At 37.3% G+C, this 106,955-nt stretch overlaps 11 protein-coding genes and 2 long non-coding RNA genes across 25 annotated transcripts; 7 read left to right on the forward strand and 6 right to left on the reverse strand.

The window, feature by feature from the left end:
- The first annotated feature begins 8,827 nt into the window (after positions 1–8,827).
- On the forward strand, positions 8,828–12,491 carry LOC112286985 (putative galacturonosyltransferase-like 4). Its single transcript, XM_024529518.3, has 6 exons — positions 8,828–9,553; positions 10,030–10,166; positions 10,356–10,460; positions 10,622–10,787; positions 11,091–11,380; positions 11,578–12,491. The coding sequence occupies exons 1-6, from the start codon at positions 9,197–9,199 to the stop codon at positions 11,936–11,938; spliced, it is 1,416 nt and encodes a 471-aa protein (XP_024385286.1). The 5' UTR covers positions 8,828–9,196; the 3' UTR covers positions 11,939–12,491.
- Positions 12,492–12,707: 216 nt separating this feature from the next.
- LOC112286986 (uncharacterized) lies at positions 12,708–14,037 on the forward strand. Its single transcript, XM_024529519.3, has one exon. It carries the CDS (start codon positions 12,975–12,977, stop codon positions 14,019–14,021), a length of 1,047 nt encoding a protein of 348 aa, XP_024385287.1. The 5' UTR covers positions 12,708–12,974; the 3' UTR covers positions 14,022–14,037.
- Positions 14,038–21,896: 7,859 nt separating this feature from the next.
- Positions 21,897–27,455, reverse strand: LOC112286913 (uncharacterized). 2 transcript variants are annotated; one of them, XM_090253074.1, is made up of 4 exons: positions 25,992–27,455; positions 25,055–25,744; positions 23,420–23,891; positions 21,897–23,277 (listed from the first exon to the last, which is right to left on the reverse strand). In XM_090253074.1, exons 2-4 carry the CDS (start codon positions 25,547–25,549, stop codon positions 22,268–22,270), a joined length of 1,977 nt encoding a protein of 658 aa, XP_090109200.1. In that variant the 5' UTR covers positions 25,550–25,744; positions 25,992–27,455; the 3' UTR covers positions 21,897–22,267. The 2 variants fall into 2 exon arrangements, with proteins under 2 accessions (XP_090109200.1, XP_024385076.1); XM_024529308.3 differs by having other exon boundaries at positions 25,055–25,759.
- On the forward strand, positions 27,455–29,279 carry LOC149988357 (uncharacterized). Its single transcript, XR_016504725.1, has 2 exons — positions 27,455–27,822; positions 27,993–29,279. It is a non-coding gene; the product is annotated as an uncharacterized LOC149988357 (long non-coding RNA).
- A 64-nt stretch (positions 29,280–29,343) lies between these two features.
- Positions 29,344–32,055, reverse strand: LOC149988358 (uncharacterized). Its single transcript, XR_016504726.1, has 2 exons — positions 30,669–32,055; positions 29,344–30,415 (listed from the first exon to the last, which is right to left on the reverse strand). It is a non-coding gene; the product is annotated as an uncharacterized LOC149988358 (long non-coding RNA).
- A 4,546-nt stretch (positions 32,056–36,601) lies between these two features.
- LOC112287148 (uncharacterized) lies at positions 36,602–44,471 on the forward strand. Of its 5 annotated transcripts, XR_002971201.2 has the most exons (19): positions 36,736–36,973; positions 37,309–37,392; positions 37,817–37,873; positions 38,034–38,090; positions 38,310–38,523; positions 38,702–38,824; positions 39,080–39,140; positions 39,490–39,646; positions 39,964–40,019; positions 40,502–40,564; positions 40,715–40,830; positions 41,028–41,141; positions 41,611–41,657; positions 42,007–42,034; positions 42,624–42,727; positions 42,911–42,967; positions 43,156–43,271; positions 43,444–43,515; positions 43,763–43,943. XR_002971201.2 is itself a non-coding variant. In XM_024529899.3 (18 exons), exons 1-17 carry the CDS (start codon positions 36,917–36,919, stop codon positions 43,237–43,239), a joined length of 1,419 nt encoding a protein of 472 aa, XP_024385667.1. In that variant the 5' UTR covers positions 36,602–36,916; the 3' UTR covers positions 43,240–43,271; positions 43,763–44,471. The 5 variants fall into 5 exon arrangements, 4 of the variants coding, with proteins under 4 accessions (XP_024385667.1, XP_073392439.1, XP_024385666.1 ...); XM_024529899.3 differs by lacking the exon at positions 43,444–43,515 and having other exon boundaries at positions 36,602–36,973; positions 38,762–38,824; positions 43,763–44,471; XM_073536338.2 differs by lacking the exon at positions 43,444–43,515 and having other exon boundaries at positions 36,602–36,973; positions 38,762–38,824; positions 39,083–39,140; positions 43,763–44,471.
- A 2,598-nt stretch (positions 44,472–47,069) lies between these two features.
- LOC112286780 (uncharacterized) lies at positions 47,070–51,476 on the forward strand. Of its 2 annotated transcripts, none has more exons than XM_024529034.3 (8): positions 47,070–47,839; positions 48,550–49,271; positions 49,401–49,646; positions 49,750–49,938; positions 50,087–50,178; positions 50,290–50,349; positions 50,485–50,554; positions 50,655–51,476. In XM_024529034.3, exons 2-8 carry the CDS (start codon positions 48,741–48,743, stop codon positions 51,243–51,245), a joined length of 1,779 nt encoding a protein of 592 aa, XP_024384802.1. In that variant the 5' UTR covers positions 47,070–47,839; positions 48,550–48,740; the 3' UTR covers positions 51,246–51,476. The 2 variants fall into 2 exon arrangements, with proteins under 2 accessions (XP_024384802.1, XP_090109201.1); XM_090253075.1 differs by having other exon boundaries at positions 47,700–47,839; positions 48,532–49,271.
- LOC112286781 (uncharacterized) lies at positions 51,452–54,231 on the reverse strand. 5 transcript variants are annotated; one of them, XM_024529039.3, is made up of 9 exons: positions 54,116–54,231; positions 53,728–53,870; positions 53,448–53,567; positions 52,952–53,018; positions 52,724–52,770; positions 52,481–52,568; positions 52,128–52,261; positions 51,829–51,927; positions 51,452–51,658 (listed from the first exon to the last, which is right to left on the reverse strand). In XM_024529039.3, exons 2-9 carry the CDS (start codon positions 53,824–53,826, stop codon positions 51,590–51,592), a joined length of 723 nt encoding a protein of 240 aa, XP_024384807.1. In that variant the 5' UTR covers positions 53,827–53,870; positions 54,116–54,231; the 3' UTR covers positions 51,452–51,589. The 5 variants fall into 5 exon arrangements, with proteins under 5 accessions (XP_024384807.1, XP_024384805.1, XP_024384808.1 ...); XM_024529037.3 differs by having other exon boundaries at positions 53,448–53,570; XM_024529040.3 differs by having other exon boundaries at positions 53,697–53,870.
- A 1,141-nt stretch (positions 54,232–55,372) lies between these two features.
- LOC112286381 (uncharacterized) lies at positions 55,373–56,673 on the forward strand. Its single transcript, XM_024528236.3, has one exon. It carries the CDS (start codon positions 55,600–55,602, stop codon positions 56,164–56,166), a length of 567 nt encoding a protein of 188 aa, XP_024384004.1. The 5' UTR covers positions 55,373–55,599; the 3' UTR covers positions 56,167–56,673.
- Positions 56,674–57,093: 420 nt separating this feature from the next.
- LOC141045744 (uncharacterized) lies at positions 57,094–58,131 on the reverse strand. The gene is made up of 2 exons (XM_073536076.1): positions 58,112–58,131; positions 57,094–57,976 (listed from the first exon to the last, which is right to left on the reverse strand). Exons 1-2 carry the CDS (start codon positions 58,129–58,131, stop codon positions 57,094–57,096), a joined length of 903 nt encoding a protein of 300 aa, XP_073392177.1.
- LOC112286296 (uncharacterized) lies at positions 57,840–60,845 on the reverse strand. The gene is made up of 4 exons (XM_090253327.1): positions 60,151–60,845; positions 59,674–59,978; positions 58,112–59,341; positions 57,840–57,976 (listed from the first exon to the last, which is right to left on the reverse strand). Exons 1-3 carry the CDS (start codon positions 60,526–60,528, stop codon positions 58,237–58,239), a joined length of 1,788 nt encoding a protein of 595 aa, XP_090109453.1. The 5' UTR covers positions 60,529–60,845; the 3' UTR covers positions 57,840–57,976; positions 58,112–58,236.
- A 12,758-nt stretch (positions 60,846–73,603) lies between these two features.
- On the forward strand, positions 73,604–76,281 carry LOC112286988 (uncharacterized). 3 transcript variants are annotated; one of them, XM_024529532.3, is made up of 6 exons: positions 73,604–73,851; positions 74,525–74,604; positions 74,730–74,834; positions 74,962–75,088; positions 75,248–75,374; positions 75,566–76,281. In XM_024529532.3, the coding sequence occupies exons 2-6, from the start codon at positions 74,550–74,552 to the stop codon at positions 75,971–75,973; spliced, it is 822 nt and encodes a 273-aa protein (XP_024385300.1). In that variant the 5' UTR covers positions 73,604–73,851; positions 74,525–74,549; the 3' UTR covers positions 75,974–76,281. The 3 variants fall into 3 exon arrangements, with proteins under 3 accessions (XP_024385300.1, XP_024385299.1, XP_024385298.1); XM_024529531.3 differs by lacking the exon at positions 73,604–73,851 and adding an exon at positions 74,173–74,413; XM_024529530.3 differs by lacking the exon at positions 73,604–73,851 and adding an exon at positions 74,173–74,298.
- A 161-nt stretch (positions 76,282–76,442) lies between these two features.
- Positions 76,443–78,511, reverse strand: LOC112286990 (oligoribonuclease). The gene is made up of 2 exons (XM_024529534.3): positions 77,047–78,511; positions 76,443–76,878 (listed from the first exon to the last, which is right to left on the reverse strand). The coding sequence occupies exon 1, from the start codon at positions 78,001–78,003 to the stop codon at positions 77,248–77,250; it is 756 nt and encodes a 251-aa protein (XP_024385302.1). The 5' UTR covers positions 78,004–78,511; the 3' UTR covers positions 76,443–76,878; positions 77,047–77,247.
- Between the last annotated feature and the right edge of the window lie 28,444 nt (positions 78,512–106,955).

The raw sequence follows: 106,955 nt of genomic DNA on the forward strand, positions 1-106,955 counted from the left end.
CTACTATATAACTCCTTGAACCCTCAAAAGAGTAACAATATGTCTTAAATTAACACCTTAACTTCAAACATCTCTATCTTCTTTGCTCTAATTCCAAATCATCTAATTTTTATATACAAATTGTAGTTCAAATCCTAAAATTTATAACCTTAGCTTCTAATTCCCAAATGCTCTCTTTGAAGTTGCTAAAAGTTCGTGGGCAACCTCTTCAAAGCCCATTGAGCATGGTATTCGACAAATAGGAATGAAGTTTTTCATTCCTTGCCTTTATCTGACTATGCCTTACTTTCATCACTTTCAATTAGCCTCTTATTAGTTTAGATTTTTATCTTTAGGCTTCCAAATTTTTTCAAGGCTTCATACTAAATATTTAGGTCCTATATTTTTTTTAATGCCAAAATCAAAGCAAGTAAAAAAAAAAATAAAGTAAAGTTTCTTATACCAACTCTTTTAAATTTAATCCACTAACCACTCTAACTTACATCTAGATTTATTAATATATAATATATTTTAATTAATTTTTACATACTATAAACATTTACAATATGATACCACTATATAAGAAATGATATGATATAGTGTAGATATTGAAGGATGTCTAATTACTTATATATGTTACGGCCATAATCATGTAAGCTAATAATTACATATAGAAATAGGTAGAAGTAAGTAAAAGTAGATAAAAGTAAGTTAATTCTATAATATTTAATATAGAAGCTTCCTAAAAACTTCCTAGACGCTGCTTTGACTTCATAGGTGTCTTTAATTGACTTTTTGGATTAGAAACGTGGTCAACAAGTTGGCCATGTGCCACACATGTTGTTAGCTTGAAGATCAAGCTAACTATGTGGCCCACACGTAGAAAAACTTGCCTTGTAAGTCAAAGCATGTGTCCTACAAAGTCAACACATATTGGAGGTCCTATAGAACGTCGCCACGTAGCCCCTAGTTAGATAGTATATATAGAGACAAGAGTGAAGGCTTCTTCACTCTTGTCAACTTCTTTCTTGCTTCTAGTCCAGGTTCAAGAGTCTTTAGTTTCTTGTCTTGTGGCAATAGCCATTCCAGTTTCCTTTTAATATACCTACTTGTTTACATTTTGACTTATTATATCGAGATAGCCTTTTTGTGTATATTTTCCCTCATCGAGTCTTTGTCCTTGACAGATTGACAAGAGTACACTTACAATATCAGAGCTTTGTTTTTCTTGAGTAAGAGTGGATTACCCCTTTCTCTTGACAAGACATAAGCGTATTAGAAGTTTGCGGATTACCCACTTCTAAACTGATATTGTTCTTAGTATCTTCTTTGTTATCAAATCTTTCTTTTCTTTTGTCTTGAGCAGTATCAAACAAATTTTTCTTAGTGTCATTATGGCAGAGCTTGTTGAAATGAAGAGTGCAATGGCACAAATGCAAGAACAAATGAGGGAGTTAATGCTTGCGATGCATCAACTCAATTCACCAACACATGAAAGAACAAGAATAGCAGAAAGTGGGGATATAGAGATGATCGGAGCTGCTTCAACATCTACAACAAATCACGTTCCTTCTCCAATTGTACAACACCCTGTAAGCACTAGAGAACCAAGAATTGCCTTACCCGAGAAATTTGATGGTACAAGATCTAAGTTTCGAGGGTTCATCAATCAAGTACAATTGGCAATTGAACTTCAACCGCAAAGCTATCCAACTCCAGGATCACAAGTCAGTTTTATTGGCACTCTACTTTCTGGTTTTGCATTATCGTGGTTTTCGTCTTTTCTTGAACAACGAAATCCAATATTGGACAATTTGGAAGCTTTTTTGGTGGAGTTTCGATCTATGTATGGTGAACACGATGCAACTCGTGTTACAAAAAATAAGATCCGAATTCTGCGATAAGAAAATCGCTCAGTAACAGTGTATGCTTCACAATTTCGACAACTTGTAATTGACATCAAGTAGGATGATGCTGCACTCATCAGTCAATTTCTTTATGGATTGCAATACGAAGTAAAGAAATTGATGCTCAACTTACCTGATCCTCAAACTTTGAGTCAAGCAATCGATTTTGCGGTAAAATATGATAATCGACTTTTCGAATTTTGATCTGAGAATCATTCACAGGAACCTCAACGTTATTACTCAATGGCAACATCAACATCTTTGCCGAACATACATTCGGAAGTAGAAGACATGCAAATTGACGTGGTACGTTTTAAACCCCTAACTGAGCAAGAAAAGATTCGTCGTCGTCGTCAAGAAGGATTATGTTTATATTGCGGAGAACCTAAGCACACTGCTCAACATTGTCCAAAGAAGCGACGCAACTATAAAATGAGGGGTACGACGGTCAAAAAAAACAACATGTCGAAAAACGGATTCGTCCAGCTACAATAGGGACCATGCAGCTGGAACCTTGTACAATTCCTAATGAAGGTCCTATCCTCTCCTCAGAACCCTCTCCTTGTTTTATAATAGACTTATATTTAGGACCTAAGAATTACAAAGCCTCTGCTTTATTAGATTCAGGAGCCTCAGCATGTTTTTTAGATGAACAATTTGTTAAAAGTCGTAAAATACCTTTTGTACAGAAACCTAAACCAGTACATGTAGAAGTCATAGATGATCGTCGCTTGTCTTCTGGAGATGTCACTCATGAAACTCATCCTATACAAGTAACAATAGACGGTCATGATAGCTACATAGCTTTTAACATAATTAAATCCCCGTCCAATCCAGTTATTTTAGGTTTATCCTGGCTAGAAAAATATAACCCTCGAATAGATTGGAATTCGCGTAAACTTAACTTTTCTCAAAGCATTATTAATAGTTCTACTAACCAAGTAAAAAATTATAAGTCTAGTATAGTAAAACCCGTACTGATAGGTGCAAAAGCATTTATACAAGCAGCAAAAGAAGGATCAACTTTTGCTATTTATGCTGCACCTATTTCTGAAAACGTAAAGACTTCAAGTGGCATTCCAAGTCAATATCAGGAGTATCAAGACGTTTTTGAGAAAAAGAATGCAGATATTCTTCCTAAGCATCGTCCATATGATTGTTCAATCGACCTCAAGGAAGGAACTCAGCCACCATTTGGACCAATTTACAGTTTATCGCAAGATGAGATGGCTGAACTCAAGACATATATTGACGAGAATTTAGCGAAGAATTTCATACGCCATTCAAAATCTCCAGCAGGAGCTCTAATTCTATTCGTAAAGAAAAAAGATGGATCTTTACGAATGTGTGTTGATTATCGAGGACTCAACAAGATCACAATCAAGAACAGGTATCCATTACCTTTGATATCATGACTCCTTGACCAGTTGAATCAAGCTAAGATCTATACAAAAATAGATCTAAGAGAAGCATATAATCTAGTACGGATCAAAGAAGGAGATGAATGGAAGACTACGTTTCGAACTAGGTATGGACATTTTGAATATAATGTCATGCCCTTTGAACTCTTGAATGCACCAGCTGCTTTTCAACATCTCATGAATGATGTATTTCGTGAATTCTTAGATAATTTTGTCATCTGCTATCTAGACGATATCCTGATCTATTCTAAGAACGTCGAAGATCATAAAATACATGTTTGTCAAGTATTACAAAAACTTAGAGATGCAGGATTGTACGCCAAGATAGAAAAGTGTGTATTTCACACTACTCAAGTTGACTTTTTAGGATACATCATTTCAAATGATGGTCTCATGATGGATTCTAAGAAAGTCCAAACAATCATGGATTAGAAGATTCCAAGGACAGTAAGAGATGTCCAATGTTTCTTGGGATTTGCCAATTACTATCGGATCTTCATCAAAGATTTCTCACGAGTTGCAGCTCCACTTACACGCTTGACTAGTAAAGATAAATTTCAATGGAATCAAGAAGCGGAAGCAGCATTTGAAGCCTTGAAGACATCGTTTGTCTCTGCACCAGTCTTATATCGTGTTGACTTTTCCAAGGCATTTTTTATGAAAACAGATGCATCAGATTTTGCCTTGGGTGCAGTTTTATCACAAATGGGAACAGATGACAAACTTCATCCGATAGCTTTTCATTCAAGAAAATTCTCAGTAGTCGAGATCAATTATGAGATCCACGATAAAGAACTTCTTGCGATCATGGATTCCTTTCAAGAATGGCATCATTATCTAGAAGGCGCTTTTAGTCCAGTCACTGTGTATACAGATCACAAGAACCTTGAGTATTTCATGTCAACACGCGTGTTGAATCGTCGTCAAGCTCGTTGGAGTATGTCTTTGTCAAGATTCGAGTTCATTATCACTTATCGGCCAGGAAAACAACAAGGTTTGTCCGATGCCCTATCTAGACGTTCTTATTTTGCACCAAAAGAAGGAGATGCAGCTTTTGAGCAACAAAGAACGGTCCTCTTGAAACCGGAGCAATTTCATCTCCGAGCAATGAAATCAACATTGACTGTTGATTCAACTTTTCTCAAGCAAATCTAGTCCAGTATGTCCTCAGACCCTCTTGTTTATGATATCGAGAATAATTCTTCCAAGTCTCATGATCCTTCTAAGTTCGAGTTTAAAAATAATCTATTATATTTTAAAGGACGCCTATATGTTCTAGAAGGAGAAGCACGTTTACGTGTTCTTCAAGCACGTCATGACTTTCCAGCAGTAGGGTACTTTGGATATAATAAGACTTTGGAACTCATATCAAGAGATTTTTGGTGGCCACAAATGTGGAAGTCAGTCAAAGACTTTGTACAATCATGTGATATTTGTTCAAGATCAAAAATTCCTCGTCATCGACCTTACGGACTTCTTCAGCCATTACCTATACCAGAACAACCATGGTCTTCTGTTTCTATGGATTTCATCACAGATCTTCCAAGCTCAAGATCTTATGATTCTATATTTGTGATAGTAGATCGTTTCACCAAGATGGCACACTTTGTGCCATGTACAAAATCTATCACAGGTGAAGAAACAGCTAAGCTTTTCATTGATAATATCTATCGCTATCATGGATTACCTAAAGATATCATATCGGATAGGGGAACTCAATTTGTGTCAAGATTCTGGAGGACCCTTTTCAAGATTTTAAAAGTGGACAAAAAGCTATCTTCGGCTTTCCATCCTCAAACTGATGGACAAACAGAGCGCGTAAACCAAGTCTTGGAGCAATATTTAAGGTACACTATCAACTACCAACAAGATGATTGGACAACCTTTCTGCCATTGGCAGAGTTTGCTTATAATAATACGGTACATTCTTCCACGCAACAAACACCTTTCTTTGCCAATTATGGCTATCATCCACGACTTGATACTTTTGATTTTTCAAAAGTTGATAATCTTGCAGCAGAAGATATGGCAAATCGGTTGTCAGAGTTACATACAATAATGAAGACGCAATTGAACGAAGCTCAAGAATGACAAAAGATAAACGCAGATCTATATCGTAAGGAGCAACCACAACTCAACGTGGGTGATAAGGTATGGCTACTTCGTCGCAATATCAAGACTACTCGACCTTGTGACAAGTTGGACTATCGTAGGCTTGGCCCCTTTTCTGTTTCTGAACAGATCAACCCAGTTGCATATCGGTTACATCTACCGGAGTCAATGAAGATCCATCCTATATTCCACGTGTCTCTTCTTGAACCATATAAGACAGTGGATATACAAGGAAGAAGACAAATGCCACCGCCTCCTATAGAAGTAGATAATAATGAAGAATTTGAGGTGGAAGAGATATTAGACTCAAGGCGGCGCCGAAATAAGCTGGAATATCTTGTTCATTGGCGCGGATATGATATTAGTGAACGCACATGGGAGCCATCCAGGAATCTAGCAAATGCATCAGCTAAAGTCAAAGTTTTTCATCAACGACATCTATCAAAACCAAGATGAAAATCTCTCTTATAAAAGAGACAAGATTGAGGCAAGATAACATTCAATTTTCTATCCTTGTTTGTAACTTCTTTGCATTTGTGACACTAATTAGATGGAGAGCCAACAACCAGCGGATTCAACTCAAGAACCTTCGTTTGCTGACCTGCCGGACGAGACATTACGATTGTCACAACCTTCAAGACGACGCAATCGAGATGAAGATCTTCAAGAACGACATGTTCTTCCTCGAATAGATCGTGAGATACAACGCGTTTGGTATCATGATTTGGGAAGGGACTCCTGATGTTTGGTGATTTTGCTAGAAGTAGGAACAACTCCTGATGGTGTTCCAAATATTCTATTCGAAGGAAGTTAGGAAGGCCTCAACAATGATCAAATAACTGGGTGGTCTTTCCGCCCTGGTATGGGACAGTACCGATGGTTGAGAGGCCCTATCAATCATCTTCAAAGAGAACAGAGATCAGAGTATATAGCGAATATAATTCGTCGCATCATAGATTTCCTCAACATATGATGACCGCTCCTCGTGGAACTCGTCTCTAGAAGGAGGGGTAATGTCATGGCCATAATCATGTAAGCTAATAATTACATATAGAAATAGGTAGAAGTAAGTAAAAGTAGATAAAAGTAAGTTAATTCTATAATATTTAATATAGAAGCTTCCTAAAAACTTCCTAGACGCTGCTTTGACTTCATAGGTGTCTTTAATTGACTTTTTGGATTAGAAACATGGTCAACAAGTTGGCCATGTGCCACACATGTTGTTAGCTTGAAGATCAAGCTAACTATGTGGCCCACACGTAGAAAAACTTGCCTTGTAAGTCAAAGCATGTGTCCTACAAAGTCAACACATATTGGAGGTCCTATAGAATGTCGCCACGTAGCCCCTAGTTAGATAGTATATATAGAGACAAGAGTGAAGGCTTCTTCACTCTTGTCAACTTCTTTCTTGCTTCTAGTCCAAGTTCAAGAGTCTTTAGTTTCTTATCTTGTGGCAATAGCCATTCCAATTTCCTTTTAATATACCTACTTGTTTACATTTTGACTTATTATATCGAGATAGCCTTTTTGTGTATATTTTCCCTCATCGAGTCTTTGTCCTTGACAATATATGCTTATTTTTAGTTAAGCTTATTGCTCTTTGTGGTGGTAAATTGAATTGATGAATTGCAAGCATTAATACCCTCATTTGCTCTTACATTTGTGCCATTGCATTTTTTTATTTTAACAAGTTTTTTCATATTAATTCAATAGAAAAAAATATCTAATATCATTCAAGAGAAATAAAAGAAAAGATTCAAAAATAAAAGAAGTTCTATGAATAATATCAATTTAGAAGTAAATAATTCACAACTTCTAATATATTTATGTCTTATTAAGAAAAAAAATCCTCTTTTAATTAAAAAAAAGATAAATTATGATATTATAAATATATTCTTGTTAATTTGTCTATAATAAGAATATAAGGAATCTAAATAAACATGAAAATATGAGTTAGAAAGAGATGAAAAAATATATATATATATATATATATATATATATATATATATTTAAGAAGAAATTAGAATAGCTATTGCTAAAACCTAAAAAATTAGAGACTCTTAAAACTAGACTAGAAGGAAAGAATGAATTGAAAAGAGTGAAAAAGGTCTTACTTTTATCTCTATATATACCATCCAATTAGGATTTATATACCAATGTTTTATAAGACCTTCAATATGTATTCAACTTACAAAACATGTATCTGACTTCTAAGATAAGTTTCTTATGTGTGTGCTACATGACCAATTTGTATCAAAAGTTGCCAATATGTGTGATATGTGGTCAACTTGTGAGCCAAGTTTTCAACTACCAATCATCCATAGACATATTTAAAATCAAATTTGCATCTATGAAGCTTCTCCACAAGATATTATCCCATTCATATACTTTATTTACTTCTACTCAACTCTTCTTATTTAAATAATTTGTAATATGAGTTATGTTTGTGATACTTCTTGAGTTCCAAAAAAACTTGAAAAAAGTGTTGATAAACTTCAAAGCTAGTCTTAAGTAGAATGAGTGAAATTCAATTTTAGAATAACTTATAAAAAAGTGATCACATTTCTAAATGATGTCTTTGAATAACAAAGAAGTTGCCAAGTAAAATAGTAACATTACCTCAAAGAATGAAGTGTGGAGGTGTTAGCACCATCAAAAGAAGTCAGGTGTGGAATGATAAAATTCCAAAACAAGATGTCAAACAAATATATATATATATATATATATACATCCATCTTTTTTAGTCAACAACCAATTCCAAGTGTATTCAAAATCTAATTGATTAGAAGTGACCTTGGTTGGGGGTTTAGAGGAGCAAACACACAGGCTTGCAGCAAACCTTCATTTCTCTTGATTTTCTCCCCACTTTGCCATTCCATTCATATTGAAACCATCAAGTTGTATTGCACACTGGCAACCACCATTCACATGAGTTTCCTGCCATAATATCAAAACAAAAAAACTCCACATGCCACAGAAATCACAATGATATATTCCACTCCTTAAAAAAATTGACTTTCAGAAAAACACTAATTCACACCATGGACATGAGAATATAGACGGAACCTCGATCCACACAAATATATGATACACAGAGTGGCATGGTTATACCAATTGGCTTAGCCACGCTATACACGGTGAAAGGAGAGCGACGCGCATTACCGTGCGCGGTGGAGATGTCCGTTGCTTTGCGACTCAAATCGCGGGATCCCGCAAAGCAGCGCCGGATTTGTGCCCCGGCACCAATCTGATTCCGTCGATGCGTCACGACGTTAGTCGAATCCCCACGCTCCAGTGATTCATGAGAATCATTCGCTTCCACTTTGTTTGGAAAGTGCAAGTTTTTCTCGTCCACCACCATTCGTGGAATTGTGTATGTGTGTTTTTTATTACATATGATGGGAATCGTTTCGGGGAATGCTGCTCAGAGCAGGGCCATTAGATGGATCTTCTGGTGCTTGGAGAGCGTGATAGAGTTTCGGAGTTGTTTTAGAGATGGGCTTCGAGTGGGATATCATGTACAAGGTTTTTGAGGTTTCTGGATTCGTTGCTGCAGTGTAGGATCGTTTGAAGAGGTGGTTGTGAGTTGGGAGGAGTTCACAATTGTGTTGTGAGGATCGGGTGTGCTGTTGGTTTTTTTTTGATTGTGGGTCTTATCGTGTTTTTTTTTTCCCCTTTTTTTGTATATTTGTTTATTTTTTTGTTTGTGTTTTTTTGTTTTTTTGAGGGTGGGTTTATTTTGGAGTTTTGGGATCGCCTCCGCAGAGTTGTGTTTTTATGCCAGACTACCAGCCTTACCCTTCGCTAGCCATGCGGAGGCAGCCGAGGCCGTTGTCGGATGAGGAGGCCAGGCGGACTCGCACTATTCGGTCCGACTTGGAGCCTGCGCCTCAGCCGCGGCCCGCCTTCACGTATCTCGCTGTCTTTCTGTTGTGCGGGTTCGTGGCGCTGCAAATGTACCCCTCCACGCATTGGCGCCACCCTCAAGACAAACTGAAGAGGTGGATCCGGCATGAGAACCCGAAGACTGTCCCAGCCTCTGGGTCAGATTCCTTCCACAGCAGCTCGGATGAGGTGCAAGCACAGCAGGCGCAGGACTTAGCCTCGCAAGAGGCTGATTCCAATACTCTCGATGTAATGTTTCATTACTCAAGGGCTATGCGATAGATTTTAAGCTTGAAACATATCTGAGTACACATACCTTACAATCCACATTGTAATTGAGAAGGAGCGAAGTTCCCCATTTGAGTTTGAGAATTTTGACCTGTGGATGGACTCATGAAGGCTTATGGGCTTGTCACTCATAGATTGTAGTTAGTAGGTTTTTCTTTTTTTCTTTTTTCTTTTTTTTTTGGTTTAATTGTATGCTCATAGTCAAGATCCTTCAATGTATATGTGTGCCGGACTGAAATAAGGAATGACCGTAATCCAATTATAGATGGCACGGCAGACTTTTGACGGAAAATGATGATTTTGGTGCCAAGCTTTAGAAATTTGAGTGCAGACCCATTCTTTCTTGCTGGTCAACAATATTGAAGCAAAATCTGGCGACTGTAAAATACCTTGCTCCTGATCCGCCGTGACAGTCTCTAGGTTCACAATTTTCGCAGGATGAGAAGCACGACAACAATACTTTAGCTTTCCTAAAGAAAGCAGGCGAGCAGGTTGTGCACATCTTTGTGAGCACCGATGGAACTGACTTTCGGCCTCTCGCTGTGCTCGTGAATTCCTCCATCTCCAATGCTGTGTGAGTTCCCTCACAGCTATTGCTAATGCAGGTCTTGTATAACCTATTGTTACTTGTGTATGTGATAGCGTGGACAAGTGCTAAGTTTTTCAATTGTGAATGGACATGATTCCTTCGACAATCATTTTCAGTTCTAGTTCTTGAATCTAATGTGAAGAAACTAACCAATATATCGCTTGTTGGAAACAGGAACCCAGAACGTCTGCATTTTCATCTAGTACTGCCCCCAAGCCTTCGCCTCAGAGCAAAACATTTGGCCGCTTTCTTTCAAAAGACCAAGATCGAAATAGTGGGGTATATTTGAAACCCCTTTCCTCAAGGACACCCCAATTTTGGTAGCATTTGCGTATTTATACGTTTTTGAACGGTGATTTTATGTTTACATGTGTAAAGTTATTTACTTTTACTTTTGTTGTAGATATGGAATTGAAAGCATTATGTGTCTCATTGTACAGTGACACTATTGACTTCGAAGACATGAAGAAACATATGACGTTCTGGAATAACAGTGAGGCAGAACCGGAGCCACAGAGCATGTACAGCTTCGTTCCTTTTCTATTGCCTCAATACTTCAAAGATGTTGGCAGACTCATTTACCTCGATGCTGATGTAGTAGTTAAGGTATCCAAGTTGTACTTCAACTTCCTGGTGCTTTTATGTTGAACTATTCCTATTGAGAAGGCATTCAAAGCAAATCTATACGAAGATATGTGCATGTTAGGTCTAGCAGTTGACTTAGAAGCTGGTCTACCATGGCCTGAACTGTTCCGGACATATTTCTACGGCGTTTTCACTTTGATCGTCATTGGACGCGAAAAAAAATTTATGACTTGTAAGAAATTAGAGATCTTGAATGGCACCATCGTTCTTCTCTGATGATTATTCCATTGAATGTTTCTCTGAGTTACAATATTAATTTTGCAGGGTAATATCGAGGAGCTAATGCACATTGATCTCGAAAATAAGGCAATAGCCGCAGTGGAAGACTGTTCTCAAAAGCTTGAGACTTACTTTGATTTGGACCGATTAGCAAAGATCCAGGCTCGACCTGAGAAGCCTGCTTGGGTTCCGGCTGAGCCCATCAATCCCAACGCTTGTGGGCTCAACGAAGGTGTGCTTGTGATTGATACCAACCCGTGGAATAAGCAGCAGGTGACAAAGGCTATTTTTTGGTGGATGGACGAGTTTCGAAGCGCTGATTCAGCACTCTACAAGTACGTTTCAATCTGAAATCCCGCGTGTATAAAGCAGAAAATAGATCCTACAAGATTTTGACGAGACACATTTGCACTATTCTCCTTAATTCAGTAAGTTTTGTGACTGAGATTCCTAACATTTCATGTCAGCAAGAGCGTTGAAAGGATTTACTTGAACTGTCTTACTCATACGTTTAATTTTTTTGGTATTATAGGCACGGGTTTTCGCAACCACTTTTCTTATTGGCACTCTACGGAAGATACAAGAAATTAGACTCACCGTGGAACGTCCGTGGGCTTGGACGCAACGTGTTCAGTGATCATGAAAGAGAATACTTGGAAAGGAAATATAACCACAAGCCCGACAGAAAGCCCTTCATCTCTCTGGATGCGGATACTGCAAAGATTTTGCACTACAATGGCAAGTTTAAGCCGTGGAAACGGGTCAGGCCAGTTGGAGCATCCGCAGACGTAGTCTCACGCTGTGGGTCGAAAGGGATTGAGTGTGCTAAGCTCTGGTGGGAGTATCTCGACCCTGTTACTGATGCCATTCTGAGGAACGACGATGATCTTTGAATTGGCACTCATATATGTCAGTAATTGTACGACTAAACTTGGCTAAGAGTGTAGATTAATTCTGAGCTGATTTTGTTGTAAGGAAGATAGTACATATTTAGGAAGCCTGGAATATCTCGTCATGGATTTGTCTGATGACGCCAGTAGCTTAGCCATAGCTCCTAACACTTCTCATTAGTAAATTTCATTTATGGAAGAGGGATGGTGACGACTTTCGATTACATAGGAAGACATTGTGCGGATTATCGAGGGCGTATTCTGTTTCTTGTGGCACACAGAACACAACTGCAGCTGTGTACCCGAGTCGCGTCAAATGAGCTCTTCAGAGAGGTTGGCAATAGATTTGTAATGTAGGTGAAATATGCATGACGACTCCATGCGAGAATTTGGGTAAACTGTAGAATAGAAAAACATGTGCCCCAGCACTGATTGTACTTGCTGCAGCCTCTGCATCAGATAACTGTCTAGAGAGCTGCATGAATTTCAGTCGATACCCTCTGTACTAGGAAAAAAGATTAAGAACATGCAATCAAGTAAAAGAAATTCAAACTTAGTTCAATCCAAATTTTTGTTGAAGAAATGCATTGGGTAGTGACCGTCAAGCGATGATGAATAGGAACCACCAATTAGAGACCCTTTTTACAAGCACATTTGCATTTATTCAGTTCACTCATAGTGAAATCTACTACCAAATCCTTAACAACGCCCAAAATCCTGTTTGGAATACCCCTTGACGGAGTTCATGCAAAGGAGGCTCCCTTGAAGCCACAGGACAGCCTGCAAGACGATGATGAAATACAACTCGTCGCAATTGCAGTCCAAGCAGCGTGAGGAGATCGACGAAGATGAGAATATTCCCTCCCGCGGGGGCGGTGAAGCTGTGCTCCGTGTTTTCCATCCATCCAAATCCTGTGCTGGTGGGTGATAACGCAGCCCTCAACTTCGAAGTTGGAGGGAAGTGGAAGAACATCGACACGAGAATCGAGTGTCGGTCTTGCAGCATTAGGTGATGCGAGGTTGATTTTGTTTGCTGATTATGGCGAACCCAAACTCACTGCTGCCTCGACTGAACGGTGCAAGTGGAGAATTCGTATGTTGGGTCCAACCCCGGCCGTGTATTTTGCAGTGTAGGAAACATCTCAGCCATAGCCTTAGACCTTATGAGCGCATTTCGAGTAGACAAGGATCATCGCTATGGTCTCCAGCAATCTCGTCGGGTTGGAGTTCCTCAACATTACCACAGCTAGGGAGAGCAATCAACGTGGGGATAAGATGCAAGGGCGCGAGCGGAGGCGATGTCCCGCCGGAGAGCAGGGAGGAGGCAATTGAGCAGGCTGCGGGGTCGGTTTCAGCCTTATTGGTGAAATCGCTGAAGCGGCAAGGTCCGACAACAGTGAAGCAGCGGAAAGAGCAGCGGCAAGTGAAACTACGGGTAGAAATTCCTGTTCTAGATGATTCTCCCTCCTCACTTATTTCTCTCACCCTCGAGCTCTTGTCAGCTCTTTTCAACGGGAAGCGAGAGGCTCCATCCGTGGCGGTGTTCCTTTCGGGCGAGTCGGCTGTAGTCTTAGCTCGAGAGAAATATGCCAACAGCGGGATTTCCAGTGTCAATAGGTTTTGTAATATACAGGCTGAATGTGAAGTTCCTGGAGATGAGTCCGTCATTGTGGTTGCGGGTGCGAGGTTTGAGGATGTTGCTTGTTTGCAAGAGCTGGCAAGAAACGTGACTCCAAGGCCGATTGTTGTCCTGAATCCTGAATGGTCACCCGAGGACGAGAAAGATGCGAAGTGGGGTGCTTTGCTGACATCTTTCGAAACAGCTTACGCGTTTCTCCCCCTTGCTATTCAAGGTTTCTTTAGTAAAACGGAGGGGGCGGTACTCAAAAATGTGCAAAGTGGAGCTCCAGGTGGAAGACCATGGCTTATCTTTCTCAAAGAGGATGGTAAATTTACACGTCTTAGCAGTCTCCAGCGTAAACCTGGCCCCGCAGAACTGGAATCTGCATTATACAATGCCATGGCAGCCAACTCTCCCATGACAAAATCCATCAAATTCCTCCGTGGACTCGTCTCAAAAGAATGATATCCTGATTACACCATCTTTGCAGGTTTTGACCATCTCATCTGTTTGTCTATGCCTACGCTTGTTTCAAAGTTAATTGTCTTGAAGGTCTGCGATGCCTTACTCAGTGCGGGATTGCATGCTTATCCCTCGAAAGGCATGCCCTACCTACGATGCTCTTGTAGTAACTCCACACGACAGTGTATAGCTTGATTATGCATGTATGTCTATGCTTTCGACGGTACCTCTCATCAACTCCTACAAACTCTTCCTGGCAAGAAGAGATTTTCTACCTCAAGGAACCAGCTGCAGTCAGCCGTTATCAAACTGTACCAGGTACAACTATCCATCTCCAACTCGTACCTTTGCAGACTTCGAAAGCATTACCACAATCACTGCAGTTGGGCATGAGCAGCAATTGTTACTGAGCTGATATCGCAGGCTTCTGCATGGTAGTAACCTCTTGTGAATTCCTTCATGTGTGGCTTCCAGTTATTGATGTTCCGCAATTCCTGGCATGTGTTGAATATTTCGCTGTTTGCATGGTAAGCTCGGAATCAATGGAGAGACGCATAAAATTAGAATCAGGTCAGTTGGGTCAAGATGGGAAACCATGAGTTATATTGCACTTGTGAGGCAATGTTGACAAGTGAAATGGCAGGATTTTCTCTAACACTGGTGAAGCTGGAGACTGATTTCTGTTTTGTTTGCAATGCTTTGGACAAGATTTTGCTTCAAGGCTTTGACAGTCGAAAGCAAGCAGTGTTCTTCATTCTCATTCTTTGTGGTAAACCCATTCTATGTAGAAAAGTCCGGAATAATAGGATTCATATGCCTTAATATTTATGAGAGATCGATTGTGATTCAAATTGAATACAGTGAACTTTCTGAATTTCAAAGATAAAATGAGAGTTTTACCTTAAAATTTGGTAGATTCAAATACAGTGATTTTTTTTAACAGATTTCTAATCCTCTTCCAATCTCCTCTTTCCAAAAAATAATCAAGTTCAAATTCTTCACAATACTATACCTCACACCAAACAATCCAAAAGCAGGTCTCTAGTACAACCAACATGATACTTGGAGAGGTAGTTTTGTGATTGGTTTCCAAAAAAATTGTATCCAAAATCACTCATAAATATGTTTTTGGTTAAATGAGGCTTAAAATTTAAAATATATCATTTAAAATTTATCTAATTAAGCAAATATGGAGATGAGGTCGTTTACTTTAAATTAGTTAGCATGATTTAAGAACAGTATACATTTAAGGGATACTTATGAAACTTATACACCAAACAATGATTGAAAAAAAATTAATTAAATTTTCATTTCGGATGATTTCAAAAAATTGAAACATCTTATTATAAAAGTTTTGACCAAAATAAAGCATTCTTAATTATAATATGCAATTGAATACAATAAAGGAAATAATTTTTTAAAAAACATAATAGTTGTGTTTTGAATGATGTATTAAAAAGTCAAATCAACACTAATTAAATCTTTTATGAAGCTTAAAGCTTCTATTGTAGGACTTGATAACATAATAAAAACATTATAAAAATTCAAGAACCACAAAACAAAAGTTCAAATAATATCTGTAAATATATCTATAGTGTGATAAACTTAAAATGTTTTAAATATATATTATTGTTTACTTGTGATTATAGTGTAAAAGATTAAATGCTCAAAGGTTTACTCTAAAATATAAAAAGACAAAAACACACTAGTTAAAAAAATTATAACATAAATTTTAGATTTTATATTTCTGATTTCTTTGTAATTTTTTTAATAATAGACCATATAATAACTAGAAATTATATATATATATATATATAGAGAGAGAGAGAGAGAGAGAGAGAGAAAAAAAAAAATGTATACTAATATGTAAAAAAGATCTACACAAGAAATCAAATAATAGTAATCTAATTACATACTTTTTGTTATTAAATTTTATATAAATACAATATTATGATGATTAATACATGTATCTATTTTTAATGTTACATGTTTAAGAATAAAATGATATCCTATTTTTAATATATGTATAATAATCTACTGCAAGTTATGCATGTAATTTTTATATTTTAATTTTTTACTTGAGTTAATTAAAACATGCAAAGGCCCTTCTAATGTAGGACATTGGAAATTTTGTCGTACATTGGTAAAATAGAACACAACTTGTCTTACTTGGCTTATATCAAATTTAATATAGGACACAAATGAATGTGAAGGTGAATAGAGCTACATAAGAAAGGCAACAATGTATTTAAAGCTTAAAAAACTACTTTTTGTTGTCATGTAATTGGAATCTTATAACTATGAGTTTAAAAAATATTTTCATATTTTCTTAATGAAGAACATAGTTTTTGATGATTTTATGACAAATGTCCTACATTAAAAAAATTGTCCTTCATTACAACGACTTGCATATGCACACATGCATCAAACATAAACTGTTTTAATTTGTAATTAAAAAAATATACATGTATACAAGTAAAATATGAGCTAATTTTTAAAGATTTTATTATAAATATATGATGCTACATACAAGATTTTAGTATTTACTTATGTAACTTGTTATAAAATATTATTATCATATTATTAAAAAGTTGATTAGTATGCTTAACTTCTTTATTACAAGTTGTAGTTATGATTGTTTATTATTGTTTACTCTTTAATTTAATGAATATTTATATCCATCCTACTGATCATGCCATTGTGTGTACATCTTCTATTTTAGAATTTAATGTTGTATGTAACAAAAATTTTGTCGATTTTATCTTCTTCTTTTTTCTTGAATATTTTAAACAATCAAGGTAGTGTTTTACTTTTATAAAACTTTAAGAGTAACATTATAAAATTTCTAGTAAGATGTTTTTTTATTAAATTATTACAAGCAGCATGTTTTGTACCATTCCCATCACAATACACAAAAATACTTAAAGTAAATGAGCTAAAAATGCAAGATTTGTTTTTAGAATATCAATAAATAAATAAATGAACCTACACTATTATTTCAAAATATCACTTCTTTTTTGTTACTTATATGTATCTTTATGTAGAATTATAGTATATATATAATTTTAAGATTATTAATATAAATTTAAAATTATATTGATACTATTTAATCTCTTATTATACGAAATAATTAATAATATGATTAAAATTAAAATTAAAGTTTATTATCTTATTAAACACAATGTTTTAATTATGTACATATACTTGCAAATCTTGTAGAATTTGAAATCGTACTCCTAATATTTCAACACAATGTTTTTATTTTTTTTATTTTTTTAATGTCAAATAAGAATTCATCGACAAAGATAAAATCCACTGATCCTCAATTGAACCACTTCTCTTCAACTCTTTCTATCCATCATTTCTTTTACTTCAATTCTTGCTATATATATATATATATATATATATATCATTCACTAAAGAGAATTGCTCCACCACCAAGTCCATCTCATACAAGAGTTTCATATTATGTAAGGCAAAGAGAGGAAAAAAAGTGTGGGGGCTCATCTCTTGCAATTCTCTTGTGGTAAAAAAAAATTAAAAAAATTAAAAAAATAAATGACACTCAAAACCCCCCTCCCTTGTTTGCGAATTGGCTAACTGGGTACTTGACCCCTAAATAAGACTAGAATAGTACATAATGTGCACAACTGAAATATTATAATGTATAGTATCCCCTTCCTGGAGCGTAGGCAGCAATGAGTTGTTGTCTAAGGGTCCACCATAGAAGACAATACAAGATACACAATTGGGAAAATTGCTTGCATTTCCCGTTGATTGCTAGCTTGCTAGCCCATGAGCATTGTGGCATTTCGCAAATGGAATCAATGATATGTATGCTTCACACACGGCGTTGCAAAGCAACAGCTTCAGGGAAAGAATCCGGGGACGAGGAGGCGGATCTCCGGGGAAGGCAGAAGGCGTATTCATCGCATGCGGCACACACATGTAGCAAAAGCGCCTTTTCGTCATGGCCTCGATGCACGAGCCTCACAGGATATATTGCCTCACGGCACTGCAACGCCATCGGATCAGCCTGCACTCATGGGTCCACTTCGGCTGCAGATTGCATCATTTATGATACAAGTTTCCAAAGGTTCCACTTTGATGTTCGCATAAAACCTGCTTAACTCACCCTCTTTTGTCTTGTCTTCAATCACAACGTTGAAAAGTATTCACAGAAATGCAGTGATGTTGTGCTCGGGGAATGAGTTACCAGTTTGGAAACTTATTAGTTCTCGTTTCACTTAGTCATCCAGCTCGGCCACCGTGTTAACCTGAAAATGGAAGAATCGAATTTTGGATTCGAGGATAAGAAAAGGTAGGAATTTGGTCCGGGGCCTTTGGTTGCCCGTTCTGCTGCAGTGCTCTCACACAGTGATCCTTCGTTTTGCCGCTAGGATCGACAATACCCAAGACTATTGTCGAGGTTTATGGAACTTCTTTCCAGTTTCAAATAGTGCCGAAACGGATTCGCAGATCCAGGGAGTGCCTTAGCTGGTTTCTGCACCATTGTCATCGACCATTCTGAAGAAACCGGTTCAGACTTGCTCACGGAGTGAGCTGAGCCCGAACGGTGACCTCATAGGTTGTGGTGCAGGTCAAGTGGTGAATGATCTGTGGGCACTCCCGCAAGTTGAGGTTGGACTTTGCATGCTGATGACGTGAGACGCGAGCCAATCTACCGAGTCATTGCGATGGGTCGATATTCCACTACACCTTCTGGCTTTGAAGGGCAGGATAGCACCTGCTCTCCGCTGATTCAGTACCCTTGGATCTAGAAGCAGAACTGAAATCTGGAATCTTTGCATCTGTATTAATGTGCGACTAGCGGACTGTTGCTTTGTGCATTGTATCCTTATGAACAAAAGTTGGAATGTAGGATGAGCTGCCTAGGGATAGGGATCTGTGGAGTACAAGACAGTGCAGGCGATGATGGAGAGTTTCTTCAATGCTTGCATTTCTCATTCATGTTCACTACAAACCCTGCAGCTGTACCCCCCCCCCCTTCTACCTTGAAGGTTTAGGTCATAGATGTGTCACTCTCTGCAGGGGGTGCAATCGTTCCATGTCACTTAGTGGTGATGCAATCTAATGCTCTAACCCCTCGGAAAATGTCTGAGCTATTCATGTATGTGTGTAAGAATTTGAGTGTTAACCGGTGCGTAATTGGAAAAACCTCTTGTGATCCCTGCATGATCTCCTTCAAGCCACTCTTCTAGCCCAATGCATATTCCCTACAGCTTCAAGCATACCTGATCGCTCTTCTATACATTCACTGCGTTTGATTGACTTCCTCAGAGTTTCGTGTCTAATATTCAGGTCTAATCGACAACAAAGAACGAATCTCAGGAATGAGGTGGAATTTGGGTTGTAAAGTGGGACTGAAGTATTGGACCAAATGTAGACCAACTTCATTCTCTCCATTTTGGTTCCTGCCAAGTTGCAATCTAATCCACCGTATCCACTTTGTCAAGGAGTAGATCAAGATTAAGACACAATGTGAATTCTTGTATGTAAGCTAGGACAAGCTACTGTGTGCAAATAGAGACAACTGTTTAAAGCTCTCATGAAATACTACACAGCTTCTAGTAGCTTCTTGCGGAGTGCCGGAGCTGGTTATAAGAAGCCCAGAAATCTGTAGGAGTGAATCACAACTTGGGGGGCGCTGAATTGTTCATACAAATACAGCACTTCGGCAGCTGATATTCGGAAGCAACTATTCCGTCAATGTCGGTGATACTCTGTAGCAATTTGGCTGCAACAGAGTTCAAATGAGAAACAATATAAGTGACCAGACCATTGGCATTTGCTTTAGCCTTCTGTCGCGCTCTTCAGTTGGTGCAGAACCCTCATCGTCTTCATTAAGGTCCAGTGTAGGGATTTGACAACAATAAAAGCCCACAAGTGTTGTACATGGAAATACGTAGCGTGTGAGACATGAATAATATATAGGTCAAACGGGATCTGTGGAATATTGAATCATATGTAAAGTGTCGCCTTTTAAAGTTCATGGATCGGAAGTTGAACACTGTGAAAAATTCTAGGTAAGTCTCCGATTTCCGTTTGGTAAAGGAGTTTGCCATGTGAGGCATCCGTCGCGCCTGCCAAGTTCCAGTTGTCCCAATGAAGCGATTGCTGGATGAAGGGACATGGACAAGCTCCAATCATACTCAAGCCCTGTCCTGGAGAGTGCTCGATGGCACCAAATGGTTAACTCCGATGTCGAAGCAGCAAGAGCCGAATAGTTCCGACTTCTCCTTCGCAGGGAATGCCTGCAACTTTTAGATCTTCCTCACACACTGTTTTTCAAAAGACAGGTCCAATCGGTCATCGAAAGCGATTTCACACGGAGTGTTGGAAAACTTCACACCCACTTTTGCGAGGGGGGTGGTGCACCTTCCAACGCTATTTTCAAGCTGGCTTTTCCTTTCTGTGAAGTGGGCAAAGATTCAGTACACCGTGGGAACGGTCCGGGTGCTGTCGTGCTGATCATGACAATAGTGGCTGCCTGACCCGTTAAACGATTCAGCATGCACTGGCACGTGCAGAGATTGATGGCGCAGAAGCTGTCCACCACAAGTGAATGATGAGACTCTCATGGCAGTCTTCTCCAACTGCCTCTTCTGACCCATACCGGGCAGAGAGAGAGAGAAAGGAAACCCCTACAGCGTGCAAACCGTGAGCCATTGCACACCCTCCACCTCAAGTTTTGTGCCTTGCAGTTCAGTCAATCTAGAGGAATTGGCTGGACTCACCTACGCCGAATCTGTGCCCAGAAACTCTTCTATATTATGCGTCAGGGTGCCTCTTTTTTTTATCCTTTCACCAGCACTGCTAATTTCGAAGATTCTAACGTAAATTTTAGGGTGGTATTACTGCAAGTTACATTCTATTGCTAACGATTGCGTTCTCACCATGAACACATCGTTGCTCCAACATCTGTTCGATGGTTTGCCCAATAGAGAGACCAAACAGAGGAATCCTTTTGAGGGCACATGATCGATTCATTGCAACCATTCCATGCACGAGATCTGCTGGGTGGGATTAGAGATAATAAACAGTGGAAAAAGCTTGCACTAGGATCTGATACTCTTGGAGTTCAGATCTCTAGAGGAGCCTAGGTTGGAGCGCAAGGGCTAAAATAGGCTGCAAAATCCTGGATCTCCACCAAGTGATAATGCAGACAAACCGACTGCCCATGCGGCGCTCCAGTGCGCTTGCCCAGAACTCTGCAGACTGACGAATGTAAGAATTATCCAACAACTCTGCGACTATTGACAGTTGTACACTAAGTTCACCAAGTACCGACACAAACTTGAAGAGAGGAATCAAAATGCAGTGCCATCGGAGTGAGGATTCTTTCGAAACGCAGGTATGTCCAAATAGTTGTTGAGCTGGGGCGTCCAGCTCAGTCTGAACAAATCCCGAAAGAACAAAACCAGCGTCATTGAGGGTTATATTTGAAGTGCAATTGCCGTTATCGAGCAAGTTGCAGGCTCCTCATAGTAAATGGTTTCGCGTCACCTTGCATAGTATCAACGAACTGGTCTTCACGGGGTCCTCGTCCACCAGGCAAGTGGTGGCTACCCACGCTCGTATACAGACCAGGCCCATGATTTCTGCAGTTCCAAATATCAGGACACGCTTTCAGCGGCATTCAATCGCCTCATGCCTGACAAGTGACATGTTGCCAGAAAATGGCGAGGGATCTACAAAGATGCACACTTGGGCTTCCCATCGATTCTTCAACTCGAAGCCCAATAAACACGATTCGTTGAACAGAATGTGTGATCAAATTCAATATCCACCTCACTTCACATCTCTCCTCGTTGACAGATCCTTAATCGTAAGGAAAACCATTGATTCTAGTGCAAGTTTTCGACTACGACTTCCAAGACTAAAAAATCGATTTCACGGGTCCCAGGAATGTTGGGCCAATTTAAGAACATAGGAGAAAAAACATGTGTCCGTTTCTTATAAGAAATTGCTGTCTGGGTGTATGTCTTGGAGCAAGGGTATCCCAACTAAAACTGGTGCACCCACCATACTCAAGAACAAATATATCAGTCCACATGAAAAATAGTAGGTCCTTTACCTGTTACATTGCTAGTCCGAGAGAACCTGCCTCAGATTAAAGCACTGGGACTACAATCTGCCTGCCGGAAGAGGTTGAAGCGGTCTGTAAGAGAAAAGTAGACAGCCTAACCTAACAAGCAAAATCGTTATAAAATCCTAAAGACAAATGACTACAAAGCTATCTGGGACCTGTTTTTCATTGATTTCCTTCTCACTCCATATAGCATTGGCAATGGAGGAATAGAGGGCGGGCGTATCAATGGCACACTCTGCTTCTTCACGGACTTTCCCGGCGCAGGAGCAACCATAGTAGTCTTCTCGGCAGTCTTTTTGGCAGCGAGGTACATTCTCGGCTTGCGTGTGCTTCGGGATTGTCGACCAAGCTCTGCCATGGACTTTAACAATGCCTGACCTCCCTCTGCTTCGGAGTGTATGTCCTCTGTGGATTGAACGTTGTTGCTATCTGCCAGTGAACCATTATTATGGGCATCACTCCTCGTTCTGATAATCCGATCAGTGGAACCAACATTGCTCTTATTCACAGGAGCTGGCGCGGAAGCCTCGTCAATCTGGGTACCGTGTTCTCCTTTGTCAATGGAGTTTCCAGCTGGTTTGTTAAGGTCGTGTAGCTGGTCCATCACAGGATTTTTTCGTGTCCCTCTTTCCAGCTTATTTTCCTGTAGAGGATGTTTCCCTGCGGCCTGGCGTTTCGCATTTTTGTAGCGGGCCTTCTTTCTCTCACTCAGAAAATTGTGGTGCTTGCAGAGGGATTTACCTTCCATGGCCATCATTGGACACTGCCACTTGGAATGATTGTTGCTGCCATCCTTTCTGGAGCATCTCACTCCGTTCTGAACCCCTTGCTCCGCTACGATCCTAGCCTGCATTGCCTTCAACGACCCTGGAACAGCTCCCGCAATAAAACGGACGTTGCTTGGTTCAAGGCCATCGCCATGAATTAGAGACTTCCTCTTCTTGGACTCCCGAATTGATGCGGATGCTGGCTCTGCCTCTGCGGGGGTTGCCATACGAACATCTGATTTGGATGCGGTTGACAGTTCGTCTGTGCTTCGATCCTCACAAATTTCTTCAACCTTTTGCGTCTTCTGAAACTCCACAACCGACTCATTCAACACCGCCTCAATGGTCCTTTCGTAAGCTTTTCTCCTGGTCTGTACTCCTATTAGTCAGGAAAGACAGTAACAAACATTGAGTGCTCTCTTCCGCAAAATTGTTCAAATGCAGAAGCGAGAGCAATGAAACATTCATCAGAGCTGATTTTATCAAGCGTGTGATCGTAAATTTGTGGTCGTAATTTATACCTTCAAGCTCATTGTTGACCACAGATGGATCCAGACTTGACAGAACGGTGTCGCAATCAACCTGTCTAGACTTGGAATCTGCAGAAGCCAATCTCCGAGAGGCTTTGGGTTCTTCGTTGAGATCAAATAAGTCCGCCACATGACCATCAGCACCAGATTTCGAAGCCTTAGGGACTTTTTGAGGCGTTTCACAGAGAAAATAACGAGCCTTCGCTCCCAATCTGAAGTAGGGACTGCTTTTGAGATAATCCTTCACACGCTCCCTCCAGTTCCTCCCAAGGCTGGAAAATCTTGTCTGCGTCGCAAAGCTGGCAAAAATTTCCTTCAAAGTCATGCCTTCCTTGTCAGCTGCTAAGAGCTGCAGATACAAGCAATGTAGCAATGACCCTTCTGGTTCCTGCAACGGGTGGCTAGGATGTTCACTTCGACAACGAGGTTCACCTCTGCTGGGATTACATCTCCTCTGCGTAACCTGCAACGCTCACATGTTTTAACACTCAAATCACTACAGGGTTTAAGTTGTTGCAAAACAACAGCTGAATTGGCACATTGCAGTCCTACCATTTCCTTTAACATCTACAATTAGCACCATGAGGAGGCTCTAGTCAAAGGATTATGAACCCGCAGTACAAAACTGTCAGAACATACTGTAACCAAACCTCAAGTGTTTTTCCCAAACTACGGTTGGTCATGAGAATTGACCACAAGGGCTGTCAACTTTAAGAATTCGACAGTCTATATATAGGGAGCCTCGTAATCGAAATAAGTAGAATTGCTGTGATACTACCATGAAATCGCAAATAACATCTCTCAATTGAACCTTTTTTTCCAACTCCAGTGGAGGTTCCAGTCTAGTATATACTTTTTACTTCCACAATAACATCCCCTTCATATACTAATTGCAAACGTAACATGTAATAGTGATTAGTGTCTTCACTGCTTTCAAAATAACTGCTGGAGCTCCGGAATCTGCGGAAATATTCTAGCATGAACATAATCATAGCAAGAATCTAAGACTCATATACCTTTCACTCTTTCACTCTTCCACAGCACCGCATTTCTGGACTGAAAGTTGTGACTACGACTGCGGAAGTTGTAGCAGATACGTGACTCACAATAAACATTTCTGCAAATGGCTCTAAACTTTTCCGTGTTACCAGGACAAAGTCACTCAAGAACCAATGACACTCCACAAGAAAAGAGTCCAATCTCTAGATTTGTGCTTCCCATTGCAAGGGAAATCTTCAACTAATCCCTGCAATACCCAGTAGGTCATGGCTGAGGGCCTACAATGTAAACTCTAGTTCATAAACTAAAACGTTAAGGATATTGCACTAAAAGGTTTTCGAGTCAATTATATCCAAAAGGAGGCAAAAGGTTCAGAGTCCAGACGTGAAGAATGAAAAAAGAAAAGAAGGTAATACTGTTTTCAACTCGAAATCTACACCCAGAAATGATTTCAGGCAACTCTGAACTGAGCGATTATGAATTCAAAAGTCAACAAGCTATCCACTTATGCAGAATGAATGGCGACCTGGATTGCCAATCGGCATGGGAAGTTGCCCCTACAGATTCTTGTCACAAGTTAGGTCATCATCAAGTATTTAACGGAACAATTCATCACCATGGTCATACCTTAGCAGCATGGGAAGCAAAAACCACATTCCCGTTGCTGTAACCGTTTCCAGACTGCACTACTAATGTGCCACCACCTGCACTTCGTGAACTACGCCGTGCATACTTCCTCCTGGTATTTAAATTGTGATCCTGCTCCAGTGTCCAGTCCCCGCAGGATCCTGAGTTGGACTGTTCCAGAGACTCATGCGTCTGATCACCTTCTGAGGGTGATCCTTGAGCGCCCATGTCTGCCTCTCCCACCAAATTATTAGCAGGACCTTGGTGACAACCCAGTGCTCCATCCTGCGAAGTCGACGTCGTCCGAGCGTCTATCTGCTTGGTTGGAGGACTGGAATCACCAAAAAGAGACTTCCCCAGCAGTAATCTACCCCCGTTCTCAGTCTCCAATGAAATCTGTCTGGAAAACCTGTCCCCTTCCGAAGTCTCCAGCAGCGGGGAGCCTCCCGCTGATTCCAGGTCCAATACCTTTTGTACTTGCTTTCTAATCTTCATACTTATCTAACCTAAAGGCGCTAATGGGAAGGGGTAAAAATAAAAATAAAATAAAAAGTGTTTAAGTTCCAGAGATAAGAAGTGAGGCAAGACGAGGAGCTGACCACGCAGATTGGTGTAAGTCAGAATGCATGGCGCTTGTGACGATGGGGGACGGTGTCATTGGACGTGCAATGTAAATATGCCGCCAGCTCCCTGAGTTACGCGTCGCTGCGTTATTACAGTACAATAGGTGGGACCCAGGCAGAGAAGCTAAGAACAGGTGGTTGCGGTAAAAGCTGCAAGCGCTGGATACACGCCGGTGTGCAACGCACTAAGTTTGTACATGCCCATCGTGCAACTCATCTAAGCATTTGAAACGAGCAAAGTAGCCACTTAGAACTACATACCCCCACTGTTCAAATCAGCAAGAGAGACAACCTGAAAATTTGAGAACACGCACCTCAACTGGACCAGCATAAGCTTCAGACTTGACCCAGACATAATATTAAAGCGCCATCTGATCTTGCAACCGCGTCGAGCATCATGCAGTACCAAACTTAAGAGCACTATGATCTTGTAGTTGACGGCGCGATGACACACAGGTGACGAAGCGAGCAAGGAGTTCTACAGCGTAAAGTCACACGGCTCTAATTTCCAAATACCACGAACCAAGAGCACATAACAATTGGCGCTACAGAAGCAGAGAACCACAAGCTCGGAGTCACCTTGTGATGCACTAGCAGAGCTCAAAAGCATCAGAGCAGCCTGAGAGAGACAGAAATATTATATTGAACCACCGGAGTAGGGTTCCAGAACCGCCCACAAAGAATAGTCCAGGAAAACTTCAGTACCCTGCACTATCGGAATATGGAATATCTGGTCCTCAATTAGTATGCTGCCAGAAAGCTTCTACAGTACACACTAAACTGGTGCGTGTAGCGAACGGCAAGCCTCGAGCAAAGGCTTCAAACCCCAACTGGTCCAGACAAAACCTGGACTAACACAACTGGAAAACTGCAACTTGACGACTACCGGGACTCGAGGAAAACCCACCCTACTAGCAACAAGCTCGTGATTGGTCCCGCAGAAACGTCACCTATCCTATGCAATCTCTGTTGCATGCCACTCTCCTTGGATTTCTAGATCCAGAGCCGGACAAGGCCCATGTTATCTGCGGCCACCAAGGGATTGCACGAAAGGATCCCAGCTACTGACCGACCGTCGCAATAAGTTACTATTGTTTTTTCTTACACGGTAGCTCACAATCTAGGGTACCAGGACACGATCATGGCAGTTAACGTAGAAGCGCAACATACGACAGCATGAAAGGAAAGTAGGGGCGAAAAAAGCAAGTGTTGATTCAGAAGTGGCGAAGTACAACGCGCCCTTCCCCCCGCCCACTCACCCCCCTAACTGGCGACTCGACCTCTCAGAAACCACTAAGCATCTTCAACAGCTCCCCGCTTCAGATCACTCCAGGTCGCTCCAGGACCCAGAATCGAGAAGCTGGATCAAATCGGACCGGACCGGAACAGACCAAACCAGCAGCGCCTACGGTACACGAGTCGCGACAAGAAAACAAATGTCACCCACCATGGCATGGCAATGGACATCTCTCCATTGTCCCACTTCAATCGGTCTGTGATCTGGAACAGTGCCTGCGCCTGCCGCAAGTGCATGCGGCCAGAATGTGCGGTGGAATACCAGCGGTGTGGACGCTGCGTAATGAATGAACCCACAGTGCCGGAATTTCCGAGCTGAGGTAAACTTACTTACATACCCGGTGCATCGGGGACGATGCCGGCAATCACCCCGGCTCTCTCAATCTCTCTCTCTGGATGGGGCGCACCTTTTCCCCTCCCCTTTCCCTGTTCTTTTTCTACTGTTTCCTTTTCATCTTCCCATAATTCTAAGCCAATATTCTCCCAGTGAACTGTTACTACTACAAACACAATAATATTCACGATTACTGCGCACCGATGTGTTCGAGCCATTCCTTGACCTGTTTATTCCAGCAGCGATGGCCGAAGAGGTCCAAACCACATGGACCCAATTGAGATCGATGTACTTACCGCATCACAGAGTGTGCGTTTCTGGCAAACAACAGGCCTAGCAGCATCACCAGCAGCAGTAGATGCAGCAGCGAGCCTTTTTCATCAATGATTGTGTTACATCGGAGGGAGATTAAGGGATCATGGAGGTTTGGCTCTCATTTCGAGTGGTGGCCCGTAACTACCTGGTGGAGGAACTGCCTCCTTCCCTCCCTGCAGCTGGCCCCCAGCTGTGGTGCGGTGAGCTTTTCTTTGCATTGCATTGCTCTGCGTTTACCCTAATGGTTGCCGGTTTATTAGTTCAGTAAAGATAAGCGTCGCACATTGTGTGTTTTTTTCTGGTGTTATTTATTTGGCTTTAGGCGTCATCGCCATTAATTTACTAACAGCAACTGAGGTGCTGGACCCAGTCTGCAATCATCAACAGCGGCAGCGGCATTGTTCCTTCATCCTCAGCTTCCAGCTTCTCCCCCTTCCCATCCCACTGCTTTAAATGTAAAGTGGTAACCAGGACACGACCAAAGTGACATCTCAACATTTATGCACTTTTGGATTCGTGATCTAATATCTTCAAAGTGTAAGACCTGCAGTAATCAATCCCTTGTGTTTGAGGTTGAAACCCTAATTCTTCTACATACTAATGAAGATATCTGTACACATAAAACACCAATCTGTGCACGACAAAATTCTTACCATTACTGATTAGTGAGAACTGGGTCCAAATTCTATGCACTTTTTTGTAATTGCACTTTTTTGTTTCATACAATGTGTAATAGATCATGGGCATGTGTAAAGTTGAGACTTTTCTTTTGCATTGTCAGGCGACAGGTGAGACAATACAGGTCACATGAGTAATATTCATATTTTGTGGTTAACTTATAGTTTAAAAAAACAAAAAAAAAAAAAAAAAAAAAAAAGATGAAAAAATTAATATAAATATTAAGCAACCATGTGCTCATATGAAGCAATAATATTCACTAATACACAATGGAAGTAAATCAACCAGTAATTCATCAATCTCTACTTTGTTGAGATGAGCAAAAATATAGGCACATGAAGACTTGATTACATTTATATTTATATTTATATATGGAAATTGATATTTTTATTGATTTTTTACATAATTCATCATCTTGGAAACCCTCATGGTTATTTAATTCAAAAAATGTTTTTGTAAATTATATAACATAATAGAGTAATAAAAAGTTGAAATTCTCAATACATTTAAATAGAATATAATATAATATGTTAATATTATGAATGTTTTAATGAAATACTATTTTTTATTTTGTTCTGGAAATGATGTAGAATTTATAGATTCTAAATGAAAAAAAATAATCAATGTCAGACATGTGTCGTATCCTTACAATCAAGTCTAAGGGTTCATACTTGAAAAAACTTGAACTTCATTTTCAAAATTTAAAATTTAAAAATAAAAAATAAAAAATTAAATGATACTCTCATCCGAAATTGAAGGAGAAATAATTGAATGATATTGATATGAACTTTGAGTAAAGCAGAAAAAAGATTCTACATTGCTCAAAGGTATTAGTAAAGAGGAACTCATGAATACACAGAAGCATTTTTTTTTTATATATAAATATATTTATATTTCAAAAGTGAAAAAAATCACAAATGTGAACATTTTATATATTTTAAATCTTCATACTTCACATTAGTCTTAATTCATTTTTTCAAAAAACACATACACACTTCAACCATTTGGTGGTGAATTGTGAGAAACTGGCTTTGATGATACAGTTTTTGCAAATCCACATAATAAGAAATGACACTTAAGGAATCAGAACTTGTTAGAGACATTCAAAACAATCAATGAACACAAACAAATTGAAGTACAAAATTAATCAGTTTTTCTTCACTTTTGAAACCATAGTAATAAGATCACCAACCATGATTTCAATAATTAGATTAAACTTTTTCAAGAATTTTTCTGTAGAAAATAAAATATTAAATAATAATTTGTGTGAGCAATTGAGTGTTTTTGTTATTAGTTAAGGCAGTTGCACCAAAATGTCCTCTTAATCATCATTCCAAAACCGATTATTTTGTTTTCATTGTATTAATCATTGTTCACAAAAGACTTCCAGGGATTTTCATGAGTTACAATTCTTTCTTTTACTCACCAATTATCATCTTGTTTTCATGAAATATTGTAAAATATAATTTTGAAAAATCTGACATAGAAACATTATAATCAAATTTTACTCTGCATTTATTTATTTATTTATTTATTTATTTTCAATATAGATATACAACTAAATCCTTGAAATTGGCATCAAATTCTCACATACCATTGTTTGAAAACATTTTTTTTCTTTTTTCTTTTCAGTCATTATTTTATTAAACATCTTAGAGTCTCATGTTTAATATGTCAGTCTTAGAATTCTTTCAATATCTTCTACACGCTACTTATCCACCATCACCTATATCTTTACAGTCACTTAATTTTTATGCCCAATTTATTCTATGATAAACATAAATCTATACAATTATTTACATACTTATGTTGGTATAGTTGTTTGTTGGATATTAAAATTATGCCAAGACTTTGAACTATCAATTGGTTAACATCTCAATTGAGCAATTCAAAACAAGCCCAAATGGTTCATAAGATTAATGAACAACTTTAACTTATGATTATTATTATGACAACTATCAGAATGCTACTAACATAAAAATAAAAAATAAAAAATAAATAAAAAAAAACAGGTCAGTTTGCTTGCTATGAATGGGTTGATTCCCACTTCGTACTTCATTCATTTGTTCACATATGTGTTCATATGATAGTGTTGTGTACTTCTGTACCAATTCCCTGTGCCCACCCTAAAAGACCAAGCTCAGCACCCTTCTCATGGTATGCAGGTATTTATAGCAAAGAAGTTATTTCTTTATTAAATAATATCTAAGAGAATGTAAAAAATAATTATTTGACAAATATGCAAGTATCGGTGAAACAAAAAATGAAGAAACAAATCAATGGATGATCTGTAAGAGAGGAACCACAATTGTCTTATGTTTGATTTTTTGTACATCAAAGTTCTCAAAGGTTGAATAACTTCCAGTACCTGTCTTTGTGGAGGTTGAAATACCCCATTTCAAAACTGTTTCTCTTTAATAAAATAAATGATATCAACCAAATATAAATAAAATAATCTAGCCACCACCAGTGGGAGTTGTGCTGTAGAATGCTGATGCTTTGCAGCAAACAACCCACACTTGTTATTTTTACTACAAAATGTAATCACACACCTGTTTGTCTCCTACAACATAGATATACTTTCCTTATATGTATATATATATATACCTGAATTTACATCAACACTTTCCATGAGAGGTTCAACTACACAAACTTTCCAATCACAGCAATCTCTACAAGAATTTTAATCACTTCCTGTAGACCATTCTGGAAACCAATGTCAAATTGTAAAATCCAACGTGTTATTTTACATATTTTTTCTTCACAAAGGAAAATCTTTTGAATAGCAGCAAGGGTCAACTCACATGATGGGATGTTGTATTATATATGATCACGGGGGGGTACTTTGACCTTAGTTTACAAAGAGAGAAAAAGGACATCTTCATACTATTCTCTTTTTTCTCAAAAGGTACAACACACACCCCTTCTTCTTGTCTCTCAATTTATTAAACATATATCTATATATCTAAATATATATCAAAACGAACAAGGCCTGATTTCTATAGAGAATAGGACAAATCCATTGCCTCTCCCAAAAGATGGATGGGCTGCCAATTACTCCTAAGTTTGAATTGGTTTGCTTTAACCACTAGTTGAACAACTTCAGGGTTTTTTTTATGATGGGATCAACCAGAATGGCACAGAAATTAGAACTATTACGGCAACAACAGCAACAACAGCAACATTAGTAATGTCAATACCAACACTACTGTTACCCTAAAACCAGTTGCTTTACTTTTTCTGGGTACTGGGTCAGTGTCATGTGCAGAAGCTTTCTTTAGTTCTTCTGTCAATTAGCTGCCTTTTAATGTTAAAAGTGAGAGCATCTGAGAAAAAGTGAAGGTTCTCATCATTCCCACTACCTACCTTTCCACATCCCACTTTCTCTCTCTCTCTTCCATCCAAAGTCACGATCCACACACACACACACACACTCACTGCCTTTTCATAATTGTAACCACCCCCTGATCTCCTCCTCGAAGCACTGGAAGCCAGTTTGATGTTAAAATAACAGATACAACACAAAAGAAAAATATTGGTCGCTTGTACACCAGAATTCATATACAGGTACATAGCAATTGAGAGTTTTTAACACAAAGACACAGAGAATGAACAATGGTAAGGATAAGAATAATAGTAATAAGAATACTACGAAGAAGAATAAGAATGGATGGATGTGAGTGAGAGTGAAGATGGTTTGCTGCGGTCAAGCAAAGGGCAATAATAATAATTTCCCGTTTTTGCTGCTAGAGATGATTAACGTGCATACTCTCATAGACCAAATCATCGGGTGAGGGTCAGGCCACCAGGGCGGGTTGTGAGACAAACCACCGCACCGCATCGCATCGCACAACATATCGGCACAGCATTGTGGATTGTCTGCTGCTGCCGGGGCGGCACCGACCCAGGATTGCGGGGCTTCAGCTATGGAGTTAGTTTCCATCCTTCTTAGCTTTCTTTCTTTCCTTCCTTCCTACCTTCCAAAGAGAGAGAGAGGGGGAGAGCCCGATCACACGGGTGACTTACTCGCATCAACCTCGTCGTTAGCACACAACAAAACAGCACAACGGCGCCGAAGTGCAAGTAGCAGCAGCAGCATCTGACCCACCCACTGACCCACCAGCACCCGCACAACATGCGCTACCACCGTCCCTCCTGGACCCTTTTCTTCACGTCCATGGTGCCCCAGTCGGCAATATTATATATATATATATATATATACATATACAGATAAATTTAGGGGAATATTAAATAGACCCAGGCTTTTACTACATTGATATGCTCATCTTCACTGGATCTGAAAGCAATGAAAATCAACAATGTTCATCATGATTACCATATTCTTCGTAATGGATAGGTCAATTTTGAAAAAACTTGGGTCTAGTTAACATTCTCCAATATATATATATATATATATGTATATATATTTCATTCATTCATTCATTCAGTCATTCTACTCTACAGTGTAACTACACTTCTTCTTTGAAGATCTTGGTATTGTGTTGATTCTAAATTATAGAAGTACAAGTTTCTACTATATATGGCTATGATATCCTTGTATTGCTTGTTTTTAGTTTACAAAGCTAAAAATTATTTTTAATATTTTAAGAATACATGAAAAATACTCTTTATTTATAATTATGTATGTATTTTTTATATCCATGTATTTACAACTATCTTTTATGCTGAATATGTTGAATTAGATTAGATCAATTTTTTGGTTTTTGTTTTTTATTTTATTTACTTGTCTATTTTAAACATAATCTTCAGCTTATTTGGAATTAAAAATGAAAGATTTTAAATTTTTTGGTGATTTGTATAGGTATAGACACAATTAAACATCAAATAGAATTCAATCTCTTTTGATATTATATCTATCTAAGTTATGTGATTTTTTTTGATGGAGGTTCTTTGGATCCTATTTAAGTTACTTTAAGGAAAATACTATAGAGAATTAAATACCTTTAAATCTAATGATTTTATATATAAAGATATATAATCAATATGTAAGATTATACAATCATAAATGTAGACAATCAACTCTTGTTATAATTAACCTCATTAAAGTCAATTTTGGATTATAGTCAATTCATTTTTTCAATTTCAATCTACACTACTAAAAGTAACTTACACTAAATAGTCAACACTATACATTCAACTATACTTCATAGTCAATAGTTTCTTTGGTTCAAGAGGTTGATTACAAAGAAGGCTAATTCTATGTATAAATATATATAGATATACATAAAACTAAATAAATATATAAAAAACTAACTAAATAAATAAAATATTAATATATATAACCATAATTATAATTTTATTGCTTATATGATTTAATAAAAAAATTCTATAAAAATTGATTAATATAAATTAATGCAAATTATATTGATTCTAGTTGCACAAGGTATTATAACAAATTAAAAAACATCTATATTTACAATAAATATTTTATTTTTACTAAAATCTAATATATTACTAAAAATAATCTATATAACATGTTTTATATATTATATTAAAAACCTAGAGATTAATGATAAAACATCTAGAACCATACTATTGACATTTAAGAGTGGTACATCAAAGTTCTTACATAAAAATTTCCAAATATTGTCATAATTCATGTTGTGACTTTAAAACTTTTTTAGATGTAGTTATTTGAGAATTTATTTTTTGTAATATATTGCATAAATACTAATTTTAAACATATTCATTAAGAAATTGATGTATGTTTTTATTGTGATTATTATTTACAGTGATTTGTTTAAAGTACTTGCAAATGTAGTTTTTTTTTCAATAAAATATTTCTCAATATATCAACTCGATTTAAATTGGTCTGAAGGAACAACTAATGCAGAAACTGATGAACTTGTTTCACGAATTCTTAATGCTGTGTACATTGACTAATCAAATTCTCATTCAGATCAAACCTTGAATCGTTTACACTTGATTGACGAAATCTACATGTTTGTTCAAAAAGTTAAACAATTAAAAGAATATTCAAATGTTGTTGAGATACATGATGCTTCTATAAACTTTTCAAAGGTTTTAAGAGGGGGTTACGTGCATTAGATGTACATTCAAAGGTTGAATATGCTTCAGATAGACTTCAGATGTGTGTTTTACACCTACCTCTATAGCAGTTTCTTCAATCCTCATTTGCACAAAGTCTCTGAAATACAGCATAGATCTGAGTTCAGTTCCACGATCAGTTCGTACACAACTTTTGAAGCTAAAACTCTCCTCATGCAACTGATTGTATGACCAAAATTGTTGTCAGCCACAAAGAATCCACCGGGTCTTTCAAGTGTCAGAAGCAGCAACTACCTTTTTTCCACTCTCATCTGCAAGCTTGCCCACAATTGCTCTACAGGATGCCGGTGCCTTCAACAAAGTGATGAGAAATGAGGGTAAGAGTCATCAGTGTTGCATCCTTCTTCTCGATGCGTAGTTTTGGGATATACAGAAGTGTCACTCAGTGTCACTTCTTCCTCGCACCCAACAAACACTCACTCAATAACCAGCAGCTCTAACGCACACACAGAGCGCTCAAACTGGAATCCCAAGAGTTACCCTGCCCGATCTCACCGGCAGATTTGTGTATAAATCTTTGGTGCAGAAGTACCTCTTCCAATGCTTAACATGATAAACCAAGGATTGGACACCGTTACTTAGCCTTCAACAACAGACAGAATGTTTGCACGCGACGAACCTGATTTCGACACAGCGAAATAGTGGACGTGCAGTCAATCATGCCGTGCAGGCAAACGGTGAAACATGGCGCATGGAAGCTTCACTTCTCATGAGTCTCAGCAAATGCAGTCACAGATTTAAATACCGTCGTCTGCTAAGTCTTTGTCAACTGTTCATTCGTGACGACCTCTCATGCAATCACCTAGTTTGTATAAAGGTCAAACTCATCTTAGAGAGATTTGTTCTAATGACCATTTCTCCTTTGTGTTTGTATGGCCCGGCACACTGACGTAATTGCTGCACACGCACAACCCCATCTCAAACAAATTGCGCAGGTCTGTAAAGGTGAATCTTCTGAGCCCCGAGCCAGACGCACCGCCTAAGCTCAGAGGAAAGTGTCCCTTCCCGCTGCCAATTAGCGGCCACGGAGCTTCTATCACGAGGAGAAAAAGTCAAGAAAATATTCCTCCCCGCTAGAAAGGTACGCTTCAAATCCTGTGCCAAAAGAAAGAAAAAAAAGAAGAAGATAGACCCACGTTGAAACGCATGCAGAATTTTGGTTCAAAGTCCATGTGGTATCACATGAGCTTTTGCATTCAAAAATAGACGGGGAAGAAAAACAAAAAAACAAAACACTGATCAGCACCAGTGGGGTATGCGTCACATGGGTTCTCACAGTACTAAAGCGACACGCCTGAGCCCGCCGCACCCGTTCAACGCAAGTGAAGCTTTTTCCTCTGTAGCTATCGCTCACCCCAGACCGACCCAACGTGTGCCGAATCTACTGCAGTAGGCGCAATAATTTCTCTGCAACACGTGCGACTCCGAACCAAGGCGCCAGCCACTGTAGCAAAGCTCATGAACCAGGGAACGGCATCACCGTCACATTGCAGGAACATCGAAGCTCATCCGTGGGGTCTGCATGTTGTAGGCGTTGCAAGGATCCTCCACACATTGTAGCTGCAGTAATGAGCAAGATAGATAAGGCGCAATGGTGAATGGATCCCCCCCCACCACCACCAGCACATCATCATCATCATCATCATCCATCGTTGCAAGCAAGCAAGCATTCCAGCGTCGTCGAGATGGTGCAGTGAGTGAAAGGTGCACACACACACTCCCTTCCTTCGCAATGCTCATTCTCAGCAGGCTTAGCCAAGCAGTTCCTAATTGGACGACAAGGTGGAAGACGATCCACTAGCAACATCAACCGGGCCTCGACAGCAGCCAGCCATTCATATCAACAGGGCATCAGTAATTACAACTCCCGGCCCTCAATAACAACATGACCTCGCTGACATCTTCTTCTTCATGTCTATGTTAATGTATGAATGTCTGTTTGTATGTGTGTATGTATGTATATACAGTATAGTATTTTCTCCGTATTAGTAAATGAAAGAGAGGCAATTTCTATTATTAAAGGTTCAGAATTATGATTCTAGTGCTATGCATGTTTTAATTGGTAGATCAATTTTTATTAATTGTGAAAAGTTCATGACAATGTTGTAATCAAACAACCCATTAATAGCACATTAAAAACTATGCAAAAGCGTCATTCCTGTCTCTAGATTTTATACCACTTTAGGGTGCTTGCTTCGATGTGTTGTTTCTCGCTCTGATGGTGGTGGATCCCACCGCCGGCTCCACCATCGCGTCAGCGAGAACCTGTTTTTTGTCTGACGATATTCATCTTCTGTCCGCTCCTCCATGAACCCGAGCTTGAGATTCTGGTTTGTGCGGCATTCAGTTCAAGGCAACAGGCCTTTGCAGAGATGTGTGCGTTCCTAGTTTTTGAAGCTATGTTGCGACGATGAGGATTTCCGTGGGTAGGTCTTTTATTTGTTAGACTCAGTATCTTAGCGTGCGTAGAATACTCTGTTGCATGTTTTGTTGGGAAGAGACTCGGTTAGGAGAATTATTCCAGCTATGGCGCATTACTGGGCTTCTTGTGCGGGCGGACTCCAGTTTGCACTCGTCAAAGAGGTTTGGACCTGTTGTTTTTAATTTTTTTTTAATTTTTTGATTTTTTAATCTTTGGTTTATTTTCTTGATTTGAATGAGGGTAAATCCCTCTTGATGTCGAATGTAAACAGCGTAGTTGTCGCAAGTCGAATTTCAGCACTGAGTAAATTCTGGGTCCTTAGCCCTAAAATGTGCATTTAGACTCTCATGAAAGTCGATCTTTCGAATGTCAAATGCGATCAATTCTCTTTGTTCAAATCCTCTTTTAGATAGACAGGCTTTGCTATGCAATAGGAGCTGAATTAGGCCCTTCTATCATTTGGCTTGTGATGATTAGCTCACAATTATGCATGCAGTTGGAAAATCTTGAAGGAACAAGTATAATCCCTGGCATTGATACCTATGGAGGCGTACAGTTTCGAACAACGTCACCCCTTCAGGTATGTGACAGAAGTCGTTGGTCGCCAATCGGAATTTGTGGTTTCTTAACGATTTTCGAGAGGACTGTTAGACTGATCTAAATCTAAAGTTGCTCCTGGCAACTGGTATAGAATCGTGTGCAGGGGTTGTGGCTGCTTTCCTGTGCTTTCTACGAGGAACCCTTCACAATTCTTTCCACAAGCATAAACATACCATTATTTTAATGCTGTGCTAAGCAGCTAGTTTGCGATATGATACACAATTCTTCGTTCCTCTTTAGCCTGCATCGTTGAATTCATCTGTCATCTAGATATTTTCTGCTGTTTCTTCTATCCATCCATGAATTTTTTTTTGAATAATATAGGTCCCTTCGTTGGCTTGCATTGAGATTTTTGTACTATTGTTTAGTGTACAATTTTAACGATTAATTCTTTTCTGATGCAGAAAGTTGCAGAGTTAAGATCTGCTGATAACGTGTATGCCTTTCTATCCCATGAAAAGGTACTCAACCGTGCGCATCACCTTCTTGTCAACCGAACGTATGTTTCTGGAAGAGCATCACCCGACACGTTCTAACAACGCGTTCATTTAGATGCTTCACACGTTCTATGTTGGGAACGTGATATGTTTACGTGATTGATGGGGTATGTGGTATTTGCAGAATATTCCTGTGGACAAGGAAGTAGGTGTGGCTTTCATGCAGTCTCTAGCGAGCAAGGTAATAGTTTTAAACTGTTGTTGCACATGATGCTGTATACAACTTCATCAACTTGCTGCAGAGATGACCTCATTTCACTCCCTTTCCTACTTATAATTACACGTTTGCATGTTTTTATCACACACTTATGTGATGTCTGCAGGTATTTAAGTGATTTAAGCGTACACATTGGACAAATAGCTGCACTGGTTAATGCACTGAACTATCTAATGCATACAGATCGACTGGGGGCCTGTCATGCAACTTCACAAACAGTGGCAGGAAGCAGAAGAAACCTGTTCCACATCTAGAACTAGCGATCCTCTTTTGACAATGAACGGAATTACAAATACCGATCAAACGTGTGAAGTTACACAGATGTCCTTCCGAGTGACAGGAAACAGAATTTGCATGAACATGAAGAAGCATGGCTACACCTCTATGGATGTTGCAGGTAACCTTTCATGGACATTTTGAGTAAATTCACTATTGATCACGTAACAGCATCCTGTCAACAGCTGAATCATTTAGCAGTACAATGTATTTTCAACCACTGTAAGTGGCTCTTCGTGTTCATATTGCAGGGTTTCTTGTGTAGATAACTTATGATTTGTGTGAAATTGAATCATCAGTCTCAAACAGGCTAAATCCAGTCTATGCTGTTTTGAAAAAAAAAAAAAAATTTTGTGCAGCTGCCATTGGGGATGGCATTCACGAGTTGCACGGATGGCCAGCTGACATGAGAAGCTATAATGGTTAGTGTTTTGTCTATGATCGATTTGTTCTGATTGGATTTTGTTGAAATGCAATTTGGAATGTAATTTACGTGGATGTGGTTAAGCTTGTACATTTTCTCAGATGGCTGAAATATCATAACTGGTAAAACATCAGTAACAAGAGAAGGGTCTTAATTTTTTCATTCATTTATATCGTGGTTTAGTGTTTTAAAAGCTAGTTTGGGTTTACATGAGCAATACGTCATACAATTGTTTTCGTGGATGGTGACGCAGTAGAAGTTTTGGCTTGGATAATTGATGACGAACTTCTTCTGCTCCTTGCTCTCATCTACAGGTTACCTTTCCACTAAATGCTCACTTTAGAAGCGCTTACAAATGCTATATCTCAAAATATTGTTCCTGTGATTAACTTATTTATGAACACAAAATGCTGAGTACTATCGTGTATCGATACTGTGTAGGCAGACATATAATTGTGCGATTTTCTTTCATGGTGTTCGTACTGCTAAGATTATTATGACGTGCAATTTATAGTTGTTTTTCCTTGGGATGAAGTTTGTGGTTTCAGATCTAGAGTAACTTTCTGAGTGGATATGACGTGAGGTTTATAACTAATCAATTTGTTCAAGCATTCTCAGATTACTTGCGGCTTGAGAGTAATTTACTTGTCTACTCTACTGCAGTGGCAACAAGAAAAATACTACGAACCTTCAAAACTCAAGCAAGATCGACGAACCTCATTCCAATCATGCCTCTGAAGAACAAGAGTTAGGGGGCGAGCAAGCCAATTTGACCAAGAAGAAGGGCCGTGTAGACAGGCCAAGTCGTGCTGACGCTCAGGTGCTAACCGAATAGCCAGGTTTATGTGAGTTGTTTTCTAGGTTCTTTCATCTTTGTTAGGTTATATTTGTTCATATCAACGCCAGTCTTGCATAGGCATTCAAGGCTCCTTATGAATTGTATTTTGAAGTGCTCCTGACCATTAGTGTATCAGATTTTGTTTCTTCATGGTAGCTTCTGGTAGTGTCTCCTTATAGACGAAGATTTGATTGAGTTTAGAATTCGTTTGATCCTACTGTAGATGATCGTTGTTGATGTGGTTATCATTGTGCATATTCTGGACAACTAAAACTCCTGTCTTGATGCTTACGTTGCAGCTCTATTCTCGAAGGCCATACCGAAAAGCATTAGTGCACACTTCGCTGAAGCCCAGGTATGCGTCCTGAAGATCTCAATTAAATATGGTAATCCGATACAGTCATTTGGTCATGCTGTTTTGATGAGTCTTTTCAGTAGCAATTTATCCAGCTTTTCACAATTTACGAGTGGCACATTGATGTCCTTCAAGGGAGATGCTTATAAATGAAGCCGATGCTTAAAGCAAAATCTCTTGGCTGCATTAGTTAGCATGCTGTAGTAGTTGCAGGTTACTATTTGAAAGATAGCTTTGAGATGATGGTATGGATACGTCTGTGAAGATAGCGGAAAATACTGTTATGCAAGGTTTGCAAAAAGTCTCTCCGCTGCTTTGCGAGGATATTCTAATTCACGAGATTTAATCCTGTAAGAAAGCCATGATCTTTATTCAGATGAGTGTTTGGGTAAGGCATCTGTACTCGGTGAAGGAGATGAGTTTTGTTGTAGTATTTGTCAAGTAACGGAGTTGGCGTTGTGTGGATTCTCGTCCTTCAACAGCACAGCATATGGGATTTTGCAACTGGCTGACGTACAACCGGGCGACATCGTGCTCGATCCCATGTATACACACTCTCTTGCGACACTTTGTTCCATCTTGCGCTAGCAAACTCCTTGGCTAGTATTTGGTTTATCATGAGCTCAATTAGTTTCTATGGACTAGTTCCAAACGTATGATATCGGTTTCCTTTGCGTGTGCATATTATCGTACAGGTGTGGTTGTGGAACTATACCGTTGGAGGCTAGCGATTGGCTAGGTTCAAGAATCATGGGTCTTGGTGGTGATTTCATAAATACTGCAATTGAAGCATCACGTGTAAACTCTGTTGGTAAGAGTGAAATGCAATATTTTTTCTTGTTTATGTTTCGATTTTATGAACTTTTTGATTCTTACAGTGGGATTTTCAATGCGCCGCAAGCCATCTTTTGAAGCAGTTCCGGAACTCTCGCAACAAAGTTTGTCCATTTTGTCTCATGTTCCTTTACCCCGTCGCAACCACATGGTTGTGACAACTTTTCTTGGCAGCTGGTGAATCCGCAGGACCTTGTGACATAGTCCAGTGGGATGCATCAATGCTTCCATTGCGAACTGCAAGCGTTGACCGTGTCATATGTGACATGCCATTTGGAAACCGTTGTGGTAATGATCTTTGCATATATAGTCCAAAGACATGATAAAAGCACTAATTCGTGCTTTCTTTGGGTCCAGATTTTTGTCTCTCCCTCTCTCTCTCTCTCTCTCTCTCTCTCTCTCTCTCTCTCTCTCTCTCTCTCTCTCTCTCTCTCTCTCTCTCCCTCATATATATATATCTATATATATATATATATATATATATATTTTTTTTTTCCGGTGTGCTTCCTTGTGCGTGTGAGTGATAGTGTAACTCGTCATACCGGTGGTGAATCATACTTCAAATATTGGATATTATTTGGCAGTAAAATAAAAGCAGATTTGATATTCTGGAATCGTTTTGTTTGTCCAAAAATACCGCTTTTATTGCATTCAAACGCTTGAGAGTCATTAACCATGTAAGACTAACAAGTGCTTGCAAGGAAAATTTCTGTGGTCGCTTGTGCCGTACAATTTACACAATTTTTGGGTTTTGCAGGCAACCACAAGGTTAGGGAGGTTCTTTGTCCAAGGGTTGTTAAACAGGTTTGTTTGTCCCCTTTTTGATATCTTGATTGTCCTGAATTTTAACTCATTCATGTGTAATTTCATTGATCTCAAGATGAATTTGATACAATTGCTTGTTGTTATGCATGAGTGAAAGCTTGCACCTGCGTACTCTAGTGACGGAGTGGTAAGAGCATTTGTGTGTCTCGTAGAGAGTACTTTGCCCTGCCAAGATGACATTCTTTAAAATTGACGCGAGTATTAAGACAGAAAACTGTAATTTTAGTCACTCAATGAAACGTGGAAGTGTGCTTTTGTGGGATGTTGTGTCCTTTTGTTTTTCTATCACCTCGACCCTGTCTTACTTTAATGTTGCACATATGCACAGGTTGTTCGTGTTCTGAGACCTGGATCAGGTATGTCCTAATTCACCTATATATTCTGGTTTTGCTGGATTCGTCTTGATAAATCAAAAAGTTGATTTAAAAAGTAATCAGTTTGTGTATGTTTATCAACTGAAAAATGTGTGCAATAGACAAGATAAAGTTAGTTTATCTTTTGAAATGCTTGTATGTTTGTTTAATCATAGCAGTTTAACTTATCATACCAATTGTGAAATATGCTTCAATTAATACCACAGAAGCAGACTTAATTTCACGGCAACGTTGTGTTTGTTATAAATTCGTAATTGCAGTTAAACTCATGAGAGGCATAAAACCATAAATGGTAAACATGTGCTTGTAAGACAACCTTCTTTTTGGTACATGCCTTTTTTGAGCATGTATGCTCTCCCGTGTCTTAGTCACTCAGGAAGTGTGGTTTTCATTTATTTTATTTTCATATTTTGTACGAATTAAATTTTAGTAAATTTAAATTTAAAGGCAACTTGAATTAGTATTACCGTCTTAACTTCTAGCCTACAGTTATGATTAAATCGGTTTAAGCATTTTCCAAGGTATAGGTCTTCACATCGTAGCATTCACTTCTTGGGGGTTTGATTTTCAGGGGTAGCAGTACTCATGGCTCAAAGTAAGACTATGAAAGAGGAAATAGTGGTGAATCAAAAAGCCTATTTGAGCCTACAGCAGCATTTTTATGTACACATGGAGGTGAAGATCTAACCTAACTCTTCAAGTATACTGTATCCACAAGAAATTTTGGAAATTTGCAAATATTCTAAATTGCTTTGACTTGTTGTGAAGACGTGACTAATCAGGAAAACGTTGATTGAGGTCGACCTTTCCTACACTTGGTTTGTAGTAAGCACCATTAGGAACTTTGCTGTTGTGCAGGGTTTGAAGGTTGATGTCTTTGTCGTGCACCGTACCACAGAAGCTGCCCCCACTCAGGTTGACTATTCATTTCTATCTTTTCAGGCTTGCAGTTTTCGTGAGTGTCGATCAGTATGCCATATCGCATTGTCTGGTTTGAAAAAAATCGTGTTAAGTGCAGAGTTCGGGGACGTTGATGATGATTATGAAGCCATGTATTTACTATTCACGAACTTTTGCGTTTGATGGTTGGATGGATCTGACAGCAAATTGTGAAGCCAAGTAAGAAAATGGTTAAGCGTAAGCGGGACGGACAGTTCATCAAGCCATCTTCACCAGAGATTGCGTGATCTGAAAGCCTGGTGTACTGATACTGCCAAAGGTTTACATCGTTACATGATCAGTCCTCATCGTGCATTTCATGTAGAAAATATGAGATGTAACTTTTTGATGGAATGGAGCTCTTTGTTATGCCCCTAGAAAATCAAATTAGCAATTTTAGAAATACAGCCACCGAAACGCTACATGATTAAGTCTTCATCTTAACTTTTCAGTGGGTTGTACAAATTGCAAGTCGGCATCAAACATTGTATTGAATTTATCATCACTTGTCCACATTATATATGGTAAGCCTGGAGAATGCCGTGAACATCCAATTGTTGGGCTGGTTCAACGTGTGAAAGCCACTGGGGTTAGGGTCTCCTTGAACATAACACGAAACGACCTAAAGCTGATCCTGATTGAGTTCTATAATATAACGTTCTGGTTTTTGTTACTTATTGCATCGAGAGTACTATTATCAACATGTTGGATTCGTATCCTCCGAGACTATGTTCATTTATAATTGACATTTTTCATCGACTTTGATGGCAGATTGCTGGGCATCCTCAACCTCTGTGCCCTTGCTTAACATTGAGAAATGTTTTCTGGCACTAATAATGAAGCAAAGGAGAACAGATCTTGCTTGGAGTGCTACGATCGTTGATAGTGATAGATCTGAGCTGAATTCAAGAGACCGTCGGTACAAGAAACATATCACACTGCACATTGAATACGTGCCAGAGTTCGTCGTCATCTGCCTCTGTTGCATGTCTTGGCATACCAGGCTTGTGTATGAACGGCCTCCTCTTGTGTGCTTGATCCAGGTTCAGTTGCTGCTTGCGTTTTGTTGCAGGGTGTGCTTATTTTTGACGCTCTACCTGAACTCAGTTTGAGTGCCCTTACGAAGCAGACGGTGGATTTTGATTTCAATGTCCATATGACCTCGGCACTGTGTCAAATTTTTCTCTTAGCAATACATTTATACTAGTTCAGCATGCGTACAATGAATCGATTTGCTTCTTGTATTAACTTCAACTAACAGCAGTAACAGTATACTAGGGTAGTTTTTGTGGGAGTGGTATAGCTCTGTAGCATGGAAAGAGAAATTAGGGGTCGCTGATGGTGGAGATTTTCTTGGAGGATGAGAAACCAAGAAACAATTTAGTAGAAGTCAGATCACTTGTTGAAGCTGGGTTCACTAAATTGTAATGAGTTCATGATCTTTTAAAAATACATTAAATATGAACAAAGACATTCTGAAGCGTGGGAATGACCTTTCGTAGTTAAGAACTTGAATGAAGTGGCTGCGTGGGTGGATGTTTGGGCATCTTAAAAGACACTGATCTATTTGTAGAATCTGCTGTGGAATTCGACAATCGACAGTGCTTTACATCAGGACTGCAAGCCACTCCAATCAGCTTGTGGTGCTACAACTGCGAGTGCCATTTCTTACTGTGCTTGGTTTGACAGTACCGCACCGTGAGACACGGAGACATGCTGCAATAGGGGATTAATTAAATGGCATAGGATGGATACTTCAGCTTAGTGTTGCGAACACAACTTTTAGACCGAAGGATTTTGTTTCACTTCGTGATTTTCTTCTTTCGGAGGAGAGCACTTCAACCCCTCGAAGTAAGGTTCTCCTGCTTTACAAAACCCTGTTTCTCCAATAGCTGTGAATCCGTAATTTGCCGAGAGTGACCACCTTGAGACCATCCAAATGGAGTCTGGAAATGACTCATGTAAAGTAGTAACACAGGAGAAATATGTTGCATACAAGGTTTTTCACACATACTCCTGATCAAGGCCCTGCTCCTATGTAATACCCAGCTTTAGAGTATGATTTTTAAGTTAACTCTCACGGCAGATAATATATTTGGACTTCTACCATAAGAGCAGGATATGCATACGTCCTCAACTTTGTGCAAATGTGGAGCGCTACGTAAACAACGTCGTCAGCGTTTGAAATGTTATCGAATGAAGTTATCACAGCGAGAGTTATAAACTTGTGGTACTGCTCTGTAGCTAACCGTGGTTCACGAATTGCATGCAACAGTGGGCATTGCAACTGGCAATCTACATCAACTTTTGACTTCAAGTGGAAGATGAGCTCACGAATGCAACTGAAGAAAGACGTACCACGGAGTCGCATGTTTTCTTATGCAAAGTACGTTTCGAATCTGGGACTTGTACTAAAATCCTCTTCCGGCAAATGTGATGTTAGCTTCTTTTAGCCACTGGTATAACAGAATGTGTCCAAGTTTGGGTGCCCCTCTTTCTAGTACTTTTGTTGATCTGCATCCCTTTGTCAACCGGTTGCACTTGGCCATGAACGTCGTTGTACTCATTTTTGCCCTACAAAAGTGAATCCAAGATGATAGTTTAGTTTTGTGTGGTGCACTCTCATTTTTTCCAATGTTGTGCCATGAGGATTGATGTAACATGCAAACTGTTGCCTTGGAAAATTGTGTGAGGCTTTTCCTGTAGATGCCTATTGAGGTTGACAGTCTTTGTTTTCCTTTCTTTATTTTTATTTTATTTTTATTTTATTTTTATATTATTTATAGGGTCTTTATACACAGAAGTCCACTTTGAAAAGTCATGTTACGAAAGTTTTATAAAATTTTCTTGCTTAATGAAGAAGAATTGTTTTTGAAAATTTTATTCTTTGAAAACAGTGTAAAATGAGAAGAGGCTATGGAAGGAATCAAACTGTTATTTATTTATTTAGTTATTTTTATTATTGTAAGTTTAATATGTCAACTTATATCTTGATTCTAACAATTATGAAAAATATAATATAAAATTGATTTTCTTTTTTTGTAATGGTTGTTTGTAATTATTTTTAACATGCTATTTGAGTTTTTATAAAAGTCACTTTTTAAGGTAGGTTTGCTGCAAATATTGGGAGGATAATACTATTCCTGCTATGTAGAAAAACAAATATTGCATTCTATCTAATCTTTTCTTCTTAGGATTCTTAGACTAATTTTTTTAAAGTTTTAAGTCAACTCTAAATACATGACCTTTTAATAAATTTTCCTATAACTTTAAAGATATATATCTATATCTATATATATATACATTTAAATATATAAGCTTCCAGGATAAACAAAGATTTGATTCTATGTAATAAAAAAATTTGGATGGTTATAGTGTTATATATATATATATATATATATATATATAACTATTAGTTGTATTGTTTTCTTAAAATTTAATGATTTCTAAGAAATTTAAACTATATTTATATCAATAAAAGAAGCAAGTATTAACTTTTTGATATGATGTTAAAGGCAGATGCATTTTGTAACTATTTAGAACAATTTTTCAAGGCATAGAGTAGATGTTACTAATGATTAATGATGTGCAAGAATTAATTAATATTTGGTGTTATATATATAATTATATAATTATATCCACATAATAATATATATATATATATATATATATATATATATATATAAATGTGGATTTTCAAATTCACAAATAATTTGAAATTTAGTTTGTGTTATTCTCAGTAAAAATCTTTTGAAAAACTGATTAAATTTGCTGCACAGCTAGTTAGTAGCTTGCGGTGACCACAAGCGCTAGTTCCCTCTCGCTAAGTTGTCGGAGGTGTGCGATGAATTCATGCAGCTCGAACGTGTAGCTTTTCGAGAAGGATCAGTGAAGAAAAACTCTGTCTCGGGAAGTGAAGAAAGTGAGAAAGCGAGAGCGAGAGAGAGAGAGAAAGACAGTTGCTCAAGGCAACTCGTAAACCTGGCGGCAAATTCTGGAACGCGTTGATTGAGTTGGAAGAGCCGTGAAATGGTGCGCACGCCCTTTGTGGGGAAAATAATTTTCCGGGAATGAAGGCAATCAGTTTTTGCTTTTATTTTTATTTTTTTGCAAGGAGCTCGTCTCTCCCGCTTTTCGAGTCACTGACAACAGTACAGTCCTCGGAAGGTAGGGGTGGGTGGGTCGTGAGCTCAACTCTTGCAGCTTCGGTCGGCATTGAGAGGCGATCCCAGTTGTATGAATAGTGAGTGCGGCGTGAGAGCTACCCTGCCGCCTTGCTTGGTGATCAAGATGTTCGGGTACTCGTGGACAATGGGTAATTCTAAATATGGAAGGACATGAGGGAATCAATCCCATGTAGCGTCGATCCGTGTAATCTTTGCCATTGCCGTTGGGATTCGTCAAGACTGGTTTTGGGTCAGGAGAAACGGACAGAGGAGGCCATTCAACTCTTCCAGCAGCAGAGAGAGCGTTCTGTGTTTTTTTTGCCATATACGTGGATGGTTGTTGACCCATTCCAGGGCTTCGTTCAACTTCGTTCTACCAGCCCATCCACACGTGCGATTTGGAGAAAAAGCCTTTGTTCACGATCTTTTATGATGGGACGACTATTGGAAGAATGTAGCCCAAGTGGCGTGGAAGGGGAACCCACACGACATTCGCCGTTCCAACCCTCTCTGAGAAAAGGGAATCATGCTGCTGCGGTTTTTGTAAACTTGGTTTGGAGTGTTGAGTAAGGAATTCGAGCGTTTGTTTACGAAGGTTTGGAAGTTGTGTGTGGGACTGGCAAGGTGGATTGACTGACCCAACGACCGACATACGCCGGTGGATTGTGACTGCAACCTAGAGGTGGGCAAGCTTTGACCATGCTTCCTTTTTCTTTTCACGCTTGTTGTGTGTGTGTGGGTGGAAGGAAGGGATGTTTGGTGGTAATCCGGAAGAATTTTCTTGAGGCGAGTGGGAGAGAATTGAAGCTTGTATCTTTCTTCTTTGTCTCTTGCCTGTGGGTGTAACTTCTCACGGTCCCTCTCGCATGGGTTGATTTCTTCGGGAAATTTGTAGCGGAGGTAGGGTTTTCACGGTCCTCGCTATAGTAACTCTCAAAAAGTCATTCGTATGTCTTTACATTTGCTTTCTCCAACTTTTCTCAATTCTCCCACCGAATACTGCATAAATTGATACTGGATGGTCTTGCGGTAATTGTACACGTGTCAGGTTGAATACCTCATAGCAACTCTTGGGAAAATCTTCAAATGCTTGCCGTTGCAAGTCTGTTTTTGGGAGATCGAACAAGCCATTGTCTTGTGCTTAGTGTTCTCCCCTTCTTCAGGGTTTTGTAGTTCACTTGGATCAGAAATAGGGGTTGCGTGCTATCGGATGAGTTCTTGTTCCGAGAACAGTAAAATTTCTGGATAGCTACTAACAAAAAGTCCAACGGTAGATTGATTCCCTGTTGAGGAATCACGCGGACACTCTAGCCATTATCGAGGAAATATTTTAATTCTTTTGGGAGTTGGATTGCTCTAACTGAGGGGGTGAAGATCGAATGTGGATTGCAGAAGCTTGAAGATAGGAGGATTGTAGAGGTGTATCTATGGTGGGCTTGAGATGCAGCGCAGTATGCTGTTCGTACAACGCAAGTCTGGCAGTGATTTGGCGGAATAAATTTCACTTATTTTGTGATCACAGTGGCTATCTTCGGAGATAGTAGCCCGGGGTTTGTGGTCAACGCTGGGGAGGTTTTGCAGCAATGGATAATCATAGGAGCAGAGAATGGAGAGATTCTCCAGGTCCGCATGCATGTCCCTCAACTCCTCCAAGTTTGCACACGCACAAACTATGGTGCACAGGAACCTTGGACTTGTGGCGGGACGGATTGATATGTGCATACGAGTTCATCCCTGCACCGGCGAAGAACTTTAAGGTTGCCGGCGACTTCGGCAACCAGAGTGGACGTGTGCAAGGGCGATTTGACTGCGACCTTTCCGTGAAACATCCGTATGACTACCTGGGGATCGATTTAAACCGGTCACACGACTCATTTGGCGAGGTTTCAGAGGTTTCACACGCTGATTCGTGTGCTGACAGTTTAGATACGGAAGTGCAGGGATTTGTGGTGCGCGAGAGTTTGCTGAAAGATGAAGGGAATACCTCGTTGCCGAGGGCCTCTTCGTCTCCTCGGACGTCTCGGGATCACCGGTGGAATGGGAAGAAGGATTATGGCTCCCAGTGGGTCCCTATAGGATGGAGCCGACTCTCGGAGCTTTTCCAAGCATTACAGGTTCGTGTGAACCTTTTGTGAGGATTTTTCCGTTATCTGCAGGCTAACGGGCAAGTTCCGCACTAATCTCGAAGTGTTTCTAGCTAGACACCTTTACTTAAATATTTTCTTCATTGCTTTCGAAACTAGGGTGATCCTATGTGGGGCAACGATGACATCCTCTCGGACGAAGACGACTCTCTTGCAGTTGCCGATGTGGCTTACCCCTATTGGCAAAAGCGAAATGGACCAACGTTTTGGTGTCATGTTGACGCGCGCCACTCTAACATTGCAAAATTTTTTGGGAGTACATGCTGGCTACATCCTGCGGTCAGCGTTGCCCTCAGGGATGAGAAGCGGCTCATTAGTGACCGTATGAAGCATCTCCTCTATGAGGTATTTAATAATTTGTTAAGTTTCACCTGAACATGCAAGCTTCAGATGCAGACAAGAAATTTTCTCGAGGGTATTGCTTGTTTATATTTTTTGAAGTTCGCAGGTACCTGTACGTGTTGCCGGAGGCTTATTGTTTGAGCTCACCGGCCATTCGATTGGGGACCCAAATCGTGATGAAGAAGATGTCCCTGTTGTTTTGCGCTCGTGGTACTCGCAAAACTTCCTGATCACATCAATGCACGTGAAGGGAGTGATTGATCACCTGAATGTTCTAGGTGTCCTGGAAGTTCAGGTACGTTTGGTCCAGTCTTTCTCCTCTTCCAATGCCCAATCCTAAATGAATATCTTGGCATACCTGGTGATTTTCTTACTTTTTGAAGAAGTTTCTTTGTTTGCTAGTTTAGAAGCTAGCGACGATTAAAAACCAAAGTTGGTTACAGGATCTGTTGGGTGCAAGCGGTCCGGAGGCGCCTAAGTCTACGCAGGATGTCATAGCGCAGATTGCAAGCCGTCTTGCTAGATGGGATGATCGGTATGTCTGAACCCTAAATATGTTTTCCGATCTGTTGGAACTCTCTATGTTGAGTTTCACCGTTGTCAGGATTTCAATATTTTAGGGTAATGAAGTAATTTTCGCTTGTAGGATGTCTCGAAAACACTACTTTGGTGCAGCAGACGAAGTCGAGTTGAAGTACGTCAATAGGTGCGCATATTCACACCATCTCAGTTTCTGATGTTTCCTTCTGTACCAGACGATGGAAAGTTTCGATCCGTGGATTCGAATGAATGATTGTATACCATGGTTTTTGTAGCAATTCTTAGTCAACTCTTTTTGCAGGAAATGGAACGAGGATTTGGCACTGTTGAGCATAATCTTAAACCGAGAAATACGTCATCTTGCCACTCAGGTAGAGATTTTGCTAAGTTCCCTGCGTATTTACTATTCCAGTGTCAATCTTCGTGACATCGATTTGCTTATGTAGTGATTCTCTCACCTCTACTTTTCAGGTTATCAGAATAAAATGGTCTCTCCACGCGCGCCACGAAATACTTCACGAGCTCATGATGCATTTAAAGGAAGAGAATGCTTTAAAAGTCTTGATGATGGTGGAGAAACAAACCCGTGAGATGCTGGAAGAGCAGGAAGCTGTGCGAAACCGCTTGTTCACAGTACAGGATGTGATGCAGAGCAATGCTCGAGAGAAGCTGCAGCAAAAGAGCCTCCGCGTGCAACACAATTTAGCAGTGATAGGCGGCGGAGGACTCCTCCTCTCCATCATAGTTGGCCTATTCGGTATCAACTTGGACGGCATCCCAGGTGGCAGTGACAATCCCCATGCATTCGCAATCTTTGCTACTGGCCTGTTTCTCCTCGGTGCAATTGTGATTGCAATTGGCATCCGCTGGCTTGGGTTCAAGCGGCTACCATCCGAGGATGACATCATCTCTCGTAAGGCAGAGCTGGAGGAGTTCATTGTCAAGTTCCAGAAGGCAGCTGAGGCGCACGAGAAAATCCGCCATGTCAGTTCGGACTCATCGATGCGAGACGTCCACGTCAAAATCCAAAAGTCTAACGATCACTACGTTCTACTCCAATAAAATTTATCATTTAGCTCCTCCCATTTGTAGATACTTTTTGCCAGCACAAGGTTGTCGAGGTTGTTTGAGTGAACTATTGGCCAACTTTGTAGACCAGTAAGGTTTGCAGAGCATGCTCTTGACAATTCAATTGTTCTCATTCTAGGCACATCGGTGTACTTTTATGTAATCTGATAATGTACACAATGTTACACACAAAAAAAAAATTAAGTAAAGCAGGATGTTATAGTACCCATGATAATGCTTTCATTTAAATTATGTGACTAACAGAAATGGATCATTTGAAAATCCGTGATATTGTAATGATCTGCGCATATGTTCGGTCTACGTGTCAAGCTCAGGGACTACGTTGCGTACTCTCGAGCTCCAAAGATAGTGGATCCAACTCTCACGTTCGTGCTTCCCATTTCAATCTGAGTCAAAAACAACAGTTGAAAACTGAAAATAATGTATAGTAGTAGTACTAATGTATGTATATATATAGATAGATATAGATATATATATATATATATGGTTTAGATACATACTATATGAGCAACTATACTTCATAACAACAGCAAAAACAGGATTTCTGTGAACTTACGGCGAGCTCAAAGTCACTCGACATGCCCATAGAAAGTTCAAATTCCTCCATTGGGATGCCGAGCTCCCTGCACGTCTTCTCTTGGCAGCTAGCCAGAGTCTGCAGCCAGCAAGATACAATTTAAACATGACCTGTAGGATTGCCAATCAAATTGTTCTGGACAGGTACTCACAGAAATAGGTCAAAATAACATGAGGGGGGACTTTAGATTCGTAAATACGTGAACTTATGGTCATGAATAACTTCGACAGAGAACCAACAAGAGCAGAGAACATTTTTGTGTGCAGATAGTTTAGTGCCTTGAAATTTTCAGGAGTGGATGTGTAGTCGAGATTGCCAATGGTCATGAATCCTGAGAAATGTAAATTTGGACACTTTTCCTCGATATGTTTTGCCAGCTCCACACAGTTAGACGGCTCTACTCCTGATTTGGCTGGCACCACAAGCAACCTAGATCAATATGAATGAAATGATTTCTTTTTTACCCTGTTGGATCCACTTCCTTATCAGGTTCCGTAAACGTTTAAATGAGGGAGAAGACCTTCAGATAAAAACTCGATCTTCAATCGTCATCTATTTACAAACTCTTCAGCAGAATGATGGCCCTAAATAACCAGAAAATCCAGAAGATAGAGATGCTGCTGCTACTTACACGCCTCCCCACTAGTATTCACTTGCACGAGAACTTTCAATGGCGGCCTTCCTAGCCCGCTCACTGCTTTATCCAGATGATCTGCTACCTGTAAAATGTAGTAAAAAGTCAAGACTTAAAAACCATAAATATGCACTAATATGACCCCATCTGTTGCTGATCAAGAGTATTAAAAGCATTACATTACCACCTGTGAGCAAAACATCCAAAGTAAGTGGAAACACAAGCACAGCAACATCACACCTTCTCGCTGTCAACGCCTTCAACCATGTAGAGGTTAGGGACGCCGGCTAGAATTCAGGAACGAAAACGTCAGCAACACAAGGCCAGCCACTGTTCGGAGTAAAAGAACTCGGCAAAAACGATGCTTCCTAATAGACGCATTCTTATTCTTCAGTTTTACGAAATGAAAATAGAGTAAAACGATTGGCAAATGATATCTCTGAGAAACAATGAAAGAGTGACACTTACTGACAAGGGCCTTCGCCTTGTTACTTTGAAGATGACCAATGAAGTGCCATTTGGTGTCTTCAGGAAACTAAGTTCACTCAGTGAAAATTTCGAAGTCAATCCGATAGAATCCAAATCATCATATGCAAAGGAAATAGTGCGGTGATAAAGCGGAAATCATACTCACAGTGTCAGAGATATTGAAATAAGAAAGACGATGCTACACAAGCCTACTCATCGCCAAATACAGCTAATACAGGCTTGTCATCCAAAGCCAGACGTAAGCCCTAAACTCAAAGCAGTAAAAATCACATGTAATGACAGTGAAAACCCTAATCATGTCCAGAACAATCGCAACGACAAGCTTTTAAAAATTGACAAGGATGCAATTTGCATAAAATTCAACAATGTACGCACTGCGTTGTGCTGGAGACACAATTAGATCTTTCTCAGGTCAAACGCTAACTCAAATAGGTCTCGCGACAAATGTATGGCGAGATTATACGGATTCAAATACCTGAGGGGCCTTGTCAATAAGCTCTTGCACGTAATTCTCTCCGAAGTGGCGGTGTCCAGCATCGTAAACCTCCCTAATCATTTTCACCGGCTTGGTTTTGCTCACAGCTACTAATCGCACCTGCTGGAGCCCATATCATTAAGACTATACAATAGCAATGTGAACATCGCATTTGCATAAGCGACGAAGAGATCTTCATCAATTCATACAATAAATACTGTGACATGGTAAATGTTTTTGTAAAACAACCAGAGAGCGAGACAGTGGAGACGACAAGTACAGAGGAGACGGGGCGATTTGCGCGCTCGCTAGCTTGTTGAATGCGTTGCATCACGTCACGCAATGCTTGCACTGTGGCGCTCTCCGCCGCGGTAGCCATCGCCGCAAACTCTTCAACCTCGGAAAAAAAAAGAAAAAACTCCTCTAAACCCCACCAAAGACAACCCTCGTCAAATTACTTCTCTTCCGACTCTTTGCTGAAATCCAACTACAAGGGCGAAAGATAACGACGCTTCTACAATAACAAGGCCTCTCACTTGATCCACAAAGCTGACAAAACTCTAATATCCTAGCAATCAACTTTAGAATTGGATGCCGAACTTCCTGCTTTGTAAGCCTCATTCGAATCTTTTGCAATCATCAAATTGAATGACCTTATACCGCCTCACCGATTCCAACGCCACGTCACGTTGATGGTCCACTTGTTGAGAATGAAATTTTCGATTGATTCTGGAAGTGCGAGCAGCAGAATTACAACCAGCAGCTATGAAGCTCCAGCACTGGTTCGTAAAAAGTTCTTCTGTCTGCGTTTCTTCCTTATCAGGAACTGCTCTGCAGAGGGAGCTGAATGAAAGCAGGTTTCAATCCCATTCTCATTCAACTTTTCATGCATATCCAAATTTGCGATGTCCACAACCTCCGTCTAGATCAAAACTTGATGAATTTACAGGACCATTGAGCGGCCAGGAAACTTGCCATTTTTTGTATAGCTTGGAACTTCGGGTATCATGGATTACTCACTGTTTGCAGATACTTGAGGCAGATTCTGGAAGTCTCGAATTATACTCTTATTTACGAAGTTTTTCGGGCTCCTCTGTTGGGAGAACTTATCTACTCTTCACAAGATTTCAGAATGTGGGGTTGGATATTCTACGACACCTACTCGTATGTATATATCTCTCTACGAATATTCTTTGGTTGGGAACTTTTAGACTAACTGGGATAACGTCAAAAGATCTTCGCACACTCGGCACCATTAAAATCATTACTTTTGGATTCATTGATGGAATTCCCGTGCCTGTTTGCGAATGAGAAGCAGGTGGGTGCCAGAATCAATGATCACTCTGGTCTTCGCAATGTTTACAGTCCAGATGCACGCTGTTCGTGTACCACTATGTTGTGATGAGAATCGTACCCGAACAAATCAATCAAGCCTTGGTATCGTCACTGTACTAGACCATTCAAACTGCGTAATCTGCGTTACAATGGTGCACATCTAAGCATTCTGTTGGCTGATCAAGTATGATTCGGTGGGGGTGGACGCGTAAAGATGAACTACCTGATTTGCTGTCCCTTGTGAGTAACGATGCAACTTGATTGACCTGCAATTCACTGTACCTGTGACTCGTGAGGTTTGGAGTTTTTGTGTCAACGTACAACGGAAGATTTCATTCAGTAGTAATGTTTACTTGTTAACGGCACTAGTGTGGAAACCATTAAATCACCACAGCAGCTGTTTGAGAGTCAACAACTGGTTGCGTTTAGTGATTGTGAAGATATGCGGGGTGTGAGATTCGTCAAAACGAAATATGTACAAATCACGAGGGTGGCATGTGTGGACATGTTTGGTTGCGTACTTTGTACTCGGAAACGTCATCGCCAAACTCGCACAGATGAAATCAAGAGTCCAAAGAAAAATTCAATACCTGAATGAAAAAATTCCTAACATTTAAACCAATACACTCTCAATCACCACTAGTGCACAAAAATTTCTTAATCTCTGCGTCCCTCCAGCTGCAGCTTCCATCCAGACTCAAGTGCTTAGCGAGGCTCACTGCTTAGATCCACTGATGAGGTTTTGATTTAATGTCCTCGAGAAGAAACTTCAACTCCCCCGAGAGTAATCACCAGAACTGGAGAATCCACCCTCAAAATGATACATGACGAAGAGAAGAGACTTAGGAAGCAGATCTGGGTCACCATCTTGGGTATAATTGTGGTCATCGCAATTGTGCTCGTCGTTCTTGGTCTCACAGTCTTCAAGTCAAGGGATCCCAAGGTGCACATCAACACTATCGACCTTGAAACCTTCAGCATTGGCCAGACCTCCCTCAACATGTCGCTGCTGCTCGACATCACCGTCTCTAACCCCAACAGAGCAAGCTTCACCTACTCGAACGGTCTCACGAGATTATTCTACTACGGGGATCCAGTCGGCCAGGCCCTCATTCCCGCAGGGAAAATTAAGTCCAAGGCTGATGAGTATTTGTCTGTTTTGTTGTTCGTCGAGGCTTCTCGTGTGATTATGAACGCGAACCTCCCGGGTAACATTGTCAGCGGCAGGCTTCCTGTTGTGGCAACCACGACGTTAACAGGGACTTTGAAAGTTCTGGGTGTGTTCAAGCATCACGCTCTGTCTACTTCTGACTGCGACATATTTATCTTTGTTGCAAATGCTACTGTTCAGAGCTTCTATTGCAGGCATGCAGTGAGGCTTTGAACTGATTCACCAGCACTTCATTCAATCACCTTTAGTCTCGCCAATATCTTCCTTCGTAAGTTCTGTTACATAGACCCAATGGAGGCTTCGCATTATCTCAGTTGAGTTACTTTTAGAAACACATCACTAGAAGTGAGTCGCAGTGTTGGTGTACGTCCAGAATGTGTTAGCAACTGAACAAACCCACGAGATTACTGTAATAGAAAAGATTTCAGAGATCTAGTCAAGATTAGTTAGTAGAGTCCAAGCCTAGCTCCGACTCTAGATCGATGAGGCTCCATAGAGATAGAAAAGCATCTTTCCTTGTTGCATGGGTTGTGATCGTGCAGAGTGTAGGTAAGTATAGGTACTTAACCCTTCTACCGTGCATATATCCCACCAATATTTGCACCTGCTCTGGTCAAGCCTGAATCTATCCCTCCTAGTTGTTACATCAATGGTGTTGAGAGCGACCTCGTCGCAAGTTCTCAATTGGCAATCAGTGGTACATATTCTGCATCTCACAAAGTGGAGGAGTTGAAATGAAGAAATTCTCAATCTTACTATGCTTGTACTATACAAATTATAAATGTCAAGCCATCTTTCAAAATCAAGCTTACTAAACTAACAAGGTGAGTAAGAATAGTAACTCAGAATTCAATTCAGATGTGATCCGACACAAATCTTGTCTACACTCTACGCTCCATAATTCAAGGTCGACGAAAACATTCTAGATGTGGCATTCAAACAACACCATTCCATCCCAACCAATAACGTTATCTTAGATGTTGGATCGTTAAACCAAAATAGTTAGCACAGAATTTACATCACTGAAACTCCTTCTGAGTTCTGAAGTCTCTACAAGCCCCACCCACTGACCAAAACTTCTGTCCATGGTGCACATCCTCACGACTCATAATTCTTCATGCCGGCCACCTATTTTTTATGTTACATGGATGCCAAATACGCCAATAAATAGGGTGACGAGGGCATTCCAAATCCAAAGCACCATTTTGGAAGTTCATCTAGCATCTTTGCTGCTTCAGGTGTTGTAAGATCAACGTCGGTCCGCAGCTTCAGAAGCTTCGATGCATCAAAATCAGTGGCATTCTGGAACCAATGAAGGATTAGCAAAAAGTTGCTAGGACCAGCAGGATCACCATTGTACTGGATCAAATGCCAACCAACAACCCCTGAAGTCTTAGTGGTTGGTACCAACACTTGCTGTGGGGATTTAGAGTCTATAGTAACTTCCAGCTGAAACTTAGCTACCTTGTTTGAGTTTACTGTAAGAAACCAACGGCAAGCTTTTCCAGCACTCAAGCGCACCGTTGTCACTCTTGGTGGACCGTCTTCATCTTTGATCACTACCAAAGAAGGTCGGTCTTCCCATAGACTTTCATCCAAGAGAATAGGCTTCTGACATCCATATTTTACCTTGTGCGTTACAAAATCAATAGTGTTATTTCGATTACACACGAGGTCTGCGTCACCCATGTGTTTCGCTTCTGGGTCCAAGCTTCCCATAGTTACAGATGCCAGGGAAAGAAACGAATTCGTAGAATTTCTACCACTGTTTTGACCATCCGCATCAATAACATGAACCACATTAATTCCTCGACCAACGTCGGGAGTAAACGCAGGGAAAATACTGATAGCAACAGATGCTAATGCCAAAAGTAGGATGGCTCCTAATACTCCTAGAACATACGCCAGTCGTCCTGAACGGTGAACATATGGGAGCAAGCACACGAGCATTAGGGTCGTGATAGCCGCACATATACAGGCTATCATAACGCTCCCCACCCACACCGGCAAATCTCCCGGATCCCTGTTCACAAATTCAGATTTACGTCAGCATAATACACCAGGTATTATTCCTTCAGAAGCAGCCCTTCAGCTCCAATAATGAATTTAAAATCAGACAATGATTAGATACAATGTTGTTTGAATTCTTTGGTGGTACCTGTCAAAGTTCACAACCATGTTGATAAACACAAGAGGGAGCTGGAAGGCAGACAAAGCCGTCAAGGCAGCTGGTGCAACCACACCAAGCCGGAACGTCAGATATCGCAGCTTCCTCAAGGCTTGTCAAGATGAAAGGGGAATCTCAAGCAGCCCATAAGCTATAGTGGGACCAACCACCCATGCAAGAGCTAAGTAGGAAGACCCTGCCTTAGCCCAAGTGGCTAATACAAGCACAAGTACCCTTTGCATAATCCCCGCTTTAAACAACCATCTCTGAGCCTCACACAGAACTGTATACGGAGCGTTTATAGCGAGGTTCTTCTCTGGAACGACCTGTTCTAACGTCGATTGGGTCTTTTTGTGTTGCTCTTCATCAACATGCCGAAGGTACCAAACTAGAAGCATATGACCAAATCGATGGCCTACCAAAGCGCCAATTGCGGCAGGAAGGCAATACAGTGGGATTGCTAACCACGGGCAAGCTAAGAACGGGACAGCCGAACTGCCTAGTGTTGGAACAAGGATTGCAACAAGGAGAGTGAAACCTAATGCGAAACACCACGTGAAGCAGATGGTCAAGAAAGCTAAACATGAGGCTACCAGGCAGGGAATCCCTGAGAGATAAATGTCGCCGACTTGGAGTACTATAAGCTGAAATATAATGGAGTGGTGCAAAAGCTTGGCGAAATCCTGAGAATAAGTCACCATGTACCACCCTAATATGTCCCAGTAGACCACATTCATGTTGGAGAATCCTGTTGGGTATGTCAGATTACGGGATGCCAGCTCTGGTGATGTGGCTATTTCACGTAGGAAAGGAAGCATGTTGTCTCCAGAATGTTGTAGAGATCCGGGTCGCAAAAGCTTCAACTTGTCGTTTTTAGTGAGATACACGGCCGAATTCTCCATGTAAGCAAAATCAAGCCCTGTCAAGCCTCCAACTTCTCTAAAAATTTGGAAGTCAGTGGTTGTTTTCACCAGACCAGAGTAGAATATATCCTGAGCTAGCATTATGGTGGCAGGCCACTTGGCCACCTTGGCATAAGAAGTCTCAACAAGAAAAGCATCCGGTCCACCTTGAAACAGCCAATGCTTGCCACCAACGCCCATAGCCTCCAAGTCTACAGCTGCACGGATCGTTTCTCTCCATGGATGCTGGGTCATGAAACTATGCGCTCCAAGTAAACCTTCTTCCTCACCTGCATGGTTCAATCTTGCCTCGTAAGTACTGTTGCTCAGAACTGAAACGACTAAGATGAGAGGCTAAGATTTCTTAGATTTCAAATGCGGCAAAGAGTTCCGACATCAAGTTCTGAGTCAGAAAATAGAAAGTTATAAAGCTACTGCAAGGGAAATCCTCTGCAATCATAATACAGTAGTGCACAGGAATCTTAGAAATATGTACAAGTTGAAAAGATCTCAACCTAGTTTTTTACACAATAATCGAAGCTTAACCACTGCATAATGGAGGGATACGGCGGAAGGAAAAGAATTCATAAGAAAATATTAACTTAACCAGTGTTGAAGAGAAATATGACGGAGTGTTTGAAGACTTGCGCCTAGTGGGAAAGCGCCCGCACCAATTCAAGCATGATACCCACACAAGAGCTGCAATCCCCAGCACCTTGTGAAGTGATAACTGTGTCGATATGTGAAGAGACCAAAATTGCGTTTTCCAGAGCACTGTCCTCATATTTGGGGTGCAATCGAGCAATAACATGCTTCAGTCCATAATAAACTGTAGACTCCCCATCGCAAATTCCTGTGAGCTGTGTCACTCCTGGACTCGCATGAAAGTAGTCTACCTCTACTTTCACTTCTGAATTTTCTGTCTGTTGCACCTCCGTAACCTGGTCTAGCACATACTGCAGGAAAGACCTCATCGACAGAGTCACTAACAAGGATTCATAAGTCAAGTCCTTAAAGAAACACCCCCTTCTACACACCCCTTCATGACATCAATAGGGGTTAAAATTCTAAAAGATCCTCATGAATTCGAATGCTACTGAACACATATGATAGCCACGCAGTCTATACCTGAATAGCATGACCGAGAGCCTTGCTGCGCAAAGGGTGGGGTCCGAAAGAAGAGAGAGATTCAACATGCTTGTAAGCTCTTTCCTCAGCGAACCCACGTAATCCGGCGTCATTTCCAGAAACCGGCGGAGGCAGTAGCTCCATCTGATAGCGAAAAATTAGCCACATCCCAAACAGGAGTATCACAACCATGGCCAGCCACTCCGCAGCTGCCTCCCCCCTGCTCGGCATCTTCGTCACACAGAGCCCAATTTCAGAGCCTCGCATCACCTCGTCCGAGGACTCAATTACATCCTGCGACGACGGTGAAGGTGCTCCAGAATGCTGATAAACCTCTCCTTCTCGTGCCTTGGGTTGTCGTGACACGGATCCCGCCATAGCTAATTACTCCTAATCTCCCATTCAACAGTAAGAAACAGCAATCTATAGATTAATCTTCCAAGAACTGAGGTCACAGAAAACTTCGAGACCACCACTAATTCCAAAACCCCGAGCTAAGATCCCTCCTACCTACCTTCCTTTCCACTCACCAAAATGTCATTTCGAAAGCGGAGGAGGTGTACCACGACGCACGGGGAGAAATGGGGAGCAACCAATTCATGGATCCGATGTGCTGTGGTGAAGAATGGTAGCATGGATTTGTTGATCACTCCATTACCGACACAATTGCGCTTCTTCTCATCTCCGCATTCGCATTTTCGCTGAGCGGAGGAAGACGAATGAATGCCTTCGCCACATGGACACTTGGCCCTGGGTTGACGTGGCAAACTTGACATATTGTGTAGAAAAATGTTTTGTGATAACAAAACATGGGTTTCCTTGGGAACATGCAATATCTTGGGTTGTGACAAATACTAGGCTTTGGATTGGAGAAAAATGAATAACTAGTATCAAAAGCTATTTTGTTTAAAAATCCTAGATGATGAAAATTGATTTGACAAAGAATAGTGTATTATGGCATAAAATGAATACATGTGGAAGACATTCGAAGTTGTGATTTGAGTGATACAAGTTTGTTCAATTAGTATGTCAATAATACAAGTTTTAAAAGAGTGTTATAAAATAATTGTAATTATAGGGTATTTCAAAAAATTAATGTTGTAATTATATGTAACAAAAATATAGACAACAAAATGCAATTAAAAAAATTAATATATATATATATATATATATATACTAAATAATATAAATAACTATCATTGATATATGCATGTAAGCCAATAATTACATGTATAAATAAATAGAAGTAAGTAAAAGTAGATAAAAGTAAGTTAATTCTATAGTATTTGGTGTGGTAGCTTCTTAGAAGCTTCATAGACACTGCTTTGACTTCATAGGTGTCTTTAATTGACTTTTTGGGATTAGAAACGTAGTCAACAAGTTGCTCATGTGCCACACATATTGTTAGCTTGAAAACCAAGCTAACTATGTGGCCCATATATAGAAAAATTTGCTTTGTAAGTCAAGGCATGTGTTCTACAAAGTCAACACATATTAAAGGTCCTATAGAACGTCGCCACGTAACCCTTAGTTACATAGTGTATATAGAGACAAGAGTGAAGCCTTCTTCATTCCTGTCAACTCTTTTCTTGCTTCTAGTCTAGTTTCAAGGGTCTCTAGTTTTCTTGGCTTTTGGCAATAGCCATTCCAATTTCTTTCTTAATATATATATCAAGTTATTTCTATTTTGTCATCTTTCTATGAGAGAAGTCTCACTTATTTATTTGTCTTTATCATGTTCTTGTCTTTGACAAATTGACAAGAATACACTGTCAAGGACAAGAACTCGATGAGAAAACAATTCAGACAAGTGAGCCTTCACTCAAAGAGAGGTAACAAAATATATATAAACAAGTATATATATTGAAAGAGAAACTGGAATGGCTATTGCCAAAAGACAAAAAAACTAGAGACCCTTGAAACTAGACTAGAAGCAAGAAAGGAGTTGACAAGAGTGAAGAAGCCCTCACTCTTGTCTTTATATATACTATCTAACTAGGGGCTACGTGGTGACGTTCTATAGGACCTTCAATATGTGTTGACTTTGTAGGACACATGCCTTGACTTACAAGGCAAGTTTTTCTACGTGTGGGCCACATAGTTAGCTTGATCTTCAAGCTAACAACATGTGTGGCACATGGCCAACTTGTTGACCACGTTTCTAATCCAAAAAGTCAATTAACGACACCTATGAAGTCAAAGCAGCATCTAAGAAGTTTCTAGGAAGCTTCCATATTAAATATTATAAAATTAACTTACTTTTACCTATTTTTACTTACTGCTAACTATTTCTATATGTAATTATTAGCTTACATGATTATGGCCTTGACATTACCCCCCCTTCTAGAGACGAGTTCCACGAGGAGCGGTCATTATATGTTGAGGAAATCTATGATGCGACAAATTGTATTTGCCACATACTCTGATCTTTGTTCTCTTCGAAGATGATTGATAGGACCTCTCAACCATCGGTAGTGTTCCATACCAGGGCGGGAAGACCACCCAATTATTTGATCATTGTTGAGGCCTTCGTAACTTCCTTCGAATAGAATATTTGGAACACCATCAGGAGTTGTTCCTATCTCTAGTACAATCACCAAACATCGGGAGTCCCTTCCCAAATCGTGATACCAAACGCGTTGTATCTCGCCATCTATTCGAGGAAGAACATGTCGTTCTTGAAGATCTTCATCTCGATTGCATCGTCTTGAAGGTTGTGACAATCGTAATTTCTCGTCCGACAGGTCAGCAAATGAAGGCTCTTGAGTTGAATCCGCTGGTTGTTGGTTCTCCATCTCCTGAGCGTCACTACTACAACGAAGCTACCAACAAGAATTGAAAGTAAAATGTTATCTTGCCTAGATATTGTTTCTTTTATAAAGAAGGTTTTCATCTTGATTTTGATGGATGTCGTCGATGAAAAGCCTCCACCGCTTTTGTTGCATTTACAAGATTCTTTACTAGCTTCAATTTGCATTCACTTATATCATATCCACGCCAATGGACAAGATATTCCAATTTATTTCGGTGCTGCCTTGAATCTAAGACTTCTTCCACTTCAAACTCTTGATTATTATTCACTTCTATATGACGAGGTGGAACTTGTCTTTTTCTTCGTATGTCCATTGTCTTGTATGATTCAAGAAGAGACACGTGGAATACTAGATGGATTTTCATTGACTCCGGTAGATGTAAACGATATGCAACTGTATTGATTTGTGCAGAAATAGAAAATGGTCCCAGCCTTCGATAGTCCAACTTGTCACAAGGACGAGTGGTCTTGATATTATGACGAAGTAGCCATACCTTATCACCCAAGACGAATGATGGTTGTTCCTTTCGATAGACATCCGCATTGGTCTTTTGTTGTTCTTGAGCCTCTTTTAACTACGCCTTCATCATTGCATGTAGCTCTGATAAATGAATTGCCAAATCTTTCACAGTAGGATTATCAATTTTTGAAAAGTCAAAAGTATCAAGTCGTGGATGATAACCATAATTAGCAAAGAAAGGTGTTTGTTTTGTAGAAGAATGTACCGTGTTATTGTAAGCAAACTCTGCCAATGGTAAAAGAGTTGTCCAATCATCTTGTTGGTAATTAATGGTACATCTTAAATATTGCTCCAAAACTTGATTAACAGGCTCCGTTTGTCCATCAATTTGAGGATGGAATGTCGAAGATAGTTTTATATCTACTTTAAGAATCTTGAAAAGAGTCCGCCAAAATCTTGATACAAATTGAGTTCCCCTATCTGATATAATATCCTTGGACAATCCATGATAGCAATAGATATTATCAAGAAAGAGCTTAGCTGTTTCTTCACATATGATAGATTTTGTACATGGTACAAAATGTGCCATCTTGGTAAAATGATCTACTATCACGAATATAGAGTCATAAGAACTTGAGATTGAAAGATCCGTGATGAAGTCCATAGAAACAGAAGACCATGGTTGTTCTAGAATGGGTAATGGCTGAAGAAGTCCAAAAGATAGATGACGAGGAGTTTTCGATCTTGAGCAAACATCACATGATTGTACAAAATCTTTAACTGCCTTCCACATTTGGAGCCACCAAAAATCCCTAGATATCAGCTCCAAAGTCTTATTATATCCGAAATGTCCTGCTGCTGGGAAGTCGTGACGAACTTGAAGAACACGTAAACGTACTTCTTCTTCTGGAACATATAGGCATCCTTCGAAAAAGAGTAGGTTGTTCTTGAATTCAAATTTAGATGGATCATGAGATTTAGAAGAATTATTCTTGATATCATGAACAAGAGGGTCTAAAGACATACTTAACTGGACTTGCTTAAGAAAAGTTAAATCAACAGTCAATGTTGATTTTATTGCTCGAAGATGAAATTGCTCCGACTTCAAGAGAACCGTTCTTTGTTGCTCAAAAGCTACATCTCTTTCTTTTGGTGCAAGATAAGAACGTCTACACAAGGCATCGGATAAACCTTGTTGTTTTCCTGGCCGATAAGTGACGATGAATTCGAATCTTAATAAAGACATGCTCCAACGAGCTTGGCGACTATTTAATACGCGTGCTGACATAAAATATTCGAGGTTCTTGTGATCCATATACACAGTAACTAGACTAGAAGCGCCTTCTAGATAATGACACCATTCTTGAAAAGAATCCACAATTGCAAGAAGTTCTTTGTCATGGATCTCATAATTGATTTCTGCTACTGAGAATTTTCTTGAATGAAAGGCTATTGGATGAAGTTTGTCATCTGTTTCCATTTGTGATAAAATCGCACCCAGAGCAAAGTCTGATGCATCTGTTTCCATAAAGAATGCTTTGGAAAAATCAACACCATACAAGATTGGTGCAGAAACAAATGCTGTCTTCAAAGATTCAAAAGCAACTTCTGCTTCTTGATTCCATTGGAATTTGTCTTTACAAGTCAAACGTGTAAGTGGAGCTGCAATTCGAGAGAAGTCTTTGATGAAGATCCGATAGTAGTTGGCAAATCCCAAAAAACATTGGACGTCTCTTACCGTTTTTGGAATCTTCCAGTCTATAATAGTTTGAACTTTCTTAGGATCCATCATAAGTCCATCATTTGAAATGATGTAACCTAAGAAATCGACTTGAGTAGTGTGGAATACACACTTTTCTATCTTGGCATAGAGTCCTGCATCTCTTAATTTTTGTAACACATGACGAACATGAAGTTCATGTTCTTTTGGATTCTTAGAATAGATCAAGATGTCGTCTAGATAACATACGACAAAATCGTCCAAAAACTCTCGAAAAACATCATTCATTAGATGTTGAAAAGCTGCTCGTACATTTGTAAGTCCAAAAGGCATGACGTTGTATTCAAAATATCCATACCTAGTTCGAAACGCAGTCTTCCATTCATCTCCTTCTTTGATGCGTACTAGATTGTATGCTCCCCGAAGATCTATTTTTGTATAGATCTTAGCTTGATTCAGCTGATCAAGAAGTCCAGATATTAAAGGTAGTGGATACTTGTTTTTGATGGTAATCTTGTTGAGTCTTCAATAATCAACACACATCCGCAATGATCCATTTTTTTCTTCACAAATAGAATTGGAGCTCATGCCGAAGATTTAGAATGGCGTATAAAATTCTTGGCTAGATTTTCTTCAATATACTCCTTGAGTTCAGCCAACTCATTTTGTGATAAACTGTAGATTGGTCCGAATGGCGGTTGTGCTCCTTCTTGAAGGTCAATTGAACAATCATAGGAATGATGTTCCGAGAGTGTATCCACATTCTTTTTTTCGAATACATCTTAAAATTCTTGATATTGGCTTGGAATGCCACTTGAAGTCTTTTCACCAGTAGAAATGGGTGTAGCATAAATAATGTATGGTGATTCTTTCATAGCAGCATGCAAGAAAACTTTTGCATCTATAAATATAGGTTTAATTGAACTGGACTTATGACTCTCTACACTATTAGTTATACTTTTAGAGAAAGTAAGAGTTCGAGAAATCCAGTCTATTTGAGGGTTGTATTTTTCTAACCACGATAAACCTAAAATGACTGGATTAGAAGGAGATCTAATGATATTAAATACTACAAAACTATTATGACCATTGATTATTACTTCTATAGGAAGGGTTTCGTGAATAATATCTCCAGAAGACAATGGACGGCCATCTATGACTTCTACATGAACAGGTTTAGTTTTCTTTACTAAAGATATGCTATGTCTTTTAGTAAATTCTTCATCTAAAAAACATGCTGAGGCTTCTGAATCTAACAAGGCAGAGACTTTGTAATGTTTAGGTTCTAAAATAACATTTAATGTAAAACAAGGAGAGGGCTCTGAGGAGAGAATAGGACCTTTACTAGAAGTTGTGCAAGGTTCCAGCCACACGGTCCCTATTGTAGCTGGACAAACTCGTTTTTCGACATATTATCTTCTTTCACAGCCATACTCCTCATTTTGTGATTGCGTCGTTTCTTTGGACAATGTTGAGCAGTGTGCTTTGATTCTCCACAATATAAACATAATCCTTCTTGACGATGACGAGTCTTTTCTTGCTCAGTAAGAAGTTTGAAACGTACTGCATCAATTTGCATATCCTCTACTTCCGAATGTATGTGTTGAAGAGGTATTGGTGTTGCCATTGAATTATAGTAGCGTTGAGGTCCACTTGTACGGTTCTTAGATCGGAATTCAAAAAGGCGATTGTCGCACTTCACAGCAATATCAATTGCTTGACTCAATGTTTGAGAATCAGGTAAGTTGAGCATTAATTTTTTTACCTCATATTGTAATCCGTAGAGAAATTGGCTAATAAGTGCAGCATCATCTCACTTGATATCAGTTGCAAGTTGTCGAAATTGTGAAGCATATAACGTTACTGATCGATTGCCTTGTCGTAAAATACGGATCTTATTGGTTGCAACAAGAATTGCATCATGTTCTCCATACATGGATCGAAACTCCGCCAAAAAAGCCTCTAGATTATCCAATATTGGATCTCGTCGTTCAAGAAAAGATGAAAACCACGATAGTGCCGAACCTGAAAGAAGCGTACCAATGAATCTAACTTGTGATCCTGGAGTTGGATAGCTTTGGGATTGAAGTTCAATCACAAGTTGCACTTAATTGATAAATCCTCGAAACTTGGATCTGGTGCCATCAAACTTCTCGGGTAGGGCAATTCTTGGTTCTCTAACACTAGAAGGACATTCCACCATAGGAGAAGGGACGTGATTTGGTACAGATGTTGAAGCAGCTTCAATTATTTCTATATCTTCAATTCATGCCAATCTTGTTGCTCCTTGTAGTGGTAAATTGAATTGATGCATCGCAAGAATTAACTCCCTCAATTGCTCTTGCATTTGTGCCATTGCACTCTTCATTTCAAGAAGTTCTGCTATAATAACACTTAGAAGAGAGAAGATGTCTAATATCGCTCAAGACAAATAGAAGACAGGACTTGCGGACAAAGAAAATACTAAGGACAATATTAATTTAGAAGAAGGTAATCCGCAACTTCTAATATGCTTATATCTTATCAAGAAAAAAGGGTAATCCACTCTTAATCAAGATTAGACAAAGCTCTGATATTGTAGATGTACTCTTGTCAATCTGTCAAGGACAAGAACTTGATGAGAAAACAATTTAGACAAGTGAGCCTTCACTCAAAGAGAGGTAACAATATATATATAAACAAGTATATATATTGAAAGAGAAACTGGAATGGCTATTGCCAAAAGACAAGAAAACTAGAGACCCTTGAAACTAGACTAGAAGCAAGAAAGGAGTTGACAAGAGTGAAGAAGCCCTCACTCTTGTCTTTATATATACTACCTAACTAGGGGCTACGTGGCGACGTTCTATAAGACCTTCAATATGTGTTGACTTTGTAGGACACATGCCTTGACTTACAAGGCAAGTTTTTCTACGTGTGGGCCACATAGTTAGCTTGATCTTCAAGCTAACAACATGTGTGGCACATGGCCAACTTGTTGACCACGTTTCTAATCCAAAAAGTCAATTAACGACACCTATGAAGTCAAAGCAACATCTAGGAAGTTTCTAGGAAGCTTCTATATTAAATATTATAGAATTAACTTACTTTTACCTACTTTTACTTACTTCTAATTATTTCTATATGTAATTATTAGCTTACATGATTATGGCCGTGACATACACCTACAATATCAAAGCTTTGTCTAACCTTGATTAAGAGTGGATTACCCTTTTTTCTTGGTAAGACACAAGCATATTAGAAGTTGCGAATTATCCTCTTCTAAACTGATATTGTCCTTAGTATTTTCTTTGTTCTCAAGTCCTCTCTTGTATTTGTCTTGAGCGATATTAGACATCTTCTCTTTTCTAAGTATTATCATGGCATAACTTGCTAAAATGAAGAGTGCAATGGCACAAATGCAAGAGCAATTGAGGGAGTTAATTCTTGCGATGCATCAATTCAATTTACCACTACAAGGAGCAACAAGATTGGCATGAATTGAAGATATAGAAATAATTGAAGCTGCTTCAATATCTGTACCAAATCACGTCCCTTTTCCTATGGTGGAATGCCCTTCTAGTGTTAGAGAACCAAGAATTGTTCTATCCGAGAAGTTTGATGGTATCAGATCCAAGTTTTGAGGATTTATCAATCAAGTATCAAATTTTATCTTTTTGAATTAATTTTTATTAAAATCAATTCCTAACTTCTTCCTATAAATACTTATATCCTTTATTTTTCTAATCTACTTTATTTTATCTTATTTATGGTTCAACAAAGTAAATAGACGTCACTTTTCTAAAAAAAGAACATTACTTCTAAAAGTTTTATTACCTTCCTATCTTTTATTTATATTTTTCTACTTTATATTTTAATTTGGCTCTTCTATAATAAGATCCATATTATCTTCTTTCATCATATAACCATATTACAATACAAAAATGGATTATAAGAATTTTGAATATATTATGTCAATTTATGTTTTGAATCATTGCCATGCTCGTTAAAGCATGTCTTTGTCAAAATTTGAGTTCAATATTACTTATTGGCTAGGAAAATAAAAAAATTTGTTTAATGCTCTTTTTAGAATTTCTTATATTATACTTAAAGAAGAAAATAAACATTGATTGTTAATTCAACTTTTTTCAAATAAATTCAATTAAATATGTCCTTTGATCCTCTTGTTTATGATATCAAGAATACTTCTTCTAAGTCATGTGATACTTCTATGTTTGAGTTTAAGAACAATCTACTTAATTTCAAAAAATACTCATATATACCAGAAGAAGAAGCACGTCACGACTTTCTAATAGCAAGATATTTTGGATCCAACAAGACTTTAAAGCTAATATTCACAGATTTTTTGTATTCACAAATATGGAAGACTGTAAAAGACTTTGTTCAATCATGTGACATTTGTTCAAGGTCAAAAACTCCTCGACATTGATCTTATAGACTTCATCAACCATTACCTATTCTAAAACAACCATGGTCTTTTGTTTCTATGGATTTTATTACGGATCTTTCAGTCTCAAGATTGTGTGATTATATATTTGTGATAGTAGATTGTTTTATCGAGATGGCATATTTTTTACCATGCAGAAAATCTATTACATGTGAAAAAACTACTAAGCTCTTTCTTGACAATATCTATGGATATTATAGATTATTGAAAGATACTATATTTGATAGGAGACTCAATTTATATCAAGATTTTAGAAAATTCTTTTGTAGATTTTAAAAGTAAATGTAAAACTTTCTTTGGCCTTTTATCCTCAAATTGATGGATAGACAAAGTATGTAAATCAAGTTTTAGAATAATACTTAAGAAGCACCATCAATTATCAACAAGACAATTAGAGAACCCTCTTATCATTGGCACAATTTGCTTATAATAATACAATGCATTCTTTTATGCAATAAATACCTTTTTTTGCCAATTATGGTTACCATCCTTGACTTGATACTTTTGATTTTTTAAAAGTTGATAATCTTATGGCAGAAGGTTTGGCAAATTGTTTGTCAAAACTACATGCAACAATGAAGGTGCAATTAAAGGAAGCTCAAGAATGACAAAAGATCAATAGGGATGCCTATCAAAAGGAACAACCACAATTCAATGTAAGTGACAAAGTATGGTTACTTTGTCGTAATATCAAGACTACTCATCCTTGTGATAAGTTGGACTATCATATGCTTAGACCTTTTGCTATTTATGGACAAATTAATCTAGCTGCTTATTGATTATACTTACTAAAGTCAATGAAGATACATCTTATTTTTCATGTGTTTCTTCTTGAAACATACAAGACTATGAACATACCAAAAAGAAGACAAGCTCTACCTCTTCTTATAGAAGTGGACAATAATGAAGAGTTTGAATCAAAAAAAGTTCAAAACTCAAGGCGAAGCCAAAATAAATTAGAATATCTTGTTCATTGGCATGGATATGATATTAATGAATGCACATAGGAGCTAATAAAGAATCTTACAAATGTAGTAAAAGTAGTGGAGACTTTTTATTGATGACATCCATCAAAACCAATATGAAAAATAGTAAGTCTTTGCTATAAAAGAGACAAGGTCTAGAAAAGTTTGTATTCTATCTTTTCTCTTTGTTTGTATTTTTTCTATATTTGTGACATTAAAGAAATAGAGAACCAACAACCAATAGATTTAACTCAAAAGCCCTCATTTTTTGACTTACCAAATGAGACATTGCAATTATCACAACATTTGAGACAATGCAATCAAGATGAAGATCCTCAAGAACAACATGTTTTTCTTTGAATAGATGCTGATATACAACACATTTGGTATCATGACCTTGGAAGGGACTCTCAATATTTGGTGATTTTATTAGAGGTAGGAACAATTCTTAATAGTGTTCTAAATATTTTGTTTGAAGAAAGTAATGAAGGCATCAACAATGATCAAATAATTGGGTGGTCTTCCTGCCCTTATATGGGACACTATTGATAGTTGTAAGGCCCTATCAACCATCTTCAAAGAAAACAATGATCAGAGTATGTGGCAAATATAATTCGCTACATCTTTGATTTCTTTAACATATAATGATCGCTCTTCATAGAATTTGTTCCTTGAAGGAGAAGTAATGTCACGAACATACACATGTAAATCAATAATTACCTATATGATTAGATAAAAGTAGATAAAAATAAGTTAATTCCATAATATCTTCTATAGAAGTGTCCTAGAAGCTTCATAGATGTTGTTTTGACTTTATAGATGTCTATAATTGACTTTTTAGATTAAGAACATGGTCAACAAGTTTGCCATGTGCTACACATGTTAGTAACTTAAAGAACAAGTTAATTATATGGCCCATTCATAAAAACTTGCTTTATCAGCTAAAGCATGTATATTGTAAAGTCAACACATATTAGAGGTTCTATAGAACACTGCCACATAGCTCTTAATTAGATAGTATATATAGAAGCAAGAAAAAAAACCTTCTTTATTCTTGTCAATTTTTTTCTTACTTCTAGTCTAGATTTAAGAGTCTCTAATTTCCTTGTCTTTTGGCAATAGCTATTCCAATTTTTTTTAATATACATATTACTTTATTGTTATTTTGTTAGTTTTTTTTTGACACAGATTTTTCAAATTTATGCATCTTCTTCTTGTTGATATCCTTGACACTCATTATAAATAAATATATAAACAAAAAATACAAGATTAAGAAGAACAAGTTGAATAAAATGCACCTTAAAATGTAAAGCTAAATAAAATGATAAAGTTGATCTTGAAAACAAAAATATTAAAAATTTGAGGAGATTTTTTTTTCTCATAGAAATAAAGGTCTGTAGTGGACTATGGTAGACAATGATAAGGGGCAATAAAGTACAATAACTTCATAGGAAGGTGTGGTAGTTGATGGCAAGGTGCGACAAATGGTGGCAAGGCATGAAAGTTTGATAGCAAGGTGTGACAAATGACGGTAAGGCATGAAAGTTCAATAGATAGGTATGGCAATTGGTGACAAGGTACGGCAGTTTGGCAGTAGTGTGCAGTAGTTGCTGGTACGATGTGGCACAACACAGCGTAGCAATAGCATAGCATCACAGTAAGGTGCAATATAGCAACAGGATATTGTATAACATAAGAACAATACAATAGCACAACATAGCATATCAACATTATAACTAGATATAAATAAGATGTTTGTATTATTGCCACATAGGGATAAATAGTTAGAACCATGCTTGAGAAGTTATGGAAGTTTCTAGAATTGAGATTAGGTTAGTGGACGAAGATCTACCATGGAACCTTCTAGAAAAGACTTAAGGTAGTTATCTACGTGGATTCCACTATAGAATCTTCTAAAAAGAGTTTAAGGCAATTATCAAGTGAGATCCATCATCTTGAAATATTCTAGAAAGTCCAAGGTAGTAGAACAAAGTATAAATATAATTGACCAAGGCCTTTTGAGGTATCTAATGAATTATGGCTTTGAATTCTTTCTCTTAATATAATTGAGTTATGTATTTTCTTGTTCTGTTCTTTTTTTATTCTAATTCTAGTTTCTCAGTTTTGTCTTTAACGTCTCATTCTATTTAGTTCTATTTAATTTTGTTCTAATCCAATTTGTCTTATCTTGTGATGAGGTTTTATATTATTGTAGATTAGAAGGATCTTGGACACTTGAGATAGACTGATCATGTTTCAAGCATAATAGTAGCAGCAACATAGCAGTAGGATAAGAGAAAAAATCAAAGAAAAAGCAAAAGATAAAGTGCTTATAAGTTTTTAAGAATCAAGATTAGTGCATAAGAGCAATCATGCTAGTAATGTATTAAGAATGTTTGGAGAGATACAATAGTAGTTAGAAATAATATGTACAAAAAACACACACACATAAGAGGGAGTATATTGATTTGGTTATCTCACATATACAAAGAAAAGGGGAGAAGATAAATAGTTTCTCTCCACTACATTCTAAACACTGTAGCTAGAGTATTTATTGTAAACTAAAGTAATATTTTGGAGAGTGCTGGCTACATTTAATGCTCTCAACAGTGAGGATGCTATGTGATATGTTTTAGCCCCTGAATACTATAACTACTTTTAAAAGAGAAATGTGCCACACTTTAGATATGGACCTTTTAATATTATTATTATTTTATTTTGTATACCTATTCCTTCACTGTCAAACCTCGTCAGCACGTTCTTCGAAACTACGCAGCCTCTGCATGAAATTTTGCCCACGTCACCGGTCGCCGTCTGCAAAAAACCGTCATACACGGCGATCAGGCTTGTCCGCGGGCATCGAAGGACGATGAAACTTCCGCCTCCGAAGGCCGTGGCGTATCTATTACCGATTCCAAGTCTGCGCGGAGCCTTCGGGAAGAGAGAGCCCCCAGGGTCAATGCTGTGACACCGAGTTGGGGGGGAGCATATTCCAAGGCGGGCGGAGAATCGTCACCAACGAGGAGGAGGGCCAGTTGGATTTTGTTTTGTTTTTCCACCGTACCGACAGTTGTGGCACGCTGGATTCTGGTCTTCGCTGCAGACGTAGTAGTGTATTGTTTCACCTTAGGGCTGCAGTAGCCCAGCTATGGGATTTTGGCTAGTGGGTCCCCGAAATTGGTGATCCGAACTGTCACCTCCGCCAGCAATCAGCACGTCGGTGCTGCCTCTACCGATTCGGCCAATAGCAGCTCTCTAACTGCATATAATCCGGACTGGCAGGGGCTTGTCTTTCATGTGGGTTTTCGCCCTTTTCTCTTGTATTTCTGATTATTTTTTGGTGGTTAGTTGGTCGTTTGCTATGGTGAGGGGACGCGTTGCTACGGAATTGTTGACTGGCGAAAGTAAAGAAATCATCAAGGGTGTGCTGAAAATAGCGTACGATACAATCGTATCCGGCTACTTGGAACCGTGTGAAGCTTTTCACGCGGAATGTTTCAAGAAGATGCGCGGTTAATAATCCTTTTTTTATACTAGCTGAGGTCGTCCCACCTATCTCATCACCGTTTTCTAAGGATTCAAATCCTCTGACTTTCCCCCGATGACTACTTTCGAGCGCCCGGCTCTCTGTAGATCTATCTCGTATTCTCTCTGGGTTGGGTTTCATTGTCGAGTGTTTTGTTGGAAGCTTTGCTCTCCTCCCGTCAGCTTTCTCAACTCCCCCTCCCCCGCCGAACCTCACAGGTTCAGCTTCTACTGCATTTCCTGGTTTTTTTATGCTTCCTTTTGCTACCCTTGATGTGTGCCGTAGCCCCTGCGAATTGCCATCTCTCTCGCGGCGACGACTATTGTGGCAGGAGTGAGTAGAATGGGTGATTGCTTCAGGGATGTGACTCATTTGAAGTACTCGTTTTAATGTCCTGCCTTCTTATCAGATTTTAATGCCTCGATGTTGTCTTCGAAACTCCAGATTTTGGTAAACTAGCTTTCGGAAGATGGCGTATGCTGAAAAGCACCACAACGTGCAAGGTCAAACCCTAGACTTGAATGGTAAGTGCTATACGGTTTACTTATTTCACCTGCTCTTTTGTGATCCCCATAGCGTTCTTCAGCTCTTGCTTATGGTTTTAAGAAGAACCATCAAAGGATTGATCATTATTATTGTCTTTGAACAGTGGTGGGATGTGCCAACTTGAGCGACAAGGAGTGGTTTAGTAGACAAGATCCCTACGTGATTATTGAGTACTCCGGTCAAAAATACCGCACTCGTACCGACACAGGTTTGATTGTGTGTTTTCACCTTCCAGCTTACTTCTACTCTGCAAAACTTTCAAACTAGAAATTTTATGGCGTGTTGGACTTGCGAAGGGAATATGGTTACATCGTGCAACTTGTTTGGTACTCTAGATGGAGGAAGGAACCCATCGTTCAACGAAACTTTCAAAATATCTCTCATCGAAGGGCTTCGTGAGGTTCAAGCCCATGTATGGAACAGTAATACTCTCGAACGTGATGATTACATTGGCAGCACCAAGTAAGTACTGTTCATGCAGATGCTTCCCATCCCGCCAGCACCTGTTGGTTTTATTTGCATGATTTACTTGTTGGAATCATGGTGATCGAGAATGTCTTCCCTTAATAACGATAATTGTTTTTGTTTTTTTTATGTACTTTTTTTTTCGCCCTACTACAGGATCTGGCTCAACAAGGTGATCGATTCTGGGTACGATGATACTCAATGGCCGCTGACGAACTCCAGAACACTCAAATCTGCTGGAACGTTGAAGTTGATTCTTCACTATGGCGGAAGTGGGAAAAATGTAAGTTGGTGACTCGCCTCGGTTCAAATCCTGTCGTGTTTGCTAGGATTGATGCATTCTCTCTCGTATTTGCATCCAGTACCAGTGGATCCTTAGAATGCCGAATGAAGCTCCGAGTCTGCATCTTTAATCGCTCACAAACAAATGGAAATTACGATTGTCTCACATTGTTGTCATCTGCGTACGCGCAGAAACCAGCTAAATGTGAGCAGACCGCACATCCGCCAGCACCTCATGGGGTCTATACACAACCTGGTCCTTCATATGGGTATCCCACTCCACCTTACGGGGTTCCTGGTCACCAACCTCATACTGCATACCCTCCTGCAGGCTATTGTGCTCCTCCACCTCCACCTTCAGCGGGTCCACAAACATTCATTCCTGTATACTCAGCACCACCTCCGGTTCCTTACCCTCGACCTCAACCTCAACCGGTTGCATACGTTGCGACTCCCCCTGCTCAGCCTCCATATTACCATCCTGCTTCTGCACCTGTTCATCCTGGTGCCCCTGCCTACCATAATCCTGGGTACCAAAATCCTGCATACCAAAACCCTGGATACCCTCCGTCCGGGTATCCTCCATACAATCCATATTAGGCTAGGCAGTGACACATAGTTAATGGTTTTGTAGTCATGGGTGCTACATGCCGCGTGTATATAGATTAGGTTGTCCAATTTTGAGTGGCGTGAAAGTGTATTTCTGAGTAGCCTTGTCAAGCAATCTCGATTTATTATGTCAGGTAAAGTCTTGAATTCTTGCCCGTGTTGCAAGTGGTATCATGTCAATTTGTAGCAAGTTGCAATGCGACGTGTGTGGAGAATGACGAAGTGCAACTGCTCTGTATCGTGAGTTCCTCAAGATTGAATATTGGCATCTGTAGAGTCGTAGTTAACCTTCCTCGTCACATATTGCCACTGTTTTTTGCATACCGCATGTGCCAATAAACTCAAAAAATTTAATCTTTAATGATCCTCACCTTCATGCTAAGAAACTGATAACCAGATTTTTTTCGCTATTCTCTGATTATAAATCATTGTACTATATGAATATTCACACCTCAATTGGTTTGTTGAAAAAAGATTATATCATAATATTAATTCATTACAGTAACAGACTTACATGTGCACCGTTGTTCCCTAAAACTGACTCGTTCAGTGCGCAAACACACATTGTAAACATGGTAAATAGTTTTGTATCAAATATACCTAGTTTACATCAGTGTGCTGACAGCAGCATCTGCTTCGCACATCAGTGAGTGATGCTGGCCAATTTTTGCAACCATTCCAGCCGAATGAGCTACACAGTTGCTGGTGAGAGAAGATATGAATCAAAGATGACGATTAGTGGCCAAACGTTTGAAGTCGAATGCAAACTGAGTTAATGATCACTTTTTTGTCGGACACATACGGGTTGTCCATCAAAAGTACAGGTTGCCCGATTACTACGTAGATAACTGGATATCATGCCTGCATGATTGTAACGAAGTCATATTTACAAATCCCTGCATCAGAAAGAGTGGAATCAGAACGCACGTACAAACAATCATAACTAAAAGTAGTTGACTTGAAGGATCTGAAACTTTAAAAGTGCTTTTATGTCCATTACTGGTGCAATCTCACACTTCTGTTGACCATTTGGATCTGAATAAGAGCTTCATCAACTATTCTACCTGATGTTAAAGAATCAATTTCAGCTGGATATTGGCCGGCAACCACGGTCCTTCAGCTTGGCAGCATTCAATGTAGCACAGCGATGAACAAATGTCTTCGCTCAAAAGGCTGATGTAATTTGCAGTCGTGATCACAAGCTCCTCTACGCTACTGCCTTGAAAGTCACTTGGAGATTGCATAACCTTCTCATGAGAAAACTGTCATTTCTGCGGTTGCTTGAAAATATTTCGTCGCAGATATTTGAGCTCTGCAATACTCTCCTTGATGTCGGCTAAGGATCGATGCTGGAGTTGCTTAGCCGGTTGCTTTTCGGCTTCTCTCGGATACCAACGCACACAGAGCGCTCGGATGCTGCTCACATCAACCAACACATGAGAAAATTCGGCAGCTAAGGTGGGCATGTACTTATTCAAGAACCGGAGATCCACATATACTGAGTTCCCAGCAAGCAAAGGTTGTCCAGAGTTCCCTCTAGTGTACTTGCGAACAAACTTCAACACCTCTTGCTCAGCTTCTTCTTCTGTCACTGAACTTGCCCGAACACCATCCATCAGCCCGCTTGCAGCATGATGCTCTCGAAACGATACATCCATCCCTTCGAGGATCTCTTCTGGCTGCGAGACGATTATATCCGGACCCTCAAACGTCCTCTCCAACCTGCCGTCTGTCACTACACAAGCAATCTCCAGGATCCTGTCTTTCTCAATGTCTAGCCCCGACATCACAAGATCAATCCAAACAAGCGGCATTCGCACGCGCCCCACCTTGACATCCGCAGAGACCTCTTCTTCCTTCCTTCTTCCTCCACCAGTTTTCTTCTTCTTCCCATTGCCGGAACTCTTCGCCGCGCCGCTTCCCTGCGAAGCCCCTGCATCTTTCTGACTACTTCTCTGATCCTCGTCTTCGTTGTCGTCGAGCGAAGCAAGCGCAGAGTAGTAATTTTGAGGCTTTTCCATAGCAAACCCCTCAAGCTCAAGCTTATCTCCTAAAATACCGTGAAAAATGTACAAAAAACTATTCAAACCCTAACTCGCCAATTACAAACTCAGCAGGGCAATCTGTAAGATTGTTCAATCAAATCTCCCTTCAGAAGCCACCCGAAATCAGGACTTGCACTCTACAGCACAAGAGCTTCATAAAAAATTCGTACCCCATGGGATCTGATCAACTCGCGCAAAAAATTCATAAAATTCCTTGAGCAACGCAAATCTCTTTACTATTAACTCAATCCAGTTCTGCCTCGCTAATTTCGGAGCAGAATTCCAAAATACGAGGGGTCGTTCGGTGCTTCTCCGCAAGAGCTATCGCTTCAGATGACTGCCACAAGACGTCCCGCAACAAGGTCATGCAGATTCAAACTTGAAATTAGCACATGGTCGCAACAATCCAATGCAAAGCTGCCATCGCCCCAACGAGAGCTGACAGACTCAGAGCAGAGGATGTGGATTCAGGACCCCAAACTTCTCCTCACGTGTGGTGATAGGTTCAGTAAAGGAGGACCTTATAACCGATCCTCTTCAAAAACCTAAATCTGATCGCCTCCACGTAGTTAGATTTCAATCTTTCTTCTATTAAAATTATACTGAAAATGCTCTTTAAATTTATAGCAAAGCGTTTTTTTTAATTTTTACTATATTTATTATTTTTATTTGGTATTTTTAAAAATGGCTTTTATTACTTAGTAATACTAATTTAGCAAAAAAAATCTTGTGCATTTTAAATTTATAGTATTTGCAATCAAGATAATGTATAAGCTTGTGTCAATTTTGAATAGTAGATTTTTTTTCAAAAAATATTTAAATTTTTGATGTATACTTTTCCAAATTCTATGCACATGATTATTTTTTTTTTATGTATTATTTTTTATTATAATTTTTTATGTATAATTTATCTAATTTTTTATTAAAATTATATATATTATATATATATATATAATTTTTTTAATAAAAAAATAGATAAATTAAAGAATGTAAATAAAATAAATAAAAGAGTACTAAATCCCAAAGAGATAACATGAAAAGATAGTATCTTCTACATACTCCTATGTAGTACTATGAAACAACCAAATAAATCAAAAAACAATGTAACTTATATTTGGTTCTCACTCTTAATAAATCTATCCACTTGTCAATTGATGAAGTGGATAAAATAACATAATAGTGCTTTTAATTCCATGTAGTAATTAAAAATGTTAATGAAGAGGGTATTATTGCCTTGTCATTATCATCTATAAAGTATCCAAAGCATGATAGTGAGAAGTTTCTATAGATGGTGAATGATAAGATGATAATAACACAAAGCTCAATTAGAGCATAAAATGGAATAATGGCATTAAAAATCTTTAAATATAAATAGATTTTTTTACATATCTTTGAATAATTAGGCACTAGTGGTATTTTTATTTTTTATTTTAACATAATAAATATATATATATATATATATATATATATATATATATATACTACTTAAGAATACATGTGTCATATGTAAAATTCATAATATATAATAATTTCTTAATCTTTGATGGTGTTATTGTCAAGGACAAGAACATGATGAAGATAAATAAACAAGTGAGACTTCTCTCATAGAAAGATGACAAAATAGAAATAACTTGATATATATATATTAAGAAAGAAATTGGAATGGCTATTGCCAAAAGCCAAGAAAACTAGAGATCCTTGAAACTAGACTGGAAGCAAGAAAGGAGTTGACAAGAGTGAAGAAGGCTTCATTCTTATCTCTATATATACTATCTAACTAGGGCTACGTGGCGACGTTCTATAGGACCTCCAATATGTATTGACTTTGTAGGACACATGCCTTGACTTACAAGGCAAGTTTATCTACCTGTGGGCCACATAGTTAGCTTGGTCTTCAAGCTAACAACATGTGTAGCACATAGCCAACTTGTTGACCACGTTTTTAATCCAAAAAAATCAATTAAAGATACCTATAAAGTCAAAGCAGCATCTATGAAGCTTTTAGGAAGCTTTCACACCAAATACTATAGAATTAACTCATTTTTACCTACTTTTACTTACTTCTACATATATATACATGTAATTATTGGCTTACATGCATATGTCCGTGATATTATCTCCTCTTCTAGGGATGAGTTCCATGTGGAGCGGTAATCATATGTTGATGAAATCTATGAAAGAACGAATTGTATTTGCCACATACTTTGATCTTTGTTCTCTTCGAAGATGATTGATAAGGCCTCTCAACCATCGGTAGTGTCCCATACCAGGGCGGGAAGACCACCCAATTATTTGATCATTGTTGAGGCCTTCATAACTTCCTTTGAATAAAACATTTGAAACACCATCAGGAGTTGTTCCTACCTCTAGTAAAATCACCAAACATCGGGAGTCCCTTCCCAAATCGTGATACCAAACGCGTTGTATCTCGCCATCTATTCGAGGAAGAATATGTCATTCTTGAAGTTCTTCATCTCGATTGTGTTGTCTTGAAAGTTGTGACAATCATAATGTCCCGTCCTGCAGATCAGCAAACGAAAGCTCTTGAGTTGAATCCGCTGGTTGTTGGTTCTCCATTTCCTGAGCGTCACAACTAAAAAGAAGCTACAAACAAGGATTGAAAGTAGAATGTTATCTTACCTAGATCTTATTTCTTTCATAAGGAAGGTTTTCATCTTGATTTTGATGAATGTCGTCGATGAAAAGCCTCCACCACTTTTGTTGCATTTACAAGATTCTTTACTGGCTTCAATTTGCATTCACTTATATCATATCCATGCCAATGGACAAGATATTCCAATTTATTTCGGTGCTGCCTTGAATCTAAGACTTCTTCCACTTCAAACTCTTGATTATTATTCACTTCTATATGACGAGGTGGAACTTGTCTTTTTCTTTGTATGTCCATTGTCTTGTATGGTTCAAGTAGAGACATGTGCAATACTAGATGGATTTTCATTGACTCCGGTAGATATAAACAATATCCAATTGGATTGATTTGTACAGAAATAGAAAATTGTCCAAGTCTTCGATAGTCCAATTTGTCACAAAGACGAGTGGTCTTGATATTGTGATGAAGTAACCATACCTTATCACCCATGTGGAATGTTGGTTGTTCCTTTCAATAGACATCCGCATTGATCTTTTGTTATTCTTGAGCTTCTTTCAACTATGCCTTCATCGTTGCATGTAGCTCTAACAAATGAATTGTCAAATCTTTCGCAGCAGGATTATCAACTTTTGAAAAGTCAAAAGTATCAAGTCGTGGATGATAACCATAATTAGGAAAGAAAGGTGTTTGTTTTGTAGAAGAATGTACCGTGTTATTGTAAGTAAACTTTGCCAATGGCAAAAGAGTTGTCCAATCATCTTGTTGATAGTTAATGGTACATCTTAAATACTACTCTAAAACTTGATTAACATGCTCCATTTGTCCATCAGTTTAAGATGGAATGCCAAAGATAGTTTTATATCCACTTTTAGAATCTTGAAAAGACTCTACCAAAATCTTGATACAAATTGAGTTCTCCTATTTAATATAATATCCTTGAATAATCCATGATAGCGATAGATATTGTCAAGAAAGAGCTTAGCTATTTCTTCACCTATGATAGATTTTGTACATGGTACAAAATGTGCCATCTTCGTAAAACGATCTACTATCACAAATATAGAGTCATAAGAACTTGAGATTGAAAGATCCATGATAAAATCCATAGAAATAGAAGACCATGGTTGTTCTAGAATGGATAATGGCTGAAAAAGTCCCTAAGGTCGATGACAAGGAGTTTTTTATCTCAAGCGAACATCTTAAGATTGTACATAATCTTTGACTGCTTTTGACATTTGTGGCCACTAGAAGTACCTGGATATTAGTTCCAAAGTTTTATTGTACCCAAAATGTCTTGATGTTGGAAAGTCATGACGAGCTTGAAGAACACATAATCGAGCTTCACCTTCTGGAACATATAGGCGTCCCTCAAAATATAGTAGATTCTTCTTGAATTCAAACTTGGAAGTATCATGAGACTTTGAAGGATTTCTCTTCATATCACCAATAAGAGGATCAGAAGACATACTTGACTGAACTTGCTTAATGAATTTTGAATCAACAGTTAGTGTTGATTTCATTGCTCGAAGATGAAGATGCTCTAGCTTCAAGAGAATTGTCCGTTGTTGATCGAAAGCAACATGTCCTTCCTTTGGTGCAAGATAAGATCGTCTAGAGAGTGCATCTGAAAAACCTTTTTACTTTCCTAGTCAATAAGTGATCTTGAATTTGAATCTTGACAAAGACATACTCCAATAGGCTTCGCGACGATTCAAAATACGTGCTGATATAAAATATTCAAGGTTCTTGTGATCCGTATATATTGTGACTGGGCTAGAAGCACCTTCTAGATAATGGAGCCATTCTTGAAATGAATCCATGATTGCAAAAAGTTCCTTGTCGTGGATCTCGTAGTTGATCTCGGTTGCTGAAAATTTCCTGGAATAAAAAGCTATTGGGTGAAGTTTATCATCTGTTCTCATTTGTGACAATACAGCACTCAAAGCAAAGTCTGATGCTTTTGTTTCTATAAAAAATGGCTTAGAAAAATCGACGCGATACAAGATTGGTGCAGAAACAAAGGTTGTCTTCAAAGCTTCAAATGCTACTTCTATTTTCTTGATTCCATTGAAGTTTGTCTTTGCATGTCAAACGTGTAAGTGGAGCTGCAACTTGAAAGAAGTCTTTGATGAAGATCCGATAGTAGTTGGCAAATCTTAATATTGGCTTGAAATGCCATTTGAAGTCTTTCCACTAATAGAAACAAGTGTAGCATAAATGATACAAGATGATCCTTCTTTTGCAGCATGCAAGAAAGCTCTGGCACCTACAAATATAGGTTTAATTATACTATACTTATGACTTTTTATTTGATTAACTACGCTCTTAGATATACTTTCAAAAAAGTCAAGACTACGAGAAGTCTAATCTATTTTAGAATTATATTTTTCTAGCCATAATAAACCTAAAATGACTGAATTATAAGAAGATCTAATGATATTAAATATTATAAAGCTACTATGACCATTAGTTTCTATTTCTATAGGAAGGATTTCATAAGTAACATCTCCTAAAGGGTTTCATTTATGCCACATCTGCTTTTACTGGTGGAAAGACTTCAAATGGCATTCCAAGATTTTCAAGATGTATTTGAGAAGAAGAATGCAGATACTCTTTCGGACCATCATTCCTATGACTGTTCAATTGACCTTCAAGAAGGAGTACAATCGATATTTGGACCAATCTACAATTTATCTCAAAATGAGTTGACTGAATTCAAGAATATATTGAAAAAAATCTAACCAAGAACTTCATACGTCATTCCAAATCTCCAACAAGAGCTCTAATTTTATTTGTGAAGAAAAAAGATTGATCACTTTGGATGTATGTCAATTAGCAAAGACTCAATAAAATCACTATAAAAAATAAGTACCCACTAGCTTTGATATCTGGACACCTTGATCAATTGAATCAAGCTAAGATCTATACAAAAATAGATCTATGAGGAGCATACAATCTAATATGAATCAAAGAAGGAGATGAATGGAAGACTACGTTTCGCATAAAGTATAGACATTTTGAATACAATGTCATCCCTTTTGGACTTACAAATGCACCAGCAGCATTCCAACATCTAATGAATGATGTCTTTTAGGAGTTTTTAGATGATTTTGTTGTTTATTACCTAGACGATAACTTAATCTATTTTAAGAACCTAGAAGAACATAAACTTTATGTTCGCCAAGTATTACAAAAACTAAGAGACGCAAGACTCTATGCCAAGATAGAAAAGTGTATATTTCACATTACTCAAGTCGACTTTTTAGGATACATCATTTCAAATGATGGACTTATGATGGATCCTAAGAAAGTTCAAACTATTATGGATTGGAAGATCCCAAAAACCGTAAGAGATGTCCAATGCTTTTTGGAATTTGCCAACTACTATCGGATCTTCATCAAAGACTTCTTTCAAGTTGCAGCTCCACTTACACGTTTGACATGCAAAGACAAACTTCAATGGAATCAAGAAAATAGAAGTAGCATTTGAAGCTTTGAAGACAACCTTTGTTTCTGCACCAATCTTGTATCGCGTCGATTTTTCTAAGCCATTTTTTATAGAAACAAAAGCATCAGACTTTGCTTTGAGTGCTGTATTGTCACAAATGAGAACAGATGATAAACTTCACCCAATAGCTTTTTATTCCAGGAAATTTTCAGCAACCGAGATCAACTACGAGATCCACGACAAGGAACTTTTTGCAATCATGGATTCATTTCAAGAATGGCTCCATTGTCTAGAAGGTGCTTCTAGCCCAGTCATAATATATACGGATCACAAGAACCTTGAATATTTTATATCAGCACGTATTTTGAATCGTCGCGAAGCCTATTGGAGTATGTCTTTGTCAAGATTCAAATTCAAGATCACTTATTGACTAGGAAAATAAAAAGGTTTGTGAGATGCACTCTCTAGATGATCTTATCTTGCACCAAAGGAAGGACATGTTGCTTTCGATCAACAACGGACAATTCTCTTGAAGTTAGAGCATCTTCATCTTCGAGCAATGAAATCAACACTAACTATTGATTCAAAATTCATTAAGCAAGTTCAGTCAAGTATGTCTTCTGATCCTCTTATTGGTGATATGAAGAGAAATCCTTCAAAGTCTCATGATACTTCTAAGTTTGAATTCAAGAAGAATCTACTATATTTTGAGGGACGCCTTTTTATTCTCGTTGTATTCAAGCTTCAGTATACTAAAGTAATTTAACTAATAGAGGTGGGTTTGAACATGCAGAAAGACTGGTTATATGAATTGGATCTATTAGTATCACAATTAATTGTATTCTGGTTATCCAAAATCAAGTATCAAACTACAAAACATCGAGGCTTACTACTTCTGTCTTAATTCAAATCATAATCCATTCTACAAGTATCAATTCAACAATACTTCTCTCAATCACAATTCTTCATAAGCAAATAAAAAAGAAAACAAAGAAGTAGCACCAAGCTTATCCCAGCTTACAACTCTCACAGTTTGGCTCTCGGCTTACGACTCTCACAGTCTAGCCTTCGGCTCTCTTTCTTCAACCTATTTATCCTACCAAAAAGATGATCCATCGGCTAGCGGATTTCAAAGGTTATGACCCTTTGAATTCTTAACCATTTATTCTACTATCAACCTACTATTACCAACTAAACTGCCTAACGATCAATCTAATTCTCAAGGTTATCAATAACCAATCAATAACTTACCACAAAGTTTATTTACCTATTTTACATGCCTATATATTCCAAAAGGTGAAGCTCGATTATGTGTTCTTCAAGCTCATCATGACTTTCCAACAACATGATATTTTGTGTATAATAAAACTTTGGAACTAATATCTAGGGACTTTTGGTGGCTCTAAATGTCGAAAGCAATCAAAGATTTTGTACAATCAGGTTTTTTTTTTGAGATCAAAAACTCCTTGTCATCGACCTTATGGACTTCTTCAGCCATTACCCATTCTAAAACAACCATGGTCTTCTGTTTCTATGGATTTTATCGTGGATCTTCCAATCTCAGGTTCTTATGACTCTATATTTGTGATAGTAGAGCTTTTTACCAAGATGGCACATTTTGTACCATGTACAAAATCTATCACAAGTGAAGAAACAGCTAAGCTCTTTCTTGACAATATCTATCGTTATCATGGATTATTTAAGGATATTATATTAAATAGGGGAACTCAATTTGTATCAAGATTTTGGCAGAGTCTTTTCAAGATTCTAAAAGTGGATATAAAACTATCTTCAACATTCCATCTTCAAATTGATGGACAAACAGAGCATGTTAATTAAGTTTTAGAGTAGTATTTAAGATGTACCATTAACTACTAATAAGATGATTAGACAACTCTTTTCCCATTGGCAGAGTTTGCTTACAATAACATGGTACATTTTTCTACAAAACAAACACCTTTCTTTGTCAATTATGGTTATTATCCATGACTTGATACTTTTGACTTTTCAAAAGTTGATAATCCTGCTGCGAAAGATTTGACAATTCATTTCTTGGAGCTACATGCAACGATGAAGGCGTAGTTAAAAGAAGCTCAAGAACAACAAAAGATCAATGCAGATGTCTATCAAAAGGAACAACTACCATTTCACATGGGTGATAAGATATAGTTACTTCATTGCAATATCAAGACCACTCGTCCTTGTAACAAGTTGGACTATCGAAGGCTTGGACCATTTTCTATTTCTGTACAAATCAATTCAATTACATATTATTTATACCTATTAGAATTAATGAAAATCCATCTAGTATTTCACGTGTCTCTTCTTGAATCATACAAGACTGTCGGCATACCAAGAAGAAGACAAGTTCCACCTCATTATATAGAAATGAATAATAATGAAGAGTTTGAAGTGGAAGTCTTAGATTTAAGGCATCGCTAAAATAAATTGAAATATTTTATCTATTAGTATAGATATGATATTAGTAAACGCAGATGGGAGCCAATAAAGAATCTTATAAATGCAACAAAGGCGGTGGAGGCTTTTCATCGACGACATCCATCAAAATCAAGATGAAAACCTTTTTTATAAAAGAAACAAAATCTAGGCAAGATAACATTTTCTTTCAATCTTTATTTGTAGCTTCTTTGTAGTTGTGACCCTCAGGAAATGGAAAACCAACAACTAGCAGATTCAACTCAAGAGCATTCATTTGCTAAATTACCAAACAAGACATTATAATTGTCACAACCTTCAAGACGACATAATCGAGATAAAGATCTTCAAGAATGACATATTCTTCCTCGAATAGATCGCAAAATACAACGCATTTGATATCACGACTTTGAAAGGGACTCCTGATGTTTGGTGATTTTATTAGAGGTAGGAACAACTCTTGATGGTGTTTCAAATGTTTTATTCGAAGGAAGTTATGAAGGCCTCAACAATGATCAAATAACTGGGTGGTCTTTCCACCCCAGTATAGGACACTACCGATGGTTGAGAGGCCTTATCAATCGTCTTTGAAGAGAACAAAGATCATAGTATGTAGTGAATACAATTCGTTGCATCATAGATTTTGTCATCATATGATGATCGCTCCTCATAGAACTCGTCCCTAGAAGAAGGGAGGTAATGTCATGGATATATGCATGTAAGCAAGTAATTATATGTATATATAGGTAGAAGTAAATAAAAGTAAGTAAAAATAAGTTAATTTTATAATATTTGATATGGAAGCTTCTTTGAAGCTCTATAGACACTACTTTGACATTATAGGTATCTTTAATTGACTTTTTGGGATTAAAAACGTGGTCAACAAGTTGGCCATGTGCCATACATGTTGTTAGCTTAAAGACCAAGCTAACTATGTGGCCCACACATAGAAAAACCTGCCTGGTAAGTCAAGGCATGTGTCCTATAAAATCAACACATATTGGAGGTTTGATAGAACATCGCCATGTAGCTCTTAATTAGATAATATATATAGAGACAAGAGTGAAGCCTTCTTCACTCTTGTCAACTCTTTTCTTGCTTTCAGTCTAGTTTCAAGGGTCTCTAGTTTTCTTGACTTTTGGCAATAGCCATTCTAGTTTCTCTCTTAATATACATATTAAGTTATTTCTATTTTTTCATCTTTCTTTGAAAGAAGTCTCACTTGTTTATTTGTTTTTATCATATTCTTATCCTTGACAATTATTGGCTATTGATATTAGATATTAGTTATTATTATTGATTTTTGATTTTTGCTACTAATTATTGGCTACTGTTATTGGTTGTTGGGTATCGATATTGATTATCACACCTAGATATTGGTTATTGCTATTCGATATTGATTATTGCTATTTGATGTTGATTACTGCTACTAAATATTGATTATTATTATTGGATATTGGTTTTTTCTACTAATTATTACCTATTGCTATTGATTATTGATTACTGTTATTGATTATTAGTTGCTGCTACTCGTTACTGTTATGAAAGCTTATTAATGTTATTGATTATTTGTTGTTGCAATTTTTCCTTTATCTTTGATAGCCAAGTGCCTAATGTATTCTCAAGCTAAACACTATGTAATATAATACTGTATACATAATAACTTGATTGAAAGCGCCTTTTAGATAATGAAGCCATTCTTGAAAAGAATCTACAATTGCAAGAAGCTCTTTGTCGTGGATCTCATAATTAAACTCAGCTGTTGAAAATTTCTTAGAATGAAAAACTACTAGGTGAAGTTTATCATCTATTCCCATTTGTGATAATACGACACCAAAAGCAAAGTCTGATGCATCTATTTTCTTAAAGAATACCTTAGAAAAGTCAATGCAATACAAGATTGATGTAAAAACAAAGATTATCTTTAAAGCTTAAATTTTTCTTTTTTTTCTTGATTCTATTGAAATTTGTCTTTACAAATCAAACATGTAAGTGGAGTTGTAATTAGAAAAAATTCCTTGATGAAGATCCGATAGTAGTTGGTAAATCCTAAAAAATATTGCACATCTTGAATTGTTTTTGGGATCTTCCAATCCACAATAGTTTGATTTTTCTTAGGATCCATCATAAGTCCATCATTTAAAATGATGTAATCTAAGAAGTCAACTTGAGTATTGAGTAGAGTACATACTTTTTTTTATCTTGGCATTAAGTCCCGCATCTCTTAATTTTTGTATTACACAATGAATATGAAGTTTATATTCTTTTGTATTCTTAGAATAGATCAAGATATCGTTTAAAAAATAGAAAATTAAATCGTCCAAAAACCCTTGAGAAACATTATTCATATGATGTTGAAAAGCTATCGGTGTATTTGTAAGTCCAAAATGCATGACATTATATTCGAAATGTCTACACCTAGTTTGAAATGTAGTCTTCTATTTATCTCCTTCTTTGATGTGTACCAGATTGTATGCTCTTTGTAGATCTATTATTATATAGATCTTAGCTTGATTCAATTGATGAAGAAGTCGAGATATTAAAGGCAGTGGATACATGTTCTTGATGGTCATCTTTTTGAATCTTTAATAATCAATACACATCTATAATGATCTATCTTTTTTCTTTACAAATAGAGTTAGATTTCCTATTGGACATTCGAAATGGTTTATAAACTTCTTGGCTAGATTTCTTTTCAAATACTCCTTGAATTTAGTCAACTGATTTTGTGATAAATTATAGATTTGTCCAAATGATAGTTGTATTCTTTCTTGAAGGTCAATTGAGCACTTATAGAGACAATGTTTTGAAAGAGTATCCATATTCTTTTTTTCAAATACATCTTAAAATTCTTGATATTGGCTTGGAATGATACATGAAGTCTTTGCACCATTAAAAATGGGTGTGGCATAAATGACATAAGGTGACCATTGTTTTGCAGCATGCAAGAAAGCTCCTGCACTTACAAACATAGGTTTAATTGTACAAGACTTGTGATTTTCTACTTGATTAACTATACTCTTAGTTATATTTTTAGAAAATTTGAGAATACAAGAAATCCAATCTACTTGAGGATTATATTTTTTTTTAACCACGATAAATCTAAAATGATTGGATTAAAGGCAGATCTAATGATATTAAATATCACAAAGTTATTATGACCATTGATTATTACTTCTATAAAAAAGATTTTATAAGTAACATCTCCAAAAGACAACTAACAACCATCTCTAACTTCTAAGTGAATAGGTTTAGTTTTCTTTATTAAAATTATTCTAAGTCTTTTAGCAAATCCTTCATCTAATCTATAAAAAAATTGGCTAATAAATATAGCATCATCCTACTTAATATTAGTTACAAGTTATCAAAATTATCAAGCATATAATGTTATAGATCCATTATCTTGTTGTAAAATATGGATCTTATTGGTTACAATACGAATTGCATCATATTTTTTATACATGGATCAAAACTTTCCTAAAAAAGCCTCCAAATTATCTAATATTGGATCTTGTTATTCAAGATAGAATGAAAATCATGATAATACTGAACCTAAATGAAGTGTATTAATAAATCTAACTTGTGATCTTGGAATTGGATAGCTTTGGCATTGAAGTTCAATCTTAAGTTATACTTGATTGATAATTCTTCAAAACTTAGATCTTATGCCATAAAACTTCTCAAGCAGGAGAACTCTTGGTTCTCTAATAACAGAAGAATGTTCCACTATAGGAGAAGGGACATAATTAGGTACAAATGTTGAAGCAACTCCAATCATATCTATATCTTCACTTTCTACCATTCTTATTACTCTTTATGGTAGTAAATTGAGTTGATGCATTGCAAGCATTATGTCCTTCAATTTCTTTTACATTTTTTCCATTACACTCTTTATTTCAATAAGCTTTGTTATGATAATATTTAAAAAATAAATATCTAATATCGCTCAAGATAAGCAAAAGAAGGGACTTGAGAACAAAAAAGATACTAAAAATAATATTAGTTTAAAAAAAGATAATCCACAAATTCTAATACATCTATGTCTTATTAAAAAAAAATGAATAATTCATTCTTTATGAAGAGAAGACAAAGCTCTAATATTGTAAATGTATACTTGTCAATTTGTCAAGGACAAGAATTGGAAGAAGATGCATAAACTTGAAAAGTTTGTGTTAAAAGAAATGTGACAAAATAACAATAAAGTAGTACGTATATTAAAAAGAAATTGGAATGGCTATTGTCAAAAGATAAGGAAAGTAGGGGCTCTTAAAACTAGAGTAGAAGCATGAAAGGAATTGATAAGAGTGAAGATGGCTTCATTCTTACCTCTATGTATACTATCTAATTAAGAGATATATGGCAATATTCTATACGACTTCTAATATGTATTGACTTTGCAGGACACATGCCTTAACTTACAAGGCAAGTTTTCTATATATGAGCTACATAGTTAGCTTTTTCTTTAAGCTACCAACATGTATGGTACATGGCAAACTTGTTGACAACATTTCTAATCTAAAATGTCAATTATAGATACTTATAAAGTCAAAGAAGAGTCTATGAAGCTTTTAAGAAGCTTCTATAGAAGATATTATAGAATTAACCTACTTTTATGTACTTTTATCTAATCATATAGGTAATTATTGCTTTACATGTATATGTCTCTGACATTGGAATCACATTAGAGTTTGAGACTACTTTAAGGTACTCCATTTGAGGAAAAGCGGACCATTTGAGAAAAAACAAGGTATTTGAAGGTTTGAGGTAGGATTTAAAAAATTTGTATTTTGAACCAGAATTTGGATGAAAGAAATGAATTTTTTTTAGAATTATAATCAGAGAATTATATTTTTTGAAGTTAAGATGTAATTTTGGAACCTATTATTACTCTTTTAAGTATATAAAGAGTTAAAAAAAAGCTGTAAAAAATTAAAAAGTAAGATTTGAAAGCTGAATTAAAGAACTACATTCTATGTTAAAATATCAATGCATTTCAATTTATAACAAAGGAAAAAAGAGATGTTGGAAGTTAGTATTTAAAGCTGGGATTTATAAGTGAGATATTTTTTATATAGTTTTTGATTTTTATCATATCTTGAGTTTTTGGATGAATTTTTAGCTCATAATTTATATAAATATAGATTGTTATGTTAAAAAAATTTACATAAAAAATTCATGGTATTTAAAAATAGAATTTTTGAAATATGAAGGAATTACTTTACAGGTCTCTAAATATTAATATGTTTTGTACTTGCTAGAAATTAGGTGATATTTAAAGCCTTGTAATGAATTTATAGTTGAATTTTTGTGTAAAGATAGTCAAAGATATAAGTTCATTTATAATTTTTTTTAAATCTAATTAGATAATTAGGTTGGAAGTTGTTGAATGATACATATACAAAAGGAATTCACACAAGAATAGAAGTGAATTTAGGATATTTAGTCACATCTTAGATACTCATGTGTATTTTAGATTTATGTATTTCTTATATTTATTTTCTTAAAGATAAGCTATATATTATATTTTTATATTAGAATCTTACAACTTAATTGAGCAATTAAAGGCAGCTAAAGTTCCAATGTTTTTTTAAGGCAACTTTGTCTATTACAACAACGTATGACACGTGGCTAATTTTTTGGATAAGTTTCATCCTATCAATCACTTTTAAATATGTATAAAGGTGAAATTACATCTATAAAGCTGTCAAGGACAAGAACTCGATGAAAGCTAAAGAGTAAGTGAGACTTTTCTCAAAAAGAAATAGGACAAAATAGAAATATGTATATTAAGAAAGAAACTGGAATGGCTATTGCCAAAATACAAGAAAACTAGAGACCCTTGAAACTAGACTAGAAGCAAGAAAGGAGTTGACAAGAGTGAAGAGGGCTTCACTCTTGCCTCTATATATACTATCTAACTAGAAGCCACGTGGCGATATTCTATAAGACCTCCAATATATGTTGACTTTCTAGGCCACATGCCTTTGCTTGCAAGGCAAGTTTTCTATGGATGGACCACGTAGTTAGCTTGTTCTTTAAGCTTCCAACATGTGTGGCACATGGCTAACTTGTTGACCAAGTTTCTAACCTAAAAGTCAACTATAGACTCCTATAAAGTCAAAGCAGCGTCTATGAAGCTTCTAAGAAGCTTTTCTAGAAGATATTACACAATTAACCTACTTTTATCTACTTTTACATACTTTTATCTATTCATATAGGTAATTATATGTATGTCCGTGACATTACCCCCCCTTCTAGGGACGAGTTCCACGAGGAGCGGTGATTATATATTGAGAAAATCTAATATGCGGCGAATTGTATTTGCTACATACTCTGATCTTTTTTCTCTTCGAAGATAGTTGATGGGTCCTCTTAGCCATCAATAGTGTCCCATTCTAGGGCGAGAAGACCACCCTGTTATTTGATCACTGTTGAGGCCTTCATAACTTCCTTCAAATAATACATTTGAAACACCATCAGGAGTCGTTCCTATCTCCAATAATATCACCAAACATCGAGAATCTCTTCCAAGGTCGTGATACCAAACGCGTTGTATCTCACCATCTATTCGAGGAAGAACATGTCGTTCTTGAGGATCTTCATCTCGGTTGCGTCGTCTTGAAGGTTGTAACAATCGCAATGTCTCATCCGGTAAGTCAGCAAACGAAGGTTCTTGAGTTGAATCCGCTGGTTGTTGGCTCTCCATCTAATTAGCGTCACAAATGCAAAGAAGTTACAAACAAGGATAGGAAATTGAATGTTATCTTGCCTCAATCTTGTCTCTTTTATAAGAGAGGTTTTCATCTTGGTTTTGATGGATGTCGTTGATGAAAAACTTTGACTTTAGCTGATGCATTTGCTAGATTCCTGGATGGCTCCCATGTGCGCTCACTAATATCATATCCGCGCCAATGAACAAGATATTCTAGCTTATTTCGGCGCCGCCTTGAGTCTAATATCTCTTCCACCTCAAATTCTTCATTATTATCTACTTCTATAGGAGGCGGTGGCATTTGTCTTCTTCCTTGTATATCCACTGTCTTATATGGTTCAAGAAGAGACACGTGGAATACAGGATGGATCTTCATTGACTCCGGTAGATGTAACCGATATGCAACTGGGTTGATCTGTTCAGAAACAGAAAAGGGGCCAAGCCTACGATAGTCCAATTTGTCACAAGGTCGAGTAGTCTTGATATTGCGAAGAAGTAGCCATACCTTATCACCCACGTTGAGTTGTGGTTGCTCTTTACGATATACATCTGCATTTATCTTTTGTCGTTCTTGAGCTTTCTTCAACTGCGCCTTCATTATTGTATGTAACTCTGACAACCGATTTGCCATATCTTCTGCTGCAGGATTATCAACTTTTGAAAAATCAAAAGTATCAAGTCGTGGATGATAGCCATAATTGGCAAAGAAAGGTGTTTGTTGCGTGGAAGAATGTACTGTATTATTATAAGCAAACTCTGCCAATGGCAGAAGGATTGTCCAATCATCTTGTTGGTAGTTGATGGTACACCTTAAATACTGTTCCAAGACTTGGTTTACGCGCTCTGTTTGTCCATCAGTTTGAGGATGGAAAGCTGAAGATAGCTTTATGTCCACTTTTAAAATCTTGAAAAGAGTCCTCCAGAATCTCGACACAAATTGAGTTCCCCTATCCGATATGATATCTTTAGGTAATCCATGATAGCGATAGATATTATCAATGAAAAGCTTAGCTGTTTCTTCACCTGTGATAGATTTTGTACATGGCATAAAATGTGCCATCTTGGTGAAACGATCTACTATCACAAATATAGAATCATAAGATCTTGAGTTTGAAAGATCTGTGATGAAATCCATAGAAACAGAAGACCATGGTTGTTCTGGTATAGGTAATGGCTGAAGAAGTCCGTAAGGTCGATGTCGAGGAATTTTTGATCTTGAACAAATATCACATGATTGTACAAAGTCTTTGACTGACTTCCACATTTGTGGCCACCAAAAATCTCTTGATATGAGTTCCAGAGTCTTATTATATCCAAAGTGCCCTGCTGCTGGAAAGTCATGACGTGCTTGAAGAACACGCAAACGTGCTTTTCCTTCTGGAACATATAGGCGTCCTTCAAAATATAATAGATTATTCTTGAACTCAAACTTAGAAGAATCATGAGACTTGGAAGAATTATTCTCGATATCATGAACAAGAGGGTCTGAGGACATACTGGACTGGATTTGCTTGAGAAAAGTTGAATCAACAGTCAGTGTTGATTTCACTGCTCGGAGATGAAATTGCTCCGGTTTCAAGAGGACCGTTCTTTGTTGCTCAAAAGCTGCATCTCCTTCTTTTGGTGCAAAATAAGAACGTCTAGACAGGGCATCGGACAAACCTTGTTGTTTTCCTTGCCGATAAGTGATAATGAAGTCGAATCTTGACAAAGACATACTCCAACGAGCTTGACGACGATTCAACACGCGTGTTGACATGAAATACTCAAGGTTCTTGTGATCTGTATACACAGTGACTGGACTAGAAGCACCTTCTAGATAATGACGCCATTCTTGAAAAGAATCCACGATTGCAAGAAGCTCTTTATCGTGGATCTCATAATTGATCTCGGCTGCTGAGAATTTTCTTGAATGAAAAGCTATCGGATGAAGTTTGTCATCTGTTCCCATTTGTGATAAAACTGCACCCAAGGCAAAATCCGATGCGTCTGTTTCCATAAAAAATACCTTGGAAAAGTCAACACGATATAAGACTGGTGCAGAGACAAACGATGTCTTCAAGGCTTCAAATGCTGCTTCCGCTTCTTGATTCCATTGGAATTTATCTTTACTAGTCAAGCGTGTAAGTGGAGCTGCAACTCGTGAGAAGTCTTTGATGAAGATCCGATAGTAATTGGCAAATCCCAAGAAACATTGGACATCTCTTACAATCTTTGGAATCTTCCAATCCATGATTGTTTGGACTTTCTTAGAATCCATCATAAGACCATCATTTGAAATGATGTATCCTAAAAAGTCAACTTGAGTAGTGAGAAATACACACTTTTCTATCTTGGCGTACAATCCTGCATCTCTAAGTTTTTGTAATACTTGACGAACATGTATTTCATGTTCTTCAACATTCTTAGAATAAATCAGGATATCGTCTAGGTAGCAGACGACAAAATTGTCTAAGAATTCACGAAATACATCATTCATGAGATGTTGAAAAGCAGCTGGTGCATTCGTGAGTCCAAAAGGCATGACATTGTATTCAAAGTGTCCGTACCTGGTTCGAAACGCAGTCTTCCATTCATCTCTTTCTTTGATCCGTACTAGATTATATGCTCCTCTTAGATCTATTTTTGTATAGATCTTAGCTTGATTTAACTGGTCAAGGAGTCCTGATATCAAAGGTAATGGATACCTGTTCTTGATTGTGATCTTGTTGAGTCCTCGATAGTCAACACACATTCGTAAAGATCCATCTTTTTTCTTTACGAATAAAATTGGAGCTCCTGCTGGAGATTTTGAATGGCGTATGAAATTCTTCGCTAAATTCTCGTCAATATATGTTTTGAGTTCAGCCAACTCATCTTGCGATAAACTGTAAATTGGTCCAAATGGTGGCTGAGTTCCTTCCTTGAGATCGATTGAACAATCGTATGGGCGATGCTCAGGAAGAATATCTGCATTCTTTTTCTCAAAAACGTCTTGATAATCCTGATATTGACTTGGAATGCCACTTGAAGTCTTTACGCTTTCAGAAATAGGTGCAGCATAAATAGCAAAAGTTGATCCTTCTTTTGTTGCGTGTATAAATGCTTTTGCACCTATAAGTGTGGGTTTTACTATACTAGACTCATGGTTTTTTACTTGATTAATAGAACTGTTACTAATGCTCCGAGGAAAATCAAGTTTACGAGAAATCCAATCTATTCGAGGATTATACTTTTCTAACCATGATAAGCCTAAAATTACTGGATTAGAGGGAGATCTAATTATATTAAAAATTACGCAACTACTATGACCATTTATTACTACATCTACAGGAAGTGTTTCGTGAGTTACATCTCCAGAAGACAACGGACGACCATCTATGACTTCTACGTGTACAGGTTTAGTTTTTTGTATTAATGATATTCTATGACATCTAGCAAATTCTTCATCTAAAAAACAAGATGAGGCTCCTGAATCTACCAAGGCAGAGGCTTTGTAATTATTAGGTCCTAAACGCACATCTATTATAAAACAAGGAGATGGTTCTGAGGAGAGGATAGGACCTTCATTAGAAGTTGTACAAGATTCCAGCCGCACGGTCCCTATTGTAGCTGGACGTACTCGTTTTCCGACATACTGTCTTCTTTGACAGCCGTACTCCTCATTTTGTAGTTACGTCGCTTCTTTGGACAATGTTGAGCAGTGTGCTTAGGTTCTCCACAATATAAGCACAATCCTTCTTGTCGACGACGAGACTTTTCTTGCTCAGTAAGAGGTTTGAAACGTACCGCATCAATTTACATATCCTCTACTTCTGAAGGTATGTGTTGAGGAGACGTCGGTGTTGCCATTGAATTGTAGTAACGTTGAGGCCCACTTGTGCGACTCTCGGATCGAAATTCAAAAAGTCGATTGTCGCACTTCACAGCAAAGTCAATTGCTTGACTCAATGTTTGAGGATCAGGTAAATTAAGCATCAATTTCTTTACCTCATATTGTAATCCGTAGAGAAATTGACTCACAAGTGCGGCATCATCCCACTTGATATCAGTTGCAAGTTGTCGAAATTGCGAAGCATATAATGTTACTGATCGATTGCCTTGTCGCAAAATACGGATCTTGTTGGTTGCAACACGAATTGCATCATGTTCTCCAAACATGGATCGAAACTCCGCCAAAAAAGCCTCCAGATTATCCAATATTGGATCTCGTCGTTCAAGAAAAGATGAAAACTATGACAATGCTGAACCTGAAAGAAGTGTACCAATGAATCTAACTTGTGACCCTGGAGTTGGATAGCTCTGGGGTTGAAGTTCAATCACTAGTTGGACCTGATTGATGAATCCTCGAAACTTGGATCTGGTACCATCAAACTTCTCGGGCAAGGCAACTCTCGGTTCTCTAACACTCGAAGGGTGTTCCATTCTGGGAGAAGGGACATGGTTTGGTGCAGATGTTGAAGCAGCCCCAATCATCTCTATATCTTCACTTCCTACCATTCTTGTTGCTCCTTGTGGTGGTAAATTGAGTTGATGCATCGCAAGCATTAACTCCCTCAATTGTTCTTGCATCTGTGCCATTGCACTCTTCATTTCAACAAGCTCTGCCATAGTAGCACTTAGAAAAGAGAAGATGTCTAACAACGCTCAAAACAAATAGAAGAGAGGAATTGATAACAAAGAAAATACTAAGAACAATATCAGTTTAAAAGAGGGTAATCCGCAACTTCTAATGCGCTTATGTCTTATTAAGAAAAAGGGGTAATCCACTCTTAATCAAGAAAAGACAAAGCTCTGATATTGTAAGTGGACTCTTGTCAATCTATCAAGGACAAGAACTCGATGAAAGCTAAAGAGTAAGTGAGACTTTTCTCAAAAAGAAATAGGACAAAATAGAAATATGTATATTAAGAAAGAAACTGGAATGGCTATTGCCAAAATACAAGAAAACTAGAGACCCTTGAAACTAGACTAGAAGCAAGAAAGGAGTTGACAAGAGTGAAGAGGGCTTCACTCTTGCCTCTATATATACTATCTAACTAGAAGCCACGTGGCGATGTTCTATAAGACCTCCAATATATGTTGACTTTCTAGGCCACATGCCTTTGCTTGCAAGGCAAGTTTTCTATGGATGGACCACGTAGTTAGCTTGTTCTTTAAGCTTCCAACATGTGTGGCACATGGCTAACTTGTTGACCAAGTTTCTAACCTAAAAGTCAACTATAGACTCCTATAAAGTCAAAGCAGCGTCTATGAAGCTTCTAAGAAGCTTCTCTAGAAGATATTACACAATTAACCTACTTTTATCTACTTTTACATACTTTTATCTATTCATATAGGTAATTATATGTATGTCCGTGACAAAAGCTTCTTTATATGATAATATTAAAATAATTTATTTTTATTTACTTCTACTTATTTATATTATCTAAATAATTATAAGAATAAATATGTATGTCCATGATATTATCTCTTGTTCTAAAAAGAAGTTTTAAAATGATTGGTGATCACATGTTGATAAAGTCTAAAGTAGTCAAATTATATTTGCCACATACTTTGATCTTTGTTCTCTTTGAAGGTGGTTGATAGGTCCTCTTAGCCATCTATTATGTCTCCTTCCATAAAAAAAAGATCACTCTATTATTTTATTATTATTGAGGTCTTTATAATTTCTTTCAAATAAAATATTTATACTACCATCAAAAATTATTTCTACCTCTTATAAAATCATCAAATATAAGGAATCTCTTCTAAGATCATGATATCAAATGCATTGTATCTAATTATTTATTTGAAGAAAAACATGTCATTCTTGAAGATCTTAAACTTTATTACATCATCATGAAAGCTATGATAATTATAATGTCTTGTCTAATAAATCAACAAATAATAGTTCTTGAGTTGAATTTAATAGCCATTAATTTTTGATCTTGTTAATGTTCCTAATATAAAGAAATTATAATAAAAGATATAAAATAAAATATAATATTTATTAAAAAACTTTTCTTTTATAACAAAGATTTGTTTGATGCTTCAACTTGATTTTGATAGATGTTGTTGATGAAAAGTTTTGACCTTCTTTGTTATATTTGCAACATTCTTTGATGGCTTCAATGTTCATTTATTAATATCTTATTTGTACCATTAAAAATACATTCCAACCTATTTCAATGTTACTTTCAATCTAAAAATTCTTCTATATCAAATTCTTAATTATTATCTACTTCTGTAGGAAGAAGTGGTATTTATCTTCTTCTTGAAATATTCACTATCTTATATGACTCAAGAAAGGACATATGAAATATAAAATAGATATAGCTTAAATAAATTATTAGCTAAATCTTTTGCTACAAGATTATCAACTTTTAAAAAATTAAAAGCATCAAATCATGGATAATGACTACAATTAGTAAAAATTAATATTTATTGAATAAAAATATATTATATTATTATAAACCAACTCTTTTAATGACAAAAGAATTATTCAATTATCTTGCTAGTAGTTGATAGTATACTTCAAATATTGCTTCAAAACTTGATTTACAAGCTTTGTTTGTCTATTAATTTGAAGATAGGAAGCTAAAGATAGTTTTATATCTATTTTTAGAATTTTAAAAAGAATTTTAAAAAATCTTAATACAAATTTATTCTTTCTATTTGATATAATATCTTTGAAAAATCTATGATAGTGATAGATATTATCAAGAAAAAACTTCATTATTTCTTTACTTATGATAGATTTTGTATATGACACAAAATTTACCATCTTAATAAAATGATCTACTATCAAAAATATAGAGTCATAAGAACTTAACACTAGAAGGTTTATAATAAAATCTATAGAAATAAAAGACCATGGTTGTTTTAAAATAGGTAATGGCTAAAGAAGTCTATATGATCAATAATAAAGTTTTTTTTTTTTTTTTTTTTTTTTTTTTAATCTTGAACAAGGTCACATGATTGTACAAAATCTTTAATTACCTTCTACATTTAAGGCCACCAAAAATCTCTAGATATTAATTCCAAAATTTTGTTGTATCCAAAATATCTTACTACTAGGAAGTCATGATGAGCTTAAAGAATAAATAATCATACTTCACCTTCTAGAATCCAAAGTCATCATTCAAGAATCAAATACATTGACAATCAATATTACTTTATAAGAAAGAAGATTGAAATAAAACTGATTGATATGAAGTATTGTGCAATAAAAGACATGCTTGTTGATTTGCTAACAAAAGTACTAATAAAAGATAAGAATTAGAAGTTGAAAAAGGTACTAGATTTAAAAGATTTTTATTAATAATAAAGTAGAAGTGTTAAAATAAGAATAAGATACAATTGCCTTAGATAAGTTGCTAATGGTCAAAGGATATTAAAAAAATAAAAATAACTTATTAATCTGGAAGCTAAAGTTTGATGTGGTGGCTAAATTAAGAAGAATCTAGAATTAAATTGGATAGATGATGGTGATTATAGATGAAATTTAATTACAATAGATGTAAATTTTTCTTATAAATAAAAGATATTAGAAGAGAGAAGCATCTCATTCCATACTTCTTTTATGTGCAATAGTTTTGATTTCTACTTATTTGTAACTTATTTATTGTATTTCTTCAATATATAATTGGCATCACACTATCTCTTCATTTTTTGCATCAATTCCTTCATTAATATTTTTACCATCTATTTTAATATAATTATTTTTTTCAAAAATATTTATATTTTCAACATAATCTTGTTGATTTTTAAAAGATAAGATAATATTTCAACACCATGCTAAATTTCATCTTCATCTAACAAGTAGATCTCCAAATATCATAGAAATCCTACCTAACTCCAAACTGCCAACTTGTGAAACCTTCTTGTGCTAAAAATCAGATATCTCTAAACCACATCGTTAGATTATCACTAAATTTTGTATATACTTAGCACATCTAATAATCCAAATAGTTTCAAATTTTGAACTATAGATATTACACCAATTGCACGAATTAGTCAAAATTGCTAATCCTAATTATACTATATAAAACCCAAATCACCAATACAAACCTTGATTTTGAATATCAATCGCTAAGTCTTCAAAAACCTTGCAAAAACCATTCTTATGCCTTTGAAAAGAGCTTCAAGTTAGCTCTCAAATCCTAACCTCCAATCTCCAAATGAATCCCTAATATGCCCTAGGTGGTCATTTCAGTAACCAGATGTTTGATTTCGACCATGTCTCACAAACTGTCGACCTCCGGGTAACAATCTAACCTATCTTAAGAATTTTTTAGCCCAATCTTACCTTCAACTTGATCTTAGTATCAACTATACCAATCATTTACCTCTTCTACCTTGATTCTATTAATTTATGACCTTTCTAAGGTAATAAAAGAGTTTTTATATCCTAAAAGGTAAAAATACTAACCAACTTTTATCTACTTACTATTAAGATAAGAAAATAGGCTAAAAAACTTTTATAAAAGCCTTTTATAATATTTTGAATTCTTATTGAACTAATATAATAGAATATTAATTAAAAAATCATTCTTAGTCATATTTTCACTATATAATTGTGTCACAATATGACACCATTATAAGAATCACTAATCTATTGCATTTATAATTAATTTTTTTCAATATTAGAGGAGATGTAAATAATTTCTTCAATCTTTATACTACTTTAATATGTTTTTTTTTTATTTAAATTAATAATCCTTGCATAATAATTCATTTAGTAGATCCATTATGTGAGCATAATAAAGAATTTAAATATAATAAAATATACATACATACAAAAACCTATGTACTTTTGTTAAAGAATTACAATCTTCTTTCATTCTCCCTATTGCATCATCTTGATTGGATCTAATTTTCTTCTATAAAATCTATATAAATGCCCAAAAATTATAACTTCTTGTACTTCAAATGTAGATTTTGTACTTAATAATATAAAATGAACTTAAAGCCAATTCAATATTTTTTACAATCTTATATATAATCAATAAAACATACTTACAAAATCCTTTTTTATTTAAAGTTTCATCTTTGTTATTTTTTATGTATCCTTTAATATGAACATCATTCATAAAAAACATAGTCTTTTCTTGAATAAAATCCCTAAACACCTTGTTCATCCCATTCATCATATGTGTAATTGAATTAATAGAATCTTCAAGAAGAATACACATTCTAACTAATCCAAGTGGTGTTTTCATTATTGTCATGTCTCTACTCTTTTTTGCAAGTTGAAATTGGTCATAGCTTGAATACAAATCAATCACTGAATAGATTGTTTTTCCTACAAATACTTTAGCAAATTCATTCACTATTGGTAGTATTCATGTATTTTTAATAGTCATTGCATTCAATACTTGCATATTTTAAATAAATTATAATGATCCATTTTTCTTAAGTGGTGTAAATCATTGACTAGAATATGGTGCAAAAAAAGGCTCCAAAATCTTTATCTTCAATTCTCTTTCAATAATTCTACCAAGCTTTGTAAATATATCCCTGGCATTAGAATTGATTTCAAATTTTAAGATACATATGATAAAGTGATAATAACCATAAGCATTACAATATTTGAATCCACACACCTAATTTCATCAGATTCAAAGGCAAATGATTTACCTTGTTTTACCAATATTTCTTTGATGTATACAATTTCTTTTAGCAACAAAGAACCATTAGAATTAATCTTAAATTCCTTAAAAATCTCTTTAGTGAACTTGTACTTAATATTCTTTAGATTCCTTAAGCTCTTTTTCCTTGATGCTTCTTCTATCTATTCTTTAGTGTCTTCTAGCAAAGATCCAGCAATAGGTTTCACCTTCTTATCTAGTATCTTATATTTTGTTTCAATCATTACCTTTGATGCTTAAAAAGATTCAATTATACCATAAACTTCTCTTAAATGAATTTGTATAACTTTATCATAGTTATCTAATGTAATAGATAAAAAATAGATATTACATTAGATATTACATTTGGCAATAGAGTATTTATGAAGAAAATGGATTTGAAGATCTTTTGAAATTAATTTTTATATCTTGGCAAGTATCATATAACTGAACTCATGTATTATTGGCTGACTAAATTGTCCAATGATGCTTTATATCAATTGGCCACCTTTGCTTCATGTAAAGATCCTTGGACATAAGATTTATCTTAGAATCATGGTCAATTAAAGCAACAAGGTGCTCATCTATATCTCAACCTTCACCAATGCTTTTATAGTTGCTCTAGCCCAATGCTTTTGAGTATAATGACTTAAAACCTTTTTATCTTTATTTCTTTGATGATCAAAATGTACTCTTTGATTATAACTCTTTTTCTTACTTACTAATTATTTGCAACAATTATCAAATTCTTCTTCTTCATCCTCACATACGTGTGCATTAATATCATGATTCAATCCATCTTCATCTTTTAGTTACCTCTTTTACTTAATATCATCAATAATGATATCATAAAATTCCTTCTTGTATTATAGACATACACATGTAAGCCAATAATTACCTGTATAAATAAGCAAAAGTAAATAGAAGTAGGTAAAAATTAATTCTATAATATCTTCTATAGAAGCTTCTTAAAAACTTCATAAATACTACTTTGATTTTATGGGCATCTATAATTGACTTTTTGGATTATAAAAGTGGTCAAAAAATTGGCCATGTGCCACACATGTTGTTAGTTTGAAGACCAAGCTAACTATGTGGCCCACATGTAGAAAAACTTAGCTTGTAAATCAAGGCATGTGTCTTATAAAGTCAACACATATTAGAGGTCCTATAGAAAATTTCCATGTAGCCTCTAGTTAGATAGTATATGTAGAGAGAAGGATAAAGCCCTCTTCACTCTTGTCAATTCTTTTCTTGATTCTAGTCTAGTATCAAGAGTATCTAGTTTTCTTGTTTTTTGGCAATAAGCGATTTCATTTTTTTTAATATATATATATATATTCTATTACTCTTTTTTTGACACACATTTTATTGGTTTATACATCATCTTTTAGTTCATGTCCTTGTCAAATTGAGAAGAGTACACTTACAATATCAGAGCTTTATCTTATCTTAATTTAGAGTACATTACTCTTTTTTCATGATAAGACAAAAGCATATTAGAAGTTACGAATTATCCTCTTCTAAACTGATATTATTCTTAGTATTTTTTTTATCTTCAAGACCTTTTTTTTATTTATCTTGAGTGATGTTAGATATTTTTTTATTATTATTATGACAGAGCTTATTGAAATGAAGAAAGCAATGACACAAGTATAAGAGCAATTGAGAGAATTGATGCTTGCAATACATCAACTTAGCTTACCACCACAAAAATCAATAAGAATGGCAAAAAAAGAGGAGATAGAGATGATTAGAGCTGCTTTAAGATCTACACCAAATCATGTCCCTCTATCCATGGTAGAACATCCTTCAAGTATTAGAAAATCAAGAATTGCCTTGCTCGAGAAGTTTGATAGTACAAGATCCAAATTTTGAAGATTTATCAATCAAGTACAACTTGTGATTGAACTTCAACCTCAAATCTATCCAACTCCATGATCACAAGTTAGATTCATTGGTACACTTCTTTCAAGTTCAGTATTATCATGGTTTTCATCTTTTTTTGAACAAGTTCTAATATTGGATAATCTAGAGACATTTTCAGCAGAATTTTGATCTATGTATGGAAAACATGATACAATTCATATTGTAACCAATAAAATCCATATTTTGTGATAAGACAATTGATTTGTAACATCATATGCTTTATAATTTTGACAACTTGTAACTAATATCAAGTAGAATGATGTTACACTTATTGACAATTTTTTCTATGAATTATAATGTAAAGTAAAGAAATTGATACTCAACTTACATGCTCCTCAAACATTAGGTCAAATAATTGACTTTGCTGTAAAATATGACAATCAACTTTTTGAATTTCAATCTGAGAATCGTATAAATGGGCCTCAATATTACTACAATTCGATGGCAACACCAACATCTCTTCAACCCATATATTCAGAAGTAGAGGACATGCAAATTGATGCGGTACGTTTTAAACTTCTTATCGAGCAAGAAAAGACTCATCACTGTCAAGAAGAATTGTGCTTATATTATGGAGAACCTAAACACATTGCTCAATATTGTTCAAAGAAGCGACAAAATCACAAAATGAGGAATACATCTATCAAAGAAGACAATGTATCAGCAAACAAATTTGTCTAGCTACAATACGAACCGTGCGGTTGGAATCTTGTATAATTTTTAATGAAGGTCCTATCTTCTCCTCAAAACCTTCTCCTTGTTTTATAATAGATGTACGTTTAGGACCTAATAATTATAAAGCCTTTGTCTTAATAGATTTAAGATTCCAACGTATTTGCGGTTGAAATTTGTTATAGAAGTTAATAAAAATACATCAATACCTCATGTAAAATTTGAGTTTGTTTGGACGGTCAGATTAAGAGATATGAGGTGTTGGAGTTCGGAAAAATCTCCACATAAGAATAAACAAGGACGTCTTTTTAGACGTTCTTATCTCCACTAAAAGAAGGAGATACATCTTTTGATTAAGAAAGAATAATTCTCTTGAAGTTAGAGTATTTTCATCTTTGAGTAATGAAATCAATGTTGACTATTGATTTGATCCTTGTGAAACAAATCCAATTAAGTATGTCTTCTCATCCTCTTGTTCACAATATTAAGAATCCTTCTTCAATGTTCCAAAATACTTCTAAGTTTGAATTCCAAAACAACCTATTCTATTTCAAAGGTCGATTATATATTCCAAAATGAGAAGCATTTGATACTTTTGATACTTCAAAAGTTGATAATCTTGTGGCAAAAGTTTTGGCAAATCATTTATCAAAGTTACATGCAACAATAAAGGCACAATTAAAAGAAGCTCAAGAATATCAAAAGATCAATGCAGATGTCTATCAAAAGGAATAACCACCATTCCACATAGGTGACATAGTATGATCACTTTGTTGCAATAATAAGACCACTTGTTCTTGTGACAAGTTGGACTATCATAGACTTGGAACATTTCTTATTTCTGCACAAATCAATCTAATTGCATATCATTTATACCTACCAGAATCAATGAAAATCCATCCAATATTCCATGTGTCTCTTCTTGAATGATGCAAGATAGTGGACATACCAAGAAGAAGACAAGCTCCACCTCCTCCTATAGAAGTAGACAATAATAAAGAGTTCGAAGTGGAAGAAGTCCTAGATTCAATGCAGCGCCAAACTAAATTAGAATATCTTGTCTATTAGCATGGATATAATATTAAGGAATGCACATGGGAACCAATAAAGAATCTTGCAAATGCAACAAAGGTAGTAGAGGCTTTTCATTGATGACATCCATGAAAATCAAGATGAAAACCTTCTTTATAAAAGAAACAAGATCTATGCAAGATAACATTCTATTTTCAATTCTTATTTGTAGCTTCTTTGTAGTTGTGATGCTAAAGAAATGGAGAACCAATAATCAACGGATTTGACTAAAGATCCTTTATTTGGTGACGTGCCAGATGAGACATTATGATTGTCACAACCTTCAAGATCATACAATCGAGATAAAGATCATCAAGAATGACATATTTTTCTTCAAATAGATGATAAGATACAATGTATTTGATATCACAACCTTGGAAGAGACTTCCAATATTTGGTAATTTTATTAGAGGTAGGAACAATTCCTGACGCTGTTAAAGAAGAGAGAATTTGCCTCAA

This window comes from Physcomitrium patens, chromosome 9 (assembly GCF_059467195.1).
Source record: "Physcomitrium patens ecotype Gransden chromosome 9, ASM5946719v1, whole genome shotgun sequence".
NCBI classification, from domain to species: domain Eukaryota; kingdom Viridiplantae; phylum Streptophyta; class Bryopsida; order Funariales; family Funariaceae; genus Physcomitrium; species Physcomitrium patens.

What these genes read in the sequence shown, in the direction of transcription:
- LOC112286985 (XM_024529518.3), top strand. Translation starts at nt 9,197, where the DNA reads ATGCCAGACTACCAGCCTTACCCTTCGCTAGCCATGCGGAGGCAGCCG. An exon ending in TCCTCCATCTCCAATGCTGT is followed by an intron (nt 10,167 to 10,355) that starts GTGAGTTCCCTC and finishes TGTTGGAAACAG; the next exon opens with GAACCCAGAACGTCTGCATT. An exon ending in ACCAAGATCGAAATAGTGGG is followed by an intron (nt 10,461 to 10,621) that starts GTATATTTGAAA and finishes CTCATTGTACAG; the next exon opens with TGACACTATTGACTTCGAAG.
- LOC112286986 (XM_024529519.3), top strand. Translation starts at nt 12,975, where the DNA reads ATGGCGAACCCAAACTCACTGCTGCCTCGACTGAACGGTGCAAGTGGA.
- LOC112286913 (XM_090253074.1), bottom strand. Translation starts at nt 25,549, where the DNA reads ATGAAGATTAGAAAGCAAGTACAAAAGGTATTGGACCTGGAATCAGCG. An exon ending in TTGCTTCCCATGCTGCTAAG is followed by an intron (nt 23,892 to 25,054) that starts GTATGACCATGG and finishes TGAGCGTTGCAG; the next exon opens with GTTACGCAGAGGAGATGTAA. An exon ending in GGTCAACAATGAGCTTGAAG is followed by an intron (nt 23,278 to 23,419) that starts GTATAAATTACG and finishes CCTGACTAATAG; the next exon opens with GAGTACAGACCAGGAGAAAA.
- LOC112287148 (XM_024529898.2), top strand. Translation starts at nt 36,917, where the DNA reads ATGGCGCATTACTGGGCTTCTTGTGCGGGCGGACTCCAGTTTGCACTC. An exon ending in CAAGTCGTGCTGACGCTCAG is followed by an intron (nt 39,647 to 39,963) that starts GTGCTAACCGAA and finishes CTTACGTTGCAG; the next exon opens with CTCTATTCTCGAAGGCCATA. An exon ending in ATTTTTATGTACACATGGAG is followed by an intron (nt 42,728 to 42,910) that starts GTGAAGATCTAA and finishes GCTGTTGTGCAG; the next exon opens with GGTTTGAAGGTTGATGTCTT.
- LOC112286780 (XM_024529034.3), top strand. Translation starts at nt 48,741, where the DNA reads ATGGATAATCATAGGAGCAGAGAATGGAGAGATTCTCCAGGTCCGCAT. An exon ending in TGAAGCATCTCCTCTATGAG is followed by an intron (nt 49,647 to 49,749) that starts GTATTTAATAAT and finishes TGAAGTTCGCAG; the next exon opens with GTACCTGTACGTGTTGCCGG. An exon ending in CTTGCTAGATGGGATGATCG is followed by an intron (nt 50,179 to 50,289) that starts GTATGTCTGAAC and finishes TTTCGCTTGTAG; the next exon opens with GATGTCTCGAAAACACTACT.
- LOC112286781 (XM_024529037.3), bottom strand. Translation starts at nt 53,826, where the DNA reads ATGGCTACCGCGGCGGAGAGCGCCACAGTGCAAGCATTGCGTGACGTG. An exon ending in TTATTGACAAGGCCCCTCAG is followed by an intron (nt 53,019 to 53,447) that starts GTATTTGAATCC and finishes GAGTGAACTTAG; the next exon opens with TTTCCTGAAGACACCAAATG. An exon ending in AAGGCGTTGACAGCGAGAAG is followed by an intron (nt 52,569 to 52,723) that starts GTGTGATGTTGC and finishes TACATTTTACAG; the next exon opens with GTAGCAGATCATCTGGATAA.
- LOC112286381 (XM_024528236.3), top strand. Translation starts at nt 55,600, where the DNA reads ATGATACATGACGAAGAGAAGAGACTTAGGAAGCAGATCTGGGTCACC.
- LOC141045744 (XM_073536076.1), bottom strand. Translation starts at nt 58,131, where the DNA reads ATGGTTGTGAACTTTGACAG. An exon ending in ATGGTTGTGAACTTTGACAG is followed by an intron (nt 57,977 to 58,111) that starts GTACCACCAAAG and finishes ATTTGTGAACAG; the next exon opens with GGATCCGGGAGATTTGCCGG.
- LOC112286296 (XM_090253327.1), bottom strand. Translation starts at nt 60,528, where the DNA reads ATGGCGGGATCCGTGTCACGACAACCCAAGGCACGAGAAGGAGAGGTT. An exon ending in CTCTCGGTCATGCTATTCAG is followed by an intron (nt 59,979 to 60,150) that starts GTATAGACTGCG and finishes TCTTTCCTGCAG; the next exon opens with TATGTGCTAGACCAGGTTAC. An exon ending in GTGCGGGCGCTTTCCCACTA is followed by an intron (nt 59,342 to 59,673) that starts GGCGCAAGTCTT and finishes TCTGAGCAACAG; the next exon opens with TACTTACGAGGCAAGATTGA.
- LOC112286988 (XM_024529532.3), top strand. Translation starts at nt 74,550, where the DNA reads ATGGCGTATGCTGAAAAGCACCACAACGTGCAAGGTCAAACCCTAGAC. An exon ending in CCGCACTCGTACCGACACAG is followed by an intron (nt 74,835 to 74,961) that starts GTTTGATTGTGT and finishes TTGGTACTCTAG; the next exon opens with ATGGAGGAAGGAACCCATCG. An exon ending in ATGGCGGAAGTGGGAAAAAT is followed by an intron (nt 75,375 to 75,565) that starts GTAAGTTGGTGA and finishes GCGTACGCGCAG; the next exon opens with AAACCAGCTAAATGTGAGCA.
- LOC112286990 (XM_024529534.3), bottom strand. Translation starts at nt 78,003, where the DNA reads ATGGAAAAGCCTCAAAATTACTACTCTGCGCTTGCTTCGCTCGACGAC.